The sequence below is a fragment of the Maniola hyperantus genome, chromosome 13, assembly GCF_902806685.2.
Source record: "Maniola hyperantus chromosome 13, iAphHyp1.2, whole genome shotgun sequence".
Taxonomy (NCBI): Eukaryota; Metazoa; Arthropoda; class Insecta; order Lepidoptera; family Nymphalidae; genus Maniola; species Maniola hyperantus.
In genome coordinates this window covers 12,301,913-12,431,214 of record NC_048548.1, presented here as the reverse complement: position 1 = coordinate 12,431,214, position 129,302 = coordinate 12,301,913, and the positions used below count along the sequence as shown (strand labels likewise).

At 40.5% G+C, this 129,302-nt stretch overlaps 6 protein-coding genes and 1 pseudogene across 8 annotated transcripts; 5 read left to right on the top strand and 2 right to left on the bottom strand.

Annotated features, from left to right (window-relative positions):
• Positions 1–5,120: 5,120 nt before the first annotated feature.
• Positions 5,121–6,596, top strand: LOC138403205 (A-kinase anchor protein 5-like). The gene is made up of 2 exons (XM_069502746.1): positions 5,121–5,526; positions 6,313–6,596. Exons 1-2 carry the CDS (start codon positions 5,121–5,123, stop codon positions 6,594–6,596), a joined length of 690 nt encoding a protein of 229 aa, XP_069358847.1.
• A 2,623-nt stretch (positions 6,597–9,219) lies between these two features.
• On the top strand, positions 9,220–22,129 carry LOC117987708 (short-chain specific acyl-CoA dehydrogenase, mitochondrial-like). 2 transcript variants are annotated; one of them, XM_034974748.2, is made up of 9 exons: positions 9,220–9,603; positions 9,936–10,105; positions 11,992–12,250; positions 13,170–13,331; positions 13,971–14,037; positions 15,077–15,216; positions 15,984–16,075; positions 17,541–17,740; positions 18,631–22,129. In XM_034974748.2, exons 1-9 carry the CDS (start codon positions 9,564–9,566, stop codon positions 18,722–18,724), a joined length of 1,224 nt encoding a protein of 407 aa, XP_034830639.1. In that variant the 5' UTR covers positions 9,220–9,563; the 3' UTR covers positions 18,725–22,129. The 2 variants fall into 2 exon arrangements, with proteins under 2 accessions (XP_034830639.1, XP_034830638.1); XM_034974747.2 differs by having other exon boundaries at positions 15,065–15,216.
• Positions 22,130–24,019: 1,890 nt separating this feature from the next.
• On the top strand, positions 24,020–40,366 carry LOC117987964 (carboxypeptidase N subunit 2-like). Its single transcript, XM_034975050.2, has 8 exons — positions 24,020–24,749; positions 31,573–31,815; positions 32,350–32,568; positions 33,100–33,367; positions 34,370–34,756; positions 36,429–36,610; positions 37,646–37,763; positions 38,611–40,366. Exons 1-8 carry the CDS (start codon positions 24,460–24,462, stop codon positions 38,842–38,844), a joined length of 1,941 nt encoding a protein of 646 aa, XP_034830941.1. The 5' UTR covers positions 24,020–24,459; the 3' UTR covers positions 38,845–40,366.
• Positions 40,360–58,058, bottom strand: Sqor (Sulfide quinone oxidoreductase). Its single transcript, XM_034975051.2, has 15 exons — positions 57,807–58,058; positions 56,584–56,689; positions 54,597–54,821; positions 53,682–53,882; positions 51,571–51,768; positions 50,404–50,605; positions 49,400–49,572; positions 49,313–49,323; positions 45,726–45,831; positions 44,974–45,198; positions 44,355–44,555; positions 43,729–43,911; positions 43,067–43,268; positions 41,477–41,649; positions 40,360–40,505 (listed from the first exon to the last, which is right to left on the bottom strand). The coding sequence occupies exons 1-15, from the start codon at positions 57,899–57,901 to the stop codon at positions 40,374–40,376; spliced, it is 2,433 nt and encodes an 810-aa protein (XP_034830942.1). The 5' UTR covers positions 57,902–58,058; the 3' UTR covers positions 40,360–40,373.
• Positions 58,059–59,087: 1,029 nt separating this feature from the next.
• LOC117987963 (histone H2A deubiquitinase MYSM1-like) lies at positions 59,088–71,926 on the top strand. 2 transcript variants are annotated; one of them, XM_069502551.1, is made up of 11 exons: positions 59,088–59,227; positions 59,504–59,572; positions 61,725–61,839; positions 62,692–63,176; positions 64,417–64,603; positions 65,206–65,385; positions 66,126–66,266; positions 66,434–66,614; positions 68,916–69,132; positions 69,697–69,910; positions 70,915–71,926. In XM_069502551.1, the coding sequence occupies exons 1-11, from the start codon at positions 59,151–59,153 to the stop codon at positions 71,014–71,016; spliced, it is 1,968 nt and encodes a 655-aa protein (XP_069358652.1). In that variant the 5' UTR covers positions 59,088–59,150; the 3' UTR covers positions 71,017–71,926. The 2 variants fall into 2 exon arrangements, with proteins under 2 accessions (XP_069358652.1, XP_034830939.1); XM_034975048.2 differs by having other exon boundaries at positions 59,504–59,602.
• A 3,265-nt stretch (positions 71,927–75,191) lies between these two features.
• LOC138403188 (piggyBac transposable element-derived protein 4-like) lies at positions 75,192–76,913 on the top strand (annotated as a pseudogene).
• Positions 76,914–83,682: 6,769 nt separating this feature from the next.
• On the bottom strand, positions 83,683–107,398 carry Axn (protein axin). The gene is made up of 16 exons (XM_069502631.1): positions 107,250–107,398; positions 106,022–106,103; positions 104,945–105,050; positions 104,517–104,631; positions 102,132–102,280; positions 101,628–101,742; positions 101,031–101,156; positions 100,324–100,469; positions 98,348–98,560; positions 96,185–96,293; positions 95,292–95,435; positions 94,535–94,640; positions 93,718–93,907; positions 93,174–93,386; positions 87,344–87,559; positions 83,683–86,768 (listed from the first exon to the last, which is right to left on the bottom strand). The coding sequence occupies exons 1-16, from the start codon at positions 107,256–107,258 to the stop codon at positions 86,642–86,644; spliced, it is 2,166 nt and encodes a 721-aa protein (XP_069358732.1). The 5' UTR covers positions 107,259–107,398; the 3' UTR covers positions 83,683–86,641.
• Positions 107,399–129,302: the final 21,904 nt, after the last annotated feature.

Sequence of the window (129,302 nt, the reverse complement as noted above, 5' to 3'; positions counted from 1 at the left end):
AAATTCAAGTCACTCATTAGGGGCTAACTGTGAGGAAGATCCTAACAAAATGTTACAAAATTTAGATTGTCTTTTGATAGAAAATGACATCAAAGAGCCCCCGATGAGCAATGAGCCAATGGATACAGATCTAAGTATAGAAAATTTGGCAGATAGTAGTTCAGAAATTGGAGACAAATTAATAATCTCTGAAACTAAAAAGTATGTGACAGGGTTTGTCATAAAAAAGCTAAAAAGGAATGTGTGTAAATCTTGTATAAAATGCAATAATGAATTGTGTGACACCACCCCACCTCAAGCAGATGAATACATACATTCTATCGATATCACAAGGAGATCTCTTTACCGACCCTCGCGTAACTTTTCAAATTGTGTGAGAAATATAATAAAAATAGTAAAAAGCATGTTAAAAAATGATCCTGGGAAAAGTGGCAAAAGTCAAATGATAAAATTATTAGTTGATCAGAGTACAAGTTTTGATTTTTTAACATGTGATACACACAAAGTCAATTTGAAAAATTATATAATAAATTTTGTGATCAAATTGATTATTCACAGCTGGTGCAATAATGTAAATAAAATTTTAAAAGGTAAAAATTCAGATACTGAAAATGATAGCATAAAAATTCAGGCGTTGAGATATTATCAAACACATAAAGGTAAATAATCTATTTTATGCAATCTAATGAAATCAGTAGTTGAATTACAGACTTCGTTTGATAAAACTAGCTTATGCTCGCGACTTTGTCCGCGTGGACTTCACAAGTTTCAACCCCCTATTTCACCCCCTTAGGGGTTGAATTTTCAAAAACCCTTTCTTAGCGGATGCCTACTTCAAAATAGCTATCTGCATGCCAAATTTCAGCCCGATCCGTCCAGTAATTTGAGCTGTGCGTTGATAGGTCAGTCAGTCAGTCAGTCACCCTTTCCTTTTATATATTTAGATAAGGGGAATCATTCAAGCTTCTGTCAACTATTGCACATTCGTAAGTCATCTTCTGCATCAATATCTAACAGAAGCTATATCCGTTTGGCAGTCTTTACTAAATTGTTTTCTTTAGTAAATTGTTTTGTATTCCTTTTAACAAATATGGGGGATTAAATTGTTAATTGTAGATTGATCACAGACTCTTGCCAATCCTGTGTGATTAATTTGTGTAATTATGTTTTTAATATTACTGCCTTTGTGGCACTAGTCAAATATAATATAATCTATATATAAAAGGAAAAGGTGACTGACTGACTGACTGACTGACTGATCTATCAACGCACAGCTCAAACTACTGGACGGATCACGCTGAAATTCGGCATGCAGATAGCTATTATAACGTAGGCGTCCGCTAAGAAAGGATTTTTCAAAATTCAACCCCTGAAGGGATAAAATAGGGGTTTGAAGTTTGTATGAAACTCTGTCAGTTTTGAAGTGTCTATAAAGTTTTGTAGTTAATATTTTGCAATTTGCAGTATGACATATTTTATTAAGCTCATATGTTAAAATCTCATTGTTAAAGATCAACTCTAAGTGTGTGAAACAGGGGTTCAAAATTTGTGTAGTCCACGCGAACGAAATCGCGGGCATAAGCTAGTAAACATAAATTCCCATCAATAAAATCAATCTAGTAGATTGGTTTTATTGATTACTTGATTTAGTATAATTTATGTTTATTATTTTACAGTTTATTTACAGGGAATTTTATTTAATATAATTTATGTTAATTTTTTTTATTTTGAATATTACAATAAAACTTAAAGCTAGCTTTATGTTAATTATCTTTGGCTCATATAACAATTATTTTATTGTTTTCTGACTACACAAATACACCAATTGTGGTAATAATTTGAAAATTATTAAAAGTAAATAACCGAAAATGTTAAATTTGAATAGTAATTATTTCACAATCTTGCGGGTCTTGAATTTGGGTATGTATTTTATAGTGTTTACATACACTTCGTATTGTTTTCTATTCTATTGTATTTTATGTATCTACCTAGTTACGAATTTATGATAATAAATATTTACAAAACCTTAAAACCTTTTTCTTTCTATAATATAGTTATAATTAAGTAGCTCAAAGAGTCATAGTCTTGTAATATATATTTTTAAACATGTTTTAAACAAACGTTAATGGAATTATTAATGTTTATTTAAAACGTGTTCCAAAAATATAAAATATTCTAGTAAAGTACATTTAAATAGCATTTAAATTTTCGCGCTCTCGCACGCCTAGCGCGCTTTTAGTGCCCTCTAGATGTGAGTACACGCGTAACTTTGAAAAAGAAATCTAGAGTCGCACATCTATTTCTAGTATATAGTAGATAATCTATGGTCGAGCCTGCACACCGCTCCCGTACACAGACCAATCACATTATGGAATATTGACATCTCAGACCAATAACATTTATTATTATTATGGATATACATCTACTCTCACGCCCGCGTACAAAATAGATACATATAAAAGCCAAAAGAGTTATAATATACTTACATACATAAAAATAAATAAACCTACATAAACATTACATACATACATATTTGTACCAGGCGGAGGATTACACCCCGGCAGGGGAGACCAAACGGCCGGGGGTCAGGGCGACAGGTGAAGAAATCGGCGGACTATCCTAGCCGAGTCCAGCAAGACCGCTTTTTGCATCCTGGCTGCGAGCGAACTGCCACGGAAACCCAGTCGCCTCAGATGTTGAGCGAGGCTGACTGGGATCAACCCATTCGCAGATATGACGATTGGGATGATTTCAGTGGACTCCACATGCCACATGTCGGAAACCTCGTGAGCCAGATCGAGATACTTGCGCTTTTTCTCCGTCTCAGCTCTCACGAGGTTCTCGTCATACGGAATGGTGATGTCCACCAAAAACACCCTCGACTGTGCCCGGTCCACCACCACGATGTCAGGCTTATTCGCTAGAATAGTCCTGTCCGTGATAATGGACCGGTCCCAATAGAGCCGGACTCCGTCGCGCTCGAGTACCGGCACCGGTGTGTACTTGTAATACGGCAGCCTCTCATCCAGGAGACCGTACTTCAGAGCAAGCTCTTGGTGAAGGATTTTGGCTGCTTGGTTGTGTCTGTGCAGATACTCAGTGTTGGCAAGCGCTGAGCATCCCGAAAGCACATGTCTGAGTGACTCGCCGGGATGGCGACAAGCTCGACAGATGTCATGAGTGCCATCCTTCAGAATGTACTTTCGGTAGTTCCGCGTCTTGACCACCTGATCTTGTATCGCACAGACAAAACCCTCGGTTTCCCCGAAGAGGTCACCAAAGCGCAACCACTGCACGGACGCTTTTTTATCTACGTGTGGCTCATTAAGAGCTTTAAAAAAGCGTCCGTGCAGCTCCTTCTCCCTCCATACGGCCTCCCGGTCAGAGGTGCTAAGTACCACCGGTTTCTGCCACTCGGTTTGGGCTAAGGATAGTGGGGTGAGTCCTTTATCACATTCTATGACCTCTCTATGCATGGGGGACCCCTTCATCGTCTCAAAGTAGGTTCTGAGGTTGGCTATCTCCCGGTTATGCATGGTCTTGACGCTCAATACGCCTCGACCACCACACTTCCGGGGGATATACAACCTCATCACAGACGATTTTGGGTGGTGCATGCGATAAAGAGTCATAGTTGTGCGGACTTTTCTGTCCAGGGCGTCAAGTTCGGTCTGAGTCCATCTGAGCACGCCAAAGGTGTACATGAGAACGGGCATGACCCAGCCGTTACAGAGTGTTCGGCAATCTAGACTATATATTATAGAAGTTTCAAGATACAAACATCGGCCCAGCTGGCGCTACCGGGCACAACCAACCACTACCGGGCACAACCAACCACTCGGTGGGAGAAACTCCCCTTTGGTACGGTCGAGCCTGCACACCGCTCCCGTACACAGACCAATCACATTATGGAATATTGACATCTCAGACCAATAACATTTATTATTATTATTATTTTAAATATTACAATAAAACTTAAAGCTAGCCTTATCTAATTACTATATAAATCATGACCGCGTGGAATGGTGCCAAGAATACTGGCTGCATTTCCGCGCTGGACAGCCAGGCTGATCCGTTGCGCAAAAAATGAGCCAGCCCTTCTGTCACGATAACATTTGACCACACATTGACATTGACACAAAGCCCTTTTTGTGTTTTTGGTGGGGTGGCCCGTGGCACAACCACCACCACAGACCCATAAGTGTTAGAAATCGTGAAATCAATCATCCATTATAAAAATTTGTAATGAGTTAAATACTATGGCCATAAATAATAGAACGCATTAAATATGATATGAAGGAAACATTTGATTGAATGAAGAATATTGCAACCTAAACCTTATGTGATTCATTCAATCAAATGTTGTTGACAATACACATCCCTAAATTGCATATCTATTTAAAGTAACTTACTTATTAAGCTTGCTAATCGTTAAAATTACTAAAATTATTTATCAAAGTAGTATTACATATATTTGGTTGTTAACATAATAATGACTTTAATTAAGATACTTTGAAAACGATTCTTAAGGAATGAATGAAGGTACCTTCACGTCATTTCGATTAATATCATAGTTCATTCATGATAAACGATATAAAAAGCCGTGTGGCCTAATAGGCAAGCAGTTCTGTAATGAAAACCGACAAATAAACTTGTGAAATCATCTTCGAGTTATTTTTCCTTCGTGGTCTCCTTACATCAGAAGCAGGGATCGATCGGCTGAACGCAGGTAATAAGTGATTTATTTTATTGTGTGAATAAGTCTAAAGCGATTTGAAAATTGAGATGTTTTTTTTTGTGTTTTAACCCTGTTCATTAATATCCATTTATGGAGTTAATTATGGAAATACCCACCACCTTCAAAAGATAATTTACGAAAAGGAAAAAGGAACAAAATGAAACTTTGCTGAGATAGGAGTGATTTTTTTCAATCTACCCGTATTTCATCGATTTCCATGTTTTGATCTTTCCGTGTTACTAACGTCTCTAACCGATCTACGTAGCTAACCGATTTTCAAACTATAAATAATTAAGTATGTTAAAATCTAACGCAATAACATCTATTTCTAAGTAATGTGTGTTTTTCATCTACCCGCATTACATTGATTTACATGATCAAAATGTTTATTCGTCTTTTTTTTTCTTTCGTTCTTTCATATCGAGGACGACGATGTGCCGCAAGCCTCAGCCTGGAAGTGCGGCCAGAGACGCAGTCGCCGGTGTGGCCGGAGTACAGCCGGGAACACGGCTGGCAACGCGGCCAGAAGCGCGGCCTCCACGCCGCGATGCGACTGGGAGCGCAGCCGGCAGGACAGCTGGGCGGTGCGGCCGCCGGTGCAGCCGGGAGCGCAAACGTCGGCGCGGCCAGAAGTGCGGTCGCTGGTGCGGCCTGGAGCGCGACCGTTGACGCGGCCGCTGGCACGGCCAGGAGCGCGGCCGGGAGCACGGCCGTCGGCGCGGCCAGAAGTGCGGCCGCCGGCGCGGCCGGGAGCTCGGCCGCCGGTGCAGCTGAGAGCGCGGCCGTCGGTGCGGCCGGGAGCGCGGCCGTCGATGCGGCTGGGAGCGCGGCCGGGAGCACGGCCGTTGGCGCAGCCGGGAGTGCGGCCGGGAGCGCGGCCGTCGATGCGGCTGGGAGCGCGGCCGGGAGCACGGCCGTCGGCGCGGCCAGAAGTGCGGCCGCCGGCGCGGCCGGGAGCTCGGCCGCCGGTGCAGCTGAGAGCGCGGCCGTCGGTGCGGCCGGGAGCGCGGCCGTCGATGCGGCTGGGAGCGCGGCCGGGAGCACGGCCGTTGGCGCGGCCGGGAGTGCGGCCGGGAGCGCGGCCGTCGAGGCGGCTGGGAGCGCGGCCGGGAGCACGGCCGTCGGCGCGGCCAGAAGTGCGGCCGCCGGCGCGGCCGGGAGCTCGGCCGCCGGTGCAGCTGAAAGCGCGGCCGTCGGTGCGGCCGGGAGCGCGGCCGTCGATGCGGCTGGGAGCGCGGCCGGGAGCACGGCCGTTGGCGCAGCCGGGAGTGCGGCCGGGAGCGCGGCCGTCGATGCGGCTGGGAGCGCGGCCGGGAGCACGGCCGTTGGCGCAGCCGGGAGTGCGGCTGGGAGCGCGGCCGTCGGTGCGGCCGTCGGCGCGGCTGGGAGCGCGGCCGCCGGTGCAGCTGGGAGCGCGGCCGTCGGTACGGCCGGGAGTGCGGCCGTTGGCGCGGCCGGGAGCGCGGCCGTCGGTACGGCCGGGAGTGCGGCCGTCGGCGTGGCTGGGTGCGCGGCCGTTGGCGCGGCCGGGATCGCGGCCGTTGGTGTGGCCGTCGCCGCGGCTGGAAGCGCAGCCGCCGGTGCGGCTGGGGACGTGACCGTCGGCGCGGCTGAGAGCGCGGCCGTCGGCGCGGCTGAGAGCGCGGCCGTCGGCGCGGCTGAGAGCGCGGCCGTCGGCGCGGCTGAGAGCGCGGCCGTCGGCGCGCCTAAGAGCGCGGCCGTCGGCGCGGCTAAGAGCGCGGCCGTCAGCGCGGCCGAGAGCTCGGCCGCCGCGGTGCGGCTGGTAGTCCAACCAGAGCAACCGAGGGAAGCAGAAAAGTCTGCTAATTCAAATGGTGATAATTGTGCATCGATGTAAACATGTTAATATGAGTTATATAGATTTCATGAGGCTCATGAGTTTTGTAGATTTATCAATGATCAATCTCCAAAACTGCATTATGATGAAAATAAAATAATCTCTAAATTTGATTCAACAACAAAAGTTAATGAGTGCACTAAATTATATACCACTTTTGCATTCCCGACTCAGATCATGTTAAAGAAAATAGTACATGCTAATTACAATCGATTAATCGCAAAACCTTAAGGGCTTGTGTGGATCTTGTAGATTTGCTTGGGTTTTCGAAAGACATGGGTAGGGACTAGGGAACATAACAGTGGAAGTACCCATAACCCAATGCTTAGACTCAGAACTCTCACTCGATGATATTTTATGACACCCGATAATTTGTTTTAGTTTAGTTGAGTCTCAGAGAACAATATTATTTAAAGCATTGTCTTTTTTTTTAAAGATTTTGATGAAGGGATTAATAAATTAGAGAAATCTTTCACTTATTGGATTATGCCATATTAACTTTAAATGAAAAAAAATGACATTTCTATTTTTTTTTTTGATATATAAATAAGTAATCTATGAAAAATCTTGAACTAGTACACTCATTAACCAAATTCAATCAATCAATTAATAATAGTACAGATAGTGAAGAGAATAAATAATTATAATAATATCAACATTATTATCATTATTAAATGTAGTATCTCTAACGGAAAAATCAAGGGATCAAAGGGTATTCCTTAACATAAAGTTAAGGGGATGTCAAAATGAACTTCCAGGCATGAACCGAGGGCATGTCCGAAGAAGTTCCAGGCATTAAATTAAGGGCGTGTCTGAAGGAACTTCCAGCATGAAATGAGGGTATGTCTGAAAAAGTTCTAGACACGAAATTAAGGGCATGTCTGAAAAAAAATTCGGGCATAGAATTAAGGGCATGTTTGAAGGAACTTCCAGCATAAAATGAGGGTATGTCTGAAGAAGTTCTAGACACGAAATTAAGGGCATGTCTGAAGAAAATTTCAGGCATAGAATTAGGGATGCTTATAGAAAATGTTAAGCATTATTTGAAAATTGAATGATATGAGTAGCAGGGAGCTGCTGGATTCAGGCGGCACAGGACTATGGAAGTTCCTACGAGAGATTTTCTTTAAATTAATTCATACAAGATAGATAGATAGAATTAGTAAATATGTATGAGAATTTTATTTTCTCTGTGATTTTATTTAAATCAGTGTAATTTTAATTAATGCTTCAGATTATGATAAATTAAATTATTGATTGGTTATTTTTTTTGCGACACAATTTTTGACGTCACTCAAGTTCTAATTATGTTTCATTACTCAAATACTAAAGTTATTACTTAATTCATGTATCAATCCATTCTCATTTGAATATTGTAATTCTGATTTAATTGTTACAGTTTGACGATTATTTTAATCCTGTTTTAAATGTATAAAATAATAGTCCGGAAGCTAAAAATCTTAAATAAGATCAAGATGAATTAAAATCTTAGTAATATTAGTTAAATAGATCTTAAATAATCTCAAGGATTTTATATTTAGTTAAGTTAGTTGGTAATAAAACATTTAGCTGGTATAATAAGCTTCCAGAAGACATATTGGAGATGTCTCTCAACAAGTTCAAAGTTTTCATAAAACGTAAACTTATTAAAAAATTCTATTACAATAATACGTAAAGTACTATTTGAATGATAAGAAAGCTTGGTTGGGAATGAGTTGCTTAACAGCTTTGTGTAAGTTCTTAGTGATTTTGTAAAGTGGTGATAATAAAAAGAATACCCGGCTGAGTTTGTTGTAGGCTCTTTCACGCTCAGACGGGCGCGTTTGGCATTCTCGTAGCTTTAGTTTTAAGTACGTATTAATTATCACCACTACATCATTTTACCAATTCTGGATAAACAATTTGAGTTTGATATAGTCAAGGTGTAGTCTCATGAAAGCAAAAGCACAGTGGACATAAGTACATTATGTGAAGATATAAGGAAATTCTACTTAAATTTAAAAGTCTTTAGCACGCTCTTCTCACTTAATACAAAGGTGCTAAAATATTGTCAATTATAGTTAATTATCTACTTATGCAATTAAAAGTTTGAGGACAAACTATGATTATCAGAAAGGCCGAAATGTTAGAAATCGTGAAATCAATCATCCAATATAAAAATTTGTAATGAGTTAAATACTATGGCCATAAATAATAGAACGCATTAAATATGATATGAAGGAAACATTTGATTGAATGAAGAATATTGCAACCTAAACCTTATGTGATTCATTCAATCAAATGTTGTTGACAATACACATCCCTAAATTGCATATCTATTTAAAGTAACTTACTTATTAAGCTTGCTAATCGTTAAAATTACTAAAATTATTTATCAAAGTAGTATTACATATATTTGGTTGTTAACATAATAATGACTTTAATTAAGATACTTTGAAAACGATTCTTAAGGAATGAATGAAGGTACCTTCACGTCATTTCGATTAATATCATAGTTCATTCATGATAAACGATATAAAAAGCCGTGTGGCCTAATAGGCAAGCAGTTCTGTAATGAAAACCGACAAATAAACTTGTGAAATCATCTTCGAGTTATTTTTCCTTCGTGGTCTCCTTACATAAGCCATAAACTTTTTGTTGGCTTGAAAACTTTTATTTCTCGGTGCTTGAAAAGTAATAATTTTAAAATAAACTAGCGGGTAGATTGTAGAATTTAGTGCTCTTCTTCGCTAAAGTATTCATGAACTTGTGTTTTGTAATTTTTAAAGTTGAAGAACCGGTTAAAATTATCAGATGAACTTTTGGTTGTGTTAGTGTTTTCAAAATATCCGAAATTCAAATGAGCGCTTGACCTTGTGTATTATCATTAAATGATTATTTATCATTCTCTGCACTCCATGTAATGCTACATCGGCCGCGTCACACAGCGATAAAAGTTGAATAAAATTTAAAATCAGCATTCTCAAAATGGTTGCGGGCGCGCTCTTAAAATCAACAAAATCCAGCTGTAAGTACTTATTGCAGTAATTATTGTTTGTTTTTTACGAAAACCATTAACAAGACTGATAATAATTGTATGAAGATTTACATGTTCTAACGAGAATTTCTTTTTTTTTCAAATTAAAATTGATTTCCTAGAGTTTTATTTTTATTGAGTTCTTTGTTGCGCAGAGTCCAAGCCAGCTCCAATATGCCCTGAGGCATAGAATATAATAATAGTAGATAGTACTATATGTCCCTGAGTTCATTTGTTGACCTTGTTGATGGTCAAAATAAAATATTTTTATTGCAATGCATGCCAAGCATTAGCTAGTTTCTTACAAAATTTTCTGTTTCCAGTATGCTTGCTACAATGTATGAAAGCCGTGGCATCCCAAAGTCGCAGCTTCACCAGCCAACTGAATGCAGAACAGCTGGCTATTCAGGAGTTGGCTAGGAATTACACCAATCAATACCTTAAACCAAATGCCTCTAAGCTGGACTTACAAGGCCTTTTCCCTTTTGAAGAGGTAATACTTTTTATCATAATCATCTTGTCAATTACAGACGATTGTGAAACTATTTGAACGTAGTAGTATTACTCGTTTTGGTCCCGACAGAATACCAGCGCTCAGGTTTTGTTTTTAAAAACCTACAGCATTAAAGCTGAGCTGGGGCCATTTCATATTGTGCCAAGTGGGTGTAAGAACTCATTTTGAGTAATTATTAAGTATTTTATTACTAACTACTACCTACTAACCAATAATTTTAAGTTTGTTAATATGTTATGCACAAGATGAATAACTAGTTTTGTTTCTTTCTTTTTCTTTCATGTAATTGGTGTAAAAGTTAAACTTAACTATGTTTGATGATTATATTACTTATCATGATCTCATGTTATTGACATTACTATTATTTACATTGGCAAAGTTAATAAAAATTTGGGGATTTGGGACATTTGGTGTATGTACAGTGTACACTGACATCCCCAAATGATCTGTAGTTATGTGACGTGTATTAAACAAATTAAAATAATGGGGTCAGGCCTCCAAAGGCTTGCAAATTGTGTAGGGCCTATATGGGTGAAGAAAAACACAGTGAGGAAACCTGCATACTTGGAGTTCTCCATAACGTTGTCAAAGGTGTGTCCAGTCTGCCAATCCACACTTGAATAAATTAATTTTGAGTCTCAATAGCTCAATGGGTAAAGGAGTGGACTGAAAACCTAAAGGTCGACGGTTCAAACCCCGCCCGTTGCACTATTGTCATACCTACTCCTAACACAAACTTGACACTTAGTTGGAGAGGAAAGGGGAATATTAGTCATTTAACATGGCAGTCTTGAATGGCAAAACCCAGCTTAACTCATTCTGAGAGGAGGCCTGTGCTCAGGAGTAAGCTGGCAATAGGTTGATGATGATGATGATAAAGGACAAATATTGTTACATTTAAAAAGGAAAAGGAACATTTCAGTTATCTAAGGTATTTTTATCTCGTCTATAAGTGAGCACAATAATACTCGAGTGCTTCCCAAATACGATAGATTGTAAAACTTCTGATAAGCAGTGTTGGTTTATGTGAGCTAACCTTAAGTATCCTTATCCTAATAATATTGTATACTAGCTGATGCCCGCGGCTTTGTCCGCGTCTATTTAGGTTTTTAAAAATCCTGTGGGACCTTTTGATTTTCCAGGACAAAAAATAGCCTATCCTAGTAGCCCATCCCCAGCATGCAATTTTCGTAAAAACATTTAAAAGGATGATTCCTTAAAAATCCTGTGGGATCACTGCAATTTAGGAATGCATTTACTTACAGTGTCAGGGTTGAGGAGTTGGGTTCAACGATAAAGTCCACCAATATCAATGTTTCTAAATCCCATCAGTTTTGATGGTTAGATAAACAGCATAAGTCCAACAGCTTTTTAGAAATAGGATGGCAGTTGTTTAGTGCAACTGCACTAAACTAGGGCGCGCGAGAGGCGAGGCGAGGCCATAATATTGTGTAGTGTTGTGATAATAACCGTAATAGTGTGTTGTGTAATTACCTTTCATCATCATGATCAACCCATCGCCGGCTCACTGCAGAGCACAGGTCTCCTCTCAGAATGAGAAGAGTTTGGCCATAGTCTACAACGCTGGCCATGTGGGGATTGGTAGACTTCACACACCTTTGAGAAAATTGTGGAGAACTCTCAGGCATGCAGGTTTCCTCACGATGTTTTCCTTCACCGTTTAAGCAAGTGATATTTAATTAATTAAAACGCACATAACTCCGAAAAGTTAGAGGTGCGTGCCCGGGGTCGAACCCCCGACCTCCGATTAGAAGGCGGACGTTCTAACCATTAGGCTATCACAGTAATTACCTTTATTACAGGCAAATTGTTTAAACCGTCATTTTCCTCTATTTAAATTTTAGATAAAACAGCTGACGAACCTTGGTCTCATGGGCGCTTGTGTCGACCAAGAGTACGGCGGCCTTGGTCTCGATTACCTATCGCTAGCCGTTGCAGTAGAGGAAATCTCCAGAGGCTGTGCCAGCACTGGGATGGTGGTGTCGATACACAACTTCCTGTATGCTAACCTGGTTAATGAGAGAGGAACGCCCGAGCAGAAGGAAAGGTTCCTGTCTGATTTCACTAGAGGAGGTGTTGGGTGCTTTGCGCTGAGTGAACCAGGTTAATGTTTTGTTCAGCATAAAATCATAAAGTTGTTATGTTGTATTTCTGCCCGAATATAATCACTGCAGACTGCAGTAGTCCAATACTGCAGCATAACGGCGGTTAACCCCCTTCAACCCCTAAGGGGGTGAAATACAGGTTTGAAATTTGTGTAGTCCACGCGGACGAAGTCGCGAGCATAAGCTAGTCAAACATATTATTAGTTATTACTTATTGTTGGCTGTTGGTTGTGTTGCATAAGAGCATAATATTATAGGTACTTATACATTGTTAGAATCATAACGACCTTTTGTTGGTCATTGTTATCTAACTCGATAAACAAAACTAGTATTCATACTACTATACCTATATATAAAATGTGGCTAATCATTTCACGAAATACGTTTGTTTGTCAAAATCTATATATATAAAAGGAAAAGGTGACTGACTGACTGAATGACTGACTAACTGACTGACTGATCTATCAACGCACAGCTCAAACTACTGGACGGATCGGGCTGAAATTTGGCATGCAGATAGCTATTATGACGTAGGCATCCGCTAAGAAAGGATTTTTGAAAATTCAACTCCTAAGGGGGTGAAATAGGGTTTTGAAATTTTGTAGTCCACGCGGACGAAGTCGCGAGCATAAGCTTGTCTATAATATAATAGATAACTATACCAAGCGGGGTATCATATGAAAGGGCTTTACTTGTACATTCTAAAACAGATTTTTATATATTTTATGCATGATTTTTGATTTATCGTGCAAAATGTCGAAAAAATACGACTGTAGTACGGAACCCCCGGTGCGCGAGTCTGACTCTCACTTGGCCGGTTTTTGGGGCGCGTATTGTTGCCCATCATGACAGTGTCTGACGAACCATACAGTAGTTTATAAGTTTACGAGCTATTCAAGATTTAATTTGTTCCATAGATGCGGGTAGCGATGTAGCGAATATCAAGACTACTGCTCGTCAGGATGGTGACTTCTGGATACTGAACGGCAAGAAGAGCTGGGTGACGTCGGCAGTGGAGGGCGCTGCCACGGTGGTCTTTGCCACCTTTGATCCTGAACTGAGACACAAAGGACTTGCTTGTGAGTATTAGGGACTAATTTTAGCGGAATTCCGTGCAGACATTGCGCTAACTTATTATAAATGCGAAAGTGTTGTTGGTTTGTCCTTCAATCACGTCGCTACTGTGCAACGGAATGACGTGATTTTTTGCATGATATAATTTTTATCCAGGAAAATCAAAGTGTTCCCACGGGATTTTAGAAAACCTAAATCCACGCCGACGAAGTCGCGAGCATACCAGCTAGTCAGCTAGTCTCTATATATAAAAATGAATCGTTGAATGTGTTGCTGATCGCAAATCTCGAGAACAGCTGAACCGATTTCGCTAATTCTTTTTTATAATATTCCTTGAAGTACGAGGATGGTTCTTACGGAGAGAAAAATTTAAAAAATTGTAAGCATTAAAAAAATTGAAGAATCGACTGTTACAGCCCTTTCACACGGCGTTCAGTTTTTTGGAGGATCCCGTTTTCTGCAGGATCCCACATGCGGGATGCTCGTGTGAACGCTAGCATACAAACACATTCGCCATCAAACGGGATCCTGCAGAAAACAGGATTCCTGCAAAAAACTGGACGCCGTGCGAAAGGGCTGTTAGGCGGTATGAAGTTCGCCGGGTCAGCTAGTACCTAATAAACGTTGTTGGTCCTTTGTTGTAGGTTTCCTCGTCCCTTTGGACGCTGAAGGTGTATTCAGAGGAAAGAAAGAGCCCTTGATGGGTGTGAGGTGAGTTTTGCGATCGCCATTATTTGACGCTTTATTATTTTATTTGTCTTCTTAGTTACCTTAACATTGTGGCTAATTCCATTGTACACAATCTCTAAACTAAACTAAAATGTCACGCCTAAATCTATTGCTATCCCTTTCATAATGTTGCTTGCGGAAAAGGATGGCACTAGATTTAGACCTGTTAATTTAGTTTAGTTTAGAGATTGTGTACAAGAGAATCGGCCCCAATGTCTAATAAAATTTTTGATAACATAATTTAACTATTATTATTTATTTATTATTTAATTAGAACGGCCATAAAGCCAATTACACTAATTAAACTACGAGTACAAACTAACATAAACATACTTACAAAAATTGTTAAAATTATAAATTTTAAAAAGCAAAATTATAAAAATTCACAAAACTATATAACAGTAGTATAAAATGAATTATAAAGTTCATTATAATATATAAATTGAAATTAACATTTTTCGATTGCTTATCGCTAATACTATTTTGTGTAAAATACTGTATTATTATGATACATATAGGACGCGACAGGTTGAGATGGCATTCGGAGTGTTAAGGGGGGGGGGGGCACCCCGCACTCCCGCACGTTACCCGCGCTATTCCGCACAGGGTTAGCACGGGGGCCGTGCGAAGGTGCCCCGTCCCCACCCCGAATGCCAATTCTACCCGTATATATGCGTACTATACCCGTTATTTACATTATTAAAACTTAAATATATTAGACTACCTTGTGCTCGCGACTTCGTCCGCGTGGACTACACAAATTTCAAACCCCTATTTCACCCCGTTAGGGGTTGAATTTTCAAAAATACTTTCTTAGCGGATGCCTACGTCATAATAGCTATCTGCATGCCAAATTTCAGCCCGATCCGATCAGTGGTTGGAGCTGTGAGTTGACAGATCAGTCAGTTTTGATATATATTTACATTCTAATATAGAGGAACTCTTGCTTAACAATTCCTCTGTACCCCCTAGCCCTCCCACAAAGGGGGAAAATAAAACAGAATTAAAGCGCCGTCCTCAGGGCCGCTACCGCCTGTGACCTCACGCTGGAACACGTGCGGGTCCCACACAGCTGCCTTCTGGGACAAGCGGGCGAGGGGTTCAAGATCGCCATGGCGCAACTCGACCAGGGGCGGATCGGCATCGCCGCTCATGCTGTCGGTAAGTCTTCCTTGTCCACTGCTGGACATAAGTGATTTTTAAATGCCTATCAAAAATTGCGGAACTGGTGGGATTCGAACCTGCGTCTCCCTGGGAATCACGCCCGGAGTGCCTTAGACCGCTAGGCCACGGTTCGTTTGCTGCCAGTGCCGAAATTTGAGATTGTATATCTCATTCAGTTCCGCATGCCGGTTCTGCAATTATTTAGAAATTAGCTTGAAGTATGGGTGGGTATCATAAAAAATTATAAATAGACTATAATAGAATAGCCTCAATAGAATAGTTAGAGCCTCTATAGCTCAACGGGTAAAGGAGTGGACTGAAAACCGAAAGGTCGACGGTTCAAACCCCGCCCGTTGCACTATTGTCGTACCTACTCCTAGCACAAGCCTGACGCTTAGTTGGAGAGGAAAGGGGAATATTAGTCATTTAACATGGCTAATATTCTTTAAAAAAAAATGTATATATATATATAGAATAGAATATAAGTATATTGTAGGGATTTCCATATATTACCTATTATTCCCCCCCCCCCCCCTCCCCCCCTCATTTCTGGCTACGGCATGGGTGCCGAGCGGCTGGTACTTACTAGTCTTACTATATGACAGCTGAGGCCTAGGGCGGCAAATACTGCAACGTATAACGTTATAAATGCACAGATAACGTTTTTTCCGTCATCTATGGAAACAGCACTGTTTTAGGATCCACCCGCCAACGAGTTGTCGCTTCTATGAAGCTGGCTGTTAAGTTAGTTTTGCTTGAAACAGGAATCGCGCAGGCAGCATTGGACACGGCCATCAGTTACGCGAAAGAGAGACATGCTTTCGGGAAAAATCTGACAAGACTGCCATCTGTAAAGGTAAGAACTCATACAAATATTTAGTGACTATTCTTAACTACGAGTCGCAGGGAGCCGCTGGATCCAGGCGGCGCAAGACCGTGGCGTGTGGAAGTCCCTACAAGAGACCTATGTCCAGCAGTGGACGTCTATTGGTTGATGATGATGATGATGATAATTCTTAACTAGATGATGCCTGCGGCTTCGCCCGTCGAAATCGTCTAAATGCATGGGCTGTGAAAACGTGACAGCCAGACAGACGCACTTACCAATTAATAAACTATTACTTTAATAAATTAAAAGTTTAATAAATTGTTAATGTTAAGGGTGTCTTGCAATGCATCGCGTGTTTTCTAATCCTATTCCGAAGAAAATATAAAAACATTAGACTTGATGTAAGATTTTTTTACAACTTTATTATAGTTCTTGCATTTCACGAAGGCCAGTGTCTCATGCTTGTGTTTAAGTCATATTGGTATACGTAAGGTACACTAAATGTGTGCGTTTAACAGCGCTTGCTCGCGACTGATTGGTCCGACATGCACGCACACTTACGCAATGACCATGTAAACGACGTTACCACAAGTAAAGTCCACTAGCCTTCGTGAATTGCAAGAACTGTACCTATTACCTCCCAAAGCCATCATTATCCAAACTTCATAGTCGCTGGTCGTTCCTACCTGTATCGGGGACAGTATACAGAAAAATTTTCAACTTTCATAAAATAACGAAGGTCTGGCACGCGCTGGCTCTCTCTCTATATAGATTCATCTGGATTTTATTCCTGTAAATAATCGGCTGGACAGGAAGTAAATATTGAACCACGCACATTGCATGTTGCGGGTTGTAACTTGTATTTTTTTTTTGACTAACCAACAACATTTACACATACACAAGTATTTACATACAAAAGGATTTATAACTAAAGGACACATAGCATAAACGTTAACAACTGGCTAGTACAAAAGATTTAGGTACAATGATGTTATGACTTTAAAAGGCAGTAAAGTAAAGCAAAATGTAATAAGGAATTAGCACGTTAAATCGGTTAAGTCTCATTACAAACTGATTAATTAGCTCCCTTTCGTAGGAAGATAATGACGTTACGACGAAAGCAGGTTGTCGTAGAATTAAAAATATTTAGCTGTCGATCTTTCTGATGAAGCGTATTAAATTGATGACAGATGCGATTGAGGAAAGAGTGCGTCGCAAAAACAGTGCGGCAGGGCTTAGTTGGAAATACGTTGTAAGTGCGAGTTGCTCGTTTTGGGATTTTACAATTTAGACCTATTTTTGACAAAAGTGTGGTATCCGTTTGATTGTTGATGATTTTATGCAGTAGGATTGTATCAAGTAGCATACGGCTATTGTATCACTGGTTATACAGAAAATAACCTTCCGTTTCATGGGTTTTCGCATTTTAATCGCTTCTGCTTTAATTTGAAGCACAAATTAGCAGAATTAACCATCACAGTTTGTTTTGCAGGATCGATTAACAGACATGTGCATTATGGTAGAGACGGCTCGTCTGCTAACATATAGAGCGGCGACAGACGTTAGCACTAAGAACAGTTCCATGGCTAAATACGTGGCCGGCAGAAACGCGGCCGCCGTCGCCGACCACTGCGTGCAGATCCTGGGCGGCAGGGGACTGTCCACCAAGTTCAATGCCGAGAGACACTTTAGGTAAGCATAAAACAGTTCCATGGTCAAATACGTAGGGGGTTAAAATGCGGCTATCGTGGCGAGTGGCCAAGTTCAATGCTGAGAGACATTTCAGGTAAGAATAGATCAGTTCCACGGCTAAATATGTAGCTGGTATGGTTAAATTGCTGGTAAAGATCCTGGGCGGCAGGGGACTGTTCACCAAGGTCAATCCTGTGGGTAATCTTAGAACAGCATTGCCAAATACGTAGCGCGCACAAATCCGGCCGCCGCCATCGCCAACTACTAGGCTGCAGGGGACTGTCCACCAAGTTCGACACCTAGAGACACTTCAGGTGAATGGGAGATGGTGGAAACCATACCTTGTCGGCTAACATAGAATTAGCAAGCAGTCTTAACTAGAACCAGTGAACAGATTTGTTCTATAATTTATTTATTTATTTATTTAATATGATACACTATCGATACACTGTATTAGCATTAAAAATATTGCATTATAGTAATTGTCTAGTCCGAGTACAGTTATCATTACAGGAATACACGGCAATCTACTTTGTCCGGTTAAAAAATAGCATAAAATAGAATTTAACAATTTTAAAAGTGTTAGGAACTTATTAATTACTATATTATTCTTTTGTGACTAAGTATTAAATTTGGCAAATTTTATCAAAACTATGTACACGTTTGTTAGGAATATCATATTGCTTGCTAATAGGCAGAATTTGGCTGTACCTTTTTGTTTTTGTAACATCTCCACTGTTTTCCTCCAGATTCGCAATAAAGAAATTTGTATTTGTATTAATGTCAATGAGATAATTATGGCAATAAGTGAGAGCTATAATAATAATACAATACAGAATTATGCATGCAGATGTAATTCTTATTCTATAATTCTTATTTTCTGTGAACAGAGACGCCCGCGGCACGCAAATCTACGGCGGAGTGACGGACATTCAGAAGCGTCTGGTGGGACACTTCCTGCTCAAAGAACACAACGCGCTCTGACGGGGGACCAGCCAGCTAAGCTAAGTCGTTCAGCTCTAACCATTTGGCTATAAGCACTGAGCCAGCCTCACGTGATCACAATACAAGCAGTCTAATCTGAAATAGGGTCTTGGACTGTAGTAGTAAAATGACGTAATTTTTTGTATAGATAGGCTAGAAAAAAATTCGTGATTTTATTTATTTTTAAAATAATTAATTATTAACGTCACGCTGTACCAAAAGCGATTAATGACGTCACAAGGTGTGAACGACAAATATTTTTAAATTTTTAACACAAAAAATATTTTCCCACAGAAATTACTCTATTTTTTTATGTTTAAAAATTGAAAATTTTTCGTTTACGGATTGTGACGTCGTTAATCACCTTCCGTACAGCGTGACGTTTATGTTAAAAATAGATAAAAATCATGTTTTTTTTTTTTTAATTATTCTCGTTGATAATGAATTCTAGCCCCATAAACTACCGCTATTCAAAAAACCACATAGTTTTATTTCTACAGTCCAAGAATATTGCAACATGGCGATGTGCACAGGTCATAGAGCAATACACAAGCCAGCTGACATTAATTTGTTTTAGTGCTTTGTGCAGTGATACGCCTCGTGTTCAGATGGGACTACTTGTTTTGGGGCCACTGTATATAAGTTTTCAGTAAAACAAGGCGTTAGGGAACCCCCGACAGAAGCGAAGCTTTACGCATTTCTTGTTAAAAGTAACGCTGGAAATACACGATCAAGTTCAGTTTACCGTCAAGATTGCAGCGGACTTGATTGACTTGACAAGTCGACTTGTCATGCACACTGATAGCCATACACCGTCAAGTTTACAGGGCGCCGCTTTCAGTTTGCTGCAAACTTGATCGTGTATAGCCCGCATTTTGATCGGAGTGAACCAGTTAAGGCCAGTCTGGTCCGATTTAATCCGGTCCAGTCCGGTCAGTCTATTAAAAGTCGTAAAATAAGAAGTTCCTATCTCGTGTCTCGGAGAAGTTACGGGCCGGTAACTTATTTTTTCCATTTTTTTTCGGGCGTCTGAGCCCAAATATCCGTAAACAAAGCTTCGCTTCAAAAATGTCTCGTAGAGCCTCTAAGTTGATTACCTGATGCGAAAAATTAACGAATTTATAAACCTACAATTATTGTACTTGTGGGAATAGTCATTTAAATTATTTTCGTTTTCGTGTATACCTACTTTCGTGAATGTGGAAAATAAAACTGTAATTTACTGTCACAGATTAAAAGCTAGACTATGAATTATTATAATACAGACAGTAACATTATTTTTATTGTGATACAGTTACAATAAATTAACATACTCCATGTTGTATAGAAGCAGGCGTTACTTTGCGGAAGTCCATCATATACAATGAACGAAAAGCTTAATTCGCTGTAATGGTGCCGGTGCAAATTAGCTTTAGCTGCGCGAATCGTCTAGACTTCATATTTTTATGGGACTCCACAATGGCACCTCATTGGCACCGACCCCAAAAAATATTATTATGGAACTATATTAACTCTTGTATACATAATATAATCGGTAATAAATTAAATTATTTTTCAATTTTTAGTGTTTATGTAACGAAGTCGGTTTTTATTTTTTTTGTAAAAAAATTTTATTTCACAATTTTTAGTGGCCCCATGGAATTATGCTATGCCTGGTTAAAAATCTACTGTTTACTAAGCTATTACACTGATCGCGAGCAATTTACTCTTATCCGTTGAGGAGTTCCAGTATCTATCTTCGAAGATGTTCATCAGATCTTCACCAAATTGAAATGGGACCAACTTTGAAGTATACCCTTTCAAACAAAAAAAGAATTTTCAAAATCGGTCCAGGCGTTTTTGAGTAATCGGGGAACATACATAAAAAAAAAAAAAAAAAAAAGATTCCGACGAATTGAGAACCTCCTCCTTTTTTTGAAGTCGGTTAATGAACATACTCCATGTTGTATAGAAGCAGGCGTTACTTTGCGGAAGTCCATCATATACAATGAACCAAAAGCTCAATTCGCTGTAATCCGTTGAAACAGGTTCTGCGTACCTGTTTCAGCGGATTACAGCAAATTAAGCTTTTGGTTCATTGTAGAACATACTCCAAACAGCCCCCCAATTGTGTAAGAATAACCATTTCATGACTATCGCAATCGTCAAGAATTCTGCCCTTTGATTGGCTGTGAAAAAATGTAAACAGCGAATCATCCAATCAAAGGCCAGAATTTCTTGACGATTGCGATAGCCATGAAATGGTTATTCTTACACAATTGGGGAGCTGAAACTAAAATTTTAGCGTTTAAACTATCGTGAGTGATTTCCATTATACACCGGCTCACGTGTTTAGTCGACGTTAGCCCGAGTAAAGCCAGTGTGTGGTATATGCACAATAAAAACTAAAATTTGCTAAAAAAATGCTAGTATTCGTCAGCAAAAACGCATGTTATTTAGATTTAAGTACTGGGCATTATTACATTTTGTTGATTCTTTTGTAAGTGAACTTTTATTAGAAGCAGCTTATATTGTGTTATGTCAAATCTTCAAAGGCTGAGAAGCATTTAAAGTGTAAACAGTTTTAGGAGTGTTCTTTGATTTTGCTCAGACTTTACCGATTCTTAGGGTGAGATCTGTAGAGTGCACTCTGACTTAGTTTAGACTTAAGACAGAGTTAAAACGAGACAAAGCTATATCTCTCACATTAATCTGTCTCGTTTTAACTCAATCTTAAGTCTGAGCAAAGTCAATGTGCGCTCTATAGATCTCAGCATTAGACTTTGATAGCGTACTTTGACTTAGCTAAGACTTTCCTTGTTAAAACAAGGGAGATTTATGTGAGAGACATAACTGTCTCATTTTTATTGTGTCTTAGGTCAGAACAAAGTCACAGTACTCTCATGTCTCTATACATCAAGTCTGAGTTAGAAAGAGACAGATTTATGCATCTAACATGGCTCCGTCTCGTTTTAACTCTAAGTAAAGTCAGCAAAGCTTTAGTGTAAGCGTGAATGGGCATTCCACTTTAAAAATAATAATCAACGATTTCAACGTAGTTCTATGATAATATGTTTTGGAGCCGGTGCCAATTACATATTGTTTTGTGACTCCACATTGGCACCTCATTGGCATCGACTCCAAAAAATATTATAGAACTACATTAACACTTGGATACATAATATCCTAAATGGTTGAAAATAGTATTTTAAAGAATTGCTAGTAAATTTATATTTCTTATTATATAATTAATATAGTAATTATATAATTCTATATTTATAATTGCTAGTAAGTGATTACTTTTTAACGAATATTATGTAATGAAGGTGATGTAATAAGAACAATACGAATGTTACTTGTACTTAAATGCGAAATAATTATTTATATGTGATGTTACTTCTTTTTGGAATATATTTTTGTATAGACTTTTCTCTTTTATTTGTTTTAGCTATTTAGTATCAATAGGTAGGTAGGAAAGGACAAAATCCAACCGTGAATTTGTGGTTACATCACAAAAAAAAATTAAAATGTGTTCATGAACAAATTAATTTACTAAATTACATATACATAGATAGCGCAGTCGGTAATTGACTTGCAGTGTTCTACATAAAAGAGCTAGGTATATGTATATTGTATGATGGTACGGAACCCTTCGTGTGCGATTCCGACTCGCACTTGACTGGTTTTTAGGATTCCGTACCGCAAAAGGAAAAAGGAACCCTTATAGGATCACCTCGTCTGTCTGTCTGTCTGACGTGTATGTCAAGAAACCTAGGCTACTTCCCGTTGACCTAGAATCATGAAATTTGGCAGGCAGGTAGGTAGGTCTTATAGCACACGTAAGGGGGAAATAAGGGTGAATTTGTGGTTACATCAGAAAAAAAATGTGTTCATGAACAAATAATTAGTATTTTCAACTTTCAAAGTAAGATTGATATAGCAAGTGGGGTATCATATAAAATGGCTTTACTTGTACATTCTAAAACAGATTAGTTTTTGATTTATCGTGCAAAATGACGAAAAAATACTACTGTAGTACGGAACCCTCAGTGCGCGAGTTTGACTCGCACTTGGCCGGGTTTTTTTAAATAAGAAAACCGATTAAATCCCTATTAAATAATACCTAACCTAATAACGAAATACCAAAAGGCGCGCGGCGGTTTCATATTTCATCTCGAAATCACTGCGATACTGTGGTCAATGTACCGCTCAGGTTACAGCAAGGTTGGGCTAATAGCCATGACTTGGTCGTAGTTTAACGATTATATAGTTCAGCAACAGCTATTATAAATAATATATCGATAACATCGTGGGTGACTGGATGGGGGCGCCATGTTAGACTACGTTTTTAGGGTTCCGTACCTCAAAAGGAAAAACGGAACCCTTATAGGATCACTTTGTTGTCTGTCTGTTTGTCAAGAAACCTACAGGGTTCTTCCCGTTGACCTAGAATCATGAAATTTGGCAGGTAGGTAGATCTTATAGCTGACATTTGGGGAAAAATCTGAAAACCGCGAATTTAGGGTTAGATCACACAAAAAAAATTAAATTGTGGTCATGAACTAATAATTAGTATTTTCAACTTTCCAAGTGAGTGACTATATCAAGTGGGGTAAGGTCTTCACCTGTACATTCTAAAACAAATTTTTATTTATTTTTATGCATCATAGTTTTTGAATTATCGCGCAAAATGTCGAAAAAATACGACTGTAGTACGGAACCCTCATTGCGCGAGCCTGACTCGCACTTGGCCGGTTTTTTTTCTCTGGTATAAAAACTTTAGCGATTGTTATACTACCTAAACACAATCCAATACCAATAATCATTTGCCTCATTTTGTAGTTTAAGTGATTTAATATTTTCTAACCCGCAATGTATTTCGTGCAAAACTCGGGTCAATGCCCCACCTACGACGCGGTATTGACTCCGAGTGGCCTACTTACGCAACACTCGTTGAGCTCTGGCGCCAGATGTTTCATTTGCAAAATCGTAAACTTTTACAAAATATTAGGATTTAAAAAAAATATTTTCGCGTTTCTTTTGTTGTATCATAATTACTATCACGTCTTCGTTTTTGCCAGCGTTCTGCTTACATCCTGTATAATAATACTAACGTATCTATAGTGAGGTGGGCTCGAGACGATCAAGCTTGTTTATAGGACCGCAGTGCCCATTTTAGTCGCTCGGCGATGTTATGTTTTTAGTTTAATATTCTTTATTGTACCTACACCAAAAAGAAACATGTAAAAGAAGAACATACAATTAGCGTTAATACATAATATGTTCGTTTCGTAACTGTAAGATAGCGAAATTGTGATGTAGTTTCGAGCTCAACCCACGACGACAACACGCGTTGCATGTTATATTCGCTATTTTAGTTCACGATTCTTGATTTTGATGTGAAAAATGTTTATTATTATTATCGGTGGTTATTTTAATTCAGTAACCGACAATTTTACTAACATTGTAACTTTGTTTTGAGTTCGTCCATGTTCCTTCAAGTTTTAAAATAAACATGCATCTTAGTGGCTTTTTAATGTAGTTAAATAAAGTTAAAGTGATTTCATACAATGCTCGAGCCAAGCCCGTGCTCTAATCCCTATTTATCTATTTAGTCTACGTCATATTCAGCAATGTACACACGCATCACAAATCCGATAACGATGCGATAAAAACAATCTTATGCGTAAGTGATAACACTCCACCTCGATAAGGCTGAACGGATAGTTGTCAGTGCCGCTATAAATTTAAAAAAAATGCGCGCCTTAAAGTTTTTGACGTTATTTTTTTTAATTTACAACCCTGTTAAGGCACAGGATAATGACGCCACAGAGGCATTGCCCAGATCAATTAAACTGTGTTCGCATTGTACGTGTAGTGAAATACCAGATGTGGATGGGACTCATTTAGTGCTAAATATTCAGTGTTCAGAGTTGGATAGAATAGACTATCTAGCGGATTTGGACAAAATCGAGTGGCCTGAGAATGCTAATGGTCTGAAAATCGCTGCGGCTTTCGAAGGGTTGGGACTCACCACTTTAGGCAAGTAAGTAAACAAATCTATTATCTATGTTATACTAGTTGGTCCCCGCAACTTCATCCGCGTGGATATACCTAGGTTTTTAAAACTCCCGTCGGAAATCTTTTCCAGGATACTATCTCCATTTCCAGCCAAATCGGTTTAGTTATTAAAATGTGAAGAAGTAACAAACATACAAACATACAATCGTTCGCCTTTATAATTTAAGTGTGATTAAGTTTAAGATAAAAGCCTGTTCACATTATTCCAGTAGCAGAGCCTAGCAATCTTAACCAATGATACACATATTGCTATTGAATTAATGTGAATAACCCTCGAGTACAATAAAAAATGAATTCAGTCCAGTAGGTACCTAACTGAATTGGCAGTCTACATTTTAACTCAACGCGACTGAAATCGTCTAGTTAGTCAGTAGGGTAAATTCAGTGTAGGTACTGTCCATAGTGCTGCCGTCCTTTTGTAAAAAAGCGGCTAATCCCGAAAAGTAATTTTTGAGATGTGCCAAACAATGTGCCAATTTTGAATTACTGATATTTTTGAAAAGTGTGCTACGTAGGACCATCATTCTTAGTTTGGTTCTATGAAGCAATCTTTTTAGAAACATTGTTTTTCAAAATTCTGTTTTGGTCTACTTTCAAGGACTAAGTACTTTTCTTAGGTTAGCCACTTTTTTACAAAAGGACGACAGAGTGTTTTGTAACTCGACGACCTGTAAGTGACTAGAATAATCTAGACAGCTATTCCCTCCTGGGTCGCTGGAATTATGTGCACCGGCCATAAAACTTGCTGGCTCAGCAGTTTACGGTACAGACAAATTCGAAAGGTCAGAGTTCGAATCATAGGTATACATATATCTAACCGTTGTGTTATTTATTTTCGCACCTGCTTCTACGTACCGACATACAAGTTTCACGTTTAGTTGGAAAAGGGATTAATCATTTAGATAACAAAGGTATCGATATTATGAAGTTCGAACGAAAAGTTGAATCATTTCGCTGACTTTTAAGTCATTTGAATAAAAATATGGTATTACCAGTTCCTGATAAGTAGGTAGACTTTAATCCTACCTACGTAGGTCGATACTTGACAATGTTCAAAAAAAGACATTTTTTTAAAATGGAAATATTACAATAAAACTTAAAGCTAGCCTTATCTAATTACTATACAAATCATGCCCGCGTGGAATGGTGCCAAGAATACTGGCTGCATTTACGCGCTGGACAGCAAGGCTGATCCGTTGCGCGAAAAATGAGCCAGCCCTTCTAGGCTTCTGTCACCAGATGAGGCTATTAATCGCGGCGAAATGTCTCGTATACATTTTTTTAGCACTAAGACTCCATGGCCCCAGGGTCTTCACGACAAACGGGATACTTTTTAAAAATATTATCTTAATTAATAATTTTAAGGAGATGAATGAAGCTCGCATTACCAGTAATCGATGTACTTAGTCGATTCGAGAGAAGACCATCTCGATAGGGTGATTTGAATCTGCGACCCTTTGAAGTAGAGACTAAAGAGTATTATTGCCTTCGATAGGGCCTAGTTGATAGATATAGATTCTTCCGGGACATGTACAGGTAGAGGTAGATATGTAGTTACTATTAGGTAGGTATGTATGTATGACATTATAAAGCGGAAAGAATTGTTTGTTTGTAATTAAACTCTGAAGCTACTGACTACAATTTTAATAATTCTTGTGTACTATTAGAAAGCTACTTTGTCCAAAAGTAACACAGGTAACTATGTACCTACATTCGTATAGGTAGATATATCAAATTTCACGTGAACAAAGCGGGACGAATCCAGATTTTCAATAGTCCGTATGACCTTTGCCTATGACGATAACACCAAGTTAAAAAATAGATTATTTCACAATCCTTTAGCCTACCTACGCTATTTCAATTAGACGTTATGGCTGTGTAGGTCGGAGCTACCTTGATTGTAACTGCTTTATCTGGCAGCAAATAAATCTCACTTAAAACATTTAAGTAAATACTAAAATGGGTCTTTGTTTGTTTACTTTTAAACAATCTAGCCCTTTAACCAAATTTTTAATTAACTTTAACAGAACCTCTGCAATATGTGTAAGCTTTTTAGGGTTCCGTACCCAAGGGTAAAACGGGAGCTGACGGCGATTACGCACTGCACTTCCGTGATCCGAGTTCTATCCGTCATCCGTGAGAATACCAGCGATTATCTACGACATAATATGTCATAAGCTCCCATACAAAACAAAAAGGAACGTATTTTCACGGACTCGGATCGGATGAGTGCGTAACCACCGTAAAACTCCGCTGTCCGTCTGTCTGTCTGTCCGTCTGTCACCAGGCTGTATCTCATGAACCGTGATAGTTGTTAGATAGATAAAATTTTCACAGATGATGTGTTTCTGTTGTCGCTATAACAAAAAGTACTAAAAACAGAATAAAACAAATATTTAAGGGGGATTCCATACAACAGACATGTTTTTTTCCGTTTTTATAGATAATGGTACGGAACCCTTCGTGCGCGAGTCCGACTTGCATTTGGCCGGTTTATAAAGACGAGTCCGTCTGTCGGTAGCGACTCTACTACTGGTTTGGAATGCTTTTGTTGCGGAAAAGACGGACACAGCGCACTGATTTGTCAACAGCTGTCTAGGCTCCAACATAGAAAACATATTATTGTTATGTTAAAGTATCAATCTACTATCTAGGTAGGTACAATCTTATCGCTCAATATCGCCCTTCATACGGTTGCATCACGGTAGACACCTAAGTATTGTATTCACAGGAATCTTTATCAATCAGAGCCTCAATAGCTCAACCGGTAAAGGAGTGGACTGAAAATCGAAAGGTCGACGACGGTTCAAACCCCGCCCGTTGCACTATTGTCGTACCTACTCCTAGCACAAGCCTGACGCTTAGTTGGAGAGGAAAGGGGAATATTAGTCATTTAACATGGCTAATATTCTTTAAAAAAAAACACTTACTTATGTTTAAGTACTTAAAGAACTAAACTAACCTAGTAATAGTAGTTATACCTACAATAGATATAATAATTATTTCGTAATTTTCTAAATAATTTTAAATACACATCAAAAATTGCGAACCGGCAGGAATCGAACCCGCGTCTCCTGGGATCGCGCCCGACGCTCTAACCACTAAGCTACAGCCCGCTTACTGCCAGTGACGAAATTTGAAAAAGATGTCGCTACTAGATGGCAGAAACAGTCGCTTCAGTACTGAGTGAGCATACACATCACAAATTTCGTGTATGTAATGTTCGGGCTGTAGCTTAGTGGTTAGAGCGTCGGGCGCGATCCCAGGAGACGCGGGTTCGATTCCTGCCGGTTCGCAATTTTTGATGTGTATTTAAAATTATTTAGAAAATTTCCTTCAAGTGTAGGTGAAACACTATAAAAAATTATAAAAATTCGTAATTTTGTTTCGATATTTGAGTAATATTATGAGTCATCACGAAATCGTTATCATTCAAGGCGGTAATCGAACCTGGGACTCCACGGTTAGCTCCTTAACGTGATTCGATATTAGGGTGCGTGTCCACTAAAGAACCGCATAAAGCAACTGTGGCCCTACCGCGGTTGTTTGACAGCTACAATGTCACGATCGCAATCATCTCTGATTGGTTAATGCTCGCTCACTATTGGCCACAATGCATTGTTGCAACAAGAATCGCACAAATTCAGCCAATCAGAACAATTAAGATTGTAATAATGATTGATGCAGGTTTCAGACAATCGCCCTGCTGATGTGTTCAATCAATCAATCTCAGGGTCCCTATTCCTGTGTGCCCATCGCAATCTATATATACTATAGAAGGAAAAGGTGACTGACTGACTGATCTATCAACGCACAGCTCAAACTACTGGACGGATCGGGCTGTTTTATTTGCAATACATCGTGAACTTTTACAAAATATAAGATATTTTTTAATATTTTATTCGCATTTTTTGTGGTATCCTATATCAGTACCTACTATATCACCTGTCTTCGTTTTTGCTAGCCTTCTGGGTACACCCAGTATTTAGCCGCCGCAAGTTTTTCATGAGTCCGTTTATACGCACGGCAGCGCGCGCCGTCACATATTATACCTATCGCGCACTTTGGCTGCGCTAACCACGGTAGTTGAAGCAGTCCTCTTGCATGACAAATGGGCTGACCTAAAAACCTTAGAAATAGTTTGACGAGTTAATGCTACAGAAGGGTAATCGCGATCCATTTCGGCACACTTTGATAAAGCCAGTCACTTCCTGCGCCGATGATTCGCAACTCAAACACCGTTGACACGCTTAGCTGATTGATGGGCGCAGAGCTACCCCAACCGCTTCTGCTTTACCACAGTCTAAATATATACAGTGAGGCGACGCTCTTGATGTTTGCAGACGCGTCGGCTTTACGGCGGTTATGATACGATTACACCTAACGAGTACAGTGGCGAGTCAGTGTCCTCGGCCGAGTACTCGGTTGGTATAAACACTTACGAGTGCTCGGCGCAATTTCGAAATACGTATAAACGGCCACCACAGCACTGTCTCGGCCGAGTGGCATTTTACTGTCTCGCTTCACTACTCGGTAGGTGTAATCAGCCAATAACGCACTCATCCGATCCGAGTCCGTGAAAATACGTTCCTTTTTGTTTTGTATGGTAGCTTATCTCTAAGCTTGACACAATATTGTGGCTTTAGCCTTAAAGTCTGTTTTACCGATTTCTGCTAGTCACTCGGTATCTCTCTTCCGTCTCGCCTCTGTTCCCGCAGAATGGCTCTGTCTAGACGTCTCCGTGGTCTAACTGTATAATCTGTGTCCTACAGTAGATACCCGGCTGGAAATATTGCACATCGAACTTTAGAAATAAATAATGGTTTCTTAGAGTGTAGCCGCTGTCGTTGAGACTGACGAAACGACATATAGGTATAAGTGACAGAGACGACGTTCTACGAAGCAAAAATGTCTTTCTAAAGTTTGTTGTGCAATTCTTCCTGCCGGCTACTGTATCTCTTTAGGCTGTGGCTTAACTATAGCGTTAGATAGGCATATAATCGGCCTCGGCCGTCGACATTGAGTTATTAGGTACAGTTTCGGAACAATTAGATAGCTCCATGGGTACAGTCTACTAGCTCATTGTTATTTCTTCGCCTGCGAATTATGGGGTCCCGGGTTTATAAAAATCTTAGTACTGTACCGCCAGTAATGTACATCGGCCTTTAGAATGACATTTCGGCTTTGTAGAGCATTGTCTCTGTCACTCATACCTATATGACGTTTTGTCAGTCTCAACGACTAAGACAATGCTCTACAAATCTGCTATATCCTTCCAAAGGTCGATACGTACATTACTTTCTGCGAAGTTAGCGGTGTTACACTTCCTTGCCTTGAATAGTTTGAATATGGGTCTGATATCTCTCCGGCGCGGTCGTATCAGATTCCCATCCCAGCGCGGTGACTATAAGAGTGAGAGATTAGAGTTTAATACCATACCTATACTCACTACTGAGCACATGGGTCTTCTCTCAAAATAATGTCACAGTCCACCACGCTGGCCAATTGCGGTTTGGCAGACTTTCCACACCTTTGAAAACATTTTCTATAGATAACTCTCAGGCATGCAGGTTTCCTCGAGATGTTTTTAATTGCTTGAAACAACTCTGAGGTGCGTACCCGGAATCGAACTTCCAGAATAGGAGGCCAAAGTCTTAACCACCGTGCTATCACCGTGACATTCTATTACCTACTTTATCTATATAAAACCGAATGTAAATATTTTGTAAGCCCTTATTAAGGCCTCGTCCTTATCTCGTGACCTTGGCTCTCAGCAGCTCAAGTGGTAAATCACCAGCGGCTCGACATTAACAATACATTACGTGACGTAACCATAACGGAGACCTTACTTAGCGTCTCCGTAGTCATATATGCTTCCGTCCATTATAGTAGGGGAGCCCAAGAGACTAAATGGGGATTTATACTAGAGCCGCAAAATATGAACCCGTAGGTACGTAGTTAAAATTCCACGGACAGGTATGAAGCGATTTGCCTCCTTCTTTCTAATTCAAACCGCTAGGAACCGTCAAGAATTAGACATATTCTAGGCAAGTGCGAACCATTTTATAGGCTGCATCATCACATGTCAGCAGGTCTGATTACGGCCAAGCGTGAGTCTATAAATTAAAAAAGCCAAGCCTTTTGAAGTTATGTAGCTAGGTATGTAGAGAGCCGAGGGCCAATCTGAAACGTCATTTTCAAAAATTTATTTTTTGGGTGAATCTTTCAATTTTTAGCTGCAAGTTTAAGATGGTACTGAAAGGGGTACTAACAGTAAGTAGACGTAAAATGGTTAAGATCTGGCAGCCCTATGATGTTCTATGCAATCAATACGATTAAATTGCGATTGTACCTTGACCGATGCCCTTGCATGATACATCTCAGATACATATAAAATATACATACATATAAACTGCCTATAATAAACTGACACGTCAAAGTATAGTTTTGTCTTGAAGAAGAAAAATCTTGCATACGGAATGCATGCAAGTTTTCTCTATAATATAAAGACCTCCACTAAAAAAGATTTTCAGAAATTCTCCTCAGCAGGATGAAGCGCATTTGTTAGATATTAGCTAAATTTAAGCCACAGTTATCAGCAGATTTTAATTGTTCTTTGATTGGGTATTTAAAATCCGCCATATTGAATTTATAACGACACTTAAAGAAGCGAGAAAACAAACTTGTACCATGATTTGGTCCTTCGAGCCGGTCACAAACTTACCTTACACAAATAATAATAAAACCAAACATGAAACCTAATTTCGACTTTATTTTCTGGATTTCAGGTTGCCACCCAACTCCCAAGTAGAAACTCTCCGGTTCAGTAACAACGCCATCAAAACCTACTGGCCAGATCCACTGAGTGACGTCCCGAACCTGAAGAAGCTGTCCTTCACACAGAACGAGCTGGCGGAGATCACTCCCGACTTGTTCACTAAAGCCGAGGGGTTAGAAGACGTGGATTTGTCCTTCAACAAAATAGCGGATTTGAATCCTTTGGATTTCAAACACTTGCATCATGTGAAAAGGTTTTATATTTTTCTATTCAATTTTTCAAGATGCTTTTGTAGCTCTCTCTTAGGGGCGTGTACCTTCTATTATGGTAGGGATTTTCTTGGAACAATAATGCGATGGGCTCCCAGATTCGTGCATACTTACTATTCGCCGAGTACGATAGCAGATGCATAGATATCTACAACTGGACTACAAGATTTGGACAGAAGGTTTCACAGTCATTATCAGCTGATGCAGAGCAGATTATGCCTAAGGCATTGGCACGTGCCTAGGGGCGCGAGATTACGAAAGGGCGCGCGCGATCAAGTAAAGTTGGATTAGCGAGCCTGCGCTTCAGGCAACGCGGTTTTTCTATGCAGAATCTTGGAGTGACTGCCTCTTCTTTAATATAGCAAAGTGTCAAGTCTTCACTCGTTGACATAGTATAATCACCAACTACCAGCTTTGCAATTATAGTACGACTCAGGTCGATACCTAGAGGCACGGATCGAAAATCGAATATCATGAAGTAAATGCAACTGTTTCTAACTAAGCATATTTTTTTCTAGATTGAACTTGCAAAGCAATTTACTAAGGAAAATCCCAGTCGAAGCGTTGGAGCCTATGTCGATGTTAGAAGACCTAGACTTGAGCAAAAATGGGATACATGACTTACTCCTAAGGAGAACAGAGTCTAGTTTAACTCTGAGAGCGATAAGGAGGTTGAATTTAAATGGCAATCGGATTCGATCGATTGTTAAAGATTCGTTCCCCGAAGACAATAATATGTAAGTACCTACTATCTAGTCTGGTTAGGTCTGGTGGGAGGCTTCGGCCGTGGCTAGTTACCACCCTACCGGTAAAACCGTGCCGCCAAGCGATTGGTGATGTCGTGTAGAAACCGGAGGGGTAAAGCCTTAATAAAAACTACTATACCCCTTCCAGGTTAGCCCGCTTGCACCAGACTTGCACTTACCACCAAGTGAGATTGCAGTCAAGGGCTAACTGGTATCTGAATAATAATTAAAATGAAGGTTTTGAAAATCCCGAAAAACTCTGATTTGCCGGGATGAAAAGTAGCCTACATCCGTCTCCAGGATGCAAGCTATCTGTGTATCAAAATTTTGACAAAAACTGTTTAACGGATAGGCCGTGAAAAAGTAATAGATAGACAGACATTATGGCATTTATAATATTAGTATGGATGCAATAGAGATAGAAGATACTAGAAGAGAGTCATCAAATAATTTACAAAGCATTAATCCCAATCAGAAAGTGACATCATATTTTTCCTACAATGTCAAACATTGACCTTTCAGAGAGCTCCTGGATTTATCTAACAACATAATTGAGGTGATTGAGGAAGACGCCCTGTTGTCTTGCACGAGTCTAAGAGAATTGAACCTTGCTCAGAACAACATAACGTTCACTTTCGCACTTCCCTCGACGCTGCAGATCGCTATATTGAAGATAAACACTTTGTACCATTGGCCCAAGTTTCCTGGTGGGATCACGTTTGTGGATTTGTCCTACAACCGGTTATCTGCCTTGTATGATGAGGATAATGTGGAGTTTGATAACTTGGAGGTACGTAAGTTCATTTTTCATTTTTTATTCTGACACAAGTTAGCCCTTGCCTGCGATCTCACCTGATGGTACCTAAGTGATTATGCAGTCTAAGATGGAACTGATGCCCTATTAGTGGGACAGTGTGGTGACATTTGGAAGCACCAAATTTCTTAAATCTTGACGGAACTTGATCAGATGCATTTGGATTGCAAAATAGCAGTCTTACTTAGACTGCTAACTGTCCTAGTCTACCAACTGTCCACGCTCTGTGCCCTATTGTACCTACTGACTGCCCAGTCATTCGGCAGTTATGATGTACTCAACTGAAATTTTCTAGTCCATAAACGTTTAAAAAAGTATCTATTTGCCATTGTTTAGTCACATCAAGTGTACCGAAGAAAAATTCCAAAGAAATATGGTAAGGATTGTATGACCTGCAAAACATTATTTCTTATGTTCCATACGAACGATATTAGTGATCAACTTTAAAGTAATCACAAGCATAATGAATTAATATCATTAAAGTCCCGCAAATTGCTAATACGCGTGGCCGCCATTTTAGTGACGTCAGCACTAGACTGAAGTTTCGAGCTAATAGTAGGTATATTTTTATTTCCGCTGACGTCAAAATGACGTCTTTTCGATGTTAATGAGACATGGTTCTAGCGCAATAGCAGTTTGCGGGACTTATACCTACTCACAATATTACTACTGGTCGATTGCGTTTAAACTGCATGAATCATTATTACAATCTCAATTGTGATTGGCTGATTCACGGTATTCTTGTTGCAACAATGCAATATGTAAGCCAATAGTGAGCGAGCATTAACCAAGCAGAGGTGATTGCGATCATAAGCTGCTAAGTACAATGGTACTTAGCTGCCATTTTACCGTACCGTACCGTACCGACAACAATTACCAAAAAATCCCGTTGAGTCACAGTGTTACACAAGGGGGTGTGACTCAACGGGAATAACTCAATCGAGCAGCAGGTTTTCATTTTATGCTAATCTTTTTCAGATTCTCAGCATAGGAGGGAACCAAATAAAAGATTTCTACATCGAGAAGAAACTGCCAAAGCTTTTTAGTTTGGATTTATCATACAACTTTCTGCCTGACGTGCCAAAGTGTTTAAGCACCCAGACCTTTCCCAGACTAGAAGAACTGAGGCTCGACGGCAACCCTATAGAGAGCATCTATTTTAAGAATATTATAGCTTTGAAAAATCTTTACATGAATGATTTGAGTAAACTATATGTGGTAGAAGATAAAGCGTTTAGCAATGTGATTGGTAGAGTGGGAGACGAGAGTTTTTTTGAGCAAGGTTGTTTCTCTCTCTTTCTCTCCAATTGTGCTTCGCTGAGGAGTATAGAGGAAGGAGCGTTTGATGCGACCACCTTATGCATGGTAAGTGCCAAGTGGTTTCTTCGTTCTTATCCGAATCTGCAATTGTTTTTTTTTTCACATAAAGCAACTGTCCTGATCTTTGATGAATGATTACCATCTCTATGATCCTGATCTGATAGGTTAAAGAGTTTGTCCCTAACCGATTGAGGTCAGATTAGAATAAAAAATTCGATTCAAATATCATTAACTCAGATCTAGTATGTATATTTCGACCTGGCTTAATGATTATTACAGTTTTTGCAATTCACGTAGGCTAGTGGACTTTACTTGTGGTTACGTCGGGTACACGGCCATTGCGTAAGTGTGCGTGCATGTCGGACCAATCAGTCGCGAGCAAGCGCTCGCAAACGCACACATTCAGTGTACTTTACTTATACCGATACGACTTAAACACAAGCATGAGCCACTCGCCTTCGTGAATTGCAAGAACTGTATCAGATATTTAGGACAATAATTGGGACCGATGGTTAACGTACTTCTGGCAAGTAGGATAGCGGAAGGTCCAAATGAACCCTCAGTTAGATCACCTAGCGGATGCACTTCAAACAATTTTGACAAGCCGTGAAATGTTAGTCATTTTACTAAGAATTTCTTCTGAGATTCGCAGTTTTTATCACGACATATCTTGAAAAGAGTTGTAGAGAAAACTCGAATTTGCCCGTTCGGAATTCAATTTGTTCTTCTCTTATATTTTAAGTACCTAGATGCATCTTGTCGGTTTATCCATCCTTATTCCTCGTCTAATAGCTAATCTATTGAAGACCAAAGTCTTCGAACAGTGTTGCCAGTGATGACATATGGATCTGAGACATGGTCGCTAACTATGGGCCTCATAAGAAAGCTCAGAGTCACTCAGCGGGCGATGGACTATGCTTGGAGTTTCTCTACGTGATCAAATCAGAAATGAAGAGATCCGTAGGAGAACTAGAGTAACCGACAAAGCTCAACGGGTTGCGAAGCTGAAGTGGCAATGGGCAGGGCACATAGTTCGTACAACCGATAGACGTTGGGGTCCCAAGGTGCTGGAATGGCGACCTCGCACCGGAAGACGGAGCGTTGGAAGACCCCCCACTAGGTGGACGGACAACATCAGACGAGTCGCAGGGAGCCGCCAGGCGGCGCAAGACCGTGGCGTGTGGAAGTCCCTACAAGAAACCTATGTCCAGCAGTGGACGTCTATTGGTTGATGATGATGATGTTCCCTTATCTACTTCTAAGTTCTAATACTTTCTTTTATTTTTTTATTTTGTTTATTTGAAAGTAATCAACAGCGTAAATACATAATTATTATTTAAATTTAAATCTAGGTATAACAGAAGGCCAAAAGAGATTACTTAAAATTATAATTAAACTATTTTAACAGAATAGAGTTAGAATAAATGTAGGTATATACAATAATAAAATAAAATTACAACAGTGTGTGTATGATTGTATGTGTGTGCGTATGCGTGTGTGAGTGTGTGCTTATGAGTATGTGTGAGCGTGTGTGCATGTGTGTGTGTGTGTAAATGGGAGTGTATGATTGCATGCATATTTAGATGTTAGCTACTTTTTTTTTTGTTTTACGATGATAGTTTCATTCACGTTCTATTGTAAATCGATACCAACATTCTCGTTACGAGTCTCCTTGCTAGAAAAATACTGTTTAATAAAACAACCCTTTCCTCTCCAGTTGGACATAAGCAAGAACAACTTAACATCGCTATCGCGGACCCTCCTCGACTGGAAGTCTTTGCCGGAGGGCGCCAACCTGCAGTTCAACCCGTGGCATTGTTCCTGCGACCTGCAGTGGCTGTTGGATGACCTGTTGCCGCAAATGTACCGCGCTAACTCACGACTTCTTGCGGAACTTAGGTAGGTATTTTTTTTTAATAATTTTAAATACTTATCAAAAATTCGTAGTTTTATCGAAACTGCAAAGTGTCGCTACTAGATGGCATTAACAGTAACTTCAGTACTGAATGAACGAACATATTATCACAAAATTCGTCACTGGCAGTAGGTAAGCGAAACCGTGGCCTAGCGGTAAAGGCGTCGGGCGCGAACCCAGAAGACGCAGGTTCAAACCCTGCCGGTTACGCAATTTTTGATATGTAGGTATTTAAAATTTCCTTGAAGTGTAGGTAAAAACACTATCATAAAAATTATAAAAATAAGGTTTTTTATTTGGTTTTCATTAGGGTAAGCCCGCACTGCGAAATTTCAGAGCGTGATTTTTTTCGCAGAATTCTGTGACTTGGGAATGGTATAAACCGTTCGCGCTTATTTTAATATAATAAATAATTATCATAATATATCACAGAATTCTGCGGATAAAATAGCACAGTGAATTTTTTTATTAGTTTAGAGAAGTTTCAAAGTTCATCAAAACACTGATAATAGACTGAGACAGCGTATTTGTACAGCATTGTCTCTGTCGTTGAGACCGACAAAACGTCACATAGGTATGAGTGACAGAGACAATGCTCTACAAAGCCGAAATATCGTTCTAAAGGCAGATGTTCGGTCTGGTGGGAGGCTTCGGCCGTGGCTAGTTACCACCCTACCGGCAAAGCCGTGCCGCCAAGCGATTTAGCGTTCCGGTACGATGCCGTGTAGAAACCAAAGGGGTATGGGTTTAATAAAAACTGCCATACCCCTTCCAGGTTAGCCCGCTATCATCTTAGACTGCATCATCACTTACCATCAGGTGAGATTGCAGTCAAGGGCTAACTTGTATCTGAATAAAAAAAATGTTCATTATTTTCTGCCATAGATGTCTGGCTTAGTTTTAGATTAGAATGATAAATAATAGAATAATAGGTGTAGTATTTATCTAACAGATTTTTATGAATAGTAAATAGTAGTAAGAACCCGAACAGTGTAGTTCCCCGATGTGAACTCTTCCAGGTGTGGTTCCCCGCGAGCATACGAGGGTCTGCGGCTTGTGCACTGGTACAACTGGACCGAGCAGGCGATGTGCACTGATGACCTCAGCATGCGTTCTGGGCCGTATGGCACTTACGTGGTACGTTTAATTTCTATCTAAATATATAAAAGGAAAAGGTGACTGACTGACTGATTTATCAACGCATAGCTGCAACTACTGGACGGATTAGGCTGTAATTTGGCATGCAGATAGCTATTATGACTTGGTTATATGGTTCAAATTTATGTAGTCCACGCGGGTTTAAAAGACAGAGCCTCAATAGCAAAACGGTTAAGGAGCGAACTGAATTCCGAAAGGTCGGCGGTTCAAACCCCACCCGTTGTACTATTGTCCAACCTACTAGTGGCACAAGCTTTACGCTTAGTTAAATGGGCAAATGGGAATATCGGTCATGATTAACACGGCCAATATTCTTTAAATACTTACTGGCCAAGTGCGAGTCAGACTCGCGCACCGCGTTCCGTACTACAGTCGTTTTTTCGACATTTTGCACGATAAATCAAAACTATTATCCATAAAAATGTGTTTTAGAATGCACAGGTATCTAAAGCCCTTTAATATGATACCCCAATTAGTTATAGTCATGTTACTTTAAAAATTGAAAATACTAATTATTTGTTCATGAACACATTTTAATTTTTTTTGTGATGGTACCACAAATTCACTGTTTTCGGATTAATTCCTTTACGTGTGCTACAAGACCTAACTACTTATCTTTCATGATTCTAGATCAACGGGACGTACCCTATAGGTTTTCTTGACAGACACGACGGACAGACAGATAGACAACATAGTAATCCTATGAGGGTTCCTTTTGAGATACGGAACCCTAAAAATTATTCTAGCACTCTTATCAGGTCCCCAATTTTGAGCATAGTTTCAGCGTGAATGCTAACATTCTTATCATATCTATCTGAAATTTCAGGTAGAACAATCCACCGACGGGCTATCAAAAGTGACCTCCCTTACCCTAATCCTAGGAGGCAGCATCATAGTCGCTTTGCTGATCGCGATAGCTCTGGCCGTGTACCTGGTCAGGACCCGTCGAAGATACAGGATCAGGCAGGCGGCGTTGAACAGGAAACGCCAGAGCGCGCTGGACGCTAGAAACAGTAATGGCGCGCAGAAAGAACAGTTTTCTGCTTTGAATAAAGCGTGAAATATCAAATAATCTGCCAATCCACTTTAGACCAGCAGCGTGGTGGACTATGGCTGAAACCCTTTTCATTCCGAGAGGAGACTTGTGCTCAGTAGTGGGTCGGTGCTGGTTGATAATGATAAAGACTATAGGTACCTACAGGTATTTCATGTTACAACATAAGATACCTGTAGGTACCTATACTCTTCCTATATATGGCTGTACCTGTATATGGCTGTACCTGTATATGGCTTGTGCAAATCGGGCACAGGGACGGGATGGCAGAGTATTTTAAATTTATCATCTACTAGATGATGCCCGCGACTTCGTTTGCGTGGTAAATCTACAGTTTTTGAAAATTCCGTGAGAACTATTTAACTTTCCCGGATCAAAAGTAGCCTATGTCTTTCCCCGGGATGCGGGCTATCTCTGTACCAAATTTCATCAAAATCGGTTAAACGGATGGTCCGTGAAAAGCTAGCAGACAGACAGACAGACAGGCGGACAGACAGACACACTTTCGCATTATAATATTAGTATGGATACCATGGAGAAAAACGAAAAGACGAAAAAATTCGTAGCTGCAACGAAAAAATAGTTCCAACGTGTATGGAACCAAAATTCCTGCACCCGATGCTCCAGTGTCAGTCTATTTTTACTGGTCGGAATATTTTGATTGTTTTCCATCAGAAACTATGAGAAGATAATTAATATTATCATTGAACTGTAGGTATTTAAAATCATTGTCAGTATTAATAATAGTTTGTTTAAATTCCTATATAACATTAGAACTCTAATATAAAATTAGACAGACCATCGTCGCTTGCTAGTCAGTTTGCTTGCTTTTTTTATTTTGTAATATATTTATTTTTTACTCAAAGTAGGCGAGGTATAGTACGCGACATGTCGAGACAATCGGGGAGGGGACACACGCACAACCGCACAGTCCCCGCGCTAACCCGGTGCGGGCGTCCCCCCGCCTCATACCCCGATTGCCATCTCAACCTATCGTGGACTCTAAAATAATTTAACGTTTTTTGTAAGTTGAAGTAGTATGATAAATAAATTATTTAAATTATACATTAGGTATATTATGTTGTTGAAGAGAAGAAATAAAATAAAATAACGCATGATTGTTAACTGTTTATTCTTTTACATTTTGAACAAAACAACACGAATACACGATTCTAAATAAATTAGGTACTGATTCCGGTAGGGCCTGATTCTCTTGTACGCAATCTCAAAACTAAACTAAATTAACAGGTCTAAATCTAGTGCTATCCTTTTCCACAAGCAACATTATGAAAGGGATAGCAATAGATTTAGACGTGTCATTTTAGTTTAGTTTAGAGATTGTGTACAACGGAATTAGCCACATTTGTATTACAAAACTGTAAAATTTGTGTAAAAAACGTTATATTTAAGTACGATCGTGTAACGTGTTACCTACCGTAAATAATTTACTTTTATTTTTAAGAATATCACTAGCCATATTGTCCAAAGTTTAGTGTTTTTGTATAAAATAAAGTATTTTTTATGTTTCCATGTGTTTATTTCTTTAACGGGTTCATAACTTTGCGTATTGTAGTCGGTCCGTTCCACTTGCCTTTAATTATTCTCTTCCAGTACAAGTATGGAAATACGTTGTTGTGTAAATACCATACCGAACGCAGCTCTTTACTCTAAAATTAGGAAATTTTTGATTATTATACCTACTTACCTACAATTTGAGAATGTATACAGTGCGACAAGGCTATCTTGGCGCGTGGCGGAAATCGGGACTAACGTTGCCGTTAAGTGGGGACACTCACAATCAATCTTTTGTTCTTGTTTGAATATTCTAAGCCTTTGTTCTCCAACAGCGCCCCCCTGTCAATGTCATTCAAGTGCCAAGAGAGCCTTGTCGCACTGTACATTAGGCTGTTCGGTACTCGTTTTTTTAGAAAATCAAAGAGTTCCCACAAACTCTTTGATTTTCTGGGCTAAAAAAGATTATTCTGTTAGTCTTCAAAACGCAAGCTATCTATCCGCCAGAATTGGAGTCAATTACCTACGGCGGCACTCTCGAGTCTCGTAACTCTCGTCTCCTTGTGTAACACCGACAGTACCTGGCAGGAAATGTTGTACATCGACCTTTCGAAAGAGATAGCGGTTTCGTAAAGCGTTGTCTCTGTCGTTGAGACCGATAAAACGTCACATAGCTAGGTATGAGTGACAGAGACAACGCTCTTTCTAAATGTCAATGTACAATATTTCCTGCCTGCTACTGTACTTAGTTATGGCCGCATGTTGAACGGACGTCGCGGTCGCCACGAGTTTACCACGAGATTCTCTATATACTATGTTACTATTAAGTTTTGTATGGTGTAGTCAGGTATGTTACAGTGTGGACGCCCAAAATTTGGTAGCCCGTATGGCGTCAAGCGAGGATGAGAGGCACAGATACGGTCAGATGCTTAGGCCCATAATGATGAAAAGGGAGAATAGAGAAAAACAAGAAAAAAATAAGAGAGAGCAACCAGAGGGTCAGCACGAAGTAATGTAATATGGTTCCGTGCTGATCTCGCAGAGGGGGAGGTTCTTTTAGTCTGTGCGAGTCGGAGGAGTCCGTTAGGGATTTTTCCTCCTCCTAGGAAAAAAAGAGGTATGTTACCTGATTCCAGGCGAAGGTCTCGCAAGGTTTCTTGTCGTACACGAACTCTGCAAGTATGCCACGCTTAAAGGACGTGAGTATGGGACAGGCGCTGTAGCCGTCGTACTTCGCGATGGGCTCTTTGCCGTACATCGAACGCCACAAGTTCTGCTCTACCACGTAGGTTTGCTTGGCTGTGAAAAATATGCGAGCAAAAATTGGCATCTACACAGGATATTAACTAATATTAAATTGGCTGGCACTCTTATAATATTTATAGCCCAGGGCGATTTATGCAAAATTTGAATGAAACCCCGAAATAAATAACGCAGTTTTGATTTTTGGCACATTATGTTCCTTATGTCCCTAGACATTTCTCCTCAAAAGCCCCTACCCCTAGGACGTCAGAGAACATTACCAGCAGTAATAATAGAAATACAATAAATTCAGATGAAAACAACAATTGCAATGATCGCAATAATATCTACTAGCAAAAGCAAATACGTGGCTTTGGTTTTCTTTAATTTTTTTAATTTTTAAAACATTTCTCAAGGAATACCTATACTCTATGCATGGAATGAAGTAAGTATAGCGCTCTCTCTGTTCCGTAATCCCATACAAATGACAGAGACCAAAATCTTAGTGGATGTTAACTATTTTGAGAGACACCAACCAACATAAACATGTTTTCATAAACATTCGAAAATGTTTTCATAAGAACATTTAACAACGAACTTTTAAACAAGCTGGAAAGACTACAAAACATGTGTATTCGCTTCATCTTCGGCCTACGAAAATATGATCATGTATCAGAGTTCCGTGCTAAACTAAAGTGGCTGCCAGTATCTCGGCGGAGGGAGATGCACGCTTTGTCGCTCCTATATCGTATTCTGTACTACCCTCAAACACCATCATACTTAAAAGAACGGTTTTCCTATCTTGGTGAGAACCATCAGTTCTCCCTCCGCTCCAGCACCGACAATAAGCTTATGACTCCACACAGCCGCACGGTATACTATGGTAACTCTTTCACCACTAACAGTGTCAAGCTCTGGAATTCTCTCCCAGCTGAAATACGTCAGGCGAAATCCTTAAACACCTTCAAAAATCGTTTGAAGAACTATTATTTATCTATGTAAACAGAATTATGTAGTATATTATAGAGATATGTATATGGGTATATATAATTATATTTATTTGTGTATTATTTGAATGTACTGTGTATGTAGTCTAATTTATAATAATAACTAGGGCCATTTTCGGCTGCCGCACCAACCCGTGCTTTCGTGATTCCTTTCGTCAAAGGTTGCCTGGAAGAGATCGCTTTAGCGATAAGGCCGCCTTTGCATGCTACATCTATTAGAATAAGATCCTGTATTGTGTTTTTTCAATGTTTACTTTGTGTTGTGTGCAATAAAGTGTCAATAAATAAAATAAAATAAATAAACATTCGAAATTCAATTTGGAAACATAGTTTCGTTCGTTATTGGTCGGTGTCTCTAAATGGTTAACGCCCACTGAGATTTAGGTCTCTGTCATTTGTATGGGATTACGTAACAGAGACAGCGCTATATCCGTGGAGAGAGTATAGGTATATAGGTAAGTATTTACCAACGGCAGCCGCAGTCTTGCTATTGGGCGTGCTGGTACAGTCTCCGACGCCGTAGATGTTGCAATACCGCCTGTGTTGCAGGGTGTACCGATCCACGTCCAAATACCCTTCTTCATTTGTCAGCTCTTCGCATTTTGTGAGGCAAACGGGTGGTGACATGGGCGGAGTCACGTGGAGAAAGTTGTATGGGAGGGTTATCGTCTAGAAAAAAAATATGCTGAAACCCTATTTGGTAAATATTCCAAGAAAAACCCTATTTGCATAATAAATATCAAATGATTCTTAGATTAAATATTCCTTAATCTAAGAATCGACTAATCTAGTGTTTAAAAACTTTGCCCGTCAAATATAAGTAGGTACTTATTTATTATTATTTAACCCTTTTTTACAGACGCTTAATCACGAAATAATTATCTTGGTTTTGAGAAGAGTTCTACATCTGTAGTTTTGTATAATATCATTTTAAAGCAGATTTTGCTGAAATTGTTGAAGCTGTTTCTAGTCCAAAACACTATCTGACCTGTACCTGAGGAGTAAAGCAGTGCTTAAAGTTCTCTTTATAATTCCGAGCTCCTTAACATTTTTAAGAACACCAAAACTAATTTAACTTTCAATAAAAATTGGATCTTAGCGAATAAACGTGCTTCAAAGAATTACTAACCTGTTCATTACAATCGAGAAATATCGCCCTTTTCGGCATAACCTCTATTAGATCAAGTTTGTAGTTCACTGCAATATCTTTAGTCCAGGCAACTTTAGTCAAAGGCGTGACGTATTTCGGCACTTCGAATAACACATCTTTTGCTGTGTTATATGTTATGTTTGTGGAATTGTGGAGCTTTTTCTGAAATAGAAGTTTCTGAAGAACTTTACGAACGATGACTGGTGGACAAATAACCGCCTCGATTTATCATCACTTGCTTTAACGGTGGAAGAAAAACATCGTGAAGAAACTTTACATGCCTGTGACTTCTTCGTAATGTTCCCAAAGGTGTGTGAACTCTGCCAATCCGCACTTGGCCAGCGTAGTGGACTATGGCCAAACTCTTCTCCTTCTGAGAGGAGACCCGTGCTTAGTAGTGAGGAGTCAGCGATTGGTAGATTTCATGATGATGAATATAAGCAGAGCGTTGGAGCAGAGAACTGGAACTCGTCAGAAAGTTCGAGTTTAAGCGAAAACCTAATACATAGAACGTTTCTTACTTACGAGCGTCCAAGTAGGTAGGTCCTATCCATATGGTACTTAATGGCGTTGTTAGTTATACCCTCCATAAGAGAAAAAAGTACCTTTTTCCAATAATCATGAGCCAGGTACATAATCTTCTGCGCGGCGCCGGAGCATTTCCCTGATTTCTTTGGGAACGTGAATATCCCCAGTCCGCCTCTGAAGTTCTGCACACAGCACCAGCACTTTTGGCAGTGTTCTGCCGAGTATATTGTTGACACGGGGGCTAACGGGTTGTTGAGGGCCTCCTTTAGACCGAGAATCTGGATTTAAAGAAAAATATCGCTTAACAAGCTGATGCGGGATGCCCGCGACTTACCGTAGATTTAGGTTTTTAAAATCCCGTGGGAACTCTTTATTTTTCCGGGATAAAAAGCAGCATATGTCACTCTCCAGGGTTTAACTATACCCAATACCCATGCAAAAAATCACGTCGATCTGTTGCTCCGTTGTGACGTGATTGAAGGACAAACCAGTAAACCAACAAAGCAACAAACAGACACACTTTTGCATTTATAATATGGGTACTTAGTGATCAAGAAAAATCTAAAGGTAAGTATAATTTCCGATAAGTTAAGCCGATATCATACAATACATTGTAGCCAATAATGAGCGAGTATCAACCAATCAGGAGGTGATTGCGATCGTGACATTGTAGCGGCAATCGAGCGCCAGACTAACCTGATCATAGTCATTCTTCAGTCCAACAGCGATCACCATAAAATCATATCTCAGCTTATATCCACAGCCTGTGTACAGCAAGTTGTTGCAAGGATCGAAGTCGTCGACCTTGTCTTGCAACCATAGCACATTTCTCGGTAATATGGACTTGAGCGGTCTATGGCTTTGCGAAAACTTCTTTGCTCCCGCTCCTACTAGTGTAAAAAGCGGCTGGTAGTAATGATTCTGTAAAAAGTATTTAACTTTGTTTAACACTAGCTGATGCCCGCGACTTCGTCCACGTGGATTAGGTTTTCAACAATCCCGTGGGAACTCTTTGGTTTTCCGGGATAAAAGTAAGCCTATGTTACTCTCCAGGTCTTTGACTATATATGATTTTTTTAATCAAAAGAAGTCGTTAGAACTATTTTACTGTGGTATATTCAGGGCGCTCTTTCCCACTGGGCACTCTGGGCACGTGCCCATAGCCCACGATCGATAAGGGGCCCACTAGTCGCTGCCACCAAATCACCAAACTATAAACGACCGACCGATATTTTATTACCGAAAAACCTATTTGATATTTATTTTATATTATCAAAGGTCAAAAAGGCCCTCTTAAACATAGGACCATAGAGATTGTTGACCAGTCACGACTGACTTATATCCGAGCCTTCTTCGTTTTACCTACTCTGCCAAGATCATAGGGGCCCCGTTATTCTAATGTGCCCAGGGCCTCCAATAGGTTAAAGACGGCTCTGCCGTATATTTACCTTATTTGGTTCTACCACGATTATGTCATTTTTGGCAAACTTCTTAGAAAACCGCCAAGCGATGCTACAACCTCCCGAGCCGGCTCCCACTACTAGCAGTTTACATCTAAAATAATATTACATTTTTAGTAGATACACATAATAATATATCTTACGCTATATAAATAAGCTCACGTCAATCAGCTTGATCAAGCAAAACAAATCTACTTCCTTGACCCCCTCGGAAGCTCTACAACTTGACATGAACAATTTGTAAATTACCTACGCCTCTCGGAACGTACAAAGATTTCGATTAATTTGAGTTTTTTGTCAACATGCGACAATTTAAAATAGCTGCGGATGCGTAGAGCATACACCTACGCAGCTGTAAAAACAAAAATATCACCAGATTCTTTAAAAAAAATAACAAAAATCCATTAGCAAATAGTAAAAAAATCGAAACAAAACCAGAAATGGGTTTACCTGAATTCATTTTTATTCGTGTCCAATCCACAATTTAGCTTCAAAGCATTACGTTTACAAACATTGAACGATTTACAAAATGTACCCATTTGACGAAAACCCAAACCCCAAAATTATCGTGTTAGAAACCAAATATTGAGGCTATTTCATTATTATTAATTTTATTGTTGAGTTTGGCAAAATACATGACCAACTTGTTTTGTGTCTTAAGGTACCTGATCAATAAAACTATGTCATCCCATGTAAATAAATCATTTATTACTCGTTTTACATAAAAATCAACCTTGGTAACGAACCGGTATTTTTTGAAACACGCTCGTAGGTGTCAAAAGGTGCACAATCACACAATGGCAATATAGGTAAGTCCAGCAAATTTGCTATTACGCTGGAACCATATCTCATTAACATCGCAATAACTTTATTTTGACGTCAGCCGAAATAAAAATATACCATCAGCTCGAAACTTCAGTCTAGTGCTGACGTCACTAAAATGGCAGCCACGCGTATTAGCATTTTGCGGGACTTATATCTATGTACAGTATCCGGCAGTAAATATTGTACAGTAGCCGGCGAAAAATATTGTACATCGACTTTTAGAGTAAGATTTCGGCTTTGTAAAGCGTTGTCTCTGTCACTCATACTTATCTGACGTTTTGTCGGTCTCAACGACAGAGACAATGCTCTGCAAAACCGCTATCTCTTTCGATTCGATTTGATTTGATTTGATTAAAGGTCGATGTACATTATTTTCTGCCGCGTACTGTACATCGACCTTTAGAAAGAGATAGCGGTTTCGTAGAGCGTTGTCTCTGCCGTTGAGACCGACAAAAAATCGCATAGATAATAGGTATGAGTGACAGAGACAACGCTCTACGACGCCAAAATCTCTTTCTACCGGCTACTGTAGTCTGTATTGTTTCTCGCTATGCGTACACAAACGTACGATTTTCTCTTCATTTTTAGGGTTCCGTATCGGAAGGGTGCCAGCGGAACCCTGTTACTAAGCCTTCGCTGTCCGCCCGTCCGTCTGTCTGTCAGCGGGCTGTATCTCGGGAGGGTTGAAATTTTCAGTGTGTATTTCTATTGTCTCTATAACAAAAAATAATCCATACTTCCATACTAATATTATAAATGCAAAAGTGTGTCTGTCTGCTAGCCTTTCACGGCCCATCCGTTCGACCGATTTTGACGAAATTTGGTACAGATATAGCCTGCATCCCGGGGAAGGACATAGGCTACTTTTTATCCCGGAAAATCAAAGAGTTCCCACGGGATTTTTATATATCCGAATCACGTGGACTTAGTCGCGGGCATCACCTAGTAAAAAATAAAAATGGCCGCCATGATAATTAAAATAAATGAAAAAGTAGGTATGTACATAGTGTTTATTGATTGTCGCGATGGTACGGAAGCCCTTGTGTGTTGCGCAACTGTTTTAAAATAAAATTGTATGAGCTTTGCTCTGATCTGAGCTTTGATCTGGACATTTATAGCTTTGATAAAAATATTCAGTTATTATGTACATATACAACAACATTAATTATATCTAAATACCAAAAAATATAATTCTCATTTTTTTACAACAAAAAAACAATTTTTTCCAAAACTTCACGTAAATTAAATCACAATTTAATTACTTATCTAAAAATGTAAACGGAATCTTTTAAGTATCAACAGACAACAAAATATCAAAAAAAAATAACTTTTTAGCTTACCACCATTAATTGGTATAATTTTTTATCAATGTTTTTTTCAAATAGTGTAATTTGAGTAGTCCGTCATCTATCAAAACTCAATGTCTTACAGCCTCGTGATTAGAAATAAATAACAAAACTTTACAATTATGTAACTCTGTCATAAATTTAATAAAGCGTTTCAAAAGGATTCGACACTTTATTCGTTTATTTTATCTACAAATCTAAATAAATCTCATAAAATCTCTTGTTATTTTACAATATTCATCACAAGTACCTATAGAGTTAAACTCTAGATACAATCTAAATTAATCTTTATTACATGTCATTAGAGTCTAAATATTGATAAAAAAATAAAATATTATTATTATTATTATTTGACAACAGGGTACATAACTTTTCTCACGAACTCAGGGTCTTTGTAATATCATTTCACCATAAAGTTCCAGTATATGAACGAAAACATGCCCTTCTTGTTATATCACATTATGCATACAATCTATATTAGTCTTTATTACATGACAACAGAGTCTATAATTATTTGGCAAAAGGGTTGACGATTTTCCTCACGAACTCGGGGCCGTTGTAGTATCCCTTCACCATAAAGTTCCAGTATAAGAACGGGAACAGGTGTCTCTTCATGTAATACGCCATCACGCTCTCGCGCGCCTGCGAAATTTTTCTACTTTAGTTAAGGTGAAAGACAATTGTCTGCCCGCGAAATTCAAATTTAATTTGGTTTTTCGCAATTTGTAAACTAATACGACAAAGTAGGCTTATGGCATTCAAATTGAGCCCCTAGCAGTATCATCTTCACAGGCTTACATAAAAATCTTTACTGAAAGTGTCCAGTTTAAGAAATCAGTCAAAATAATGAGTTTGACTTGAGCTACTCACAAATTAGTCATTATTTTGACTAATTTCTTAAACTGGACACTTTCCTGCTAGGGGCTCAATTTGAATGCCATAAGTCTACTTTGTCGCATTAGTTTACAAATTGTGAAAAACCAAATTAAATTTGAATTTCGCGGGCAGACCCGTGTCTTGGTCCTTAAAGCTGTCTATACAGTGCGACAAGGCTATCTTGGCGCGTGGCGAAAATAGGAACTAGCGTTGCCGTCAAGTGTCCCCTTCGTTCCGCTGTCAATGTCATTCAAGTGCCAAGAGAGCCTTGTCGCACTGTACCTTGTCTAATATAGGATGGTGATTTTGACATCTCACAGGTAGGGATGACGTAGTGTATAATCGTTAATGCACATATTCGATTATCGATTATTATCCCCATAGAATTTGGAATCGATAGCTATATGGTCAGATTTTAATATATAACAATTTTTAGGGTTCCGTACCTCAAAAGGAAAAACGGAAACCTTATAGGATCACTTCGTTGTCTGTCTGTCTGTCTGTCAAGAAACCTATAGGATAGGGTACTTCCCGTTGATCTAGAATCATGAAATTTGGTAGCTAGGTCTCATAGCACATGATGATGAACCTGCAAAGCAATTTGAACTCTATTACCTGGTTGATAGGCAAGGTTTCCCTGGGCACGCCGTCGTATATGAACTCTGCCATCACGCACGTGTTGTATGACGTCACGAGCGGGCATGCGCCGTAGCCGTCGTACTTTTCCTTCGGATTGTCCTTCTTCATTGTATTTAGGAGGTTTTGTTCTAGCACGTAGCCTTGTTTCGCTGTAAAATCCATACTATAATATTATTACAAATGCAAAAGTGTGTCTATATGCTAGCTTTTCAAATGCGGAACATCCGCATCAATTTAGACATCCGCGTCAATTAATGCGGAGCTTTTCTGGATGCGGATTTATATTTACAACAAGTAACGACCAGCAAAGAAAGTGGGCGGGGCCAGAGTGGCGCGTGCTTCGCGCTAGTTGAGTCGTTCGCTAACTGACCAATCAAAAATTGTACAATGGTACCCAACAGGGGTGTTACGGATATTCGCACCCGCATCCGCAAATGCGTAACATTCGGATTAATTCAGACATCCGCATCCGCATCCGCGGATGTGAACTTCTAATAATCTGCATCCGCGGATGTCAAAATATTGGCATCCGCAACAACCCTAGTATGTACTGTAATAAAATAATGTTAGCGATTTGAAAAATTGTCAGCTTACCAATAGCAGCGGCAGTCTTGCTGTTGGGCGTGTTCGTACAGTCTCCGATGCCGTATATATTGGGGTACTTGGTGTGCTGCAGAGTGTATTTGTCGACGGTCAAATACCCCGTCTCGTCCACCAGCTCTCTGCTCTGTTGCAGGAAGTCGGGCGTCTTCATTGGCGGAGTCACGTGTAGGTTATGTCAACTTACCAATAGCTGCGGCAGTCTTGCTGTTGGGCGTGTTCGTACAGTCTCCGATGCCGTATATATTGGGGTACTTGGTGTGCTGCAGAGTGTATTTGTCGACGGTCAAATACCCCGTCTCGTCCACCAGCTCTCTGCTCTGTTGCATGAAGTCGGGAGTCTTCATTGGCGGAGTCACGTGTAGGTTATATCAACTTACCAATAGCAGCGGCAGTCTTGCTGTTGGGCGTGTTCGTACAGTCTCCAATGCCGTATATATTGGGGTACTTGGTGTGCTGCAGAGTGTATTTGTCGACTGTCAAATACCCCGTCTCGTCCACCAGCTCTCTGCTCTGTTGCAGGAAGTCGGGCGTCTTCATTGGCGGAGTCACGTGTAGGATGTCGTAGCGTTGGGTTGTTACCTACAAAATACAGGAGACGAATTTGAACTTCTTTTGAGGGTTTGAATCTGTAAATAGTATAGTAGTGTTGCCAAATCAAACTCGGCTGGGCAGCGTTCGGGAAGCTTCGAGATGTCTTCTCGTCAATTTCTCAAACTCAAAAATTCCTGTGTTGGAAAGCCAAAGTCTTTGAACAGTGCGTGTTGCGAGTGATGACATATGGAGTATGGACCTGGGACATAGTTGCTGTGGGCCTCATAAGAAAAGTAGAGTCACTCAGCGGGCGATGGAAAGAGTTATGGTTGGAGTTTCCCTTCGAGATCAATTTAGATATGAAGAGATTCATAGTAACTGCCACAACTCAACGGGTTGTGAAGCTGAAGTGGCAATGGCAGGGCCTATCTTTTTTCCCAAGGAATAGTCTTGGTCTTCTAGTTGAGCTTGATTTTTTTTTGACCACGTTGATGGTATGCTATCCTTTTCAGCAAGAAGCAATGTGTTAAAGTATCAGTTACCTTATCCTAGTAGGTAGTGAAGAACACAGTTTCCTTCTTGTCTGACCTTGCTTGATATTGGTATTCTTTTCTGCGGGGAGCATTATGAAAGGGATAGCACCAGTATTACCTTATTCTTCATCTTCGCAAGCTATGAAGAACACAGCTTCCTTCTTGTCAGGCCGTACTTCCTTGAGTACGGTCTTGTAGTTCAGCCCAATCTTCTGCTGCGGCAATTTGATGTTATCCATCCTTTTCTTCAGGGAACAATGTGAAAGGGATAGCATCAGTATTACCTTATCCTCGCAGGCGATGAAGAACACAGCTTCCTTCTCGTCCGACCTTACTCTATTTTGAAGACAATGCTATCTTTTTACACAGCGAACATTATGAATGGGATAGCACCAATATATTCCATCCATCCATCCATCAGCCTGTTTGCGTCCACTGCCGGACATAGGCCTTTCCAAGAGCGCGCCACCAATATATTACCTTATCCTTATCTTCGCAAGCCGTGAAGAACACAGCTTCCTTCTTGTCAGGCCTTACTTCCTTGAGCACGGTCTTGTAGTTGAGCTTAATTTTCTTCCGTTCCGCTATTTTGAGGAGTACGTCCGCGTATTTCTTCACGCCGAATATCACGGGCAAGCACGTGTTGTAAGTGATGTTGGATTTTGATCGCACGTTTGACTGGAAAGATAGAAAATTAAATGCAGACAGATAGTAAGATGAAATGGCAAAAGAAAAAAACATTAGTGAAAAAAAACCAGTCGTCGCAAGAAGGGTTCCATACCATCGTACAAGGTATGTCTAACACTTTAAAGTAGAATACTGCAAGTTAATGACGGACTGCGCCATCTATATTATGTGATTTAGTAAATTAATATTTTTGTGAACATATTTTGTGATGTAGTAACCACAAATTCACGGTTTTCGGATTTTCCCTTTACTATTGTGCTATAAGACTTACCTACCTACCAAATTTCATGATTCTAGGTCAATGGGAAGTAGCCTATAGGTTTTCTTGATAGACACGACAGACAGACGGACAGACGGACTGACAACAAAGTGATCCTATCATCATCATCAACCGATAGAAGTCCACTGCTAGACATAGGTCTCTTGTAGGGACTGCCACACGCCACGGTCTTGCGCCGCCTGAATTCAGCGGCTCCCTGCGACTCGTCTGATGTCATCCGTCCACCTAGTGGGGGGTCTTTCAGCTGCGTCTTCCGGTGCGAGGTCGCCATTCCAGCACCAGTGATCCTAAAAGGGTTCTTTTTTCCTTTTGAGGTATGGAACCCTAAAAAGCTTAAATATAAATAGAAAAATGCTTTTGAATCGTCAAGTGAGTCTACCATGTGGTTTTTGAAAATCCATCAACGCATAACTAAGAAAATGATTGAACTTCGGACTTCCTGATATCAACAATCTAATTGCGTATTTTTGCTATCAGATGCAGTAACTATAGTTAACGATCCCCGATAAGATTACCATGTAGATAATTAAAAAATAAGCCGCGATAGCCTAGTGGTTAAAACGTTCGTTTCATAATCGGGAGATCGGGAGTTCGATCCTGGGCACGCAGCTCTAACTTTATGTCTGTTATGTGAGTTTTAAGCAATTAAATATCACTTGCTTTAACGGTGAAGGATAACATCGTGAGGAAATCTGCACGCCTGAGAGTTCTCCATGTTCTCAAAGGTGGGCCAGCATGGCAGACTATGGCCTAAAATATTCTCACTCTGAGAGGCGGCCCATACTCAGTAGTGAACCCGTTTAAAAAAAATCGTAATGCTTTTGTTCTATAGGTGTTTAAAAAACAATGAAACAGTTATATTATTATAATTGTTATATGAAAGAATTTTCAAAACAAATGCTAATAATGGTAATGGGTCGTAAGCGTATTTTTCCTATGAGATAGATATTCACTGGTATTGTTTAATTCGATTGTTATAGTAATAGTAGGTATATATCGATGATTATGTAATTATGATTAAAGAGCGCGGATTTGACCTGCAGCTCGCTCCAGCAATGCGCGGGAATTCAACCTTCTTTAATACGTGGCACAATATTGTACCATGCACTATACTGCACGCTACTTCTTAAGGTCGTCAGTCCATCGAGTTAGAGGTCGCCCACACAGACACTGCGCTTGCCTATACGCGGTCTCCACTCCAGAACACGTCTGCCCCAGCGGCCATCGGTTCTGCGGCAGACGTGGCCTGCCCACTGGCACACTTCATCTGGCTAATTCGTTGAGCCATGTCAGTCACTTTGGTTCTCCGACGGATTTCCTCGTTATAGATTTTGTCCCTCGGAGAGACATACAACATCAACATAGCCCGCTCCATGCAAGTACCGAACGGGCGCCCTCCCTCGATTCGGTCCATATAACCGAGAGGTGGAGCCATGGGAGGTAGAGGGTTGTCCCAGCCCACTCCATAGCACGCTGAGCGACTTTGAACTTGTGGACAAGGTGTCAGTGTCCACGTCTCAGCGCCATACGTCATCACAGGTAGTACACACTCATGAAAGACTTTCGTCTTTAGGCTTTGCAGTATCGACGAATTGAAGACTTGACGCAATTTTGATAAGCTTACCTTATTGAAATACGCATCAGCCATATAAGCAATCTTCTGCGGCGCCCCGGGACACTTGATAGGCGTATCTGGATATGTGAATATAGCATCGCCGCCTTTGAAGTTCCTTATGTCGTTCCACGTCTTCTCGCAGTAGTCGGATGCGAATATCGTCGACACGCCGCTATTCTTGTCTTTCAGTGATTCTGTCAGACCAGGTACCTGGAGAAAAGTTCAGTTAGGAAAATTGAATTAGCATCAATAGCTCAACGGTTAAGAAGGGGACTGAAATCTGAAAGGTCGCCGGATCAAACCCAACCCGTTGCACTATTGTCGTACCTAGTCCTAGCATAAGCTAGTCGTCGTAAGCTTTACGCTTACGATGGGAAAGGAGAGTATTTGTCATGATGAACATGGCTAATATTCTCTTTATAAAAAACAAAAACAACAAAACAATTTCAGTCTTAGGCGCCGTCCTATTGTCATCGTCATCGCTCGTGCGATGATGCGATGCGATTTCATCGTGCGATGATCTTCAATAGGACATTCAGTAGAACACAATTTGTTTGAACGCACGGGACGCGAGATCATTTTCGTCGGACGCACGCATCATCGCACGAGCGATGACAATAGGACGGCGCCTTATTCATAAAAGTTTATAGAAGCTTTACTAGCTTGTTATGAGCAAAGTTCTCAAAAACATCATTCATAAACGTTCAATAGTGCTATAGCGTATAAGTATTCAATTACGGCTCTGTAACTTAAAACAGGGTGATCCCTACTACAAACCCTTATTAAATTTTATGCGTTATAAGCATGTTCTTCTTAGCGTCTATGCTAAGCGCTGAGTCTTGGGGCCACTTGGCCGAGCACGGATCGCGTTGCCGTATTGCTATCTCCATCACATGAGCTATGTGCGAGAGAAAGGCGACTAACCTTAGCGTAATCATTGACCAATCCCACAGCAACGACCAGGTATTCATAACTGATCGTGTCCCCTTTCGCAGTAGTAAGCACGTTCTTCTTAGGGTCTATACTAAGCGCCGAGTCTTGGAGCCACTTGGCCGCGGATGGGAGCACGGATCGCGCTTGCCGTCGAGTGGCCGAGAGGGACGTCACTCCCGCACCGACCAGCGTGAAGAGAGGTTGGTAGTAGTGGTCCTGATAACAAATATTAACACTAGGTAAAATAGGTAAATAGTCATACTTAGCAAATACGGGCTATCCCTCTACTAGGTGGAGGCATGATAATCTTAATCTAAATATATAAAACAAAATGACTGACTGACTGACTGATCTATCAACGTACAGCTCAAACTACTGGACGGATCAGGCTGAAAGACATGCAGATAGCTATTATGACATATAAGGTATCCGCTAAGAAAAGATTTTTGGAAAATTTTACCGCTAAGGGGGTGAAGTAGGGGGTTTGAAATTTGTGTTGTCCACGCGCACGAAGTCGCGAGCATAAGCTAGTTGCTTATATAGGTAACTAGTAACATAAGTGATAACAAGATTATTTATCTGGTAATTAAAGTGACCTTCGCGACTCACGAACAATGCGATGAAGTTAGCAACCGTTTGCGATTTAACTATCGTAAATAAATCGTTGTTATTTACGCCCGGCGCTGATAAAACTGCAGATTACAAATATACCTACCTAGTACCTACCTACTATAGTTACCTACTTGATACTAATAACTAAAGGTACTGCATTATCTTATATCTATCTATATATAATACAGTCAGCAACAAAGCTAGGTTTGCACTCACCAGTACAAGCGACTATGGGCGGGTGCAAACGTAGCTTTGTTGCTGACCCTACATATAAAAGGAAAAGCTGACTGACTGATCTATCAATGCACAGCTCTAACTACTGGACGGATCAGGCTAAAGTTGGCATGCAGATAGCTGTTATGACGTATACATTCGATAAGAAAGGATTTCAGAAAATTCAACTACAAAATAGGGGATTGAAATGGTAGTCCACATGGGTATTTTTGCATGGATATAGTTAAAGACCAGGAGAGTGACATATAGGCTACTTTTATCCCGGAAAATCGTAGAGTTCTCACGAGATTTAAGGGCGGAAAAAGTAGCGGGCATCAGCTAGTAATTTATAAAGCTTACATGCAATAACTCAAGAGCAAGTTACTATTTATCAATTAGTTAAGTTAGGTGGTATATTTGCTCAATGATGTAAGTATTGTACACTCAACTATACAGATTTCTAACTAAATAAATACTTGTTTTACTATTTGAAGAGTGGCTATGTGAGGGATGTCCCCCAGATACAAAGAAAACGGTAAACAAAAAACCGGCCAAGTGCGAGTCAGGCTCGCGCACCGAGGGTTCAGTACTACAGTCGTATTTTTTCGACACTGCACGATAATTCAAAAACTATGATGCATAAAAATAAATAAAAATCTGTTTAGAATGCACATGTGAAGCCCTTTTATATGATACCCTACTTGAATACTTCACTTCTAAAATTGAAAATACTAATTATTATTAGTTCATGAACTCAATTAAATTTTTTTTGTTTGATGTGGGCCTAAATTCACAGTTATCAAATTTTTTTCCCCTTATGTCTGCTTTAAGACCTACCTACCTGCAAAATTTCATGATGCTAAGTTAACTGGAGGTTTCCTGACAGACAGACAGACAGACATACAAAGTGATCCTATAAGGGTTCCGTTTTTCCTTTTGAGGTACGAATGATGCCCTAAAAAGACCTTCAAAAAAGTTACAATCCTCAGTGTATACATTATCACATATTCATTAAGATTTATCCTACAAAAACATGCAGTGTTAATAAGGTTAGCTTTTAAAAAGTAAATCATTGTTTCTTCTCAGATTTCCAAAACTCTGGGGACCCTATAATAAGAATAGGTTTGAGTAAATAAAAGTGAAATCTACTTACTGAACTTGGCTCTAGCACAATGACGGAGTCTTTCTTCAGCTTCCTGGCAAACTTGGCTGCCATGGAGCACCCCCCCGATCCTCCGCCCACCACCAATAGCTTACATCTGAAATTTCAGATATTAATCAATCAGTGCCCATACTATAAATGCGAAAGTGTGTTTGTTTGTTGGTTTATCCTTCAATCACGTCGCAACGGAGCAGAGGATCTAGGTGATTTTTTACATGGGTATAGTTAAAGACCTGGCATAGGCTAATTTTTAACACAGGAAATTAAAGAGTTCCCATGGGATTTTTAAAAACTGTAAGCGTACGAAGTTGCAGGCATCAGCTAGTTTTTATTTATTTATTTTTTATTCAGTTACAAGTTAGCCCTTGACTGCATTCTCACCTGGTGGTAGGTGACGATGCAGTCTAAGATGGAAGTGGGCTAACCTGGAAGGGGTATTACAGTTTTTAATAAACCCATGCCCCTTTGGTTTCTACACAGCATCGAACCGGAACGCTAAATCGCTTGGCGGCACGGCTTTGCCGGTAGGGTGGTAACTAGCCATGGCCGAAACCAGACCAGACAGAGACCTGACCAGAAATTATAAAATTCCAAATCCCTGCCAAGAATCGAACCCAGGACCTCCAACTAATAAGATCACCGCGCTTACCACTGCGCCAGGGAGCTCTTCATAATTAAGACTTTACTTGAGAAAATTGACCAATATATTTGAGAGAGAGACATTTATTTACGAGACATTTCACTGTGGGTAATAGACACATTAGATGACAGAAGGGCTAGCACATTTATTGCGCAAAGGCCTGGCTGTCCAGTGCGGAAATGTAGACAGTATTCTTGGCACCAATCCACGCTTGGCATGATTTGTACAGTAATTAGATAAGTACTTTAAGTTTAATTGTAACATTTCAACTTTTAAAAATACTTAATATTATTTAAGTACAAATATCAAACAATTTAACATTTGTTTAATTGATTTAAAAAGTTTAATACTTACTAGCAGGAATAAAATAGAAAAAAGCAAAAGTATTCCATAATAATATTATTTTAATGTGAAAGTGTCTATCTCCCTATCTGTTATATACCTACTATAATTTGAACCATGTTTTTAAAGATTGATGTTATAGGAAAAAATTGAAACCAAGCCCATCTGATGTCCCTTGGGACATCGTTGTACTGGATAGATAGAATGGATATCAAATGATAAAATAACTTACGAATAATTAGCATTATTATTAGCTGATACAGAAAATGTCCTAATTATTCCTGATGTTGCACTTATAGATGAAAGCTTACACAGTATGTTATTCATATTACACAAAAAGTTTAGTTCGATTCAAAATATAAATATAATATTACACAATACACAGCACACTCGTCGCGTACGCGCTACGCCCGCTACGCAATACGCAATGAAAATCATGAAGAAAATAATGAAATTTTTTATTTGAATCAAGTGTTAACTGTTACCCAGGTATACATATTAATCTATGACTGTTACCTACTTACTCTTACTTACTTACTTACTTACTACTTACTCTTTGGTCGAGAGTCGAGACATACCAATACTCTGTGGTCGAGACCAAAGATCAGTAGGGCGATTGTCTAAAACCTGCATCAATCATTATTACAATCTCAATTGTTCTGATTGGCTGAATTTGTGCGATTCTTGTTGCAACAATGCATTGTGGCCAATAGTGATGCGAGCATTAACCAATCAGAGATGATTGTGATCGTGACATTGTAGCTGTCAAACAACCGCGGTAGGGCCACAGATCACGGAGGTCGAGACTCGAGAGTAAAAGTTATTGGTCTGGATTACTCTGTATACCTACTTCCGTAAAACCAGTTAAAAAAAATTGAACAAAAAAACTTATAAAATAAAAAAATGAACTAATAATAACAATCGTAGATAGAGTAATAAAGGTAGATTGAAGTACTGTGTAACCGCGTATGAGATAGCGATAGCACGACGTAACGATGAATAACACGACAATTACCATTGTTTAGTAGTCATTATTTGTATTAACCGATCAACAATATTTGTATTACACGTTTTTATGTGAAAACAAGTAAATAACTAATGAGAAATACAATTACGCCACGAATTCTCAGTTTGTTTTGCAACTAAAGTTGCATTCCTTGTATGTATTCTTGAAAAACACCAGTTACACGATAAGGGACAAAAATAGGTTAGCTGCGTCTCTGTTTATCACATTAGTAACTTGATCTGTGCTCTCTTTTTAGTGTGAATGAGAATGCAAGAGTTCCTGTATCTACCTTTGTTACTCTATCTACGATAACAATGCATATTCTCAGCAGAGAATATTATGCAATTGTTAGTTAATTTGTTTAATTTTGTAATTTTAAAAAATTACAAAATTAAAAAAATTTACAAAGTTGCAAATCTAACTTTGCGTTTGTTTAGGGCATTTTAGGGCCAGTTTAGTTCTGAGGTTTAGTTCGTAGAATTATGGTAGAATTCGCCACATAACATCTGGCAACGCTAGTTTTGTTTAACTTTTGTTAGTGTGTGTATTTTTATTTTTAAATAATAAAAAATGGCGGACGAGGACGAGATAGACGTTTTGGGTGATTTTTCTTTTAATTCTTGTTTTGCCCAAAATAGCCAAGGGATGTAAGTAATTTATTCCAATAATTTTATGATAGTTTATAGTAATTTTATATAGTGTCCAGTCAATATCTAACGCGGTATACGTTTTGAGTGGATTTGATTGACGTTTTATTTTATAAACAACACAGTTTGAATTTTTTTGATTTTAATTTAATGATTACATATTACTTAAATAATATCTGACTTTTCTTGGAGAGTTTCCAGCTAAAGAACGCTATAGATGATACCTTATAATATATTATGCTGGTGAGCTTTTTTCATTTTGTTTATTGTTCACAGTCCATCATGTTCAAACAGAGAAGACACGGTGCACCCTCAATGGCTGCTTGATTCCACAGCAAACAATTGGTATGATACACAGAATATAGATAGAAATAGGTAAGCTTCGAATATAGAGTTGTTTACATAAAATAGGTGTTAAAGGAAGGGAGTACTTGGTTTTACTTGTAATGATCTTAACTCAATTTGTTTTGTATCAACTCTGGTATTCTTAAAATGATAAACTCATTTAGCGTTTAAACTACCGTGAGTGATTTCCATTATAAATACTATCTGTCCCGGCTTACTCAAAAGAGTCAAAACCGCGGCGCGTGCGCGGACGGACTCCCTTGAAAAAGGACCCCGGATGGGTTCGAAACTAGTCGGGCTAACGTCGACTACACACGTGAGTAAGCCGGGACAGATAGTATTTATGATAAACTCATATTATAATAATTCATTATCATCATGATCAGCCAGTCATACCTAGACGCATCCAGAGAGAGGAGACCTGTGCAGAGTAGACTGGCGATGGGTCTGGAATCCAACCCATCGCCAGTCTACTCTGCACAGGTCTCCTGTCAGAATGAGAAGGGCTTAGGCTATAGTCCGTCACGCTGGCCAAGTGCAGATTGGCAAACTTCACACTTGAGAACATTATAGAGAACTTTCAGGTACGAAATTTTCCTCACGATGTTTTCCTTCACTGTGATGGGCAGATTACACCTACCGAGTAGTGAAGCGAGATAGTAAAATATCACTCGGCCGAGACAGTGCTGTGGCTGAGAAATTACGGCGAAATTGCACTCGTTAAAGTGTTTATACCAACCGAGTACTCAGACGAGGACACTGACTCGCCACTGTACTCGGTAGGTGTAATCTGCCCATTAAAGCAAGTGATTTTAATTGCTTAAAATATGACATAACTTCTATAAGTTGAGGTGCATGCCTGGGTTTGGATTGCCGATTCCCAAATAGAAGGCCTCTTCACCACTAGGCATAGCTATATATCACAGCTATCAATATACAGTCATGCGCATATAATAGGGTCTTGGACAGAAGTATTAAATTAAATTTATACGTACTTAAATACAGTAATTTCTACTGGAAAATATTTCTTATGTTAAAAAATTGAAAAATACTTGTCGTTTATAATTAATTATGTTAAAAATAAATAAGAATCATGATTTTTTAAATTATTCTCTTTAATAATGAATTCTAGCCCCATAAACCACACAAAAAAAAAACCGGCCAAGTGCGAGTCAGACTCGCGCATTGAGGGTTCCGTACTACAATCGTATTTTTTCGACATTTTGCACGATAATTTAAAAAACTATGATGCATAAAAATAAATAAAAATCTGTTCTAGAATGCACAGGTGAAGCCCTTTCATATGATACCCCACTTGATATAGTTATCTCACATCAAAAAATGGAAATACTAATTATTAGTTCATGACCACAATTTAATTTTTTTTTGTGTGATCTAACCCTAAATTCACGGTTTTCAGATTTTTCCCCGAATGTCTGCTATAAGACCTACCTACCTGCCGAATTTCATGATTCCAAGTCAACGGGAAGTACCCTGTAGGTTTCTTGACAGACCGACAGAGAGACAGACAGAGAGACAAAAAAGTGATCCTATAAAAGTTCCGTTTTTCCTTTTGAGGTACGGAACCCTAAAAATCACACCATTTTATGACTACAGTCCTAGACCCTAACACCCAGTACACCACAGCAAATGTAGAACAAAATTGTTATATACAAATTGTATATGAACTTTTGTTGTAGGAAATTGCAGACAATTATTTTATCAATATGTCTACTTTAGCAGTATTATAGCAAAATAAATGTTTATTTATTTTTATAACAAAATAAATGTTTATTTATTTTGCTAAACCTTTATGAATATTTCTATCTAGTTACTAAAAATTCGAAATGTGCCCTTTTCTCTGCAACCCCTGGCTGTTGTGCAAATAATTAAAAATGCATATTGATGTCATTCTAAGTTTTAACCTGGATTTAAAAATCCTAATATTTTTTATTCCTGTCTAAAAAGACACCATTAACTTTTGATTTTCAGTAGTTTATATCAATTTTCAGCCTATTTCGCAAAAATCAGTAAGAAGTAACACACACAAACCTGCTGTTTTCAGAGTTCCATACCCAAAGCCTCCGCTATCTGTTTGTCTGTCAATTCTGTTTAATGTTGTCTTTTAGTATTTGATGATGGTTGTTCCCAGGTTGAAGGAAGGGCCTTCACGGAGGCTGTCGGGAAACAACACCACAAACAAGTACAGCTCCACGTTACACACTGTGTGGAGCCAGGCGGAGAGAGATGTACTTCAAAGAGAAATGGTAAATTTTTTTCACTTAGGCTGAGATCTATAGAGCGCACTTTGACTTTGCTCAGATTTAAGATTGAGTTAAAACTAGACAGATTTATGTGAGAGATCTCACCCATAGCCTCCCCGCAAACGAGCCATACACGACAACCACAAAGCGCCGCCACCGACCTATTTTCTGTAGTTTTCATACATTTTATATGAACTCTCCGCACACGTTTGACGCTGGTGGTCGCCACATGCCACATAAGTCGCTGCTCGTTTCTTGTGGCTATACGCCGACACACGCCACACCGCGCGATAAACCACCCCTCTCTCCCATTGCGTCAGTTATTTTCGTATTAATTAGGCTTAAATTACAATAATTTTTTAATATACTAGCTGATGCCCGCAACTTTGTCCGCGTGGATTTAGATTTTTAAAAATCCCGTGGGAACTCTTTGATTTTCCGCCTTCCGGGATAAAAGTAGCCTATGTCGCTGCAGGTCTTTATCTATACCCATGCAAAAAATCACGTCAATCTATTGCAGCATTGCGATGTGATTGAAGGACAAACCAACAATCCAACAAACCAATAAACCAACAAACAATTTATAATAAGGGTACTGATTAGCACAAAGATATAATAGGTATACAACTTGTATTGTGCATGCAAAACAAATAGTCCAATCTGAATATGAGGTATACAACTTTACTGCATTGCACTAAAACAGATCTCAACTTGGCTTGTTTATTTAATCCTTGGTCTTATAACCTGCGCAAATGGCCATGTTGGAACTTCAGATCTGTTTTGCAAGCACTGTACAAAGCTATTTATTTATACAAAAAAGTTTGATATCAGCAAGGTATGAAATCATTTTCACAGGCGAAATACGGAAGAAATGTGCGCAAAATATCACAGACACTGAAAACTAAGACAGAAGCGGAAATCCAAGCATTAATTGAGGCTGAACACGGAATTCATTTGGACACACCTGTCCTAGGTCTTGACAAATATGAAGGTATTGACACGCCTACTGTGATTCAAGAGGAAATCGTCACAGATGATCCCGTCAGTGACGTACTGAGCATGGTGACTACCGGCTCTCCGACTATTGCAGTATTAAAACAACCATTCAAAAAGAAGAACAATATAACAAAAATAAGCAATTCAAAAGTTCAACCAAAAAATAGTAAATCAAAAGTTGAGTTACAGACAAATGTTATGGTAGATCCTGCAGAAATATTCTATGAAGATGATTTGACTGTAGGTTCTACCGAATTGATAAAATCGGAAATAGATACGTCGAGAAATACGGCTTTACAACATAAAGAGAGGATTAAGGTGATGAAAAAAATTGGTAATCATAGGTAATATTATTATTTATGTCAATTTTAATTTTTCTCCCACTTGCATGGAAATTGGTTCTTTACTATTTAAAAAAAAACCGGTCGAGTGCGAGACGGACTAGCACACGCAGGGTTCCGTACCATTGTACAAGAACTAACGCTTTTTTGTGATGTTACCACAAATTCATTCATGGTTTTTAGATTTTTACATTTCTTGATTGTAGGTCAACGGGAAGTACCCTGTAGGTTTTGATTCCCTTGACTGGTCTTCACAGACAGACAACTACAGTACGCGGCCGAAAGTAATGTACATCGACCTTTAGAATGAGATAGTAGATTTGTAGAGTATTGTCTCTGTCGTTGAGACCGACACAATGTCATATAGGTAACAGAGACGACTCTATACAAATGTCAAAGCCGAAATGTCATTCTAAAACCCGATGTACATTACTTTCGGCCGCTTACTGTAAGCATTCCTATATGGGTCCCTTTTTTCGCTTGAGGTACGGACTATGGAACCCTAAAAAGAAAGCTAGTCTAAATATATAAAAGGAAAAGGTGATTGACTGACTGACTGACTGATCTATCAACGCACAGCTCAAACTACTGGATAGATCAGGCTGAAATTTGGCATGCATATAGCTATTATGACGTAGGCATCCGCTAAGAAAGGATTTTTGAAAATTCAACCCCTAAGGCCTCCTACGCACTGGCGACCATGGTCGCCGCGACCTGGCCGCGGCGGCCAGTGAATTCTGGACTTTATATGGCAATCGCTATAGCCCCTACGCACTTAGCGGCCAGCGACCAGCGGCCACCGTTGGCCGCGGCGTCCAATTTGATGCCACGCGACCAGCGACCAATCGTGGCCGTCGAGAACATCACTTCTGTATTAAAATTCATCAGTGCTACCGCATCGGCCGCGGCGACCAGACGTGTAGCTAGCTACAGAGTGATTATTTTACAATGGCCAATTTCGACACGGAAAGGTTCATAATTGAAGTTGAAAATAGAAGAGGTTTATGGGATTTAGCATCAAATGATTACTCCAATAAAGTCCAATGAAGTCGACTGCAAATTTTTCGGCCGTCCACATGTCGCGCTTGCCTACGCACCGGCGACCATAGCCGCGGCGGCCTGGCCGCGTCTATGGTCGCCAGTGCGTAGGAGGCCTTAGGGGGAGAAATAGTAATAATTTGTGTAGTCCACGCGGACGAAGTCGTGAGCAAAAGCTAGTTTCATTTAATTTATTAATTTGTAGGAGAAAAGTATCACGGAACTATGACAAAACGAATAGAAACAGAAGCAAAGACAATAAGAAGTCGCCTCAAGGTCGTCAGAGGAAAGACTCCAGCCTGTCCATGTCGGACGACAGTGTGAGGAGCCCTAAGATGCAGATTGTGCTGGGTTCTGGACAAGCACTGCCTGTCTCTGAGGGAGAACAAGTGGTAAGCTTACTTATTAATTTTATGATTACAGAATGGCATTCCCCATTGACTTATATATTACTTCGTATGGACAGGGTTATTGAACAAACAAAATGGCACCGACTCATTGGTGCGTAAATGCTAATTATGCACCAATGCAACCTCAGTGACGTCTGGATTTCAAACGCGTCGTTCATTAATATATAAGAGGTGGCGCTGATTTATTTGGTTTCCGCATTTTGTTGGTTTCTAGCTATTTTGGAAAATGTATGGCTCCTTAGCCGTAAGTTTATTTCAAACCACTGTCTAGAAAGTCAAGTCTAAAAACTTGAGAAGCTCTCTCTATAAGGTAGAATCTCTGTCCACTAAGAAAGGATTTATCATTGAAAACACTAAGGCTGAGATCTATAGAGGGAACTTTGACTTTGCTCAGACTTAAGATTGAGTTAAAACGAGACAGATTTATGTGAGACATATAGCTCTGTCTCGTTTTAACTCTGTCTTAAGTCTAAGCTAAGTCAGAGTGCAATCTATAGATCTCACCCTAAATCAGCATAAATGAGCAAAGCTAGTAATTGTTTTAAAAACTTTGCTTACAGATTAAAATATTAATATTGTTGCAGATTAAAATAGAGAAGAAGAAAGACTCTGAATGTGAGAGTGACATAGAAGTAGACATTGACAGTGACAGTGAAGCTTCACCACAAAAGACACAGCCTAAGCAAGAAGTAGAGGAAGCTCCTATTGCGGTCCCATTGAGAAAGTTTGAGCCCATGCCTAAAAGAAATAGAAAGATTCCTTTGGTAAGCAATTTGTGCGGTGGTAAAAGAAAAATTCCAGCAAAACATTTTTTTTTTTCAAAAGTCTCAAATAAACTTTTTGAATTCATAGAAATGTTTTACTAAACAGTAAATTAATAGAACAAAAATTTGAATTTGAAATTGAGATTGAGCTTTTCTTTTTCTGAAATACGAGTATACTGAACACTACGATGCCCGCAACTTCGTCCGCGTGAATTAGGCTTTTTAAAAATCCCGTGAGAACTCTTTGATTTTCTGGGACAAAAAGTAGCCTATGTCGATTTCCGGAACGCAGGCTACTTTTAAACCAAATTTCATATCAATCGGTTAAACGGGTGGGCCTTACAGAATCCCGTGGGATCTCTTCAATTTTCCGGGATAAGAAGTAGCCTCCGGAATGTAAGCTAACTCTGTACAAAATTTTATCAAAAGCGATTAAATTGTTGGGCCGCGAAAAGATAGCAAACCGACAGACACACACTTTCGCATTTATAATACTAGCATGGATATTGAGAAAGGGACCTTATATTATTTCACAATTTTTATAATTTTTTATGATAGTGTTTTTACCTACACTTCAAGGAAATTTCTAAATAATTTTAAATACATATTAAAAATTGCGGACCGGCAGGATTCGAATCTACGTCTTCTGGGTACGTGCCCGACGCCTTGACTTTTTATATGCATTTGAAATTCTTTAGAAAATTCCTAATTTGTTAAACCAAATTTGTTTCCACTTCTAGGATGGTGGTGGTGGGTACACAATAATGCACACAGAGGCGGGGGATTTGTATGAAATAGGTCAGGAGCCGCGCAAAGAGCGGGCGCCGAAAAAACCGACCATACATCTCATTCAGTGCCGACTGTACAGTGACGAGAAACCGGTAAAAATACTAAGACATTTTGTGTTATTTTTTTGGTTGTAGAGGTAACGGTGGTATTTTTGATTAATATTTGTTGTTATAAAGAGGGTAATGACGGAGGTAAATGAATAATGCATGTTTCTTTCATGAGGGTAATGAATTAATTAACCAATTTTGTAACATTCCAGCCACCCTGCGAAGTGCACTTACACGTATCAGCGCTAATAAGCATGGATGTACACGCGCATACATCACGCGCCGAGGTGATGGGTCTAGTAGGTGGTGAGTGGTGCGAGCCTCGACTATACATGCGATTGTATAGAACAGCGCGCGCAGCCGCCGCCGCTACACATTGTGATATGGACCCTGGTTAGTAAAGCCATTCTAGAAAAAAATTCACGCTCGCTTCTCTCGCACAATAGCGCTTTTATAATAATAAACTTCTGATTTAAAATTTTCCTAGTTTATTTTCTCACTTGTTGTGTCATAGCAAAAAACTTTGTGTTCATATTAGTATTAAAATAATGGGGATCCAAAGGCAAAACTGATCTCAGAGGTCGCCATAAGAGGACCGGCCAATGTCCAATTAAAATCAACATTAGAGCCGATTCTCTTGTACACAATCTCTCACAACAAAAATTAACAAGTGCTAAATCTAGTGATAGCAATAGATTTGACATGCTATTTTAGTTTAGAGATTGTGTACAACGGAATAAGCCACACTCTTTGTTTTATTTGTTCGCTAGCTGTACTAAAAATTATTGATATCGATACAATATATGGTTGTTTCGTAAATTTTTCAAAGATGTAGAAGCAGGAAGCTCGTACAATTAATTACATTTACAATTTAAATTATGGCATTTACAATTAAAAGCTCGGACAATTAATTACATTTACAATTTAAATTATTACATTTACAATTAAAATAATTACAATTACAATTAAAATTATGGCGTTTAATAGCTCAGTACAGCCGGTTCCATATGAAATACTACCTCTATGGCCGGTTCGCTTATGCGCCACCTGTCGGGATAAATTGGCAGTGTGGATCTCGATTATCTCGCTTGCTGACGTTTTGTCGAAAGGTATGAGCGGTTAAATGACCGGTGGTCTAATATCCATGTTAGCAATTATTTTGGTCCATTGGTATGATAACGTAAAATAAAACGTAAACTTTCCTATCCTATATCAATGCTGCAATAATGCAATCAAAAGGATTATTTAAATGATAAAAAAGCTTGGGAATGAGTTGCTTAACGGCTTTGTGATAGTTCTAAAAAGTTTAAGCGATCTTGTAAAGTGGTGATAATAAAAAGAATACCCGGCTGAGTTTGTTGTGGGCTCGCTGACCTGTGCCCTGTTTATCAAACGTTACAAGTCTTGTATTACAAGCGTTTCTCTTGTAAATTTTTGCATTTTTACAAGAATGCGTTTATCAAAACTACACTTGTAAACTACAAGCTACGAGTAATATCACTTGTAATACATGTGTTTTTCACACTTGTATTTGTGGTTTTGTTCATCAAAAATGCCTTTGTAACTTGTAGCTTGTAACTTGTAACGAAAAAGTTGGAGAGCCTCCGTTGACTCTTAATTTATTTTACAAGTTGTATGCAAGTATGATATTGTATAAAAGAATAATTAAATTATCTAGTACCTAGTAGTAAATAGGTAAAATAACTATAAAATAATTCAAAGGTGTAATTTTATTAAACTTATCAATGCTGCTCTTTTTAAATTTGACCAAAAGGTGTCTCATGTACATACGAGTATGCTGGCATAATCTTTTTCGGCAGATACAAGTCCAAGCGACTGACATAGCAATAGTATCTCTTTCCACTCTGCTATTTTTTGGTCTTTAGATAATTTATCAGTAAATGCGCCAAATAAAATATCTTTTTTGTCACGAATTACTTAATTGAAGAATAATTGTAACTTTCGAATCAGATTTCGCCATTTTTTGCAGTGTAATTCGAATAGCGAAATTTTTTAAAGTCTATCCTTTTTTTCAAATTGTAAGTCTAACCTTAATTCATGAAAAAGAATGTAATATTTTTAATTTAAACTTTTTGTGTCGGTACTTTCTGTTGGTGTACTGAAATAGAATAAATAAAAGTATATAGGTAAATAAAATAAGAAGCAACAGGTTTTACAAATAGGTTATTTAACACAAAATTAAATTATTTGAAAAATAAAATTATTTTTAACAATAACTTGACTAGTTATGGTACCGTAATTTCTATTTTATCGTCATTTATTACGGTTGAAAAATTATTTTGCAATTTAGCAAAAATAAAGTGTTATAAATTAAAAATACAAGTTCTACAAGTCTTGTAAAATCCTACAAGTCTTGTGAAATTATTTGATAAACATAATTTACAAGAGTTTGTAAAAAAGTTCTTGTAACTTGTAGCTTGTAATGTTTGATAAACAGGGCACTGGGCGCGTTTGAAACCCTCGTAGCTTTAGTTTTTTAGTTCGCGTATAAATTATCACCACTATATCATCTTACAAATGCAACAACAGACTTTCAAAAAGTGTAATTTATTACCTATTTTGAATAAACCATTTGATTTGATTTGATTTGATACATCGAGACAACTATTTGACCGCCGATGCGTTTCTACCGTTAGCTTTTCCATCCTATCTACGTTATATTTTCATTCGCAGTGTCACAAGCGTGCGCTGCAGAATGGCTCCGAGCTCGCGGGTTAGACGTGTGCGGCTGGCATCACTCCCATCCGCGCTTCCCGGCCGCGCCCTCCGCGCAGGACCTGCGCACACAGAGGGCCTTACAGCGCGCCCTCCGCTGGCCTCTGCCCTTCCTCGCGCTGATAACCTCGCAGCACTGGCCCGCGCGGACCGTGCCCAGCGTGTCGCGACTGCGGTGAGTTGGCCTCAACAAATATAACACGAATTACTTCAAGTAATGCAATTCACAACACTCAATATTTCAACAAGTGCAACAGACAAACTCATTACTTCAATGACTGCAACTCACAAAGCTCATTACTTCAATGAGTACAACACACTTCTAGGCAAGCGCGCTCCATCTTAGGCTGCATCATCATTTGCCACTGTCTGATTGCAGCCAAACGCTAGACTATAAATTATAATAATAATAAATAATCTTTATTTTTTCACACATAATTTCACAAACAATAACAGATGGGAACGATGATCCTGCAGAAGAATACACTATGTTGCAGTGATCATCGCCCTCCTCATACAATATGACAATATGAGTGCGCGCGCGCGCGCGCGTATGTGTGTGTGTGTGTGTGTGTGTGTGTGTGTGTGTGTGTGTGTGTGTGTGTGTGTGTGTGTGTGTGTGGAAATGTTATATTATGTGAAATACATTTAATTACAATGCCAAGACTTTATAAGTTGTTCTGATTGATCGTAAGTTAATTAAAAAATAAAATAATGATTGATATTATTATGTACGCAGATGTTTTCGTGTAGAGGAAACTGAAGAAGCAACGGATACGCCTATCGGTTACCAGCTGAAAGTGAAGCTCGTCCCAGACCTGACGACGGACAATCTGGCGCAGTTTGTACGCGAGCTGCGCGACGTGGTGGCCGAACGCGACGACCGCGGCGAGTTCAGTGTCAACGTGGCGGAAGATGTCTGTCCGCAGGCCGGCATGACGTATTTGGAAAAGGTAATTTTAGCTATTCATCATCATCATAATCAACCGATAGACGTCCACTGCTGGACATAGGTCTCTTGTAGGGACCTCCACACGCACCGGTTTTGCTCCGCCTGAATCCAGCGGCTCCCTGCGACTCGTCTGATGTCGTCCGTCCACCTAATGTGGAGTCTTGCAAGCTAAATTTTAGCTATTACCTCCTACTAACAGGAAGAACGGTGATATACTAGTATTTTTTTTAAATAAAGGCGTCGTCGGTCTTCTATTCGAGGGGCAATTAAGACGTCGGTCTTCTATTCGGGGGATAATGACGCCGGTCTTCTATTCGGGTGGTAATTAAGACGTCGATCTTCAATTTGAGGGGCAATTAGGGCGTCGGTTTTCTATTTACTTAAGGGGTAATTAAGACGTCCTCGGTCTTCTATTCTATGAAAACCTCAAACAAGTAATAACTTGTTGGCTGTACAATATGTAATAGTATTATATATCTATGGTTGACATTTCTGTTGTACAAAATCTCTAAATTAAACTGAGATGACTAGGTCTCAAATGGTTATTCTTTTCATAATACCCCCTACGGAAAAAGATGGCATTAGATCTGTCAATTTAGTTTTATTTAAAGACTAGCTGATGCCCGCGACTCCATCCGCGTGAATTTAACTTTTTTTTTAATCCGTGGGAAGTCTTTGATTTTCCAGGATCAAAAGTAGCCTATGTCCTTTCCCGGGATGTAAGCTATCTCTGCACCAAATTTCGTCAAAATCGGTTGAACGGTTGAGCCGTGAAAAGCTAGCAGACAGACAGACACACTTTCGCATTAATAATATTAGTATGGATTGTATGCAACAGACTTACAGCCGTACTCAGAGTCGCTTAATCGTTACTTAAGTTTAGTTAAAACGAGACAGCTATATCTCTCACATAAATCTGTCTCGTTTTAACTCAATCTTAAGTAACGATTAGCGACTCTTGAGTACGGCTGTTAGCCACATTAAAATGGGAAGTTGTTTATTCAGTGCGTCCTGAGTATACGTCACCACATGCAGTCGGCGGGCTACGAGCACGACGCGCCGCTCGTCGAGCTGCTCGTGCGCGGCGTGCGGCACGTGGTGAGGTGACCTCGCGCCGAACAACCAACAAGACTTCATATTCCATAGATTTATTAGCTGTACACCATGATCTTTTTGTAATGAGAGCTATCTTTTTTTAATAGACGCGACTAAGGCTGAGATCTGTAGAGCGCACGTTGACTTTGCTCAGACTTAAAACGAGACAGATTTATGTGAGAGATATACATCTTTCTCGTTTTAACTCTAACTTAAGTCTCAGCAAAGTCAGTGTGTGCTCTATAGATTTCACCCTTAGAGTGGTTACGCACTCATCCGATCCAAATCCGCGAAAATAGAGATATAAAAAAACTCACCGAATTCGTAAAATCCAAGCTATTCAGTGGACATCTATGACATATCTACGTTATAATATATGTCTATGTGTAATTAAACCCGAGCCATGTGGCCGAGGTATTCTCACAGATGGAGAGAAATCGGATGACGGAAGTCGTATCTAGTGCGTAAGCTACCATACAAATAATTCTATGACTACTTCGAAACGTATTTTCACGGATTCGGATCGGATGAGCGCGTAACCGGCGACTCTGTCTGTACTAAAGACTATAAAGTTTTAACTTTAACTAAACTTTAACTGCGGCAAACGCAAGTGTTGTGTTTTATATTGCGTAACGCGTTTGCGGCTCGCACACGCCAGGGACGTTCTATACAGGAATGCGGCCCAACGAACATGATGCGTATTTTTCGCCACTCCGCAAGTGCGGGCGTACGCATACCCTGCGTTGTATTGAATGCAAAGCCAGTGAACTAGTCTAATCAGTAACTTTTTATCAAACGTCAAAACGCGCGCTAAGTATACGAGATTCTATGAAATACTGGATGGTAGGGAATCCTTCGTGTGCGAGTCCGCCTCGCACTTGACCTTTTTTATGTTGATTATAATAAAAATATTAAATTATTAGTTGTTTTTTTTTTTTCAAATAATATTTGCAGAGTTGAGAACCACCTCGTTTTTGGAAGTCGGTTAAAATAAAGTATTATCTGTAGCTGGAAAGAGATTAGGAACTCTGTAATATTGTGGGCTCTTTTGTTTAGCAGTAAACGCAATAAAAACAAGGCCCGAAGCAAAATAAAGCTAAAGACTTAATCCTAATCCTTTCCCGAGGGATTAAGAATAACAAAAATGCCTGTGCCCGGCCCACCACCACGATGTCAGGCTTATTCGCTAGTATAGTCCTGTCCGTGATGATGGACCGGTCCCAATAGAGCCGGACTCCGTCAGTTATTATTATTCTTATTATAGCAGACATTAGAGAAAAATTGGAAAACCGTGAATTAGTGGTTACATCACACAAAAATAATTAAATGGTGGTCATGAACTAATAATTAGTATTTTCAATTATCAAAGTAAGATAACTATATCAAGTGTTCAATCTTATTATTTTGCACAATGCAATAGATGAATATTGAAATTGAAAACTTACTTTGCTAGGCAGCAAAACCAACGCTGCCACCACTTAGGCTGGCTGCCTAGCAGGGGAGACCTGCAATAACAAAATCAAAATTCAACCACTCCGGCTGAGATCTATAGAGTGCACTTTGACAGATTTATGTGGAAGATATAGTTTGTTTTAAGTCTAAGCTAAGTCAAAGTGCGCTCTATAGATCGCACCCTTAGGCCCGGCGCCCATTATCGGCATCGGCAAGGAACAGGATCCTTCGGCATCCTACATGCAAGCGCACACTGTCGGAAACTATGCTTTGGCATGCTGCAACGTTCTTAGGGATGACGAGGCGTCCTACAGCATGCCGCACCGTCCTGTAGCTTGCCGAAGCGTCTCAATATCGTATTTCTCGTCAAAACAGTCTCAGAGTTGTTACAAGCTAGTTGTCTGAGTTGTATTTAATATGGTGGACTGGGATCTAGTGCTCATAGCAGCTCTTGCTGAAGAAGAAGAGAAATCTAATCAATCAAGAAGATTTTGGGTGAACAACCTTTGGAAGCTATCCCCGAGTGGTGCCTCGGCGCCGGCGGCGTACCGAAGGATGCCGAAGCATCCCAAAGCATTCTTAAGGCTGCCGATACAGCAGCCTCAAGCATACCGAAGCGGTATTTTTATTATAACGACCATATATAATGGAAATTTCTACTTTATTGTCATTATGTTAATGTATATTGCTATTTGCCACCTAAAATCCTCAGTCGTGCCGATGCCGATAATGGGCGCCGGGCCTTAGTAATACACAATAATTATTAGGATCCTATGTATTAATTAATATATATATAGCTGCTTGTGCTGATTCACTGATTGACTGACTGACTCACTTCGTATAGAAGACAAAAATTCATTCGGAACAAAAATAAGGAGAGAGCTGATGATTGAGGATTTCGGAGACGGGTGAAGAGCACGCTTAAGGTATTGAAGATAGGTGGGGGGTGCTCGAGCAAATGTCATTCGAAACGTCATCCAAATGCCAATGAGCTGAAAAAAAATTCAAAATGGCGAAAAAAAGATGGCCGCCATACAAACTTCGTCGGTGTCTATCTCGGAGAGTATAAAAGATGGAAGAGTAGTTTCTTCGCAAAAGATGACCAGGATCCAAATGTCTACTCGATGAATAGAAAAAAAATTCAAGATGGCGGAATTTATTTTTCCATAGAAAATGCATGGCAAATAAAGTCCACATTTTTAAAAGCAACGCTGCATGCTCGCGGACCACTTCAGTGGTCCGCGCACCCACGCACCCTACTAGTTTATTATAGACTAGCTGATGCCCGCAACTTCATACGCGTGGATTTAGTGTTTTAAAAATCCTGTGGGAACTCATTGATTTCCCGGGATAAAAAGTGTCACCCTCCATGCAAAAATCACGTCGATCCGTTGCCCTGTTGCGACGTGTTTGAAGAGGAAACTAACAAACAAACACTTTCGCATTTATATTATGGGTACAGATAACTGTATGTATAGTAGGTAAAGGACATTCATGTATCAAACTTAATAAAGGATTCGGAAACCAGTGCAACGACTTCAGAACAAGCCTCAGAGACAATAATTGAAGAACATAAAAAACCAGGACTTTTAGACTTTTTTTAAAAACAAGGAAAACAACCATCCAACTGCGTCCGCAGTTAACATGCTGCGGATGTATTTGGAGACAGAGGTCCAGCATGTTGAATCTGAATTTGCAAAAGCGGCTGAAAGTGCTGCCACTTTTTGGAGTCACAATAAATATGTAGCACCATTGAACGTTTTGGCGCTAAAGTATTCCCGTCGTTCCCGACGTCCCGTCCCGTACGCACAACAGACGGAAACGTTAAGTGCGGAAACCAGCCCAGAATGAAGAAGTCCCGTCCCGTTGGCGTCGGTGCCCGCAATGTCTGTACCTTCAGAAAGGATGTTCTCCAAATCGGGATGCATCCTTTCATCCAGAAGAAGCAGATTGCAAGCGGGTGCTGTCGACCACATCTGTTTTCTTAATCAAATTTACGACTTATGCAATTAAATAACTAATTGCATATGTCGTAATTTTGATTTACGTAGAAATTATTTGTATTTTGTATACTTTATTTTTATTTGCTCGACTTATTAATTCTGAAGTTATTTTGATTTTAATAAAAATGTTAAATGTTTTGTTATTTATTTTAGTGCCTATTCACCAACGCCGAGTACCTACGTTAAAGTGAGGAATAAATTGGGCGTAATGACAGTTTTTGTATTGAACCTGCCAAAATTTCAAATTTAAGCCTGGATAAGACTTATTTTAACAAAAATATGATTTTGTATTTGGTGGAAATAAATGATTTATAGATTATAGATTAATTAAACGTTGGTAAAATCGGCTCAAAAAAAAACCGGTTTTTTACACAAAGTAATCGGTAAAAACCGGTTCTCAAATTTGTAATCGGTTAACATCACTAGTCCACAGATGGTTCACAGACTAGTAATGATTTTTTTTACGGCTCTGTGTTATTGGTCTGTGGTAGTGCAAGCAACAGCAAGCAACATGTCTGCCAGCCGTGACCAGCCGTGACGTTTCCGCTCAACCTTTTAACATTTTTTTAACCTTTTATTTCTGGTCGATCTCGATGCGCTCAACTCCCTGAGAAGTGAGATGTTTGCAGATTCTGAGTAAGTTTTTACATTTAATTCCATCTTACTATTATTTTGTCTATTCGTTGATAAATGAATATGAATTGATAGGTAGGTAGGTAATCAATGGGGAATATGCGTGTATTTTTTATAATTTATTACAAATATAAACTATATTCAGCCCAAAAAGTCCTTCAAAATTCGTTTACATGTGAATGGCACAGTTTTTATTGATTTCTGAAAAATTCTAAATAGTGTGACTTATGTAGTTTTATGAAATGAATCCATACTAATATTATGAATGTGAAAGTTTATCTGTCCATTCCTCCTCTGCTTGGCTAAGCAGAGGAGGAATGGACTGAAACAGGTTCACTGCGGGCGTTTCCATTCCTCAATGTTGGTCATTTCAACATTGGTCCAGCTGAGTCCCCCATAAATTTTTTCGATTTATTTTTTAACTCCACATTTATGTCATTGTTCATAGCAAGCATTAATACTCATGCCTTACGTTTATTATTAGAAGCCAATACCCCCCATAGTAGAGCTAAAGATTGGATGAATTTCGGGTCTTCATGGCATTACTTTTTCATATGGGTCACAACTCACATACAATTGAATAGGCTCAATGATTACTGGAGCACGGATCCATTATTTAATTTAGCTTTTAAAAAATTCATGTCCTGGGACCGCTTTCTATTAATACTTCGCAACCTATCTTTTTCTAGCCCTCATTATTCATTCAGTAATAATGATCCTAATCAATTCGTCAAACCAATAATTGATTTTTTTAACAATCTTATGAAAAGTTTAGTTTGTCCACCTAAAAACTTAACTATAGATAAAAGTGTAGTACTTTGGCGATGTCGCTTAAAAATCAGGCAATATATTAAAGGCAAAAGGCATAAATATGGAGTCAAAATGTACGTACTTACGGATACAAATGGCATAACGCAGAAAATGCATATGTATTTTGGTTCACATGACACTGAGCTTCAAGGCAAAGGTCACGCGGATAAAGTAGTGATGATGCTTATGGAAGATTACCTAAACGTAGGGAATTCTCTTTATATGGTCAATTTTTATAATAGTGTCACATTGGCAGAAAAGTTATTGGCTAAAAGCACACATGTTACAGGTACACTTAGAGCCAATAGATCTAGGAATCCGAGGATTACTAGGGCTAAGACCGCTAGAGGTACATTGCTTACGAGGTACAATAGACGTGGCGTATGCGTCACCAATTATAGAGACAAAAGGAATGTACTGATGGTCTCAACTGAACATCACTCAAATCTTGTTAATTCTAGAAATAGACACGGTCAAGTGTCACAGAAACCAAAAGTTATAGTAGAATATAATAAATTTATGAAAGGCGTTGATAGAAAAGATCAAATGCATCATATTATCCGTCTTATACAAAGTCAACTAGGTGGTATAGAAAAATTTTATTACACGTAATGCAAGTTATGTTGCTGAACTCTTTCATGATGTTCAATCAACAAATGAAACTTTCCGGAAACAATGATAAAGTTATGTCATTTTTAGATATCCGTTTAAATGTAATTAGAAAGTTGTTAAAGCTTAACACACGGACGACACCGACAGATACACAGACTGCCATAAGAATACCTATAATTAATTATAGATAGGTATTGTGAGGAACTCTTATGTTATGAAGTTGAGGTTTACAGTTGGATTTTCGAGATTCTATGTAGGTACCTGTATTTCTGTAACAGGAGGTGATGTTTTGGTTGTGCTTATTACCTTATGACATTGTTTATATTTTATGCTGTTAAACTAAAGAAGGTAAGTACCTACGTACTTAAGTACATTTATTTTGTTGTGTTAATCAGGAAGATGAAGACACTACGCCCAGTGCGTGGACCCCTGCGGCAGGTACTTGCGCCGTGGGCACCGGCTCTGGCGGAGACGGCTGCGCAGGAGAGACGAGCTTGTCGGCTCTCCTGCGAGCTGCGATCGCTGCCGCAGGTAGCGAAGACGCCGGGATGTCCTGGCGCAGGACAGCGCAAGATGCAGAGGCTCTGCCATCGGGGGCGGCGTCGCAAGCGCCCGCCTCCGCCGCCAACAAAGACACTTCAAAAACTTCAAAAATCTTTTCGGCTAAGGAGCGGGCTGCGAGGGACCTTAGGGACGCTGGGCCGTCCTGGGCCTATATGCCTTTTGCCCAGCGTCCAAGAGGCATTTTGCAAGCGGCGGATCCTGTCCATCTGTGACTCTGACGACAGTGACGCTGCTGGGCCGGGGCCGCGGAAGCGAAGATGTATTCGGAAGTGAATATGAGATATCGTATTCACTATTCACTTCCGAATAGATATCTTCGCTTCGTAGTGTAACATTTTAGGGTTCCGTACCCAAAAAGTAAAAAACCGGCCAAGTGGGAGTCAGGCTCAGTCAGTGACAATAATAGTATACAAGGTTGAGTTATTATAATATATTCAATTTTTATAATTTTTTGTAGTTTCATTATACCTAATAGGTACATACCTATAAATATTTCATACTTTCATAATTATTATGTAGGTAAGTACGAGACCTTTTTGACGTGTAATAACCATTTTAAATTATCGATTAAAGTAAAAAAGTACGTCATTATGATGTGACGTCACATTCCAATATTTCATAGAATATCGCATACAAAGTGCGCGTTTTGACGATTGATAAAGTTACTGATTTGACTAATTGTCAAATACCATAATATAACGCATCTGATGCGTGGGGCCGCACTGCTGTTGGTAAACGTTTCTCGCAACTGATGCGTTTTGACCGCACGCTCGTAGCGTCCATTCAAACGCAGGGTACTCGTGCCCCGCACGGACGGTCGAGTTCGCTCCACGAGTGCGGGAACGCAACTGTTGCGTAATCAGCCGCAATACTTTATTGTTTATGCTATAGTTCGCGCCGCAGTCAATGTGTAGCACTAATCCGATCTCTAAAATCCAAGCTATTCAGTGACCATCTATGACATCTACGTTATAATAATATAATGTCCGATTTAAACCCGAGCCATGTGGCCGAGGTGTTCTCACAGATGGAGAGAAATGGGATGACGGAAGTCGAATCTAGTGCGTAAGCTACCATACAAATAATTCTATGACTACTTCGAAACGTATTTTCACGGATTCGGATCGGATGAGCGTGTAACCGCTCTGACTCTGTCTGTACCTAACTAAAGACTAAAGTTTTTGTTAATCCAACTGCATGAAAATTGTCCCATTAGTGATGATTATTATTATTATTATCAATTGTTTTGTTTGGTTTGGTTTGAATATTTCAAATTTTCAATACAACACGTTTTTCTCTTATGTGGCTAACTGTCAGTATAATATGTAGGTTATAAAAAATAGTGACCTATATTATATTATTTTTTTGTATAAAGCGTATATGCGTTGACTACTTTAAAAATTGTACCTCTACATGATGCTAAGTAAACAAATAAATTGATTTTTTTACAAATTTTTGCTGAACCTGAAACAAATAAATTCAAAAGCTGAAACTTTTGCGTTGGGTCCGTGGCAAGTTCTTATATATTACCTAAGCTTCGGGATTTTGTCCTCCGCGGACTAAAGTTCCTCGTCTGCGCAGGCCCGTAAGAGAGCTTCCGAGACGGTCAAGCACGTAGATTTGTTTTGCTTGTGCGAGCTGGATACGGCCGGCAAGCGGCTTGATCAAGCAAACGGCACTTTTCTCATCTCTCGAACATTGTCCGAACGTCGCGTCGAACAAAAATATAAAATCGACTCAAGCAAAAAATCTACGTGCTCGACTTTACCGTATCGGAAGGTCTTTAGGTAATGAGGTAATGACTAATGAGTAACTATATTTGTGAGGATTTGGAATAAAAACCAGGTGTATATGGCACAGTTCCAGTTTATTTTTTTAAATGTTACATGTGCTAGATAAAAAAATAATACAGTCCGATTAGTGAAACTCTTTTACTTTTTTAGACAAAGCGGTCGATTCGACCATGTGTTCATATTCACTGGTAGATAATACTAATTTTATTACAAATCGATTATTCCCATATTCGTATACACTCTAAACTTGAAAAACATTATACTTTTTACAATTTTAAAGAGCAATTTTAACTTCGACATACTTCGAGCCCACTTGGACTTTTTGGTACATAATAATAATAATAATTTCGATAAGGTACTTTTAGACGCTAGGGTGTACCGAAAGTGCCTTATTGTATAGTTAATTGAATATAGCTTTATCTATTTATACAAATTGGCGCGACCGTACGGTCTGGCGTATTATACCTTTATCTGGACACAGATGTCTCGGACATTGCACGTCGCGGATTTGGACAGATTAGATATACCTATATGGTCTCACAGTTTGAACAGAATAGTTATTTATCTAAGAAAATAGTACAGTGACACTGGATGAAAAGAACATTTTAGAAATTTTTACCAGAAAACTGGAATTTTAGTTATAACCAGAAAATTATTTTCTAAAGTGATATTTGATTTCACGTATACGTATTTATTTTCACAATCGCATATTCAAATCTTATTCAATGGTTCGCTAGTTTTCCAAAATTCTTTAGAAATGTTGCACAACATCCAATTTCACTAAACTATGAAGCAAAAGTTACCGTACATTGACAATAAGCGTAATCAATAAACTATTGTATAGACGGAGTAAAAAAAACGGAAGACATCGACTTGAAAGAAATATGTATTGGCAAGATTCCAAACTGCGTGCAATTTTGTTCCGAGACGATCTTATACGATATCAGCATTAGGGCCTCGACTCATTGTGACATTAAAACCGTATCTACACGCGAAACCTATTTGTGAAAGACTTGACAGCTCAGGGATTAGCATCAAAGTTTAATGGCTACATTGTGATGATCGCAATCACTTACAATAACTGTCTAAGATTTTTCTGCCTGACTAAAATACAGGTGTCGCAATATCACCACAGATTCAGCTTATAACCCTATTCAAATGCTACAGTTTTTTCACTGACAACTGCGTTATATTTTGTCAGTGAAGTTATTTTTTTTACTCATTATAGGCGCACGCTTGATCACGATCACACCTGATGGGAAGTGATGGTGTGGCCTAAGATGGGACGCGTTTGCCTAGAAGTTGCCTTGCATGTTGGCATTTGAATAGTTGCAATAAGTAATAGGCTGACTCCGGAAAAGCTTCATCAATCATTATTACAATCTCAATTGTTGTGATTGACTGAATTTATTGTATTCAACAATTGTTGCAACACAACAATGCATTGTAGCCAATACCGAACGAGTGTCGGCCAATCAGAGGTGATTGCGATCATCACATTGTAGCTATCCTTGTACGGCGGTAGACCCCCAGCTCTTCATTAAAAAAGTCAATGATGTCGTTATTAGCTGCAACTGAAAGTGTGTTACGGTCCTAATATCATAGCGAATTAAGGCCAAGGATGAACCTTAGGCGGTGCATTCACGAGCGAATTTAACGCACCCTTTTATCCTTTAAGATAAAATAGTAATACGATAGTATGTATTAATATACACATGGCGACAAGAGTCAAGACAGTTTTGGTGCAGACCGTCACGACACCTTTAGCGCCAAACTTTCTACAATTATTTCGATGATTATGTAGTCTTCAGTCAATAAGGTTGCCTAAAAATTGAAGCGCGTTTACGTTGTACATATTGATTTGACATATCGATATAGTCCGCCGATTTTCTGGAGCAACTATGTCCCAAGGCATGACTTAGTCCAGAAAATCAGTGTTAATTTGTGGCACTAATCTCTAAATAAACATGTTTCGTTCTCTTCACGGGAAGTACGACAAGCCTGCGCATCACGCTACTTGGCAACCTATTGACCGTTGCAGTCGGCTGTGATAGCATTATAATATAATCATTTTGATGCTAAAGGGGTCACCGAAGTCGCGAAGATATTAGGACAAAATAATCTCCATAACAGTTTAGTTATTTCAACGTAAGGCGGAATCGTTGCGTTACAATCGCTCGTGTAGACAGCGCCTTAGGCAAATAAATTAATCAATTAAATAATTAAAAAATAAACGAGTTCGAATCGAATAATTAAGCGTTCATAATCCTATATTTACAATTGGTTAACTTACGAACTAATTAGAAGCATCAACTATGAAAAATTTTATCAACATCGAAGGCACATGATTACGCACCCTATTCTCAATATTGTGCAATGTTAGGTGCACTCGTCCCGCGGCTACTCAACGTATAGTACAGTGGACCGGACGTGACAAGCTAAATTACGTCTTAAATTTATGCAGAATAAGTACTCTTTTTGAACGACTTGCAGACGCGTCGTTTCCCCGAAACTCGTGATTTACGGCCGAAATGAATACGGTCAATCCTATCTGTAATCGATCGATTGGTTACTTAGGAAAGTTGTTATTTGTCCTAAATTGTATCGTACTTTTTTAGCCAATTATTAACAACGTCTTATGGACAGATTACGGCTAGATTGATTATTATAATTAATTTCGGCCGTAAATGGGCTTGTATGAATTTCGCTAACGTTTAATAAATAGTTTCTGATGTTTTAAGTGAGTTAAGTTGATAATTATAGTTTATTAACTAAAAAATAGTTAACGTGGTTGAAATTCCATGGTAATAGAAAACGATGACAAAAGAAACATTTTATGCGCTTGAATAAACTTTTACCCATTACTACTACCGGAACACCGACTTGTCCGCATACCACTTGTGTGTGATTAACGGTAAGGCGGAGGTCTGAGCGCTTCTTTACGCAGTAATAGTTAGTAATCTGTGGCCAAAAGTTTAGCAAAACTCATAACTGCAAAATTACAAATATAATCGAAGTTTAGCCGAAACTACACGTTTGCAAGTGTGGACTAGTCATTGTCACTTGAAGTTATTATATTAGGGAACTCAGTCTGATTATAATAATTAAAGTATAACAATCAATCCGATATGTCAACTTATTAAATGATAAAATTATGACTTAACGGCCGAAATTAATGACTATACTATAATGTGTCGATAATTTACTTAGCAATACTGTTATTTTTCAAAAAAGATGATGCAATTTTTGACAAATAACAGTATGACTACATAACTTATCAACATATTGTTTATTAGAAAATGTTTAAATTTTTCAAACTGTTTTGTTAAATAAAGATTTTTCATTTTTCATTTTCATTATACATATATCACACACCGGCTTTACTCGCGTGTCTAGTCTACGCTAGCCCGACTAGTTTCAAACCCACTAGGGCCCCTGTAAAAACACAGGGACATAGTTCGCGGTCGCGAGCAGCGGCGCGCCGCACGCAGTCTAGACCGCGACGCGTGCGCGAACTGAGTCCCTGTGAAAAAGGGCCCCGGATGGGTTCGAAACTAGTCGGGCTAACGTCGACCAAACACGTGAGTAAAGCCGGTGTGTGATATATGTATAATGGAAATCACTCATGATAGTTTAAACGCTAAAATTGATTATTATTTATTAATTTCGGTCATAAAACTTAAAAAAAGTCACCTTATAGAAGTTAATTACAAATTTTGGTCTGCAACTTAATAAGTCGACACTACTGATTTCCCTGTACAATGGCTTGTAAAACTGAAACTTATATAAAAGAGCTATTCACAGATTAAGAACGGAAACATAACTGTCCACATAATTAATTATATACAGTTTATATGTTTTTCTATATATTTGATTGAGATCCTGTATGATGGAAGATTTATTTTACAGATTTGGATCGAAATAATATACACTTATACGTAGAAGATATTGATAAATATAATATGTTAAGTTTGGATTCTTGGTATTCTTTAATTTTGCATGACGTCATAGTTCATATTAAGGTGAATTTATCTACATAACGATGTTATCAAACATTGTTGTATCGATGTTTTGGTAGCGTGGGAATTATTTTGTGTTATAAAACATGTTGCATTGTTACTGAAACTTGCTGAAAATTGACATATAACAAGTTAAATAGGTTCATTTTACTTTTATAAACTTACTATGTAGAAATTGTTATATAACATGTTACATAGTTTACAGTCACCTTTATTGGTTTTGTTGGTGATTTAGTGACATTTCAACAAAAAAAAATCACGTGTTGAATACATTCGTTTGGTGTGAAATAAATTAACTATGTACACATCCCACATCTTCTACGAAAAATGATATTGAACAAATATTTCCACATCGATACACTTTGAACGCAGACTTCGTAAACTGAACACGTCATAATAATATTATTCTATATTAATTTAAAATGTACAAACTAAGCAGTCATTCACATAACACTAAAGGCCATGAACCACGCAGCGCCGTTTCGTAGACACGTATTTGTCGTTTACGCTTATTCGACGCTTACGTGCTGCTTTCGTAGGTATATAAACTGTGACACTGGTGTTGATTTGACACCCCTAACATTAAAAAAAGGAAGAAGCTTGAGAGGAACTATTCCACCAATCACCATACATTGTTTTCAAAAAATGTATATGTAACTAAGAGCTCCCACTAGGTGGACGGACGACATCAGACGAGTCGCAGGGAGCCGCTGGATTCAGGTAGCGCAAGACCGTGGCGTGTGCAAGAGACTCCAGCGGCGAGGCGTCCAGCAGTGGATGCCTATCGGTTGATGATGATGATATATTATTATGGAAGCAGTACATAAGCGTAAAATGTAAATTATCTACGAGCCAACGCTAATGGCACTGTGAGTAAAACCATTGCATACGGCTAAAAATTCGCCGTAAAAATATTATCGTACAGTAGTAAGCGTACTCAACTAGCCCAAGTAGATTAACAAAAAAATAAAGAATAAAGTTTAATAACTTTGAGGAACAGAATTTTACTTTACATTGTATCCGCCGTATTACTATTACACTCTGCGAACCGAACAGAAGGAACATAGGCCATTAAAACGTAAGTTTGTCTCTTTCACACCCTTGCTCTTCCGCTCGCACTATGTGCCTGAAACGCCTCATATTATACCTTAAAATTATATACACTGCAATTATAACTGCTTTAAAGAAATCACATCTTTGAGTATAAAGTTTCTTGCTAACAAACGCGTCGCAAGAATTCGTGTAAATCTGTCAAATGTCGTGATTTAACAAAAAAAAACACATTTACACCAACCCCAGCGATAAGTTTCAGGCACAATTAATAATAATCAATATATATCTGTAATCTGTCGATTAGTTACTTAGCAACGTTGTTAGTGGTAGATGCATCAGACTATTCGAAAGTACTTGTAAAAGTTTATTTGAATAAAAAAGATTTTTATTTTTATTTTATTTGTCAAAAAACGTACATAGGCAAATAACAACGTTGCTAAGTAACTTATCGACATATTACAAATAGGTCGATAATTATTTTCAGGTGTTTGACTACTACATTTTTTATCTCAAATCTGTTTTACAAAAACACAGTAATCAGTATCAGATTTTAAGGTACCTTTCAAGTAACAGCTAGACCATGTAATCGATACTAATATTTTAAATGCGAAAGTATGTCTGTCTGTCTGCTAGCCTTTCACGGCCCATCCGTTTAACTGATTTGACGAAATTTGGTACAGCTTGCATCCCAGGGAAGTGCATAAGCTACTTTTTATCCCTTTAATATGTATGTATATGTGAAGAGACAGACATACGTGTTTATCAGATATTCCTTCTATTTGGTGCGTCAAGTATATCGTTATGTACTCTTCCTTAGATTTAAATATACTTTACAATAAATAATTTACAGTATGTATAATGTCGCCCTGGCCGTTTCACACTGGCTCATAATACAACAACCAAGTAAATGCGAAACTGATCGTCTAAAACAATATTATAATGAATATCTATACATATGTATAAAGATTTCATTGTTTCATTAATAACAACGAAGTAATAAGTATATTAACATTAGTCACTAAAACGGAACTAATCTTATTTATTTATCACTGAAAAAATGAAAAATAACTGTCATAAAATTAAATAAAAATACTTTACACTGGTTTTACAAAATAAAGCCTTTTTAAATAAAGTTTACATAATATATTGTTTTTGTTATACATCACTATTTTTCAGAAATAGTTAAAATGTAACTTAGTAAATTAATCAAATTTTATTTTAATTGAAAAATTAAATTATCGTAAATAAAATATAGTACGCGACAGGTTGAGATGGCAATCGGGAAGAGACCGCCCCGCGCATCCGCGCTAACCCCGTGCGGGCGAGCGCGGGTAACGTGCGGGTGTGCGTAGCGTCCAGTCACCCCCGCCTCATAAGTCATACCCCGATTGCCATCTCGACCTGTCGCAGACTATACATAGGTAATCCTTGACCGTCTCATCACCTTTTCTAAACAATTTTTAGTGTTTAATACAATTATAATAAATAAACAAATCTGATAGGTACCTATCTAGTTATTTTCACTGGCCGATTTCAGTTTTCATAGGATATTTATGAAATTTCGATTTTTATTTTATTTTCATTGAATGGCATTCATTTATGCGCCAAAAAAAACAAAAAAGTTGTAATTAACTTTAAAATAAAATATATGCTATGTTAAAAATATAATATTTTGTCAACTTACACGACTGAACAAAAACAAGTAAATACATTGTTTTTATTAAAATCATTTTTTAATTATTTATATTATAACTTCATTTTTATTTCATACTGGAGTTCGATCAGTCAGGGCGACGTCGATTTAAAATGAACCTTAACGACTAATAAATACAGGCTATATTAGCGCACTGCTGCCACTTCACTGCTCATTTTAGTTGCGATGAGACTAAAATTGTATTTCTTTTCTGGGATTTCTTATATAGTGTATTTCTAGAGACATGTAATAAAAGTAAACAGGTTATGGTAATTACTTTACGCAAAAGTAAATAAACTATACTTAGTGCTCTTTTACTTTTATTTCATATCCTAAAAACAAAACAAGATGATAGTTAATGTTTCACCCACCCGTACATTTTATTGTGTTGCGACGCCAAACTGTGTAAACGAACCCTAATGGTAATTTTTGAGATATTTCTCACATATCTTCTCTCCAAATTTTTATTAGACTTTAGGCTCAGATGTCAACAGCGCAGTCGGCAGAGCCCCTTGTATTGCAGTCGGGTGTGCCCTTTACATTGCAGTCGGGTGAGCCCCACATATTGCAGTAGGGTAAGCCCCACATATTGCAGTCAGGTGAACCCCAAACATCGCAGTCAAGGGAGCACCTCATATTACAATCGCGTGAGCCCCAAATATCGGAGTCAGCTGAGCCCCAAAAATCGCAGTCGGGTGAAGCCCAAATATCGCTCTCCGGTGAGCCCCATACATCGCAGTCGTGTGAGCCCCTCTCATCACAGTCAAATGAGCCCCTCTCATCGCAATCAATGGAGCCCCATTCATCGCAATTAATGGAGCTCCATATATCGCGATCGGGTGAGCTCCACACATTGCAATCGGGTGAGCCCCAAGCATTACAGTCAGATGAGCCCCACGCATCGCAGTCAGGTGAGCCCCAAGTGAACGAGTGAAGTGAGGTACAGGAGCCGGCAGAGGTCAGAGCCACGCTAGTGGTCGGACTGAGGAGAGCGTGGGGCGAGTCTCATTCTATGCTCTTGACCCGCGCCATGACTTTGCCCTCGAACATCGGCAGTGTGTCGTTGTCGTTGCTGACCTCTTCTTGTATGACGGTGTTGTCGAGGTCCGCGCACTCGGTTTTGAAGAAGTATCTGAAATGCAAATACTGAAAATTTGACATTTGGTTATTTTTACTGAAGAATATTTTTTTTTATTGCAGGATAAGCTTGCGCTTGGCAATCACGCTTTAAAGACAATGATGAGGTCTAAGTTGGAGCGCGCTTGCCTAGAAGATGCCTATTCAGACGTCTTGAAGGTACCTTGCTAAGTAAGATAAGGTAGGAAGCACCACAGACGCCAGAAGGACATCCAAACCTTAGCGGTTCGTATCAGAAACGTTGAGCAAAAACGTTTCGTCGATGTAGCTGTGAAACCTCAAAAGTTATAGCAGCGGACTGAAGTCCGAAAGGTCGGCGGTTCAAACCCCACCCGTTGCACTATTGTCGTACTTACTCAACAAGCTGTACGCTTAGTTGGAGGGTAAAGGGGCATATTAGTTGTTTTTTTAAAGCCCGGTAAGAGCTCACCCGTGAGCGTGCACAAGAGCGTGGTGGACTATGGCCAGGCCTTTCTCGCTCTGAGAGGAGACCCTGCTCTGTAGTGAGCCGGCGATGGGTTGTTCACGATGATGATGATGAAAAGCCCACCCACTTTTATAAATACACACCTATAGTTGCCCTTCCTGGGTAGGTAATCTTTGAACACGCGTAGTGTGAGCGGCGACGCGGGCACCTTGAACCGGTACGGCACGCTCTCGTCCAGGAAGCTCACCACCACCACCGTGTGGGCGTCGCCACTCGTGGGGTGCGAGGAGCCGCCGCCGCCGCCGCCGCTCGCGCCACTGGACTTGCTGCCAGTGCTGCCGCCAGTCGCGGCACCACCGCTGGAAATTAAAAAATTTAAATTAATTTTACATGCTTTTTTATATGACTTTGAAGTGCATGATAGGCTTGTGCTTGACGACAATCGCAATAGCTCAATGGTTAAAGGAGCGGACTGAAATCCGTATGGTCGCTGGTTCAAACCCCACCCGTTGCACTATTGTCGCACCTACTCCTAGCACACAAGCTTGACGCTTAGTTGGAGGGGAACAGGGAATATTACTCATCATTGGTTAGTATTCTTTTAACAAAAAAAAAAGACGAAGTCTTAATTAAGTAAAAACAGCGCCGGGAAGAAATAGCTAACTATTTCTTTATTTATTCTCAAATCAAGGTGATGGTGGCGCCTTCTGTGCATAGCAGAATGCACGTCTCGAGGCCGCGCTGGCGGTGCCCACGCTCACCACTGACAACTGTGTCCCTATCGCTCACCGACTCCGCTGCTGCTTGTCCCGCCTGCGATGCTCGTCCCTGTCCGCGGAGGAGCCGCGCGACGACTCGCGGTAGTTGCGGCGCTCCATCCGCTCCGAGCCCTCCGCGATCCACAGCAGGATGCGCGGCTCCACGCCCGCCGCGCTGGCGGTGCCCACGCTCACCACTGACAACTGTGTCCCTATCGCTCACCAACTCCGCTGCTGCTTGTCCCGCCTGCGATGCTCGTCCCTGTCCGCGGAGGAGCCGCGCGACGACTCGCGGTAGTTGCGGCGCTCCATCCGCTCCGAGCCCTCCGCGATCCACAGCAGGATGCGCGGCTCCACGCCCGCCGCGCTGGCGGTGCCCACGCTCACCACTGACAACTGTGTCACTATCGCTCACCGACTCCGCTGCTGCTTGTCCCGCCTGCGATGCTCGTCCCTGTCCGCGGAGGAGCCGCGCGACGACTCGCGGTAGTTGCGGCGCTCCATCCGCTCCGAGCCCTCCGCGATCCACAGCAGGATGCGCGGCTCCACGCCCGCCGCGCTGGCGGTGCCCACGCTCACCACTGACAACTGTGTCACTATCGCTCACCGACTCCGCTGCTGCTTGTCCCGCCTGCGATGCTCGTCCCTGTCCGCGGAGGAGCCGCGCGACGACTCGCGGTAGTTGCGGCGCTCCATCCGCTCCGAGCCCTCCGCGATCCACAGCAGGATGCGCGGCTCCACGCCCGCCGCGCTGGCGGTGCCCACGCTCACCACTGACAACTGTGTCCCTATCGCTCACCGACTCCGCTGCTGCTTGTCCCGCCTGCGATGCTCGTCCCTGTCCGCGGAGGAGCCGCGCGACGACTCGCGGTAGTTGCGGCGCTCCATCCGCTCCGAGCCCTCCGCGATCCACAGCAGGATGCGCGGCTCCACGCCCGCCGCGCTGGCGGTGCCCACGCTCACCACTGACAACTGTGTCACTATCGCTCACCGACTCCGCTGCTGCTTGTCCCGCCTGCGATGCTCGTCCCTGTCCGCGGAGGAGCCGCGCGACGACTCGCGGTAGTTGCGGCGCTCCATCCGCTCCGAGCCCTCCGCGATCCACAGCAGGATGCGCGGCTCCACGCCCGCCGCGCTGGCGGTGCCCACGCTCACCACTGACAACTGTGTCCCTATCGCTCACCGACTCCGCTGCTGCTTGTCCCGCCTGCGATGCTCGTCCCTGTCCGCGGAGGAGCCGCGCGACGACTCGCGGTAGTTGCGGCGCTCCATCCGCTCCGAGCCCTCCGCGATCCACAGCAGGATGCGCGGCTCCACGCCCGCCGCGCTGGCGGTGCCCACGCTCACCACTGACAACTGTGTCACTATCGCTCACCGACTCCGCTGCTGCTTGTCCCGCCTGCGATGCTCGTCCCTGTCCGCGGAGGAGCCGCGCGACGACTCGCGGTAGTTGCGGCGCTCCATCCGCTCCGAGCCCTCCGCGATCCACAGCAGGATGCGCGGCTCCACGCCCGCCGCGCTGGCGGTGCCCACGCTCACCACTGACAACTGTGTCACTATCGCTCACCGACTCCGCTGCTGCTTGTCCCGCCTGCGATGCTCGTCCCTGTCCGCGGAGGAGCCGCGCGACGACTCGCGGTAGTTGCGGCGCTCCATCCGCTCCGAGCCCTCCGCGATCCACAGCAGGATGCGCGGCTCCACGCCCGCCGCGCTGGCGGTGCCCACGCTCACCACTGACAACTGTGTCACTATCGCTCACCGACTCCGCTGCTGCTTGTCCCGCCTGCGATGCTCGTCCCTGTCCGCGGAGGAGCCGCGCGACGACTCGCGGTAGTTGCGGCGCTCCATCCGCTCCGAGCCCTCCGCGATCCACAGCAGGATGCGCGGCTCCACGCCCGCCGCGCTGGCGGTGCCCACGCTCACCACTGACAACTGTGTCACTATCGCTCACCGACTCCGCTGCTGCTTGTCCCGCCTGCGATGCTCGTCCCTGTCCGCGGAGGAGCCGCGCGACGACTCGCGGTAGTTGCGGCGCTCCATCCGCTCCGAGCCCTCCGCGATCCACAGCAGGATGCGCGGCTCCACGCCCGCCGCGCTGGCGGTGCCCACGCTCACCACTGACAACTGTGTCACTATCGCTCACCGACTCCGCTGCTGCTTGTCCCGCCTGCGATGCTCGTCCCTGTCCGCGGAGGAGCCGCGCGACGACTCGCGGTAGTTGCGGCGCTCCATCCGCTCCGAGCCCTCCGCGATCCACAGCAGGATGCGCGGCTCCACGCCCGCCGCGCTGGCGGTGCCCACGCTCACCACTGACAACTGTGTCACTATCGCTCACCGACTCCGCTGCTGCTTGTCCCGCCTGCGATGCTCGTCCCTGTCCGCGGAGGAGCCGCGCGACGACTCGCGGTAGTTGCGGCGCTCCATCCGCTCCGAGCCCTCCGCGATCCACAGCAGGATGCGCGGCTCCACGCCCGCCGCGCTGGCGGTGCCCACGCTCACCACTGACAACTGTGTCACTATCGCTCACCGACTCCGCTGCTGCTTGTCCCGCCTGCGATGCTCGTCCCTGTCCGCGGAGGAGCCGCGCGACGACTCGCGGTAGTTGCGGCGCTCCATCCGCTCCGAGCCCTCCGCGATCCACAGCAGGATGCGCGGCTCCACGCCCGCCGCGCTGGCGGTGCCCACGCTCACCACTGACAACTGTGTCACTATCGCTCACCGACTCCGCTGCTGCTTGTCCCGCCTGCGATGCTCGTCCCTGTCCGCGGAGGAGCCGCGCGACGACTCGCGGTAGTTGCGGCGCTCCATCCGCTCCGAGCCCTCCGCGATCCACAGCAGGATGCGCGGCTCCACGCCCGCCGCGCTGGCGGTGCCCACGCTCACCACTGACAACTGTGTCACTATCGCTCACCGACTCCGCTGCTGCTTGTCCCGCCTGCGATGCTCGTCCCTGTCCGCGGAGGAGCCGCGCGACGACTCGCGGTAGTTGCGGCGCTCCATCCGCTCCGAGCCCTCCGCGATCCACAGCAGGATGCGCGGCTCCACGCCCGCCGCGCTGGCGGTGCCCACGCTCACCACTGACAACTGTGTCACTATCGCTCACCGACTCCGCTGCTGCTTGTCCCGCCTGCGATGCTCGTCCCTGTCCGCGGAGGAGCCGCGCGACGACTCGCGGTAGTTGCGGCGCTCCATCCGCTCCGAGCCCTCCGCGATCCACAGCAGGATGCGCGGCTCCACGCCCGCCGCGCTGGCGGTGCCCACGCTCACCACTGACAACTGTGTCACTATCGCTCACCGACTCCGCTGCTGCTTGTCCCGCCTGCGATGCTCGTCCCTGTCCGCGGAGGAGCCGCGCGACGACTCGCGGTAGTTGCGGCGCTCCATCCGCTCCGAGCCCTCCGCGATCCACAGCAGGATGCGCGGCTCCACGCCCGCCGCGCTGGCGGTGCCCACGCTCACCACTGACAACTGTGTCACTATCGCTCACCGACTCCGCTGCTGCTTGTCCCGCCTGCGATGCTCGTCCCTGTCCGCGGAGGAGCCGCGCGACGACTCGCGGTAGTTGCGGCGCTCCATCCGCTCCGAGCCCTCCGCGATCCACAGCAGGATGCGCGGCTCCACGCCCGCCGCGCTGGCGGTGCCCACGCTCACCACTGACAACTGTGTCACTATCGCTCACCGACTCCGCTGCTGCTTGTCCCGCCTGCGATGCTCGTCCCTGTCCGCGGAGGAGCCGCGCGACGACTCGCGGTAGTTGCGGCGCTCCATCCGCTCCGAGCCCTCCGCGATCCACAGCAGGATGCGCGGCTCCACGCCCGCCGCGCTGGCGGTGCCCACGCTCACCACTGACAACTGTGTCACTATCGCTCACCGACTCCGCTGCTGCTTGTCCCGCCTGCGATGCTCGTCCCTGTCCGCGGAGGAGCCGCGCGACGACTCGCGGTAGTTGCGGCGCTCCATCCGCTCCGAGCCCTCCGCGATCCACAGCAGGATGCGCGGCTCCACGCCCGCCGCGCTGGCGGTGCCCACGCTCACCACTGACAACTGTGTCACTATCGCTCACCGACTCCGCTGCTGCTTGTCCCGCCTGCGATGCTCGTCCCTGTCCGCGGAGGAGCCGCGCGACGACTCGCGGTAGTTGCGGCGCTCCATCCGCTCCGAGCCCTCCGCGATCCACAGCAGGATGCGCGGCTCCACGCCCGCCGCGCTGGCGGTGCCCACGCTCACCACTGACAACTGTGTCACTATCGCTCACCGACTCCGCTGCTGCTTGTCCCGCCTGCGATGCTCGTCCCTGTCCGCGGAGGAGCCGCGCGACGACTCGCGGTAGTTGCGGCGCTCCATCCGCTCCGAGCCCTCCGCGATCCACAGCAGGATGCGCGGCTCCACGCCCGCCGCGCTGGCGGTGCCCACGCTCACCACTGACAACTGTGTCACTATCGCTCACCGACTCCGCTGCTGCTTGTCCCGCCTGCGATGCTCGTCCCTGTCCGCGGAGGAGCCGCGCGACGACTCGCGGTAGTTGCGGCGCTCCATCCGCTCCGAGCCCTCCGCGATCCACAGCAGGATGCGCGGCTCCACGCCCGCCGCGCTGGCGGTGCCCACGCTCACCACTGACAACTGTGTCACTATCGCTCACCGACTCCGCTGCTGCTTGTCCCGCCTGCGATGCTCGTCCCTGTCCGCGGAGGAGCCGCGCGACGACTCGCGGTAGTTGCGGCGCTCCATCCGCTCCGAGCCCTCCGCGATCCACAGCAGGATGCGCGGCTCCACGCCCGCCGCGCTGGCGGTGCCCACGCTCACCACTGACAACTGTGTCACTATCGCTCACCGACTCCGCTGCTGCTTGTCCCGCCTGCGATGCTCGTCCCTGTCCGCGGAGGAGCCGCGCGACGACTCGCGGTAGTTGCGGCGCTCCATCCGCTCCGAGCCCTCCGCGATCCACAGCAGGATGCGCGGCTCCACGCCCGCCGCGCTGGCGGTGCCCACGCTCACCACTGACAACTGTGTCACTATCGCTCACCGACTCCGCTGCTGCTTGTCCCGCCTGCGATGCTCGTCCCTGTCCGCGGAGGAGCCGCGCGACGACTCGCGGTAGTTGCGGCGCTCCATCCGCTCCGAGCCCTCCGCGATCCACAGCAGGATGCGCGGCTCCACGCCCGCCGCGCTGGCGGTGCCCACGCTCACCACTGACAACTGTGTCACTATCGCTCACCGACTCCGCTGCTGCTTGTCCCGCCTGCGATGCTCGTCCCTGTCCGCGGAGGAGCCGCGCGACGACTCGCGGTAGTTGCGGCGCTCCATCCGCTCCGAGCCCTCCGCGATCCACAGCAGGATGCGCGGCTCCACGCCCGCCGCGCTGGTGGTTCCCTCGCTCACAACGGACACGCCACTGTCGGTCTCTGTCACTGCCTTCTTAGAGAACGATCTAAAAAAACATATACATTCCATTTAATAAATTTAATCTTTCTAAATATATAAAAAGAAAAAAAGGTGACTGACTGATCTATCAACGCACAGCTCAAACTACTGGACGGATCAGGCTAAAATTTGGCATGCAGATAGATATTATGACGTAGGCATCTGTTAAGAAAGGATTTTCGAAAATTCAACCCCTAAGGGTGTAAAATAGGGGTTTTAAATATGTGTAGTCCACGCGGACGAATTTGCAGAGATAAGCTAGTAATAACTAAGCGTTTTAGATAGCTAAGATCGACTTGCATATAGCATGCTGATTGCAGCTTTCCTAGCGTCCTTACCTGCGTGTCAGCGAGTGTGGATGGTGCAGCGAGTCGGGCGGGCCGTCGTAGTGGCCGGAGTCAGCCGACAGTGCGGACGGGGCGCGCCGTGAGCCGTGCGCGTGCAACCCGTGCCGCACGCGCGTCCTGCGCCCACCCGGGGGAGACGCCCCGGGCGTTCGCTCCGACCACACTCGCGATACGTGTTGATCTGCAAATAATATTGAGTTTTATTAATTGTGCAAGGAAAACTGAAGGGGTTATAACAAAATGTTACATTTTAGCGTTGAACTATCGTGAGTGACATCCAACATCCATATATCAATACTTCTATACTAATATTATAAATGCGAAAGTGTGTCTGTCTGCTAGCTTTTCACGGCCCATCCGTTCAACCGATTTTAACGAAACTTAGAACAGAGATTGTTCGCATCCTGGGGAAGGGCATAGGCTACTTTTTATCCCGGAAAATCAAAGAGTTCCCACGGAATATTTAAAAACATAAATACAGGCGGACGAAGTTGCGGGCATCATCTAGTTATAAACATATTTATCTGACGGTCCAGCGACAAAGATCTGCAGGAACCGTCAGGAGATGATCTGGAGCCACATCTCCTCCACCTCAGCATCCCTCACAGCGTGCCTTGCGTGTCGCAGTCCGTGGGACTCGCAGTCTTTCAGTCATTTGCGATTGTGCCGCAACGCAAGCAGAGATCCATTGAAAAATGTCAAGCTTCGAAGTTCAAAGCTAATGTGACGTTCCGAAAATCGTAAGTTATCGTCGATATTTTTGTAGAAAGGTTTTATTGAAGAGACACAGTGTGCGTCGAGGTCTCACCGAGAATGTCCTGATCGTTGTCGTCGTCGAGCTGCAGCTTCTCGCGGATGGCCGCCGCCACCAGCTGCGGCGGCAGAGCTTGTGCCATCACCTCGTCGCCTTCACCCTGAGGTAACGAAATTATTACACTCTCAACAATATATTTTTTTTTAAAGAATATTAGCTATGGTTCTTGACTAACATTCCCCTTTCCTCTCCAATTAAGCGTAAAGCTTGTGCTAGGAGTAGGTACGACAATAGAGCAATGGGTGGGGTTTGAATCGGAGACCTTTCAGATTTCAGTCAGCACCTTTAACCGTTCAGCTATTGAGGCTATATTATCCATAGTATAGACACTGCCTGAAGAGATATTTTACAATCAGTCGATGAAGACAGAGCAACAGTGACTGTGGAGTCATAGAACAAACGGTTTGATGCGGTTTCATATTTTTGCTAGACGCAATATGCGGACAGTGTTCGTTGTATGAGAAAAGTGCGCCCGTCAAGCGGTTTGATCAAGCAAACGGTTGCTCGATTAAACCGCTTCGCCCGTCAAGCGGTTTGATCAAGCAAACGGTTGCTTGATCAAACCGCTTGACGGTCGCATCAAGCGCACATCAAGCAAGGCAAACCTATGTGCTTGAGGTCGGAACCTGTTAAGACCCTAAATAATGGCCAGATTGCCTACTCGATGTGTTTTGTCCACACATCTTAGAGCAATTTCGCCATAGACTTAAACAACAACAACTACAACTAGTATATTAGCAAAGTATTTTACCTCAGCCAACCTCCTCTCTAATCTCTCCTTGTTCTCCTGGTCGCGTTTGACCCTCTCCAGTTTCTCAATGAGAAGCGGCGCGAACTCCGCCGGTGGCAACACGCGGAGCTGCTCCGACTGGACGCGTTGCGTTCGCGGTATCATCTGATTAGTCAATAGAAACTCCATTATAAACACATGTACAAAAAAGTCGAAAAAAAAAACAGGCCGAATTGAGAACCACCTCCTTTTTGGAAGTTGGTTAAAAAGACTCCTCACGCGCCACTAACTCTATTATCAGTCAACTGTCATGCCTAAAGTACGGCTCATCTTCAAAATGACTAAAATCGTATTTTTGACATGAAATTTGACACAAAAAGTTAAAATGGCGCGTAAGTTAAATTTTACGCGTTATACTACCACTTTTCTAAGTTACTCTGATGTACTTGCGCAGAAATCAATTTTTTTAATAGCTCGAAAATATCTCAGCCGTCATAGCGCGACCAAAGCCATATGTTACCTTAATATATGTCATGTGTAAAATCATTTGTGTGACCCTGAGTTTGATTTATATTTTTTCTATTTTGTCAGGCCTTGGGCAATGCCATCTCCTACCCCAATATCTCATACGTAAAATCACTTGTGTGAGCCTGACTTTAACTTATATTTTTGGTATTTTGTTGGGCCTAGACCAAAGCCATCGATCACCCTAATATCCCACGTGTAAAATCACTTGTGTAACCCTGACTTTGATTTCTGTTTTTGCTATTTTGTTAGGCCTTGAGCAAAGCTGTCTACCACCCCAATATTTATTTTTATATCTTATTAGAACGGCAGTGCCACTTACACTAACTGATATCTGACATGTATCCACCCCATAGTTATCTCCGCATATTATTCTAGTTTCTACATACCATGGCAGTGTCCTGCTCCTTGTTGATGACAGTTCGATCGAGCCCGTAGAGGCGCGGCCGGTGACGCGACTCGCGGCTCTCGCGCACCCCGCGCATTGACATCCCATCGCTGCGGAATATATTGTACGTATTGAAAACATAACATTCACTAAGGCCGAGCGCACTTTGGTTGCGTTTTCGTATGAATATGATTCGTGCGAAAACGTACGAACACAAACGAACAATCCCGACCTTCCAAGTACTTAGGAGCGCGCAGAATGGGTGTAAGTACGACTAACTCGCACCCATTCTGCGCGCTCCTATAGTACTTGGAATGTCGGGACTATTCACACGTATTCTCATCGTATCTTGGTGGTGTGAATTGGAAACTAGAAAGTAAATCGTTGTATCTGGGATATTGGAAAAGATTATTTTCTGAAATGAATCTGTTCAAACTTTAGTATAAAAAGCCCAGAAAGTACACTCTTAAGCCTCTTCAAAAATAATTTCATAGGGTAGAAAATAAAAAATGTCTACTGAAAAAAATGCAAATAAATTGATGAAGTGCAAATTAAAGGGTGTAGAAATTAGTAAATCTAAAGCGATGGGGTACAGCCGATGGCGTGTTGGAAACACGAAATTCTAGTCATCTCATCATACAATACTTTTACTTACATCAAAGTCGTCTTTCTAGCAGCAACATGTTTTGGATATAACGTATAATGCTGATTCAATTATTATTTGTACCAATATGTTTTGCTAAGAGATTATACTCACGTATTGCAGCTGGAGAGTAAAACAGCAACGCTAAACCGCGCTGCTAAGGCTGGGACTCTCCTGGCAATGGCCGTTTGTCCATCCGACGGAGTATAATGTGTTGATGGTAGAATTAGAATATTGGTAGGGAAACTATTGTGCCAACCTACATGTACTTGCTTATTTTTTGTCTCTATTTACTCAGCTATTAATCCGACGTTGGTTCAAACATTTGGTTAAATATTTGTGATATGTTTTTCTCTTGCCAGTATAACAACTTGTTATAATCACAAATAGGCTACTTGACACTTTTTTTAAGTTGGTCTTAAATGGTTAATATTTGTCCTATTACATCAAAAAAATTAACACTATATTTTTTTGCGCCCTAAAAACCGTAAAACTTTAATTTAAAAAAATATTTTTCTTAGACAGGTGAAAACACTGTCGGCCATGTTTGGCCGATAGATTATCTGTGCTCTGACGTCATGCATTTGTAAACAACAGCATAACCTCCCAAAGTTTAATAAACATGACTTCTATACTAGTTTACATGAAAAATATAGTAATTATCGTTATTGTATCATCCGAGAATGTAAAAAACGCATCGATAAAGACCACAGGAAAGTTGTGGATTAGAGTGCCCAGTGAAATAAATATACGTAACACGCAAAGACTTGCTTAAAGGGATCCTATATGACTAACGACTTCAACCCAAATTTATTTTTGCAAAGATCACTTTGTTGTAAGTCTTACTTAATAACTTATTCAATTTATAAAGAGAAAACGATATTTTTTTACTTTTACTATGAGTTTTTAGAAATATATAAAAACTAGCTTATGCTCGTGACTTCGCCGGCGTGGACTTCATAAATTTCAAACCTCCATTTAACCCACTCAGGGGTGGAATTTCAAAAAATCCTTTCCTAGTGGACACCTTCTCTTTACCTACAAAGAACACACTCACCAAATTTCATGTATCTAGGACCAGCTGTTTAGATGTTTAGGCTGTGCGTTGATATATAAGTTAGTCAGGACTCTAAATTTTATATATATGGATACTACGTTAGTCCCCGCGTGACATAGGAATGACATTTCTTTGTTTACATATTTAATGACGTCACATCATGGCTGACAGCGTTTTCTGCGTTTCAAATAAAAATAAAAAATTTATTTTTTTAAAATTGGATTTATATATCCATCCTGCGTTTTTAATAATTGATATTGATACATTTCGTTGTCTTAAGCAAAATACTATAATAAATAATCATTTATTGGACGAAATTAGATATGAGTCAAGTAGCCTATTGTTGGCAGTGTACGACTCGTGAGCACTGTACACTGACCGCTTGCGGTGCCTGCTTACCACCCGGGTGTTGGCGTGTTGGGGACGGGGCTGGGTCGAATGTTTGTGATACGATATGCACTCACACACTGCTGCCGGAGAGGGACACCGCATCGCTATCGGTGCGGCCGCTGCTGAGACTGGCGCGCTCGGAGTCTTGCCGCGAGGCAGGCGTGTAGCCGGCATACGACACGTGAGCACTGTACACTGTGAGACTGGCGCGCTCGGAGTCTTGCCGCGAGGCGGGCGTGTAGCCGGCGTACGCCACGTGAGCACTGTACACTGACCGCTTGCGGTGCCTGCTTACCACCCGGGTGTTGGCGTATTGGGAACGGGGTTGGATTAAATGTTTGGTAAGTATGTGAAAATTTATTGAAAGAGTGTAAGTGTGATGCGTTGCATGTATCAGCATTGGATCAAATATTTGAACAAATATTTAGACATCATGAAAATAAATAAAGAGATATTTAAAACGTGAACGTATATGGGTTTAAACAATCATGATTTTGCATAGTTCATTGTGACAGATAAATGTAGATAAATCGAAGACAATAAAAGAAAAGCAAGAAAAATTAATAATAAAATTAATTATGTGTAAGTGTGTGTTTGTGTGAGAATAGTATTTTTGGATATAAAGTCGATAAAACGGTGGTAAGGTAGAGGCCGTTGGTAAAGGTTAAGTAGGGGAAAAATGGACAGGATGTTAAGTCAGGCCAGGGGGCAAAATGGTCAAGGGGTAAAATGATCAGGTGGTAATTCAGCGTAAGGGCGTGTACAGAGTGCGTCGGGCAGCGGGCATGCAGCGGGACACAAACATGGGGGCAAAACAATATAACGGAACAGATCAGTAAAGCGGCTTAACAAACTAAACTAACAACTAAACTGACATTCATATAAAAACAAGATCCCAGTCCCAAGAAACACAGTTATAGATAACATATGTTAAAAAAGTTTTATTGTTTACATTTTTGATAGTTATAACAATGAAATATTAAAGGTTGAGCCTTTAACATTTATTTGTCTGGTGGGATGGTTCAGCCGTGACTAGTTATTACCCGCCGCCAAGCGATTTAGCGTTCCGGTACGATGCCGTGTAGGAACCAGTAACTATAGGGGTATGTATGGGTTTAATAAAACCTGTCATACCCCTTCCAGGTTAGCCCGCTTCCATCTTAGACTGCATCGTCACTTATCGTTTGTATATCTTTTTGACAATCTTAACTTTTATAAAATAAGAACTGTCACGAAAAGGTACAAAATCAATCTCAATGTATACAATAGAACTTGGTTGTACATAAAAATCTGAGGAACTAGGACTGTGTACCTTGAGTTTTTTTTTATATCAATGTGCATTAATTAAAATAAATAAAGCATAAATTTAGGGGAGGTTTCTTACATGCAATGCGGGGTCACACTTTAAAATATAGAGGCTTTTTTTGCTACAGTCGATAGTGGGGGTCACACAATGAATATTGTTAATTTAAATGGATATAGCAATGCTTTCAGCTAATGAATAATTTTTGCCTCATTTCATTCTTAAACACGTGAACATAATCTGACGTTTAATAATAATATCTTACTTTTAGTGGAAAACTGTTTTTAGACAAAATGGATTTTACTAAGTTTCATCCTGCAATTTTTATTCAATTTGGCTCACATATTATATTATATATAATGCGTTAAATTTGAATACAGATTGGCCATATTTGCTCTGTCAATTGTCAAATTTCATGTCAAAGTACGATTTTTACTTTTGACATGGCAGTTGACCCATTGCGTTAAAATGGCGCGTGAGGATCATTTTGTACGGACTTTATGGCAAACTGATGGTTGATTGTGGGAAAACTGCAGCAATCATTATTACTGAATATTAGAAATACTGCTTTACTTTTGACATGACACTTGACCCATAGCGCAAATATGGCGAGTCTTTTCACAAATTATACGCATTATAACAAGTTATGGACCGACCCGGGAATCGAGCCCAGGACCGCATCATCTGCAGTGGAACATGCTAACCAATAGATCAACGAGACAGAGAGAGCTAAGGCAGGGTACTCACGGCGCGACATCGGAGTGCAGGCGGCGCGACTGCGTGGCGATGAGCGCGTCGTGCGTGAGGCGCGCGCCCACCGCGCCCGCGCCCACTCCGCTGCTCGACGACAGCTCCTGGCCTTCGTGCAGCGTGGCCAGACCACCGCCGCAAATCTACAAGGAGACATTTTTACTAATCCATACCTACTAATATCAACTTATGGAGACATAAGTATCCAAATCAAATCAAATTTGTTTATTGCTTATTTGGGTTACAGACAACTAGATACCATGTAATATAAGGCATTCAATATTATATTATACAAATTAAATATTAATGTAGAATTATTTTATGTCATTGTAGTATTAATTCTTATCTTATTTTACATTTGCTTATTTTTCAAAAAAGTAAAGATAAAACCGAGACGTGGTCACTAACTATGGCCCTCATAAAAAAGCTTAGAGTCACTCAGCGGGCGATGGAGAGAGCTATGCTCGGAGTTTCTCTATGTGGTCAGATCAGAAATGAGGAGATCCATAGGAGAACCAGAATAACCGACATAGCTCAACGGGTTGCGAAACTGAAGTAGCAATGAGCAGAGCACATAAAACCGTTAGACGTTGGATCCCACGGTGTTAGAGCGACAACCTCGCACTGGAGAGCACAGCCGTGCAGGACCTCTTATTAGGTGGACAGACAACATCAAACGAGTTGCATACTAGATGAATACTTACTTCTCTCGAGTGCGGTGGCGATGCGTCGGGCGAAGACAGCGGCTGCGTCGCCGCACTCACGTACGACACGTACGCGTCCGAGCGCAGGAACGACTGGTATGTTGATTCTGTTATCGCACGGGTCACCTACAAATTAAAATAAATAGATTTGAAAAAAAAAACTCCACTGGACCGAGGACCTGAAGAAGTTTTTTCAAACTGACTATACCCTACCCAGACTATACCGCGGAATGAAGTTATTATAGCGCCCTCTCTTTCGCATAATCCCATACAAATGATAGAGGCAAAAATATCAGTGGGTACCATTTTGAGGCACCAACCACCAACCACCAATCACCGTCAAGGACGTGATTGATGCGATTTTATATTTTTGCTTGACGCGAAGATTCTTACAGTATTCGAGATATGAGAAAAGTGCCGTTTGCTTGATCAAGTCGCTTGACGGGTGGATCAAATTCGCATCAATCAACTTGATGAAGCAAAACAAATCTACGTGCTTGACGTCAAGCCACTTGACCGTATCGGAAGCCCTTAATGGTGCTTACAAAACTGTGACGTAATTTTTTCTGTAATTGAACCATCAATACGAATACGCACCTCTTGCTCCATATTATCGAAGATGGTCTTCTCTATATTGGTGCCATCCTTGAGGCCCTGCTTCACGCGCTGCTTTAGCTCTTCGGGCATCGCTAGCTGAGACTTGCGCAGAAACCTGTGTACAATGGTATATTACAATCTAATAAGAGTTAATACTGACTTGGTAAGTGGCCATATAAATAGTAGGCCTAATATTCTGTTGATAAGTGACAATATAGAATTCATAAATGAATACGTGGTAATACTGATTCGACTATGGTAACTCTGACTCGATAAATAGTATATCTACTGACTTGATAAATGGTAATGCTGATTTGATAAATGGTAATGCTGACTTAATAAATGGTAATGCTGATTTGATAAATGGTTAATGCTCACTTGATAAATAGTAAGTTGACCTGATAAGCAGTAATACTGACTTGGTAAATGGTAATACTAACTCGATAAGTGGTAATATTGACTTGGTAAGTTTACAATATTGAGTTGATAAGCGGCAATACTGACTTGTATATCGCGGAGACGACCTGCCGTATCTTGGCGGGCTCGGTCTCCTGGCGCAGGCCCTGCACGGCGAAGTAGAAGTTGAGGCGGTCCACGTGCAGCCCGCCCGCGCCAGAAACGAACTTGCGGAACAGGCGCACTCCTTCCGCGTCCTACGAAATAAAAACGTTTTAACAAGGTTTTATAAAAGTGCTCTGAAGAGTTGTTTGACCTCATTTCACCCTCTTTTTCTACAACTGCACTGCACGCCACCATAAGCAACTTCACCTTCACCGCCTGGGTGGCCTGATCACTTCACACCGCCCGTTATGTCAGATCCTTCTTCTACACACATGCAAAACTGTGGAATCAACTCCCATCAGCGGAGTTCCCACTAGATTACAACAGGTGGTTATTCAGAGGCGGACCAAAAAATTCCTGAAAAGGCGGCAACGCATCGGCCGGTCTCTCTGGTGCTGCAAATGTTTATAGGCGGCGGAATCCACGGAACAGAAAAAACAGTGGAAGTGCTAAGTAGGCGTGGCACGCGTGCCACAATTAAGCGTAGTTACGCTTAACTGATCCCAGTCGCGTTCTAACATCGCGTGGAGTTTGGTAGTCTCGCGACAAATTCATATTGCCCTAGCAATGCGTACTGCCGTTTTGTAGTGTAAAAATGATAGTAGGAGATAAAATCTTAAAAATGGAGGTGTTTCGTATTATCGGTAAGTACGATTTTCATTGTTTTCTAATAAATCTTAATTTATTTCAATTTACTAATATTTAAGTCAAAATCAACCTTAAATAATTAAGATAAAGTTTATTTTGGATTGATTCTATTCCGAAAGTACTTCGCTCCGTGTTCGCTACTCAAATAGTGATGTGGCCAAGTAGAATATTGAATTTATCGATTGATATCGATACAAGGATATAAATAAATAGTAACGCAATAATTATAATTTATTAATGAGTGAGACGTTGCATTGATCACTAAATAGACAACAGTAGTTCCTCTAACCTTCATTTAAAATATTTTTATGTTTCCCAAAGATGCAAGCATCAAAGAGAAATGGATAGATGCAACGGGTAGAGTTAATTGGATGCCAACCAAATCAAGCATGATAATATGCTCTGACATTTGTTTAGAAGTCGATTTTATAATATCAATAAGGATATAGATATACGAAACCTACTGCGCTTCCATCAATGAAAAATCGTTAAGTCTTTTAATCAATAACCTTGTTTTATTTTATTACTTTCAGTAAGTATTGAAAATACTTGATATTATAATACAAAACAACACACCTCTTAGTTATATTTTTGTATGAAGATTGACTGACTAAAATTTCATCAAAAACGGTTGATCGGTTGAGCCGTGAAAAGCTAGCAGACTGACAGACAGACAGACACACTTTCGCATTTATAATATTAGTTACGGATTTATTCCTCAAAATTTATTTTGGTTTCAGCCACAAAATGATAATGTGGTCACTCCAGGTTCTCAAAAAGACAAAGTGATTCGGAGATTCCTGCGTCTAATCACGTTACCGATTTGATGAAGGCAATAGTCGAAAAATATATACAAAAATGTTCGCATACACCATTTATTAAAATTAAAAATAAGACTTTCGAAACGCCAGTTTCTTAACAAATATGTTTTATTTCAAGGGCAATAAATAAATTTATCTATTTTCATACGTTGCAGTATTTATTGTGCATACTTGTAAAAGGCATGCATACATACCAGCACTTTTATTCAATTTTATAATTACCTTTTTTAATTTTATTTTTGCGAATGAACAAAATAACGAGTATCTATCGATATCGATAGGTAATTCATTGAGCTACGTGGTGCAGCCTTAACTGAGTAGGAAAAAAAAATCGACCGATCACGCAAAATGTCAACCATAGTTTAAAGTAATTAAGTTTGTAATTGCTACTACTTAGAATACCGCCATCTATGGTCAAGTAGCGGAATTAATTGGACAATTGAATCTAGTGTGACTATAGCTCGTAAATACGTTCTTCCGCTAAAGCAAAATAAATCTTATTTACTAGAACGTCAGGGTTATTTCCAAATCTGTGACGTAGGCTAGTTTTGACTAAACTTAAACGACAAATCAATGATTTGTTTCTTTGTAGTGCAATATATGACTATCGGTATATTTGTATGAGTTTGGCGACAGCGGTTCCTATAGTCATTTTGGTGAATTGCACTTCCACTGTTCTTTCTGTTCCGTGGCGGAATCAGACTTAACATTAGGTGACCCGCCAGCTCGTTAGCTCGCTATTTTTATTTATTTTTTAAATGGTAAAAAAGTGTACCTAGAATGTCTTCTGCCGTCATAATTGTAATGACGAGTGGAAAGTACCATTCATCACTACCATACTAAAGATTGCCTGGGGTACCTCGAGCAGGTTGTGCAGGGTCCTCGCCCAGCGCAGGTAGGGCGGCGAGGCGGGCGAGCGCGCCGAGCTGCCCGACGAGCCTTCCGTCTCCTCGCGCCACGACGCCATACCCGCCCTATATAGAAAAACACAATAACTTAGTAACAGTTAGCGCATAATTTAATAGTGGGTTTTACGTCGCTAGGTAGTTAAAACCGGGTACCCGAATATTGTCTAGCGACGCGTCAATATATTCGGGTAACCGTATCGCAGAGGCTTTCACCCAGACTTTGGGTTCCATCAAAGACTAACACACTAACAACTACACTAACTTTTAATCTATTTACAAATTTTACCTAAAAAGTTACCTAAACGGATTTAAAATTCAAGCTGAATCAGGTATTAGAGACGACTAGGTAATTGAAGGGATACAAATAAATTGGACTCACTTAGAGAGATGTGGCTGTGCGAACACATGTCTGGCCTGAGATTTGCTCTTCTCCTCCCCCGGCGCCGGCGGTAGCGACGACCTATCTGCAAGCTTGTGCTCCCAACCTGTATAGTTTTATTAAATACTAGCTTATGCTCGCGACTTCGTCCGCGTGGACTACACAAATTTCAAACCCCTATTTCACCCCCTTAGGGGTTGAATTTTCCAAAATCCTTCTTTGCGGACGCCTACGTCATAATAGCTATCTGCATGCCAAATTTCAGCCCGATCCGTCCAGTAGTTTTGGGCTGTGCGTTGATAGATCAGTCAGTCAGTCAGGCAGTCAGTCACCTTTTCTATTTATATATATAGATACTAATATTATAATGCGAAAGTGGGTCTGTCTGTCTGTCCATCTGTCTGTATATCTGCTAGACTTCACGGCCCATCCGTTCAGCTGATTTGACGAAATTTGGTACAGATATAGCTTGCAACCCAGGGGAAGAACACAGGCTACTTTTTATCCAGGAAAATCAAAGAGTTCCCACGGGATTCACGCGGACGAAGTCGCGGGCATCAGCTAGTATTATAAATGCGAAAGTGTGTTTTGTTTGTCTGTCTGCTAGCCTTACACGTCCATCCATTCAACCGATTTTGACGACATTTAATACAGAGATAGCTTGCATCCCAGGGAAGAACATAGGCTACTTTTTATCCCGGAAAATCAAAGAGTTCTCAGACTTCTCTCTCATTTTGCATGCAGATAGCTATTATGACGTAGGCATCCGCTAAGAAAGGATTTTTAAAAACTCAAACATAAAATAGAGGTTCAAAATTTGTATAGTCCCCGCGGAAGAAGTCGCAGGAATAAGTAATATAAAATAAATATTAAAACTAGTAAACACTAAAAGCAATTGTATAATTTTTGTAATTTTATTTAATTTGAATAAAACTAAAAACCATTATTATTCTATTTAGTTGGAATTATAAGTACGTGAGAGCTCGCTCTAGGTGTACAATCATGACGCCTGCCCTTCCGCGAACATCAAAGGTGTTGGACCACTGTATGTTTTCCTTACACTGTGGTAGTACTCACCTTGCGGGTGACCGCCTATAGGAGTGTGGCTCATGGCGCACAGGCCCTGCTCCCACCCGCGCGCTGCATGGCGAGACACTACCTGCAAACATTATATCCGCTGTTAGGGTTTGCGTCCACCAGGCGGGCCGGGCGGGACTTATATACATTTATATAAGTCCCGCAAATTGCTATTGCGTTACGACCATGTCGCATTAACATCGAAATGACGTCATTTTGACGTCAGCCGAAATAAAAATATATCAGCTCGAAACTTGACGTCACTAAAATAGCGGTCACGCGCATTAGCAATTTGCGGGACTTATATCAAATTGCATCGGCTAGAGGCGCGAGCAGGACGGATAATAATATTACATATTACAAAATAGTGAATCACTGCACTGGTACAACGCCTTTGTACCAATGGTTTAATAAACTTCTGTACCCCTTCCAAGGTTTTTGTGAGTTTTAAGTCCTAGCCTTTTTTGGACACGTAAGCCTCTGTCAAACAGAGAGAAACCAGGCAGAAATGTTGACTGTACTAGTAATCAAAACTTACGGACAACATGATTCTTAAAAAGTGTACAACCCATTGTAGTACCCATTTTGAATAAATGTTTTGAGTTTGAATTTGAGTTAAACAAACTTTCATTACACACAAATTTCATAAAAGAGTACATCATAAAAAAATTATTATGCTCTACAAGATTTCGGGCACGAGGGTACCCGACTAAAGTAAAAAATCAATAAGCCAAATAAAAAAGATCATAGCAGCACATTTGATTTGTATGTGTTAGAGGGAGAGAGAACAGAACTAAATCACATTCTGTTTGCATAAAGTAAGAAAGAGATGGCAGACAAAGACGGAGCAGCGGCCACAAGTCAAGAGTCTCCATCATCGATCGGCGTTGGAAGGAAAAGTTAAACATCACAATGGATTTTACACCTTCTTTTTCTAAATATATTAAACTATAGCAACGCTCAATACACACAAATTAGAATCAACTCAATAACTTCTCATATTCAATTTCACTAAACCCGCAAACAAAAATATTCTCCAACAAAAATTATATGGAACACAAGCCCTATAACAAAATTCCTTAAAATTCCACATTAAATATCCACTTAATAAAAAAAAGCAATAGCTTATAATAAGAATCCTGTCATAACCAATCATAATCATAACTTCACAGTTCAATAAACAAGCCAGGAAAAATTTAACAATAGAAAAAAATTGTAAAGACCTTACCATATTCATTGTGCTTCTACAAACAAGAAAAACTGAGAGGTACTGGTAGTACACTGATATTAAAATTAATACTATTAAATAGGTTTTTTAATTTAAATAGTATTTTTTGCTGCAAAAGTTATTGTAAAAAGCACGACTGCGCAATGCAACGGCAGTGGTCCGAGTTGTAAGTTGGATGCTGGAGGACAAAAGACCCCGATCGAAACATTTCTTGTGCCCTTGCCGAGTTATGAATATGGTTATGATAGGGTTCATAACTAATATAAAATCAATAACTTACAAAGAGTATTATATGACTTACGGGGTTCAGATTTTTTGTAATGTAAAAAAAGAGAACTTTTTCACAACTTTTAAAGAAGTTTAAATGTATTTTACTTATTATAATATAACAAACTATACACTATTGAAATGTTTATTTAATAGACTGTCTATTTAGTTAGTTGAGTGATATTTAAGCAGACTGTTTACATATTATTGTAATTAAGAGTAAAATAATAAATTAGCTTCAAAATGTATAAGCAACTTACGCTATTGTGATTCTTAACGACTTAAAAGTAATATCATTAAAAGCATACATGAACCAAGCTAACAAACGCGGGCCGCGGCAAACCAGAAACGTTATAATTAAAGGATGACGGGCATAAAACTTGGATACAACTTGTAAACAGAGCCAAGAAGCTATAAATTGCTTGCCCGTCGAACAATCGGGCGTGGAAATTAGAGATCACGCCTAAATTTCAGTCATAAGTCAATCTGTAATCCTTCGTAACCGTACATTAGCGTGGAAGTTGTAAACACAGAATTCCTGCATGGAAGTAACCCGGAAGGACGTCTTTATGGAACATATTGAGTGAAACGCTATGTGAAATTGATACACTCACTTTATACTGAAACGCGGTGATCTGTTCCAAACGAGAATAGAGAACGCGTTAAATAGGAAAGTTAACGTAAATAAATAATAGATTAGCTTGGCTCGGGCTGCTTTTGTATACAAAAGCGATTGGAGTTTGACAGTTGAGTGGCAATTTGTCAATTGACATAACGTACATTTTGACAGTTGACCCACAAGTAGCGTGACAATGCCATCTAGCGATATATCACGAAATCACTTGAGCGACAGTTTAGGCGTTGACAAGGTCACGTGATTTGCATATTGTCAAAAGTAGCCGATAGATGACAGCGCCCGTCTCTAACTTTGGTTCGTTCTCTAATTTATTTCTAAATATTTTTGGCGGGAGCCTGGAATTTAGACAAAAAACGCGGACAAAAAATTGATAACGTTTGTCTTTTTTTGGTTCCTTACAAAATACACTCGCCTGTTTAGCAGCTTATAGCCGCTGCATTTTCATTTTGTTGTGCCACTTTGTAAGATGACAATATCTGAAACAAAATGATAAATATTTAATGATGTGATGGATATTGGATATCAATAATATCTTTGAATTATTGATTAAATTTACAAAATTATAACAGTCTTCAGTTAGAAAATATAATGTTATAATGGCGAAATTAGTAGGTAAATAAATATGAAAAGCGGCTTCGCTTGCTCTACCACATCAAAGGTACCGAAGACGTATTTTCTTTGAAAAGTTTCATGATTAAAGGCGCATTTCTCATAAAGAAGTCATTCACCTTTGAAAGACAAATTATCTTTGTAATATATTTTGATTTATTATGAAATCAAAGACCTATTTGATATTAAAATCGTTTGTCTACGTTCAATACTAGATACATAATATTATAATATAATCTAATTTTACATTTTACAGAAAAAATTATGTAGGTAAGTATTCATTTTCATACCAATACCAATAAAAAAATTAAAAAAAAAATATAATAATTAGGGTTCTTCTGATTATTGATTAATATTGATCGCACATCTATGACGCACGTGCCATACGTGCCGCATGTATTTCTTTTCAGTAGGTAGTTAGCACTCAAAATACACGCCTTATCAGTATTTTGAGTTTATAGTGTGAATCACAGACAATGAAGCAACTTTTTCTACGCAGTCAGTGAATAATTTGGCTTTAATCTTTTTTCCTGCAATATTTATCAAGAAAAGCTAATTAGGTAATTTAGATAATTAGGTATTATGCAACCGTTTTATAAACTGCTATATAACACTTGAACATAAAGTTTAATAACGATTACAATATATTTATATTGAAGACTTCTTGTCATCGAAGGTACGGAATAATGAATAAACTTTAAAAGATTCAAACGGAGAAGCCATTTATGAAAATGTAGCAGACAGACAGACACACACTTCGCATTTTATAAAATTCTATTAATCTGAATGTTTGGCTACTGGGTGAATCGGTGCGATAAAAGTAAAGGGGAACTTAAGAGCTTTATTATTGCAATATCGCTAAAATGTTTCTACAAGCCGGCGCCGCGGCGACACTCGAGCGCTCAACAAAAAGCACACAGTTTAATGTAAATTTATGTTAACTGAAATTAAATTAATGTCTATTTAGGACGATATACATTATTATATCTACCTATCCACTTGTATGTTTCATTAAATATAAAATTAAAATAACGAAGAGCCGACTTAAAAATATGACATTTCAATGTCTAAAAAATAAATTTCAATATATTAAAAAATCCTCTGGAAAGAAGGAAATCGCATGATTTAAGTAAACATTTTTTTAAGTATGCAAATTATTAAATCTAGATTTAACTGTGCTTTGACTTCGCTTAGCAAAATAAGCTAAGCTGATTCGTAGCTCTTTTTTTTACTCCACGATATTATTTTGTGGCAAAATCGTGGCAAAATGGAGCTAGGAATCAGCTTAGCTTATAGACAGAAATTAAATTAATTAATTAATTATCATTTTATTATCATATTTCAAAATCGTCCTCGATAATAATATCCAACTATCGATACATCGACAAGTTACAATACTCAACAGCGAAGTCCCCCACACTGGCGCTTCATTAGCCAGGCACGCGGCACGCGCTAAACGTCCCTTTGACGCGCACAAACTTTCCGCCGTTCCTTTGATTGCCATAATGGAATCGCAATGTTATTACACTAATTGAATTTTCACAAAGTCCGCGCATTAACGAGTCGGATTCGGAGCTCGGACAACACTGTAGTGATGATCGCGCATTTGGGAGAACTGCTTACCGCACACGACGTACGCAATTTGAAAAAAAAAAAGGAAATTGATTCATTCTTATACAAACAAAAATGGATGGTATAATATGTGGTAGCTATTAACTCCATCCATATTAATATTATAAATGCGAAAGTGTGTCTGTCTGTCTGCTAGCTTTTTACGGCCCAATACTTTAACCGATTTTGATGAAATTTGGTACAGCGTTAGCTTACATTCCAAGGAAGGACATAGGCTATCCCGGAAAATCAAAGAGTTCCCACGGGATTCTTAAAGGTCCATCCGTTTAACCGATTTGTATAAAATTTGGTACAGAGGTAGCTTGCATCCCGGAAATTGATATAGGCAACTTTTATCCCGGAAAATCAAAGAGTTCCCACGGGAATTCCACAAAACCTAAATCCACACGGACGAAGTCGCGGGTGTCTAGTTCCTGAATAAAAGAAGATCATCAAGGGATCGATTGCTGTTGTTTGACAGCTAGGTACCTACAGTGTGACGAACGCAATTACCTCTTATTGGCCTATTAGTTACTCACTAACTATCTTAAGGACGAAATGAATAATTATTCTACAAGTCGCCAATCAAATTGCTTCTTGCAAATTTTTACAGGCAGTCTGCTATCAACATGGTCGATATTCGCCATGAAGTCTAGTCGTCAGTAAAATCTACCCGTTTAAATCCACCTTAGAGCCTTAGATACGTGTGAGGGATAGAAGGCATTCAGAAATAATATGCGTGCGGTGGGTACGGTCCTAGCAAATGTGCGTACAGCTTTAACAGGAGTTCAGTTACTTGGACAACAGGTTGTTACGCTCGCTGTCGATTAAAAATATCGATTTTATTCATTCGCGAGTCGCGTTTGAGTTATTGTTCTCCTTACTTCGCCTGATGGAAATTGGCTAGATTAAGAGCGGTAAGTATAATTTTAATATTATGGAATAGAGGTTATCAATAGCGCGAAAATGTGTAGAAAATTATGCACTTTGTGGTAAGTAGATACTTTTGTAGTACGTTTTGTTGTTGAGTGCGAGTCGGACTCGCGCACGAAGGGTTCCGTATCATTATGTATCTATAAAAACGATCAAAAAATCACGTTTGCTGTATGGGAGCCCCCTTAAATATTTATTTTATTCTGTTTTTTAGTATTTGTTGTTATAGCGGCAACAGAAATACATCTGTGAAAATTTCAACTGTCTAACTATCACGGTTCATGAGATATAGCCTGGTGACAGACGGATGGACAGCGGAGTCTTAGTAATAGGGTCCCGTTTTACCCTTTGGGTACGGAACCCTAAAAACACTGATGGCCAACGCAAACGTCAGACGACGAAACATTGCCTGCGAAAGACATCCTAATTATTGTGTAGGTAAGTTGTTGGTACCTACTTCTAACTTAGGAATCGTCGTATAATATTGCGCTTCTTGACGGCATGGTGGCCGGGGTCAAAAGTTTGAAACAAAGGTCATAGAGCGGAGCGAGACCAATAATTAATCTATGGGTCATAGATTCGTATATGAAAAATGAAGACAACAGCATGCTTGTATACACCATAGATATCTACAGGCACCTTTGAGTAAAACGACATCTACGAGCATGCTTCAAATCATGGTGACCCGTGACCCGTGACCAGTGGGTGAGGTAGCCCGTTACCAATAACATGTTATTATGACATTTCTAAGTACCTTCTACGACGAGATGTCATTGGAAAAGATAAGTAGATAGGTAGGTAGTAGTAAGTAGGCTGTACACGGTACACCCAAAGCTTGAAGTTCAAATCAAGCGTGGCTGAGCAGTAACCAAAGACAAAAGGGCACCCCCGGAACGTACTAATCACTTGTACGTATATCCGATCGGAAAAGGCATTAAAGGCAATAGTTTCAGCTTGCGGTGAACTGTTTGCGAGGGCGAGAGGGGCGGGGTGGGGGAGGGGGAGGCGGCGCACATCAAAGGCGAGCCGAGACAAAGCTCGAGGAGCCTTTTAACTTTATTTAGCGGAGTGGTAAGTTTAGCCGGTCGCGAATCGCTCAGGTTAAAGAGTAACACACTCACTTTGAGCCGGCGCGCGGCGCGGAGGGGTCAGGGCTGCCACTTGCGCGAACTACACTAATGAACCGCCCCGTTGCAGTTTCTTGCAAAAATACACGTACCTACACATTTGCGGGGCTTTTCTTTTGTCGTGTCAAAGGGGTAATTTGGAATCTTATCTCGTTTCACTAATGAGCAAGTGCTATCTGAAATACGTTAAAATAAATTATAATATACCTACCTACTTATTATAAAATTTCAGACAGACAAAGGTCATATATTCGTATTTGAAAAATGAACGCATGCTTGAATGGTACGCGACAGGTCGAGATGGCAATCGGGGCGGGGACGTCCCACATACCCGCACAGGCCCCGCGCTAACCCAGTGTGGGATAGCGCGGGCGACGTGCGAGCAGGCGATTGTCATCTCGACCTGTCTTGTACTATAAATACCATAATGTCTACTAACGCCGTAGCACCTTTTGGATAAAACGACATCTACGAGCATGCTTCAAATAATTGCGGCCACCGGTCTATAATTAACAGGAACAATACTTGCGATGATCACAAAACCACATACGTACTGGTTCCCTTCACATGTTTTCTAAAGTATCTTTAGATGGTGTTCAACCCTAGTATTATTGGTGAATTATGAAATCGATCTGAAACGTCAACCCCGCGAGGGGGAGGTATCGCACCCGGCTGGTAATGCGGCCTTTGTCGGCGTCCTTTGACGGTGATATCCATATACCACCTCAACCGAGAAGAGCCATTGACAATGCGTTATTTTGACTCAACTTACCAATCGGCATGATAATCTTTCTAGCAGCTGATGCACATGTTCCTTAGTGCAGAGCAGTCATATGACAATTGGTCAGATAATCTTTTTCCTATCCTTTTTCTCCTTACCATGCATGTTACACCAACCTCTTTCCATGCTAAATGCAATCTATCCTTATCATAATATATGCGTAATGCTTGCTTGCTTTATCTGCATGTATAGTAACATGTAGCTCGCAGCGCATAGCGCAAGGTGCACTTTTTACCTGGTTTATAGGAATTTAAGCATCTTGTTCTTTCTGTATCACTGACTTCCGCCAGCTTTTATCTAACAGAGGTTAGGACGGTTAGGTTAGGTTATATTAATGGATTTGCTGTTATATTGGCGAATAGCACAGTCAACCCTACGAGGGGGCGGCATGGCACCCGGCCGTAATGCCGCCGTACTGCGCCGGCTCCTTTGTCGGCGTCCTTTGATTGTGATACTGATATATACCACCTCTACTGACAACAATGACGATTGAAGATGCGCTTATATAGCATTTGTAGACTTGTCAACTGGCAATATCACCGTAGGTTTGTAAGTTTTGTATATCAACTGCCAGCAGACGAATTATTGTTCGCTGTTGGTAAGTTGAAAACTTGGTACAACTCAGATGTCGTCTCAAATGTGATAGCTAGTTAGCACAGCAATTAAGTATCACTTGAACACTATTCATCACGGTGAAGAACTGAACCTAACCTATCAGACCTGGGCGCCTATTATCACCGATATTATTTATCACCACTATAATATCATCTTACAAATTAAAATTATGACAATCAGTAAGCGTAAAATTTTACCTATTCTAAACACCTACTTTTGTGTTTGAGTTTGAAGGAAAACGTGAAAGAATCTGAATGCTTGGGAATTCTCCATAATGTTCTGAAAGCTGTGTGAACTGTGAAGTCTGCCAATTCGCACTTGGCCAGCGTGGCCACACCCTTCTCATTCTGAGAGGTAGTAGTAATACTGATGATTAATGGATATAGTGAGAAAATGTCATACAGAGATGATAGCGATCGTCACAATGTAGTTATATTTATAGCTTCGACAGCAAGGACTCGATTACGGTAAAATGACAGCTACAGTGTGACGATTGCAATGACCTCTGATTGGCCGACACACTCTCGTTATTAGCTGAAATGAATTGTTAAAACAAACATACCTACCTACTATAAATTCTGCCAATCACAGCAATTGAGACTATAACAATGATTGGTGCAGCTTTTTCGTAATCGACCAGCAGTTTACTTCACTGTTTACATTGTCGTTTCATAAGTTGGCAAATTCGTCATGAAAATGTTCTCAATAGCCGATCTACCCATTAGCTAAATCTCATCGTACAATAACGGTTTTGTCAATACTTTAGTCGTTCATTTATAGGGGCTTCTGTGTGATGCACTCAGTATTGACTATTGGGCGATTGATGAAACGATTAGGTGAGAGCTGGAATCGTTTGATCGGCGAAGTGATTGATTTAACTAGGTATATAAATACAATCTATAGGTGGCCTTTGACCTTTTTTAGTTTAATCGATATTTTAAAATGGTTATGAGGTCTTTTGACTTTACTGCTCAAGTATTAGAGGCGCCGGGATAACCTAACTAGGTCTAACTGGTAATGTGTGGTTCTTCTTTCTTTTCAGTTATCATTATCACACATAAAACTAACAAAGGACGTGGATTTTACGTATTTTGGAAGATCCTCTGCCGAGAAATAATTTATTTTCGATATAGGCGGACATACCTATTGTCGACAGATTACAGATAAATTAATTATTAATTCTGGCCATTAGTTTTCAGATTTACCTTAAACCTAGTGCTATCCATTTCGACGAGGAAAATTATTATGGAAGTGATAGCAATAGATGTCATTTTAGTTTAAATTAAAGACTAGCTTATGCTCGCATCCGCGTGGACTAGACAAATTTCAAACCCCTATTTCACCCCCTTAGGGATTGGATTTTCAAAAATACTTTCTTAGCGGATGCCTACGTCATAATAGCTATATCTGCATGCCAAATTTCAGCCCGATCCGTCCAGTAGTTTCAGCTGTGCGTTGATAAATCAGTCAGTCAGTCCGTCAGTCACCTTTTCCTTTTATATATTTAGATTATTATAGATATCTAGTATGTATATAGAATTAGCCACACTAACTGACTGGCATACTTATTAACGTACGAGTAAAACGCTTTGCTTTTGCTTTAACCACTTGCTAAGTTACTAGCCCTAAGTTCATATCAACGTAATTTGGTCGCATAAACTTTAGCGTAATACAATTAAAACACCTAACAATTACCAACAAAATAAATTACCGCTATCGTTTTAAATTCGATATACAAAGAGGTTACTTGAATACGATTATCTCCCGGAAGGGCGCGGGCGGCCTAACCTTTGATGAATTAGCCACACCGACTCTACCTTATCAACTTAATCACTTAGGGCGGGCGTACACTAGGGACAAAAATATTACGAAAAATCCATTTATTTTTTCTGGCCAAACGGAATCGATGATACAGTAGGTACGCGGCAGAAAATAATGTACATCAACCTTTAGAATGAGAGTTCGGCTTTGTAGAGCATTGCCTCGTCACTCATACCTATGTGACGTGGTGACGTTTTATCGGTCTCAATGCCAGAGACAATGCTCTACAAAACCGCTATCTCTTTCTAAAGGTCGATGTACATTATTTTCTGCTGCGTACTGTACTTACTATACGGAATACTTTATCACTTTAATTTTAATTGAGGGTCTTGACCTGATTTCAAGCAAACCATTCGCAGCTAAGTATATCCACAAAAAAAAATCGATCTGTTGCTCCATTGCGACGTGACTGAAGGACAAAGACAAACAAAATAAGCAATTCGCAATAATATTAGGATTTATTTAGTACTCAAGCACTATAGAGAAATTACACAATGGCATTGTATTATTTGTAGTCAATGTGTTGTATAGTCCGTACAAAATGACTCCTCACGCACCATTTTAATTCTATGGATCAACTGTCATGTCAAAAGTACGGTTCACTTTTAAAATAAGGACTAAAATCGTACTTTTAGCATAATAATTTAACACATAAATTTAAAAAGGAGCGTGAGGAGTTAAATTTTACGCGTTATTACATTTTGTCTACTAAACCCTTCTCATTCTGAGAGACCTATGTTCAATAGTGGGCGGGCGATGGGTTGATCATAATGATGAAACTTTTTGTCTACCAAACTAATAGAGATTAGAGGCACAGAATATTTTCACAAGCATCGCTCATATTCGCTATTTTCTAGGGGTATTTTTTTAACCTACGCAGGCATGTGTGTGTCCAGCCTTACATCTCTTCTAGCGTAACTGTTTCACAAAGGCAAATAAGGAATTCTGTTTAGATTTGTTATGCACACAGCATCCGCCACATCGTTTTATAGTCAAAAATTATTTTCCAAAAAGACAAGACTATGAGTCTTGTAGACAACAAAACCTATAAAGCGTAAAATTTAACTCCTCACACATCATTTTAACTTTTGTGTCAAATTTCATGACAAAAGTACGATTTTAGTCATTACTTTAAAAGTGAACCGTACTTTCGACATGACGATAATTGACCCATAGTTAAAATGGCGCGTGAGGAGTCAATTTGTACGGACTATACAAGTATGTAGTGGTTGAGTTGGTTATTTTTGTATATTCTATTAGAGAACAGATAAACATTTCTTCCCAGCTTTAAATGATTTTATTTGAGTTTTATATTAGAACAAGCTAACAAAATGCAAATTGCAATATGTATAACAATTCGTAATCAAAGGTATGGCATGGTATGATTACATCATGGCAACTAGGTGATGCCGGTATAGCTAATTCGTCAAAGGGCGCGTGGGCCTTTGTGCGAACTCGTGGTAATGACACTGCTCTCATTTCACTTATAGGCCGGCTTTACATACATATTAACATAAAGATCGAGCCACAAATTGTGGCGCAGATACAGCAGAATTCACACACATTTGAGAACATTATGGAGAACTCTACAGAGAGCCTATGCTTGGAGTTTCTTTACGTGATCAAATCAGGAATAAGGAGATCAAAAGTAACTGACATAGCTAAAGTGGCAATGAGCACGGCACATAGTTCGAAAAAACGATAGACGTTGGGGTTCCAACTCCCAAAGTGCTAGAATGGCGATCTCGCACCGGAAAGAGCAGCGTTGGAAAACCCTCTGCTAGATAGACAGACGATATCAATCTAGTCTCAGGGAGCTGCTGGATTCAGGCGGCAGAGACCGTGGCGTGTGGAAGAGATCCATGTCCAGCAGTGGATCTCCATCGGTTATAATGATGATGATAGAGCGGACTGGAAGATAAATCCAAAAGCCGTTGAAATTTTGGTTTAGGATTCTTCATTTCCTAAATGATCGTGCGACAACTTGTGGCGCAGTACAGAGCGGATTGAAATGATAAATCCTAACGCCGTTAAAATATTGAATCAGGATTCATCATATTATTTAGTTTCCAAAAAGAGTTCCCACGGCATTTTAAAAACCTAAATCCATCAGGACATAGTCCTAATCTATCTATATCTATCCATAGAACTAGTCTAAATATATAAAAGGAAAAGGTGACAGACTGACTGACCGACTGACTAACTGACTGACTGATCTATAAACGCACAGCTCAAACTACTGGACGGATCGGGCTGAAATTTGCAATGCAGATAACTATTATGACGTAGGCATCCGCTAAGAATGGATTTTTGAAAATTCAACCCCAGGGGGTGAAATAGGAATAAAATAATATGTATGGATAAATAACAATTATAATGACGCTTTGGTCACTGGTACGGTTGCCATGCCAGCATTAGGATATAGATACATATGTCTAATTCGTCAAAGGGTGCGGCGTCCTTTGAGCCGGCTCCACAGAGCGCGGTTTAATCTCACTTACTTAGTAGGTACCAGCTCTTGCTTCTTACATTTAAGACTCTTAAGCCTTCCTCCTTTCTGTAATAGAAAGGCTTTCGTCGAAGACTGCAATTAAGAATACTGAAGTTCTTCGATCATTTTTTCATATCTCTTGGAAAGAAGGCTATAAGTTAACAGGATTATTCCATATCTTCTGTCAAAAAAAACGGTGATAGTCTAGTGGTTAAGACGTCGTCCTATTCAGAGCGTCGGGGGCTCGATCCCAGGCACGAACTTCCAACTATTCAGAGTATGTGTGTTTATGTGTTCACCGAGCTTCCGAAAAGCAACTACACGCCAATCGCTGACGCTAAAGAAATGGGTTTACTGCTGCTGCCTGCTGCTGTGGACCCAAGGTAGATTGCTGGAGAAAGCTCCAAATAAAAATATAGAAATATACAACTAAACGAACGAAACTAACGAAATAAAATATTGCAAATAAAAAAATATTATGTTATTGGCTCTCAAAAGAAAGATTCTAGGAAAACGAAGCAAAATAAAATATTGTAAAGCTGGCAGCAATGTAATTTTACTTTGACAAAATGCATACATTTCCAAAGGTAGGTATTCGTATTTATGTCGACAGTCCATTGAATAAGCGAAACGAGTGATTTTAAAAGAATAATTCTATTGTCTAATAACTTTAGCTCCCGACATCTGATGATAGATAAAATACTAGGTACTTGTACATATAGGTAAATACCTATTCGGACTATTTATTTAAATTAAACGTGGCTAATATCCATGTTTCGAGTAGTTGCGACAGTTAAAGAGTCAACCTAGCTTCTGTAGGGCAGTGAGAGAGTTTGCCAAAAGTTCTGACGAAAGAAATGAAACATTCAACTTTTTACTATATGTACATTCACCCACACCTTGCATTGTTATCAAATGCACGGTTTATAAGGAGTAGCTGAGAATTAGGGTAAACTGATATTTTTATATACTTTCGACAATCGACATGGCCGTACTATGGATAACTAATGCTAATCTTGGTCTATGAAGGAGAATTAATGTACTTTAGGACATGGCGATACCCGTGTCATTTCCTCTGGATAAGTGGTAACAGCTAATCATCTTGGCCTATGAAGTAGAAATAAAGATCTCCTTTCAGTTTCGGCCACTTCAATATAAATCACGCCTTCTGTAAACTATTTAGTTTACAGAATTTTCCAAATTAAGTAGATATTAAGTTCGTAAGATCGTTCTTCCAAAACATGTAATCAGGTATCACTAACGGCAGTGAGAGAGTTCGTCAAAAGTTCTGACGAAAGAAATGAGAGCGATGTATCATTACCACGAAGCGCCACAAAGAAGCGCGCACACTTTGACGCATTACCCGTGCCGACATTCACCTACATATTTGCCATACATTCACAGTTCACACGTGGTTCACACCTAGGATAACTAGTACCAACTTAGACCTATGAAGTAGAAATGTATTCGCGCCTGCGACTTGCTAGATGCCGCCATCATCCAGTTTTTTCCGTACACAAAGATATAAAGATTTTTGAGAATAGGTAGGTACTTAAAGATCCATAATTTATTTACAATTAGAGAGATTAGGTCGTATCATCGATGTGGGTCATATTAGGAGGATCAAATAGATGATTATTTTGATTCTGAACCCAAACTCGCGAGTGAAGAATTCGTCGGGTCTGTAAAAACCCAAGAAGATAAATGGGTAAAAAGTAAAAATCTATTTTAACCAACCCGGATTGTTTGCTCGCGAGTTTATCTAATTAATATTGCTCACTATAGTTTTCGGAAAGGAAGATTACAAATAAACAAATTCCTTTCATCGTAACTTCTTTCGTGTGAGTCCCCTATATCTGTTGAGGCAGTTAATATACACACCGCAGATCAAAACAATAAGTTGGTGAAGTTATTAGCCATTCAAAATCTGTGAAGTCTGGTGAGTGAAATGAGAGCGGAGTCATTGCGATGAGTCGACTCAAAGGATAGCGCAACCCTTTGACGAATTAGATACCCTTTGACGACCTCCCTGGCGCAGTGGTGGGCGCAATGGTCTTATAGGTGACAGGATTGATTTCCGGCAGGTAATTTGTAAATTTATTCTTTTTTTATTATTAAAAAAAGAATGGGATAGGCAGAAAAAAGATAACGTCTAAACTCTAAAGACAGCCATCGTTCAGATGCAATGCAAAGGTCTTCCGAAGATAGAGCAACGGAGGGGAGGTGGTTTTTAGTCCGTAAGCCATTAGGCAGCTCTCCAAGTGGAGTCGGGCATGCCAGACGCATCCATGAGGATTGTCCTCCTCCCCGAACGTAAAAAAAGGTAATTTGGAAATTTATAAGTTCAAAATTGACTCTGGTCTGGTGTGGTGGGAACTGGGAGGCTTCAGGCATGGCTAGTTACCTGCCTAGTAGTCTGCCAGCAAAGCCGTGTCGCCAAGCGGTTTTGCGTTCCAGTACGGACATTTTTAATGTCCCATGATTCGTCATTTTCGGTTATCCTACTGAATAGGTACTGTTGTAAGGATACAAGGAATCTTATTCTGTATTTTTTCTACATATTTTGGCAAACTGGCAGGTAGATTTATAATCTAAATATATAAAAGGAAAAATCTATCAACGCACAGCTCAAACTACAGAACGGATTGGGCTGAAATTTGGTATGCAGATAGCTTTTATGACTCAGACATCCGCTAAGAAAGGATTTTTGAAAATTCAACCCCTAAGGGGTTACAATAGAGGGGTCAAAAAGTAGGAATTGGCATAGTCCACGCTAAAGAAGTCGCGGACATAAGCTAGTACATATATTATAATATCGTTAGGTAAGATTTTGTTGGACATATTTACTTGTATTAGAAGATACAAGGACATACACAAAAATAACTAAGTAGGTTGGTTAAGAATCCGGTTTTTACTTTTTAAATCAAAGAAATTCCTTGAACACGGCGCACAGTCGTCGCTTAAGCAAAAGCGGCTAATGGTGGGAGCGACGAAATTGATTTCGCGATGATCAAAAGAATCAAATTCTCAAAGGAAGGTAATTTATTTGACCGCCCGCCCGCAGACCGCGCGGCGACGACAGTCGCTAAAGTACACTTTTCGATAAAGCTTGAATCACATGCAGCACGAAAAATGCTACCGACTCAAAATGGTTTTTAGGGTTCCGTTCCGTAGTAGGTGTCAAATCGAGCCTATATAATCGCATTTATATATCCATACTAATCTATTTTATTTATTTATTTGTTTTTATTTTTCATGTACCGAAATTGTGGTTACATAGTAGTAATAAATTAAGTTACATTGGAAATGCTATATATAAAAGGACTGACTGATCTATCAACGCACAGCTCAAACTACTGGACGGATCGGGCTGAAATTGGGCATGCAGATAACTATTATCACGTAGACAATATATTATTATGCTAAGAAAGGATTTTTAAAAATGCAATCCCTAAAGGCTTTGAAATTTTTGTAGCCCACGCGGAAGAAATCGTGGTTATTTTCTAGTAATATATAAAGTGAAGTACCAAGTTATATTAGGTACAGTTTAAAGTAGGTTAACAAAGTTACCGCGAAGCACGCAAAGCAAAACACCGCCAATGGTAACCATATTACCTACCTACGTTACTAGACTATTGCGATGCGTGTACCTCGTATACGTACGACACTGGCATATCGAAATAATTACCTTCGTTACCCGTTACTACGCTAATGAAGTATTCCTGTAATGTAATAACTATTGAGAGTAAGAGCCAGAGACCGCAAAATACGCATCGTCTATACAACCTTTACAACTATTGTTGCACCTACAGTTAACAGTACCCTTATTATAAATGCGAAAGTGTGTTTGTTGGTTTGTCCTTCAATCACGTTGCAACGGTGCAACGGATTGACGTAATTTTTTGCATGGGTATAGGTAAAGACCTGGAGAGTGAGTGACATAGGCTACTTTTTATCCTGGATAATCAAAGATTTTTCACGGGATTTTTAAAAACTTAAATCCACACAGACGAAGTCGCGGGCAGCAGGTATACTTAGCGCAAGTTTCTAGACTTGTGCAATCACGATTCCGAAACTTGTGCAAGTTTGCGTTTGCACTACTTGCACGTGAGCAGGCACGGGGCACGGTGCACGCGCGATAGGAGTTACATTCAGAAGTTTGTAAAATGCATAAGGTCTATTTTAAAATTATAATAAGAGATTTACATTAAATATGACTAACAATTAATAAAAAAACCGGCCAAGTGCGAGTCAGACTCGCGCAATGAGGGTTCCGTACTACAGTCATATGTTTTCGACATTTTGCACGATAATTCAAAAACTATGATGCATAAAAATAAATAAAAATCTGTTATAGTATGTACAGGTGAAGACCTTTCATATGATACCCCACTTGATATACCTAGTCACTCACTTCGAAAGTTGAAAATACTAATTATTAGTTCATGACCACAATTTAATTTTTTTTTGTGTGATCTAACCCTAAATTCACGGTTTTCAGATTTTTCCCCAAATGTCAGCTATAAGATCTACACTTACCTGCCAAATTTCATGATTCTAGGACAACGTGAAGTACCCTGTAGGTTTCTTGACAGACAGACGGACAGACAGACAGACAGACAACAAAGTGATGCTATAAGGGTTCCGTTTTTCTTTTAGAGGTACGGAACCCTAAAAATTGTAATAAAAGCATCAGCAATTGAAATGCATTTATTTTTCGGAACTTTTAGTATTTCATTCGCTTGTTTCCGTATTTTTATTCACACAATAAAATTTCGTAAGTCCATAATCACTTGGTTATTATTCATATAATGAATTAGCAATTTTTTATTTACTTTTCGGAGGGTTTATTACTACCCCAATTTTAAGCTGACACACGTTTCCAAAATTAACACATAATAAGTTTGCTAGTCACTAGCTCTTAATCTATATAGTCATATAGCCTATAAATGGCATGTAAATTATGTGACATAATTGAGTTTGCGCTAAGGTTCCACGTCTTTGAGGTCACGTCCACGTATTGTCGCGCTGTGTACAATAGGCAAAAACCGGCCAAGTGCGAATCAGACTCGCGCACTGAGGGTTCCGTACTATAATCGTATTTTATCGTCATTTTGCACGATAAATCAAAAACTACTTACTAGATCTCGTTCAAACCAATTTTCGGTGGAAGTTTGCATTGTAATTTGTAATGTACCTAACCTACATCATATATATTTATTAGTTTATTATCATTCTCTTATTTTAGAAGTTACAGGGACACACACACACACACACACACACACACACACACACACACACACACACACGCACACACGCACACATTTTACCACTTTGGAAGTGTCTCTCGCGTAAACCATTCAGTTTAGAAAAAAATGACATTAGAAACCTCAATATCATCTTTGAAGACCTATCCATAGATATTAGATACCCCACACGTATGGGTTTGACGAAAAAAAAAATTGAGTTTCAGTTCTAAGTATGGGGAACCCCCAAAATTTATTGTTTTTTTCTATTTGTGTGTGAAAATCCTAAAACGGTTTACAGAATACATCTACTTACCAAGTTTCAACAGTACAGTTCTTATAGTTTCGGAAAAAAGTGACTGTGACATACGGACGGAGAGACAGACAGACATGACGAATCTATAAGGGTTCCGTTTTCTGCCATTTGGCTACGGAACCCTAAAAAGGAAAAGTATTGGCACTTCACACTCTCGGATAGCTATGGAGAGGCTGAGAGCTATGGAGCGAAATCCGCAACTTCTGAGTAGCATCTAAGCTGCGCGGAGAGTGCTTGTGTTGTGTTGGTCGAATGCCTAATTTTCACGTTTCACTCTTTGACATAAAGAACTATCAGTTCCTTTATTATAAATGCGAAAGTGTGTTTGTTGGTTTGTCCTTCAAATAAATTTCAATCACGTCGAAAACTTCCACCGAAAATTAGTTTGAACGATATCTAGTAAGTAGTTTTTGATTTATCGTGCAAAATGTCGATAAAATACGATTGTAGTACGGAACCCTCAGTGCGCGAGTCTGATTCGAACTTGGTCGGTTGTTTTTCTATTTTCTACTTAGTTTTTATTATTATAAGAGTGTTATAAATTGTTATGCAAAATAGTAAAAATTTCCTAAAGGTGAAAAAGTTTTTTATTTTGCGTAATTTACTTTTTGTGTTCTGTTGTTTGAATCTGTTTTTAGGAAGCCATTGCTGTTGTATGCGCAAAGTTTTTTAAAAGGAGCCTATTGTTTTTGAAGGCGGCGGGGGCTCACGGAAAAAGGTTGAACTGAAAAAAGGCGTTATTATCTTTTAGAGGCTACGGCTGAGAGCCGTATTTTACGTTTTTAACTTCTAAAGTGTTTTCGTAACTGAGGGTTCTCTAATCTTTACACCGCCTACCTATAAATAAGTGATAGCCATCATCATCATGAGCAACCCATCACCGGTTCACTACAGAGCACGGGTCTCCTCTCAGAGTGAGAAGGGTTTTGGCCATAGTCTTCCACTTGGTAGACTTCATACACCTTTGAGAACATTATGGAGAACTCTCAGGCATGCAGGTTTCCTCACGATGTTTTCCTTCGCCGTTAAAGCATGTGATATTTAATTACTTAAAACGCACATAACTCCGAAAAGTTAGAGGTGCGTGCCCGGGATCGAACCCCCGAACTACGATTAAAAGGCAGACGTCCTATCCACTAGGCTATCACAGCTGTTGTGATGCAATTACGGATATTTCGCATTATCCAAAAATTGGCAGTTCTAATTACAACTACATCAGCAGTAAATTCTGCGAGAAAAACGATACTTTATATTATTTGTTGTTGTTTGTAGAAGTTATTCTATGATATGATTATATTATATTATGTCACTTTATATTTTGTCGTTTTAAGGAATCATGATTTCCTTGTCGTCGTCGAGCGAAAATTCTTCTTGAATAGTAAAATATTCCCTACAAATTGCGATTTGCGAGCAACAATGTCGATTATTGTGAAAGCCATCGGAATTCCGAATCCTGCCAACCGACATGCGGACAACGCGGGACGATATGCAAAATATTCCATATCGGGATAATTCGAGAGCGAAATTCGGAGATATGAATAAGCGCAATTCGTCGTGGACCATAGAAGCTGTCTGTGGTCAAGACGTAGAAAAAAATTTCTCGCCTCACTGGCGACGCGTGCCGAAACGTTCGGACAGTTTGAATATTTCTACAATTCCACAAATGGAAGGTTTAGATCCTAATCTTATTACTCTACTATCCTTAAACAGAAATGGAAAGATTTTTTTTTCAAATAAACTTTTAGGTGCTTTCGAAACGTCAAATGAATCTACCACTGGTTCGGAACGATCTCTTTACAGAGAAGAACGAGCAAGAAAGTCAGCAGTTGCTCTTTTCAAAAAGTTACTATGCCATGGACACAAGTAATTGCAATCCAGCAATGCGTGGTTGCTGGAGCGGATCAAATACTCAAATACTCACATTCTTCCTGGTAAAACCATGGGCAAAATAAAAGTAGTAAGTAAGTAGGTACGGTACAGTAACGTGATATCAGAAATTAGAGTAATAGAGTAGCTTATTTATAGAATAGTTCTTGGATATATTCAAATCGAACTCTTCGAGCGCAATTTTCATACAATTTCAAGCGCATGTAATTTTGGAACTGCAAATTTTTACGGAAATCTAGTAAACCGACTCAAACATTCATTTGTAGAGCGTGTCTACGAAACATCAAATAACTAACATAGTTAATACAGTTAGTAAGTTAGTTAGTTAGTTAGTTTCTTTCCACCGCGATCTACCTACATACGAGTAGGTAGTATTTAGCGTTCCGGTACGATGCCGTGTAGAAACCAAAGGGGCATGGGTTTATTAAAAACTGCCATACCCCTTTCAGGCTAGCCCGCTTCCATCTTAGACTGCATCGTCACATACTACCAGGTGAGATTGCAGTCAAGGACTAACTTGTATCTGAAGAAAATAAAAAAAAGGTAAACCGCGGTGGAAGGAATTTCAAGGATTTTTCCAAAAATACTGCATTGCGGATATAATCTGATATTTCGCACCGACTTCGTTAATTGTAAAAATACAATACGAAAGCTTCCGTTTAATTGAATGTTTTACAATTCAAAGAACCAATCGGGAGTGTTGAAGTATCACCTTCCGTTCCGAGCCGGCACCAATTCCTTATTCCATTTACCCCGGGAAGGGATCCTTAGAACGAGATGACAGCTTGAAGCTGGTGGCAGGAGATCTACCTTCTAAAGTTCTATAGTTCTATTTACTCTGCCTAGCAAAGAACTTGGTCATAATTAAGATCTCAGTATTTCTAATGGCCAAAACTTTTTTTTAGAAAACTAGCTTTGGTCTGCAATTTCCGTATGCTTAGTATAATTTATTTAGGTTTTTAAAAAAACCCGTGGGAACTCTTTGATTTTACGAGATAAAATGCCTATGTCACTCTCCAGGTCTTTAGCTATACCCATGCAAAAAATCGCGTCTATCCGTTGCTCTGTTGCGACGTGATTTAAGGACAAACCAATAACCCAACAAACACACTTTCGCATTTATAATAATGATAGTATCCGGGGACTATGCCTAACCTATAATAATGGCCTATTACTCTCTGTTAGTGAAAGAATTTCCAGAATCAAATTCGGAGATTACCCCCTACAATCTACAATAGCTTAGCCTTATTTTCACATTTAAGTTTTTTGGGATAGAAGGTTTTGCAATTCAAAAAATCCAATCGGGCGCGTGGAAGACGTTGAAGTGTTCTTCCGTTCCGAGCCGGCGCGAATTCTTTATTCCATTTACCCCGCGAAGGGAAATTGGACGTCGCACGTGCTGCACGGGTCAGTCTCACGTGGCTAAACACCTACCTACCGAGTTCAGAATAGATATAGATTCAGTGACGCACACAGGGTTCGAAGTTAGAGTAAGCAATGGGTAAGCATTAGTTAGTTCGGTTACTTTTATATATTTTACGGTCATGATTAAAAAACTGGTCAAGTGCGTGTTAGAGGTCAGAACAAACATAAAGTTACGTACAGTACGCCGCAGAAAGTAAATTGGGCTTTAGAATGACATTTCGGCTTTGTAGAGCGTTGTCTCTGTCACTCATACCTATATGACGTTTTGTCGGTCTCAACGAAGACAATGCTATACAAATCTGCTATCACCTTCTAAAAGTCGATGTACATTACGTTTTGCCGTGTACTGTAACCATGCCAGCTGTTGCTAAAAAAAATTCAGGCCATTTCTTAGGCGGTTTTTTCTAAAAACTGTAAGGAACCTCATAATTAATTTTAAATACCAATGATATTAAACCAATTTTTTGCAACTCACGCTTGTCAACTTGGAATGTAAACTGAAACTTTTTGAGATAGAGAAAGACGGTCTAAGAGATTATGTTGAATACGAACATAATTTTAAGATTTTTAAATTAAGTACTCAGTTTAAACTAAATCTCATTAATTCACTTGTTTGCTTATAAGATAAGAATGATGGAAACTGAATAAAAGTTGTTGTAAAACTAGTACATAATATAATAACTAATTTTTGATTTGTAAAATTGGTTTTTAAATATCCATTATCCAACCTAACGGTAGTTACGGTACACTGTCCGTTATTTGTAATCAGAAGAGATTGGTGAAATGACTAAAGAAAGCACCCGCAGGCGGACATCCATCCAATCCAACAATCCGCATTGTTTCCCCAATTGCAGGCCTGATTAAACTCTTTAAACCGTCTCCAGGTAAAGAAAACTGCAATCAGCCGTAGAATGAAATACGGAATCCGAACCCTCGGGGTTTTAGAATAATGGGATTCGCCTTAATCTTGAGGAACAATGAGGGCTTGCAAGCGACGTTTTGCATACAATGTCTCGTCGCGTGACAGCTCGAATGGGCCGGGATGGGGAAAGAGTGACAGATCGTTTGCGGTTTTCTGGTTCTCTTTTAGTAATTAGGGACAGGTGCACTGATGCTCGTACCCGTATATTTTTTGCTTTAAGACTAATAAATGAAAAAAAAAATCTAAGTAAGCGGTAAGTATGTGAGTAACTAAATGTATTAGTTCATAATAAGAGATAATATGAACTTTGACCTTTATTTTGATTCTATATATCTGGATTCTCAGTTGATGTGACACTGGTATTTAGCTACACACTAGCTTATGCTCGCGACTTTTCAACCCCCTATTTCCCCCCTTAGGGGTTAAATTTACAAAAATCCTTTCTTAGCGGATGCTTACGTCATAATAGCTATCTGCATGCCAAATTTCAGCCCGATCCGTCCATTATTTTGAACTGAGCGTTGATAGATCAGTCAGTCAGTCAGTCACCTTTCCTTTTATATATGTAAGATTAGGCTCTAAGTAAAACATAGTTTAATAGCACTGGCAAAGATTAAATACCTAAACATCTACATATTTCTATACCAGCAAAAATCAAAATCGCTACACACATAGTCTGTTCTCTGTAATACAATATCGCCACAAAATGTTTTAAATAGATTGTATTGAATATCCAAACAATTAGCTACGATATACGATGCGAAAGGTTGCGGTCAAAACTGATTTAGTTTCGTCATCGCTTCCAAATAAAACTCAACGTCAATCGACAGGTTCGATAGGTTTTCACCGCAACGTATCAAAAAACGTGCATCAAACGTCTCGTCAGTGTCAGGATGTGGAACCTCGACTCTCGAATGGTTTTTCGCTGAGGTTTTTCGAGTAAACAAAACTCACTCACCGCAGTTGGCGTTGTCTGTCACTTTATGTGGACAACTAAACCAATGCCTAGGTACCAGCTAATTTAAAATTATTTTGTAGCAATTGTACCAAAAGTAGTTATTTGGTGAATTTATGGAATTTTGGCTAAAATTTTTAGCGTTTAAACTACCGTGAGTGATTTCCATTATAAATAATATCTGTCCCGGCTGTACTCACGTGTTTAGTCGACGTTAGCCCGACTAGTTTCGAACCCATCCGGGGTCCTTTTTCAAGGGAGTCAGTCAGTTCTCTAAACTAAACAGTTGGCTAAACTTCATGTCAAAATTAGAATCAGCTGAATTACGATAGTCACATTAATTGTTGCTATGAAAGTGCTAGGAATAAGTTAAATTGAAATAAATAGCCTGAGACCTTTGGTGAGGTCCT

Coding starts and splice junctions, on each gene's coding strand:
- Axn (XM_069502631.1), bottom strand. Junction 101,157..101,627: donor TCGATAATATGGAGCAAGAG/GTGCGTATTCGT, acceptor TTTAATTTGTAG/GTGACCCGTGCGATAACAGA. Junction 93,908..94,534: donor CAACGATCAGGACATTCTCG/GTGAGACCTCGA, acceptor TATTATTTGCAG/ATCAACACGTATCGCGAGTG.
- Sqor (XM_034975051.2), bottom strand. CDS start 57,901: ATGAATAACATACTGTGTAAGCTTTCATCTATAAGTGCAACATCAGGA. Junction 45,199..45,725: donor TCGTGGTAGAACCAAATAAG/GTAAATATACGG, acceptor TACTTTTTACAG/AATCATTACTACCAGCCGCT. Junction 43,912..44,354: donor CTCATGATTATTGGAAAAAG/GTACTTTTTTCT, acceptor CTTCTATTTCAG/AAAAAGCTCCACAATTCCAC.
- LOC117987708 (XM_034974747.2), top strand. CDS start 9,564: ATGGTTGCGGGCGCGCTCTTAAAATCAACAAAATCCAGCT. Junction 15,217..15,983: donor CATCGCCGCTCATGCTGTCG/GTAAGTCTTCCT, acceptor TGCTTGAAACAG/GAATCGCGCAGGCAGCATTG. Junction 17,741..18,630: donor AATGCCGAGAGACACTTTAG/GTAAGCATAAAA, acceptor TTCTGTGAACAG/AGACGCCCGCGGCACGCAAA.
- LOC117987963 (XM_034975048.2), top strand. CDS start 59,151: ATGGCGGACGAGGACGAGATAGACGTTTTGGGTGATTTTTCTTTTAAT. Junction 65,386..66,125: donor GAAATAGAAAGATTCCTTTG/GTAAGCAATTTG, acceptor TTCCACTTCTAG/GATGGTGGTGGTGGGTACAC. Junction 66,615..68,915: donor ACATTGTGATATGGACCCTG/GTTAGTAAAGCC, acceptor TTTCATTCGCAG/TGTCACAAGCGTGCGCTGCA.
- LOC117987964 (XM_034975050.2), top strand. CDS start 24,460: ATGCGCGCCTTAAAGTTTTTGACGTTATTTTTTTTAATTTACAACCCT. Junction 33,368..34,369: donor TGGAGTTTGATAACTTGGAG/GTACGTAAGTTC, acceptor AATCTTTTTCAG/ATTCTCAGCATAGGAGGGAA. Junction 36,611..37,645: donor CGACTTCTTGCGGAACTTAG/GTAGGTATTTTT, acceptor GAACTCTTCCAG/GTGTGGTTCCCCGCGAGCAT.
- LOC138403205 (XM_069502746.1), top strand. CDS start 5,121: ATGTTTATTCGTCTTTTTTTTTCTTTCGTTCTTTCATATCGAGGACGA. Junction 5,527..6,312: donor AGCTGAGAGCGCGGCCGTCG/GTGCGGCCGGGA, acceptor CTGGAAGCGCAG/CCGCCGGTGCGGCTGGGGAC.